Here is a 144,179-nt window from a genome sequence, read left to right on the forward strand (position 1 = left end):
TATAAACCTAGTGGGAGTATCCCCCCACAGAGGGACAGACCTCTACATTGGAGAGACCAAACAGCCACTTCACAAGCGCATGGCACAACACAGAAGAGCCACCTCCACAGGACAAGACTCAGCAGTCCATCTGCATCTTAAGGATAAAGGACACTCTTTCGAGGATGCCAATGTTCACATTTTGGACAGAGAGGACAGATGGTTTGAAAGAGGAGTGAAAGAAGCATCTATGTCCACTGTGAGCGACCATCTTTGAACAGAGGCGGGGTTTACGACACCAACTCTCTGCCATCTATAATCCAGTTTTGAGATCCCTTCCCAGACGCCTTAATGCCCACTCACATCCTGGGCCATCTGATCTCAGGAATTCGCATGATAAGGTGGGGCCAGGTTTCACAATGAACTCACCCGAAACTCTGGCTGATTGGGACCCACACCCAATTTCACACCTTGGCTCAGGCGATTAGAGGATCATCAGGGGGTCCTTTTGTCCCTCTGTGGGGGGTTACTCCCAATAGGCTTATATGTGGGACTCTCCACCATTTGACCTTAGAACTGAAGAAGCTTCTCGGATGAGAGGTGAAACGTCTTCAAGCAACTTAAAGAAGTCCAGACGCTTTTCTTTGCAAGCTCCTTTGACTACGATGACCTGGATGACTGAGAACCTTCACAGACAAGCCCCTTATGTCCATTGTTGTGTTCATCAGTACATAACTGAAACCGATTAAGAGTGCTTTGTTTAGCCGTGGAGGGTAACAACTGAAAATATGAAATAAACACATGCCCTGGCCTGTAAATGGCCTGTATTTATATAGCGCTTTACTAGTCCCTAAGGACCCCAAAGCGCTTTACATATCCAGTCATCCACCCATTCACACACATGTAAGCTAAGACTCTTTAAAAAAACAACATTGTTATTCGGCTTTTCATTCCATTTGTTGTGATCAGTTTGATATCAATCTTTTGTGATACACCGTCATATTTACATTATTTGTACAGTATGAAAGATTTGCTTTGGTACCTGGTCAAACTTAAGCCCTCCTCTGTCTGCCTGGCTGCGCTTCTCCTACAGCAAACTCGCAGGCGCTCACATGCGTATGTGCTGTGCTCAGTCGCCTAGTGCCTGAGCTCAGATTATACCAAAATTAGGGGGGATTTACGACTGTGCGCTATGTGCATCAAATATTGTGTGTAGTTTTTGTTTTATACAGTTGTCAGTCAGGCATTTAACTATAAAACAAATTACACTCCAGAAGTCCCTGGGCTTCTGATAAAATGACCCGAGCTTAAGCCCAGTAAACCCCTGCCGATGGTTGACTCCAAATCTCCCGAACACTATGTCAATCTGAGAAAGCAAGACTGAGGGATCCGAGACCAAGGCAAGACCAAGACCACGTAAATGTCTCGAGACATCCAACTCTATCAAATAGAAGGAAACACAAAGGATAGATAGATTGATGATATGTATGCTACTTGTCTTTCTTTGCTGGTATTATATATTTTAATCTGAATTTTATGAGATTAATTTGTGTCTTCTGTCAAAGTCTCAAAGAAAGATGAATTGGTATGTCTGGTTTAAAATGTTTTAAAGTGTCCCAGTTTGTAAGCATTGCACACTTTCTCCAACGTTCTTACTTCAGAGTCAGGGTCTTCTGACTCAACAAAATTGAAAAAGAAAAGGGTGAGATGGCACAAAGGTCTATTATATGTTAAAACACCACAACAATATTTCATTTAAAACTGACAATTAAGATCATACATAACCAGATTTCCACCATACACTCATTACATACTTGTTAGTTCCATGTCTGCTTCAGTGTAATTCTTCATATGCCATGTCTTACTATTTGGGCTGTTTCTGTTTGTTATTTTTTATAGTGCTTATTATTAATTAATTGATGTCATGTGTTCTACCCATGCTTTTGACTTCTTCAGAAAAATCTGTGTATCAAGCATCGTTAAAACACTACAATATAAATCTGAAAAAAAATTACCTGGTCTAGTATCACGAATTAAATTCATAAAAAGAGCTAGAGCTTTACTTCTGTGTAATTTCATGCCTTTGGGGGAGCAAAAGCCTTTGATCTGGACATTCATCATCCAAATACATTTTGTTCCTGCATTGAGCTTTAGATTAATGAATTGGCACAGTTAGGAGGATTTTTCCCTCTTAAGACCTGACCTTCAAATATGTGCTTGCAGCAAGCTCACTTTTATAAAACAGGAGTTTATAAAAGTAGGTTGTTTGTAATTTAGAGATGTAATTTATATGTACAAATTTAGAGCGTTTAGTGATAAACTGAACAATGCACAATGATAAGCACCCCTATTAGTCAACAAGCAGAACATTAGAAAATGCAGCAAAATTACAAAATATCAAATGGAGATTAATATGTGATTTGTTAGCTGTGGTGAGAATACAAGAATGGTAAGAGTAAAGGATCTTTAATGAGGAAAGATCATGTTTAAAGTGCAGGCCAGATGTTTTTCTCAGCAATAGCAGAGATCAAAACTAAGGTAAAAGTACGATTTTCATAAGCTCCACCAATTCAGGTAGCCAGAAGTGTTAAAGCAGTATTATGCAGTCACTCGTATTAACTACTATTATATGGTAACTACCTGTTACTTTAATGCATTGCTTTACTTACCCAGCAAATAGTCTTGCAAGAGGAACATTCTGTCCCTGGCCAAAAATGATTGTGGTTTGACAAGCAAGGCAGCAATGTGTTTTCGAAGCAGATGGCCTACAGGGCTCCTTTCTCTATTAGTATGTTGGGTATGTTAGCTTAGTGGAATAAAATTAAATGGCTGACAGCACAAGGCTGTTTCATTACACCTCACATTGAAAACTATTTTTCATTTTCTCTTTCCACATCCTTGAATTTATTTATTTTAACTACCAAGGCGCTGGAAAGATTTTTGAGATGTTGGTCCATACTGTTGTGATAGCATCACACAGTTCCTGCAGATTTTATTTAAATGTCCTGTTCTGGGACATCCCAAAGCTGCTGCTCTATTGCAGCGGTCCCCAATCGAGTCATTTGGTACCAGGCCACGAGAGTTGAAGCTCCGGTTTCCCTGGGTCTTTTCCCATGTTGTAGTTGTGTGTCTTATTTTGAAAGAAATGTTTACGCTCTACCATAGCGACCAGAGAAGCTCTTCTGCATACCTTGGCTGGTAATTATTTTAGGTTACTCCCTATTAGCTCAAAGCTATCTGGTCATTCTCCTCTGACCACTGACATTAGCAAGGTGTTTTTCACCTAGACAACTGACACTCATTGGATAGATCATCTTTTTCAGGACATTCTCTATAAAACCCTAGAAATGGTTGTGCACAAAAATCCCAGAAGATCTGTTAGCCCATCTGGCAACAAACACTATGCCACATTCTAAGTTACTTAAATGACTTTCTCCATTCTGATGTTTGAAGTGTAGCGGGTGGCGATAATGTTGTCATGTAAATATAGTTGCTGCCATGTGATTGTCTGATTAGGCATTTCCAATAACCAAGGTGTATGCATGTAACTAAAAGGTGAAGGTACAGTATCATCAGTAAATGTGAAGAATAAAAGAAAAAGTTCAATTTTTTTCATAAAAGCTTGACACTGGTGACAAACATGCCCAAAACTGATAGTTGCCCCTGAGGGCTGTAAGCAGACAAGTCAGTGAGTTGGTCAGTAATGCAAAACATAACCACTTGCTATAATACCATACAACCAATAGCAAATTGCTTTCCCCCCCAAAAAAACTACAAAATGTATAACAGAAAAGCATGTTATTAATTATTTATTTAATTTTTATATTGTATGTAATGTATATGACAGAATAAAGGAGCTAGCTGCAAACGTTCAATCACATAATAATAATACAATTATCAATTGACTTTAAGTGTGATATAGATGACCAACAACTTTTTAATTTTACTCCCTACATTTTAAAACACATTTCTGTAGCTTCTACGCCTTTCATTTTGAGAACAGACTCATTACTTTAGGTTCATGTATCGTTTATAATCTAGGGTTAAATTAAGCTGAAGGAGTGCAGGTGTCCGCAAGTTGTAGTTGCAGTAATTCAGAATCTAGGTAGCGTGACAGAAGAAGAGGAAGCATGAAGAGAGCAATGTTTTGTTTTGGGTTTTTCTGGTTATTTTAAGTGGCAGGTAATTTCAAATTCAATGTTTCTAGCAGCTCAATAAACATCAGCAAACACACAAACTGTTTGTGTGCAGTTTGTCACATAGTGTGTTGTTAGCTAAAGGTTCAGATGCTGTATTTCACAGGGAGAGAAAAGAGTGTGAGATAAATTCACTCAGTTAAAAATGTAAGAAAAGACAGGACATGTTGAGAAGAGAAGTTAGATTTAAAGGTAAGGATGCTCAGTGATGCCTGATAAACTTTAAAAAATGTAAACCTTAAATGTGATGTGATGTCATAATTTTAATCATATATTAGATATTCCTGCAAAAACAAACTAAGGTATACTAACTTTGTGTTATTCAAATATTACCAGAAAATACTTTGTAGTTTGTATGGGATGCAAAGGTTAGCTTGTCACACCTTTATACCAACTGTATACAGTCTAATATAAAGACAGTATACAGTATTGTGGCAGTGTAGAGGATGGTATCAGCCAAAAAACATGTGAAAAATCTGCCGACATCTTGAATTCATTTGTGCAAATCCACAAAGAGGAGCGGGTCAGCTGATCATATCATGTATACCAAGAAAACCTACTCATGTAAAAATGATTGTGACTTGTGATTATTGTGCATAGCTATCTTTTGACATGCTAAAGAGGGTCAGTCATTCAGTGCATCCTACTATCACAGTTTCCACGGGAACACAGATGGAGAATACTGCATCAGGCAACACCACCTCCTGTGATCACCCACACAGAAAGAAGCTTTACCATTATTCCATCTGTGGTTAATGCATATATATGGTTTTAAGAGAAAAAAGAGAGAAAGGCAGAGAGAATGAGTTTGGCTGGTCACATGGCAGGTCACCTGTGTTTGCTGTACTGTATATGCAACTGGGCAGTTGGTTTACTGCATTGTTAGTTAGATGAAGCATAGTAAACCCCCTCTCCTGAAATAATTTTGCCATAATGGCTGTCGGTTTGCTTTAGTTTCTCTCTTTCCTCCAAGTCAATTATCCTCCATGCACTTTTCTCCCATTTGGGTGAAGCTTTGGATTTCACGTTCTTCAGCTGTGCACACCTAATTATCATCTTCTTTGTCAATGTCAGTAAAAGAAGACCAGCTGTGTCGTGCAGGTTCCCCCAGATAACCTGGTAAACAGGCCAAACCTAGGGCGCATTCAAAAAAGTACCTCCTATCTCCTATTCCTGGCCTCATCGAGGTCAATGAAGAGTGGGTAGGAGTATTGCTAAGGACTTTAGAAGGACCATGCGCTCAGAATTGGAACAGCATTACATTTGTCTCTCCTTAACAATGTGACGCCAGCTGTCCACCCTGCTGAAACTACAGTCATTACATTACAATCAGCGACAGAAGATGGACTACAAAATGTGCATATTACTTTGCCACGATGTGTTCTAACCCCATTGTTTTACAGAGGACACATAAACGAGAAGAGTCTGTGAAAATTTTTTCTTCATTACAAATGATGGAATTTGTTAATAAGAAAATTGTACTTAGTAGTCAGTATAATCTTTTAATGATATACAGCAAGTTTGCATATGGTAGAATGCTGCATGTAATCATTTGTGTGTAGAAGTATATAGTTGGTGGCATATTGAAAGAATGTCTCATCCTAGGAGGTCTGTAACATTCTAGGGTGTTCACCCCCACATCCTAGGAGCATGAGAGAGGTCGTACCTTGTCTTATTGTTTTACGGTAGGATTAACGTAGCTATGTCAGTTTTAGTTTAAGTGCTTTTTTACATATAGATGAACTGTTGGATTTTCCAGACCAGCAGGTTAAGGGAAGTCGGTTATGGGGCCACACTCTGAACACACACTCTGAACACACACACACACACACACACACACACACACACACACACACACACACACACACACACACACACACACACACACCTCCACATTCCAATGTAAGGAACAAACACTCACTGAGGTATAAATAAAGACCAGGGCAGTTTCTTAGTGCGAGTCTCAGTCTGGAGGCTGCCCTTGCTAGCAAGAAGTTCTGTGTGTTTCTCTTCTCTGAGTCTTTACTGAAGAAGTGTTTTAGAGTATATTTCTTAACAGAATTTGATAAAAAAGAAGGAACTTTTAGGGCCAGTTTTACTAATGTCAGCAGCCGAAAACCTTCTCTTGACATAAGAAAAAAAATTACTGGATTACTGGATTGCACCTTAGAACACACATGCATCAACACTACAATGAGCGGGTGGAGTGAGGTTTGGAGTCTTCTCTCACCCCCGTTCTCTGCGGCCTGCTGGAGCGGGATGGCTAGGAGGAGTTGGCCGTCCGACTGCGGTCTGGGGTGTGGGGCCTCCCTGCTGCTACGGAGTCGGGGTGGTCTGCCTCTCCCCACCGCAGGGAAAAGGGTAACACCACCTGGGTCTGGGTGCAGTTCCCCCCTCCAGGGGCAAGGGTACCTAGACCCGGTTTGTAGAGTACGCTTGGGGAGTGTGATTGTGTGTACAGCGTCTCTTTATGTCTGTCTCCACGTTGGTTGAGTGTGGAGTGAGTGCATATGAGAGCATGGGGGGGGGGGGGAGGGGATGGATGTTTGTGTCTGTGTGTGCCTGTATGTCTGTGTCTATATGTCAGGTTGGGTATCAGACGCCACCTCTCTGGGGACACCTCAGGCCCTCCAAGGTTTGGAGGCCTATCTCCGCCCACCACCACTTCCCCTGCCAGTGGCGGACTCCCTCAGGTGTCGGTGCGTTGGTGGTTCTTTGTGTCTGGGGGTGGGCGTCCAGGTACACACCGGCTCACTCCTTGGCGGCCGCTTATCGGGGCCTGGAGCCTGGGGCTCGCTTGGGCCCCTTCGGAGGTGGGGTGCCCCCGGCCTCTCGGCCTGGGGCTCGGTAACTCAGGCACAGCTGGGGGCCGGCGGAGCTCATGGGCGCGTCACTGCAACTCCCCCTGGCTTCTGCTCCGCGGCTGCTGAGTGAACCCTCATCTGGGACTCTCCTCAGCTCTTACTGGAATAGTGGCGCGGCTGCCCCTCTGTTGGTCTTCCATGGTCTCTTGTGTTCTGGGGGCCTCTGGATGTCTGGAGTTTTGATCTCCTCCATACCCGCTTCACACCCCGGAGGATGGGGCTGTGGCCCCCCCACACTCCCTAGCAGATTGTTACATGGAGAAACCTTTGGAATACAAGCGCGCTGATCCACACAGGTATGCACACGGGTGTTCACTGCTCGTAGACCCAAATTACACCTTTCTTGACTGCTACTCCGAAGCACATCTGTCCTGCGTGCTGCACAACAACATTGAATATTTAGTATTTACTGCTGTTTACACTTAGCTAGATTAATGCGATGGTGTTGTGTTTAGTATGTTGCTTTGTTTTTTTTTTTGCTTGTTTTCTATTCTTCTCTCAACAGGTGATCCAGGAGATTTTTATTTTTTTTCTCCCCCCCTTTCTCACTGTCCCTCTCCCTTTCTGTCTTTCCTTTACTTCCTCTTTCTTTCTCCCTTTCCTATCCCTCACTCATGTCTGTCCCGTCTGTAACATCTGAAAATAAAAAATAATAAATAATAAAAACAAAAATCGACCAAATGGACCAATACGGCAATGCCACGATGATCCATTTGGCAAAGTAAATCCATTGGGTATCCTTGTTGGTCTTCAGACAACAATTCTGATGGCTAAAGAACCAAATGGGACAGGCAAAAAAAAAAAAAAAGAGTATATTTCTTAACAAAATTTGATAAAAAAGAAGGAACTTTTAGGGCCAGTTTTACTAATGTCAGCAGCTGAAAACCTTCTCTTGACATAAGAAAAAAAATTACTGGATTTATTAAAGAGGCTCAGTGTCAGTTTGTGACTGACAGTTGTGAACGGGAGTATTTTTACAGTTGGCCTTATGCTATATATATTTCAGTAGAACTTTCAGCAGAAGAATATTGAGATGAGTCACACAAATGTGAATTACAAAATCAGTGGAACACAATTTACTGCAAATTGCAAAAACTAATGTTGAAAAAAGCACAGATTATCCCTGCTGCGGTTGTGACAGTCGGTACAAGGAGAATTTATTTTCAGGAGAGAGATGTTGTCAGAACGTGTTTGTAATTGGCAAGTTATTTCAGTGCTAAAACTTTGGCTGTGTCATAAAACTCTTCATTTAGTCCTCATGCTGTGTGTTTAGAGACAAGCCTCACTTATTGTTCCTCAGCAACACTGGTTTCATGAAACAGAGCAGAAATTAACTGAAATTAGCTTCTTTTTCGCAGCAATTTGCACACTGCAAGCAACTTCTCTCTGTTGAATCTGTAACAAATAAAAGTTAGTGTGTTAGTTAATGCCTGAATATTCCAATGTTCTATTAATATTAAAAACTGATGCGCATATACATGCATGTGGTACAATAACATAGTAACTGGGATGGCTTGTGACCTGAAAGTGAACAATGTTTTTTGTCCTTCTGCATATTCAGCTGTTCTATAGAGACTTCAGGTTTATATAGAGAACACCCCAACAACAAATATATGGACACTTTGTTACTGATTAGTAGTTCATCTTATAAAATGTATGTGCTACAGTCTAGAAAAGTCTGTAGCATAACATGTCTCACATATACAGACATTGTGACTAAAACACTAAAGCCACCAGTGTGTCTCTCAGTTATCATGTAATGACTGTAATATTTAGTGAACAGAAATGTCCCATCTGGATAACATTTGTACACAAACATAAAGGGAATGACTGGAGAAAATGCCAGTTTATTTGTCATGGCAATTTCCATACTGGCAAGAGGAGTTGGGTGGTGCTAAGCTTTGGGGGATCTTAAAGACACAGAAAATGAAGCAGCTTGTTTTGAATTGTGGAAACACCCAGGGACTGCATCAGGATCCAGAATAAAATATTGTCATTATTATTATTTTTTTATGCTGTGAATCATGAACAACTACTTGTGTAGAGTCCAAGAATATAAATACTGAGCTGAAAATGAGCATAATAGGTCCTCTTTAAACATTTCTTGTAGTGACATATTTTTCTTCACAGTTTTATATGAATGCTGACATATTACATTCTAAAAAAAACAAAACAAAAACAAAACAAACAAAAAAATGCCAGTAACATACCAAGCAATGCACTGTCAGAAAGCATCCATTAATTCATCTGAGCCTTAGGAACAGAATAAATAAGAAAAAGAGGAGTTTAATGGTGCATTAGTAAGGAGCCAGTGGAAAAGGCCCTGGGTTATGTTTTCAATAGGCAACCATTATGAAAACCAATTTATCACACACTTTCCAGAGAAGATCACTTGGCACTACAATTGAAATGGTTCCTCAAGAAGAAGACTTTGGGCTTTAGCTTGTTACTGATAAGAAAGTTCCACAGAAGTGGAAAGGTTGTATATTCAACCTTTAAAATAAATAAAAAGTATCCATCCATCCATCTTCATCCGGGGCCGGATCGTGGGGGCAGCAGCCTAAGCAGAGAAGCCCAGACCTCCCTCTCCCCAGCCTCCTCCTCCAGCTTATCTGGGGGAACACCAAGGCGTTCCCAGGCCAGCCGAGAGATATAATCTCTCCAGCGTGTCCTGGGTCTGCCCCGGGGCCTCCTCCCGGTGGGACATGCCCGGAACACCAACCCCAGGAGGCATCCTTGTCAGATGCCCGAACCACCTCAGCTGGCTCCTTTCGATGTGGAGTAGCAGCGGCTCTACTCTGAGCCCCTCCCGGATGGCCGAACTTATATCTCTAAGGGAGAGGCCAGCCAGAAGCTCATTTCCGCTGCTTGTATCCGCGATCTCGTTCTTTCGGTCACTACCCACAGCTCGTGGCCATAGGTGAGGGTAGGGACGTAGCTCAACCGGTAAATTGAGAGCTTCGCTTTTACACTCAGCTCCCTCTTCACCACGACGGACCGGTGCAGCGTCCGCATCCCTGCAGCCACCGCACCAATCCGTCTGTCGATCTCCGGCTCCCTTCTCCCATCACTCGCGAACAAGACCCCGAGATACTTGAACTCCTCCACTTGGGGCAGGAACTCATCCCCGACCCAGAGTGTGCACTCCACCCTTTTCCGGCTGAGAACCATGGCCTCAGCTTTGGAGGTGCTGATCCTCATTCCTGCTGCTTCACACTCAGCTGTTCCAGTGCGAGCTGGAGGCCTTCACCCGATGAAGCCAACAGAACCACATCATCCGCGAAAAGCAGACTCATAAATAAAAAGTAAATAAATTGAAATATGTTATTTTTGAGAATAATGCAACAACCACATTTTCACTTTGGGGTAAAAACATGTTTTGGAACAATTCCATTTAGCAGTTTCCAATTATGATTACAGATTTATTTTAAAGGTTCAGATTGATAGTTTTCATGCAGTTTAGTTGCTTATTTCTCATATATTAATTTAAATAGATTTGGACTTCCACAGGACACAGACGTTTTCATTTTTCTATTAAGTTGGAAGTCTTGGGTGCAAATAGCAAATATTTTTAATGACATTATGCCATTACTGCATTATGTAAATTCTTCAATTATTGTGAATCTTCCATTTTTTTGTCTGCTTTTTTGACTGCCAATTTGTGGTTCCTATACTCATACCTGGCTGGAATCTATTGTGCTATTTATATCTTAGAATCAAAAAACATTCCTCTAAGTTATCGTTTGTTTTTACGGCCACACATTTCAGTTGGGCCTGATCCTTACCATGGAAGTTTGGGGTTGAATCTAGCCCAGGTCCTTCACTGTAATCAATCAGCGGCATCTTCATCTATCCAAAAATAGCAAGCAAGAGTCTGATGCATTTATTTATTTTTTTTATTTTTTAAATAACATTGGATGTTCTTGTTCTCAGCAAAACTGCTCGAAAGCCCCAGCTTGATGTTGTAGCTATTTCATTTGTTAACAATTTATGACTATTAGTTTTCACTTCCTCATATGACTTTCCATCAGTCATATCAAGATTCAGAATCTGACTTTACTTGGCTGATTATCAACTGGAACAATGTCCCGTGGATGCAGATAATGGAGAATTTAATTAGAAAAATACAATCATGTTTGCCTTGTGCTTTGCTTTAGATAAGATATTTTTTCACTAATATGGTTTTATTAGTTCTCCATTTGTTTAGTTTGTAATGTTAAGCTACTAAGTAATCCAGTGCCAAATAAATTATATAAATTTAATTATCAATCCTGTTTATGTAGCATGCAAGCTAGTACCATGGCTGAGAACTAACTAGGACTAAAGAACACTGATATTTACCAAAAGTTTGTTTGCTTTGTCTTTGAAATTCCTTTTTTCCCTCAGACATTACTGACAGGATGTGAGAAATTTTATATATGATTTTGTATATTTAGCCCTGTGAGTTTTTCCTGGACAACTATGTATGCATAATTTTTTTTTTCTGATGACGAAAAAAGGTAAATATTCACATCAACTATGATATCTGTAATAAATTCAGAGGTTGAAAACAAGGATCAGACAATACAGAAAAACAACAATAGTTTATTTGAACCATATTTTGTGTATGAACTACAAACTGGTCTCTATAATCGATCTCCGTATCTTTTAAAGGTCATGAAAGAATGCTTACATGAAAATCGATCTCTTATTCTTTTACAACATATTTAGCTTTTTTTTTTTTTTCAATTTTTGAACAGGTTGTTGGCACATGTAAAATCAAAATTTAAAAATTTTTGTTTTTGTTATATTTTATTCTCAAAATGTATTTTATATAAATCTACCACTAGAACAGCATTCCTTCTCAGAAAAAGAAAAGGATGTGAAAAAAAGGAATATTGACAAAAATATTTTAGATATCTTACACACATGAGACAGCTTGACTAAAATGCAACAAAGTTACCATTGAAATTTTCAGACAGTTTACCTCCAACTAAAGGCAGAAGGGAAAGATGGTTACACTCTCAACATAAACTGAGGAGAATCGTGATCCCCTGCCTGCCAGTATGAACTGAAACAGAGAATGACACACATACACACACACACACACACACACACACACACGCGCGCACAATATGGTTTACAAATGTGCCAGTCTCCACATAAGGGCAATTATGGGGTGAATCCTGTCCAGTTGTTGAAAAAAAATTAAGGGGAATCATTCATTAAATCTGGACTAATATTACCCGGTGACCTCATTTTATTTAGGAATCTACAGTATTCCCCACGTCTGTGCTGTACACAGCACATCAGAACTTCTGATTTCAGAACGTCATTCAGAACGTCTTGGTTATCAAAACACCTTGAAACACTACATGCAATAACCACTTGCATCTCAAATGGCGCTCATCTTAAACCTCCATAATTCCTTATCTGGCAAAGAAAAAAAGCTGTGAAAATAAAATGACTTTAATAGAATTAATATTCTTAAATATACTCTGCATTATAGGGTGTGTGTGAGTTTGTGTGGAGTGCTGGAGTGTGTGAGTGTGTGTTTTTTTACACTACAGATTATGAATTAATTAAAATATATAATCTGTGCAACTGTAATACATATATCAGGTATCCCAGGTAATAAAAACTCGGTGTGAATCAAGCATAGATCATATTGTTCTGAGGCAAACTAACACTGTATCTCATTTAATCTCCATACTCTATGCATTAAGCTAAGGGGTGCAGCATTTTATTCTTTTTTTCAATTTAAGCTAAAATCTGTATTGGCTGTAAAAGGTTTGCACTTATGTCCGGTTAAAGCCGTTTTGTTAATTTGCCTTTATTCATAGTGACACATAACCACTTGAATGAGAGTGAATTCTTTTAAAACTTCTGTAAAAATTGGTTTATTTTGCTTGGCTTTGTGGAAGTTTTGAATGAGGCTTGTATAGTATACAAACTTGTATAGTAGACAGTGGGATCTTTTTGTTTGATTGTTACCTGTGGTAGCCCATGTGTTTGTGAAACAGGTGGTGTAACGTGCAGACCTATAGACATTGCTGCTTGTTATCTTGACAGGAAAACTGTGTTTTTTGCTATATTTTCTGTAAAATATGTAAATGATTTTGAAGAAAAGCCCACAGAAAATCTTTCACTTCTTAAATCATTATTCTGAATAGCTTTCAGAACTTAAAACACCTATTGCCACCATTCATCTAAAAGTGACCACAGCAGTGGACTGTTTTCATGTATTTTTTTCCAGACATGTTTTGAACTAATAGAGGACAATGTTTCAAATTCTCAGTGGAGTACCAGCTTTTACTTAAATAATATGCGTGGTGAATCCACAGAAAGCACATGACATCATCTTTAATAAAGGCATTCCTTTCTGGATTGCATTACTGCAAGTGTAAAAAACAAAAAACAAAAAAAACCCAAACCGAATTAAGAATTTGAGTGGCCTAACTTTTTTTTTGCAAATTTTTCTGTTGAATAAAAACCACAGTTAACTTGCTAAAAATAAACCTGTGCCATCTCAAATGTCTGCATAACCACTGCATTTATGGTGCTTGGCACCATTCATTACATTTGGGACTTTGAAATGCTTTCCAGGGTATGGATGGCAGCAGAGCTGTGCCCATCCAAAGCCCACAGGCACATCAATTAAAATGTAAATTGTGTTGTCACTAACGATGGAGAGAGTCAGGTGCAACCCAAACATCTGGTTGATGCCCGATCCCACACATTCACCCCATAAGCCTCTTGCAGCTAAGCCTTGCCACTCAGGGACAAGTTCTGTGGTTGGCGGGAGCAGGGTGTGAATCTGGGACTGCCAGGCACTGCCCATGTGGAAATATGGCACAAAGATGACAGGCAATGTGCTCAGACAGCTGTATAAAGGGTTTAAGCTCTTTCTTCCGCTCATCAGTCTACTTCTGACAGCACTCCTGCAGTACTGCAGATGAGGTAAGGGGTCCCAGCATGAAAATGGGGCTTCAAAGCAATCATCTTCATATGCAACACTACACAGCACTGCAAGGTAAAGGTGAAGCCATGATACACTGGAAATATTCTGAGGCAGTGGGTGTTTGCCAGAATTTGAGGTCATGTACATCTGTACAAGCATTATTCCCATCCTCTCCAGTCATAATTATGTTCTTTCTAAAGTACGTGTTAATGCTGCTTCTGTAGCATGACCTTCAGAATTTCAATGGTTCTTAATGCAATTTATTATATGCTTTCTATAATAATGCGATTTGTCAAGACAAATTTGAGATCAGGGATCATTTTAAATTTTACATATACAATAGAAACACAAAGACATATAGATCAACAGTATTTAATTTAACAAAACTGTCCTTCTAGCAGTGAGCTTCAACTTTTACAGTAGCAGAAATGGATGCATTTCCCTCTTTTCAGGTCCTCAGCCTATTGATGACAGCGCAGAGTGGCTAATGTATGTGACAGATAATTAAACGGTGAATAATGATCAGATTCCATCACTGACAGTTCTGTCACTCACTCCAAAATGATGAACAAGTGTTTAATTCATCTCAGTTAGAGATGGTCACAAAAGATTTCATCAATTAATCCACAGCTGAGAAAATCACTAATGTGCTCTAGGATTCCTTGATAAATGGGGAAAATGAGGTTACTGTGTCATCTGATCGAAAATCGGCAGCTATACCAAAAAAAGAACAATAAAGGAACAATACTTTGTTTCATGTTTTTTGACACATCTTTGAAAGAAGTTGAAAGTATATTAGTAAACCAATTTTGTGATATGCGAGGAAAAAAGAAGAAAAAAACCCACATGAATTAAGTGTTGAAAAAATAATTGCAGAATACAGTTTTCGTGATTTAACCACAACATTTTTTTCTTAAATAAATAACTTCTGCTTTGTAAAGACACTTTTTGAAACAGTAGACATACTCTAATTCCGAAAGTCACTGAATTAACATTGCTAGTCGCTGATTTGCCAAACACAAGTCTGTTATTCCGAGCGTCAGCCGCAGTCCTCGCAACCAAAGGTCAGTAATGTTCTGTCAATAATGCCTGTAAGTAATTTCATCAGTTTTAAAATGTCTCACAAAAGTATTAGATTTGGGTCTCTTGTACATTGTCTTTTGAGCTGGCCCGGATTAGCAAAGGTTCGTGCGCTGAGCTGTGTATAGAATTGATTGTGGAGGCATGGTTGTATGCAGTCTTATAGGTGTTATAGTGGTTGAGGTGCTCGTGCTCAAGAGGAGGCAGAGTAAGGTGGCCCTCCATGCCTGGGCCTCCAGTTACACAATCCTCGTCCACATTGATGATCTCAATAGTGCGTGTGGGTGCATGGTGATTCTGCTGGTGGTGTTGTTTGCGCATCTTATAGAAGATAATAAGCATGACAGCTGCCATGAGTGTGATTGCAACAAAGCAGCCAATGATGATCTTGGTTGTCTTCATTACCTCATCCAAGCCATTCTGCAATCCCTCACCACCCACCTCTGTGACGGGAATTGTATAAGTCTTCTCTGTGGCACGTGTGGAGAGTGCGGTTCGGACGGTGGTGGTTGTTGTAGAGGTTGGTGAGATAGACTCCCATGTACCAGCAGAGGGTGTGGGGCCAACCTTCTGTTGGACAGTAGTGGTGAAGCCTTCATTATGCGGGGTTTCTATTGTCTCCACTGTCACTGTAGTAAAGTAGCTGAAACTGCTTTCCGTAGAGGAAACATTGAGTGTGGCAGACGCTGTTGTGTTACCTGCAGAATTACTCACCATGCACGTATATGTACCTGTGTCCTGCATGGTAACGTTGGTAAAGTTCAGTGTGCCATCATTCAGCACAGAGATTCTGACCTTGTATGCACCGTGTGTCATGATGGAACCATTGGGTGTAATCCAGCTCACTGAGGTTAAAGAGCTGGCTCTGCATTTCAACTCTGCAGCACTTCCCTCTGTTACATTTAGGTCTGTGGGAGGCTCCACAATAACAGGAGCATAACAGTGAAAGTAATTCTGGTCCAGCTCACCAATGTAGCGTCCCTTATGGTGAGGAGGTGAACTGCAGCGGGCACAGCAGCTGGTGTTTGCAGGTACCATCTCCTTAAGCCACCAGCTTAGCCAGAGGATGTCACAGTTACAATTCCAAGGGTTGTGGTGTAAGTGCACTCTCTCCAGGTGATGTAGAGGAGTGAATAGATCATGGGGCAAGAGGGTAAGGTTATTGTGGGCCAGATTGAGTTCCACAAGTGATTGCAGGTCATCAAAAGCATTCCTTTCTATGGTCTGGATCTGGGCATGCATCATCCACAGCTTTTGTAAGTGTATAAGCCCTTTAAATGAACCAGGCCGGATGACAGATAGCTGATTTCCTGACATTTCCAGTTCATCCAGCTTCACTAGGGGAATAAGATTGGGAATTTCCTTCAGATTGCACATTCCCAGATTTAAGTAGCGCAGATTGCTCAGCCCTTCAAAGGCCCCATCAGATATGTAGTTGAGCCGTTTGAGCTCCCCAAGGTCCAGCCTTCGTAATGAGGGCACTCTGTTGAAAGCATAGGAGGTAATGCTCTCTATGGGGTTATTCCTTAGCCAAAGCTCTTTTAGTTTGGACAAGTACTCAAAAGCCCCGTTTGGGATGGTGGTGAGGCGGTTATCAAATAGCTCCAAGGTATTGAGGCTGGCCAGTCCATTGAAGGCCCCAAGCTCAATTTTGCGTATGTGGTTTTTGCTCAGCTGTAGTATCTCTAGATGTCTTAGGTGTTTGAAGCTGTCCACTTTTATGACTTGAATAAGATTTTCTTGCAGATTCAGGTAGCGTGTGTTGGTAGAGATGCCATCAGGAACATCCCGCAAGCCTCTGCGGGTGCAGATGACTTTGCTGAACTGGTTACTGCACGAACAGACAGAGGGACACGTCTGAGCGCGAACCAGTCCTGCGACCACCAGCAGCTGGAGGGCCAGGAGCAGAACAAACAAAGGGTCGGACAAGGCCCGGTTCCACCTAGGACCTCGCATCATCTGCTGCTGCTGAGAGGAGGTCATCTTGTTTAACATTCATAATTCATTGACTGGTCTTTCACTCTCTTAAAAGAGGATTTTGGCCCACTGGAATGAAATGAGAAAGAGAAAAGAGAAGACACCCATTAGGTAAGTGTGTGAACAAGTCTAATGCATACTAAAGTTTATCCCATGCCATTTCGAATTATTAGCACAAGGATAGCCTTAAAAAAAGGTATACTGTCTTGTGGCAACCATTAACCACATCCACACACAAACTGGGAACTTATATAGAAATGCGTTTTCAGGCACAATGTCCTTGTATCTCAGTCACATAATCCAAATTCCTGAAAAAACAAATGATTTCTGTGCTGTTTGTTTGCAGAAGAAGGGAACGAGTGAAAAAAAGTGAAAAAAAAGCAGCCATGACTGCTGCGTTGTGATTTATATTTCAGTGTGGAGGAGCATAAATAATAATAAGCTCAACACCCACTAGTCCTTCAATCGAGTCAAGATATCTAGAAACCTCTGATTACAACTCACAAATCAGCAAACAAAAAGCATGAAAGCAAGTGAAAATATATATCTATATATATATATCTATATATATCTATATATAGATATATATACACATATAATATGTGTGTGTATATCGATTTAGAGAACGTGCAATGAGTTCAACACTACAACAGTGGCCTCTCCATTTGGGTTTATTTTCTTTATTTTTTTTTATAAATCACAAATTAAAAGCTCTGTTTAAATTTACAACTTCCTTAAAAAGATTAAGGTTAAGATTTTCTCTTTTCATGTTAACTGGAAAAGCACTGTGAGTTAAGGCAGGAACATTAAGCAGCTGAAATGTAGACTAGCAGTGAGGTCAACACTACAACAGTGGCCTCTCTTTATTTGCTTTCTGCTGAATATACACTTTACATTTTTTTTTCTTTTTTTTAATAAACTTTACTCAAGGAACTTGAGTATTCCCAGGGCCCAAGTTGGCTTTTAAAGTCTGAGACATTTTACCTTAAACCATTAGACCATTCAAAATATTTTTTCTTTTTTACTAAGCACTTCATACATTTTTTCTTACATGTTTTATACAATATGGGTATTCAGCTACTTAATAAGTGAAAGATCAGTACAGTTAAATGCCATAAATGCCACTGATGCTCTGATGTCCTTCATTGTCAAATATCTCAGCCAAGTGTGTCTGTCACACAAAAATAAAAAAAACCCTGTTGGTTTTCTATAATCAATGTATGTGTGTGTTTTAGTGTTAAACATAATCATATCCATTCTGTGGAATAATAAACCCACTGAAAGACACATCGCTGACATATTGATTAATTTCATGTTCAGTATAACATCTCTGGACTTTACCGGCTTATTATTAATGACTACATTGCAACACCATTGTTCAAAAACGAATTCAAATACAATAATTACAACACTCTTATTATGTTGAGTCATACAACTTTCTCATTGCTTTGCTTATTATACAGTTCATTAGTATATGTTTTTTTTTATTGTCATTTTTTTCCTCACTACTATCTAAGTGAAAAACAGGGAACCACTCTGGGCAGGTCGGAAGTGAGTCACAGAGCTAGCACAGATAAAGGGAAACATTTATAGAGCCTCTAATCTACCTGACCTGAATGTTTTTGAATGTGGGAGGAAACTGGAGCATGTTCAGAAAATCAATGTGAACATGAAGAAAAAGATGTAAACTATACTGTTAGATTTTCAACCTCCAGTGAAATGTCAGCGATAAATACTGAACCACTGTGGAATATGTGTTGTTCGGCTATGAATAGCTCAGGAAATGTGAAACATTTTTGTAACGGAACACAATGTCTTTCACACAACAAGGTTCAATCTTTCAACAATAACAGAAAGAGCTCTCTGAGATAAGAGTTATCTTGAGATGTGTTATATATTAATTAAGTAAAATATCTTTTATATTTAAAGAAACTAATCACAAATGAACAGCTCTGTTAGTTGTCACTGAGTCAACATCAAAATTTAGAAAGAATATTAACAAATTACAGTGTTCAAAAATGTTTTATGCAAGACAATTTGTCTATTTAGAAGGAAAAGCACAATTTCCTTGTAAAAAAAAAACCCAGAAGATTTTCTCTTGTTGTGTTAATTGGAAAAGCACTGCGAATGAAGACATGCAGTAACATTGCAGTGTTGTTGGGATGCAATATTCATAGTTTCTGTAGGCATACAGTGTGTTCAACACACAGCCTAATCTCCAATAGAAAGCTCTTCACTTAAGAATGGGGAGGCTATTACTGTAACTACTGATTAATTGCTTGATTACTGACTCCATTAATTCTTCAATTGCAAAATTTAAATTCCAAGCAGCCAAAGCCTGGGGGTGGAAAAAGAATTTGTTTTCATACAGGGGGACTGAGCAAATGTGACAGAGCTCACACACCAGGCTGAAAATCACATTCCACTGTTGCAGTTTTAATTTGTTCGAAATTAAAACCTTGCACAAAACAACAGGGTTTAGTGCAGCACATGGTTTAATACAAGATTTATGCTTGGATGTTCTATTGACACTGCAAGAAGAAAATATTAATATATGAAGCTGAATTTTTGTATACACATCTTTATTATACACATCTTTTTAGGTGAAAACAATGTCTTTTCAATGCCATGAATGAATATAATGACCTACTAAAAACATGCTTCAGTTAAGACTTCTGAAAACTTCCTCACTCCCTGTATCTCCGCTATTTACTCATCCTCCTTTTCAACAGATCAAACCTTGATAAAAAGATAAACAATGAATCAGCAGAACAGAATCCAAACTGTGGCAGTAGAAAAGATCAAGTTGATTTACAGAGCAAAACAATATATCTGCACACTGACAATGAAAGCAGCAAAATTGGATTTACATAGTGCTGTGATGGAATTAGATGAAAAGAGATAAGGAAAATAGGATTAAGAAAAGAAAGCATTTTCAACTTTTGTCCTAACAGATTATGAACTGCCAGCTGTCTCTTTGTCTTGCAGACATACTGAAGCGCGACCCTGCTTAACAGAAGTGGAGACAATTAAACAGCCAGACCTGCAATATTTGTGAATTCATTTCTTGCTTTTACAGAAACTGTTATGTGGAGTTGTGAATATTTTCTTTTGTGCCCCTGTTGTCCACACAGGCTCTTCTTAGGGCTGCTTCTGCAGTATTTGCTCCAAATTATTGCCTCATCAAGCAGCCAATAATGAAAGATGAAAAAGTTTTTGCAGCATCCACCTGTGGAGTGGTTACTAGACTGCTTATTTCCCACTGGACTTTCACCCCGAGTCTAATGCTTGCTTCCATGCTCTCAGACTGGCACTCCCTCTGCAGTCTACTTGCTCCATTCTAGTCCTGTGCTCGCTTGGAGGAACTGCATCATTGAGCAGAAACCTTTGTCTAAGGCAGACAGTGATGGTACCTCTGTTACAAGTAGTATAAGCAATCATGAGACCTGATTTGACAAATGATGCTTGCCATCCATACTCTGACAGTAAAGCAGTCCAGATGTGCAAATAATGTTTGTCTACCTGCCTGTGTGATTCAATTGCACAAAAGCCTACAGTGCAGGATCAACAGAGCCTTTGCAGGACTAACTCCTAACTGCTAACTTCACAAGCACTTTAAATTCAGCCCTCATCAGAGGGATGGAGATACATCAGCCTCTTGGGCCTCTCCATGCCGCTTCATACATTTCTATTTGCGCATGTTTTGGAGTCCTCCCTGACTCAATCAGTTTTAAGTGTGCTAGACAGCCAATGACGTGTTGGGACTTTTATGCACATGCCAAGAGGTATTCCTCTAATCCCATCAAGGATTAGTGATCTGCATGGTGTGTAACATTACTAACATCCCACTCCTCTGCTGTAGAACTGTTTTTTCTATCACAAGGCAAGAGATGTTAAATGACCAAAATACAGCTTTTCTCACAGCGTTATTGCACGTTCTATTCATGGGTCATAACCTGGTGTACCATACTGTCACAATAGGGCAATGGCCAATGTAAGCTGAGATACCATTAGTATATTTATAGTCGTCAAAATGATGGACATCACTGGAATAAAAAAAAGAAAAAAGAAGAAAAGAGCCTGCAAAAATCAGGTCAGTGTAATTAAATGATGCTGAGGTGGAGTTAATGGGCCTGTTTGGAGCACAAGGGCATAAAGGAAAATCTTCAAGACTAGAACAACCAGTTCTTTACTGTATTGCTCACAGGCCCTGCCATCACTACATATACATGAACTGTAACAAATTTATTTAATATACAGATAATGAATGAAGTTATGTAATAAATTAACAAATAAAAATGCACAATGTCCTCAAAGATCAGAGAAAAAATATATAAAAATGTTTAAATAAAAATAATTATGACAAGAGAAAAAGGGGTATAAAAATCAGGGTCAGTATTTTAGATTAACTGCCATCTGTAAAATGGTATATTTTGTTTATTTAAAAAACATGTCTCCAATAGATAGGATGGGACATTCGTAGTGGTAGTGGTAGTTTCCACATGGTCTTAAGTCTAGCCCTTCTTATGACTACTGTAATTCTGAAGTCTGTCATATTTTTACATTATAAATTGGGTAGAAAAGGCTGAATTATTTAGTTACACTGCAGGAAATTCAAGTGGGGCTAAAGCCCCCCAAAATAAGTCTGTGACTAGTTGGCACAAGCCACTGAGTTATTTTATTCTGCTTTCTTATTATGGACAGCATGAACTTCCTGTATTCATTCCTTACAAATGCATTAATTCCTTTGAAAGGTGGGGAAAATAGAGTGGACTCCTCTGACGCTTTCTACACTCAGTTAATGCTCGAGTGCTTGCTGATTGTGAACTTTTCTGTAAAGAGTGACTGACAGAAGCTTTAGCTTTCACATTGCATGGAAGAGAAAAGATGATGAAAGATTGCAGAGTGTGAGGCATCTGTGAGAGAGGAATGTTGGTATGTATGCTAGAGAAAGAGAGAAAGGAGAAAGTGCAAGAGAGAAAAAGAGAAGGAGGGATTAATGAGATATAAATCAAATCAGGCCACTTCTTGATAATGCCAGCAACAGCTCCAAATATAAATCAGAATCCTTTAAGGATTCCAGTGTGGGAGGGATACCCACCACATGCATCACAAGCCTTCTTTTTTCCTTCTCTCGAGCCAGCACAATAAACCGATTAGATGTCTTTATATTTTCATCATGTGATCATAGTTTTGATATAGAGTCACATTTTCCCAGTGGTCTTTCATCACATTTAATCACACACATTATATTAGAGCCTAACTGGGGTAAAGACAGGGCAGCTTTGTCCCTGATGCTGTCACTGAACTCCATAAGAATTGTTTTTGATTTGATTCATTTTGTTTAATTACAAAAGGTTTCAATAGGTGTGTGTGTGTGTTTGTGAAGGGATGCCAAATGCTATCATTTTTCTGTAAAGCAAATTTACATATGGATATAAATAACGTAACCTTAACCAAATTTAGATTTAATTTCAGTTAAATAACAGCAATATCTGGAATATTTAGAATTATTAGGATGGCATAGGGGTGGCTAACACCATTGCCTGCCAACAGCAAGGTTTCTGGTTTGAATCTTAGCTGGGCATTTCTTTGCCAAGCTGGCATGTGCACCTTGTGCCTGCGCTGGTTATGGGTACTCTGGGTTTCTCCCACAGTGAACATGTTAGGTTAACTGAAGATTACAAATTGGCCAGAGATGTGAAACAGATAAAGTACTTGAAGTGCTGTATGAATGCTTTTTAACAATGTGACTCGTGGTCTAAAGTACTTTGTGTGTCAGTAAGGCAAGAAAAGGGCTTTTTAAATGCCAGTAGGTTACATGCATAATTATTTTATCCTACATTGTGCGAGCTGTTGGACTATAGAGTGTATAACAGGATGGATTTTAATTTATAATACTGATATATGCTACATGTATATAGCGACATTTATGATTTCATATGCACTATTACTGTGCCTTGTATTTCTGCAGTTAAGGGCACTTTAAGCTACTTTAAAATGTAATGTTGAGGGATGCTGGCTCCCCCCCCAAAAAACAAAAAAAAAACAAAACAAAAAACAAGAAAATGGTCACACTGCAGCTCTTTTTCAGTGTCTTTCTTTTAACCACTCAAGTGAAACAGACAAGCCAAATACTTTGAATTGGTGCTAACTAGCCAAGTGAGACAAACTGGCAGCTGCTCCCATGCCCACAGCCTTACATTCTTTCACTCACAGCTTGTCTGTGTCATCTATAACAAGATGGTGAAATGAATCTGATGCATGTAACAAAAACTGAGTAACCCAGCATGCTCTTATAAATAAGCTTATCAAATGTGTTCAGTACACAAATAATGTTAATGTTAAAATGCTTAAAAATACTTAAAATACTTAAAAATGAAAACATACATATGAAAATGATCTAAGATACGCTAAAAAAGATAATTCCATCATACTAAGACTATTACTAAGACCAAAAATAATGCTTATGTATTGCAATTATAAAATTTTAACCTTAACCACGAGCAAACCTTTTTAAACACACTATGCAGTTCTTATCATAAAACCACATGTGCATTGAGAAAGACTTTAGAAATAGTTTGATATAACAAAGAATTTACATTAAAAATGTACATGTTTCCATGATTTTTCTTTCTGACGACACCAAAACATGTTTAAATAGAAATGGAGAGGGCAAAGAGGTTGCTGCCCGTCTGAGGAGAGCTGTATGTGTGATCATATGAATATTAACATTACCTCAACAGTATTTTGAGTGTCACAGACACACACACACACACACACACATATATAGAACAAGAGAGAAAGATGGAGAGTAAAGACTTCTCTTTTCCAAGATTTGACAGCAGAGAAAAAGAAGTGACATTTTGACATTTTAAGTATATAGGCAACTGGGGACCTCAGATGTTAATAAATGGGATCCCTTCCAGACATTTCTTAAGACATATAAGTTAACTTGTCAAAAACTTACTTCTTTCTTTACTAAAAAAAACCTGGGTCTATAAATATGCTAATATTGTTCATTTCCACAGTTTAACTACTAGGCAAAAGATGTCTTCTGTTGAAAAGACAATTGTACATGCACTGTTGGTTTCACATAATAGGCTGTCTCACGTTAGTTGCATACTTCAGCTTCAAATTTTCCACATTCTTTATGAGATTGTGCACAATGAAAATTGAACATCTGAGGGAACTAAATTTTTTTTTTTTGCGATTAAAGATGGATAATGTACCACAGAGTTCAGACATTCTTCTGTCTGATTCTATCTAAAGTAACAGCTTATCTGTCAGTTTGTATCTTACAAAAACTATTAAAAAGGTCACAGAAGATGTTTTTTTTTTCTTTTCTAGACAATTTTGAATGTTGTGTCTGTCTAATGTTCAGACAAAGGTCTTTATTGCTGCATTGAAAAAGCCAACTGTAGAATTTGGTTCATCGGGTCTTGCAAAAATTGGTGCTGAAGAAACAGACGGTTGCCTCGCTTAAGTCAAAAATTGCAGCCTTGCAATGATACAGCTCCCACTGTGATTCTGGCTGTGGCCATGGCCGTGCTTTGGTTATTGGATTCTTGTTGTAACACATAAATATTGACTTCATGCGGTCGTGTGGGTGCAGTCATTGTTCTGCTGGCTCTGTATCAAAACACCAGTGGTGTGTTGGTAATATATAGCTGATAGATTCAGTCCAGGTTCAACTAGTAGGACACCTGGACATATTCATATTAAAATGGATTTAACCACAGACGCAGGTGAAGTCATAATAACAACAACTGTATCCCGCCCCATCTTCACATGGATCAGTCAGGCAGAGTAGCTGCAGCTGTGTTCACAGCCAGGAGCTGTGGACTCTTGGAAATAAGCTTCACATCATGGAAAGCATTACATTTTCTCCCCTTTTACATTGTTAAAGGCAAACGTTATTGTAAGGTAAACATTCCCCACTTGTGACTTTTTAGAGGTCAGGTACTTCTTAAAGTCCACTCAACACCAAAGCGTGGTGTGTGATGTGGCATTATTACATCATAGTTGGACATGCAGGTGTGGGTCAGCTTAACATAAATGCAGAGCAAATGCAAAGGCACCAGCATCCCTCTCTGTCAGAGGATGACCCTTGGACTGTTTCCTGATGAATGAAACACACTCATTTTCTAGCCTCATTGGCTACAAGTGCCAAGGGCCTCATTTAGGTCTGCTGGCATTGAAAACGCATACATACACAACTATTGCACTCACTCATAACTAATGCACACTCAAGTAAAGATGTGCACATTTTGACTCAAATTAAAACATAAAAAACCTCTGCATATTTTCACACACAAGCTGTGTACGTGTGCAACTGTGGGTCTTTAATGTGTGCTCTTAGCATTTGCAGATTTTCACAAACTGGGTGACAGCTTTCTTGTTTCACAGTAAGGGCTGTGTCGGCAGTAGGGGCTCACGGGTGACAAGAGATATTGATAAAATCATTTGTCACCCTGTGAACATTTCAGAGAGGCTGTGGGCAGAAAATAGCTGCTAACTAGTTTTCAAGGATGTCGAATGAAGGAGTCAGTCTGTATACTGCTGTCACTCTAGTGTCTGGTTGAGGTCAGGGTGAGCATGCATCACTTTGAGTCTGTCCGAGCTGTGGAGAGGTCGTACTGAGGCTGTGAACCTGGTGATGCAGGCAGTATGGTCTCCCTGTAATTGAGTTTGGGATGGAGAGAACATGAGAGATAAGCGGGAGCACACTGATGGTATCTAAAAACAGAAGACAGTGCTAGAAGCTGCAATGTCAGAAAATATATTCAAATAAGACCGGAATTTGAGAATTAATCTATTGAGCTTTCGGATTAATCGTTACACACTTATAATCCAGTTGGACTAAGATCATTATGTATGATTATCCACTGACAAAATAAAAAGTGTTGTAGGCAGTCTAAAATGCTTGAACACACACACACACACACACACACTCCTGAACATGTGACTTACTTTAATATCATTTCAGTGTTAACATGTCCAAGGGCACAGTCTTGTAATGTCCCCTTGATTGATGTGTCACTACCTTTTTAACATCAGCTAGTCTGAAGGTCAGTTAGGCAAAGAATCAGCTAAAAGAAGCTTAGCTAGAAGGTACAGATGTCAAATAAAGGCAATGTGGCACAGATTAAACTGTTTTTAGAATAGTTACACTGAGGAAGAACCTCTAATGGTTTGAAAGTAAATTCAAAAGAACAATTCATGATTTTTTTTTTTACTTTAAGTAGCTTTCAACCTTTTCCTCACATGTGGTTTTGTAAATATTCACAAAGTGACAACATCCTCACTTTCTGGAGTAATATAAAAGCATGCACTTTTAAAATTAAGCTGCCTTTATCCTAATTTGTTGCGATCCATCGGGTTGTTTGCTAATTAAATGACACCAGAGACAGATTCTGAAAACACAGAGGGCTTCTTTGGAAAGGCATATTGTACATTTGCACTTGTTCTGTAATGAGACTAATTACAATATTTTTCATTCAATAACACAAAATCACTTGTGACTGCACACGTTTGGGAACATGTATGTAACCTGCTGTTTTTCTGATACTTGGCACCAAAGGCAAAGGGTGCATTTTAGAGGAAATAAAAACATGTCAATTGATTCCATTGCACAAATTCAATATCATTTCCATGAAGACTTTCAATCTCCTACCCCACAGGGATGGATATAAAGGGTGGATAAAATAAGAGAAAATAAGAGAAATACCACATGAAAAGAAGCTTTGAAGTAAGTGAATCACAAAAGCAACTATTCATGCAAGTCATATCAAATAAGTTGAATGCCATGTAGCTTTTAAAAAGGTCTGACAGACAGCACTTTTATTAGTGAGCTTTTAAGACATCACTAGGGTTTCAAAGTTTCAAAGATGCCAAAGAGTCAGCGCCGGGTTCATGGTTGCATTGGTCAAAAAAAACCCAACAACTCCAGGATGATTTATTGTGACAGGGATAATAGACGTATTAAATTATGACAACATATTGCCAATGCAGGGAAACAGTATCATCAGCCTAGAGGAATAGTGTTTGCCAGTAAAAGCTTTCTGACACTGCGACAGCAGTTCACACCAAATGTAGAACAGACATGTAGTAGAAGTTACATGCATGAGTTGAGCTGTTCACTCCAGAGGCATATATCTGTGTGCAGTCCAACAACGCTCTTAGATACAAAAAGAAAAAAGGAAAAAAAAAAAAAAAACGCCTGACACAAAGGTAAAACGTCTAGTGAAAATAGACTTTTTGTGAACATAGGCACCAGCATAGAATAACTACTGAGAGTCATAAGCTTCTTTTTAGTTTTACACTTCAATAGTTCTAGCTCCTTTTTCAACTATATCCACAGCCTAAAATCAAGTCATTTCTCATTTCACTGTGATGGGGTAAAGTCTACAGGAGTATCAAGTTTCTCTCTGTCCATCTCCATCAATGAGGTTATTAACTGACCAGTTTATTTGCCAATGTGTTAACTGGACCTAATTCCACACATTTAGATGTGTTCTGATGCCAAACCTTGAAAAATTTATCAAAAGTGTTCTTTGATTTAAAAAAAACCAAAAAAAAAAACCAGGCAAATTATCAGAATTTTCTCTGAACCAAAAAGATGTTTTCTTGATAATGTCCTTGTTTTCAATGGGTTTAGCGGTTTAGACATAGGTGTGAAATTATACATTATTTCATATCAATGAAATATGCATGACAAGCAAAACAAATAATTTTTTACACATTTCTATGTGTGCATCTTTTTCTCTGAAAGCATCAGACAAACCATGCATATCTCTTTGACCAGGAAAGAAAATCACCAAGGTTGAGCCAAGCTCTGCCTAAGTCTTACCTGCCAGCTCAGTCAAGATCCAAGGGGTTTTAATCATCCACATATTAGCTTTCAATCCACCAAAATGCTGGACCTGCAAATAAAAGAGGATAAATGTAAGCAACCTTTAAAATAGATTTGTAGCAATACAGTTTCTGTCCACTCCATTCCCCGGGCTCCATGGAATAGAGTCTATGAATAATGCACATTTTTGGAAAGATCATGATGCATCTACTCAGCTACCAAAAATGCAATTTTTTTAAACCCCCAGGATAGAGTACACCTAATTCAAAATTCTCTTTACTGTTTCTAAATAATCATTGAGTCATCTTGTTAGTTTTCCTTTCAACTACTTCCTCAGCACTCTCTGCTGATGCTGATATTTTAGTACCTCTGAGACCCTCCATCTAACAAGAGGGACTTTATAGTATGCTACTGTATGTCGGAAGAGCTCATTCCTCAGGGACGACGGGACAGTCAAAGCCATAAAACTTCACAAACACACTGCAAAACACATATGCACACAGCACACACAAAAACACTCAGAGCCTGAACACACAAACACGGACACACAGAGGACAGACCCTGTTGAATAAATTATGGGGGACAAAAGCAAATGGAGATAAAGCTCTCCATCCTGCATGGCATCCATTAGTATAGTGCAGGAACCCTGAATCTAAATAAGTGTATGTTTGATCAAGTGGGTTGTTACTACAGTAACAGGCAATCATAACAGCCATTCCTGATTAAAGATTTCTCATTTACACAAAATTGCCAGTAAGTATGGTCTCTGTATTACGGTTACATTGAATCCAAAGACATACCAGTTAATAGCCACAAAACACTGCAAACATAGATATGTCTTTCTCATATTTAATGCAAAGTTAAACTGAAAAGACTAGAGCGGAATAGAATGGACATCAATGAGTTATATACAGTTTAATACAATTGAATACATTTAATAATTATAACAGCAATAATAATAATAATTTCCCCCACTAGCCCCAGAGCTTTTTGACAACTGGCAATTGGCACAGATTTGGTGATCTTTGGTGAGTTGGTCTATTTATAGCAGATGTAGTTGACTCAAAATAAACTCATCGAAAGGAGGGGAGAGGTGACTTTGCACAACAGTGTAGCTCACGGAAGAAAAAAGGAACCTGAATAGTTTAGCACTCATGAACATGTCATGAATCTTGATGATATGTAGGAATATAAATAGAATATCATTTATCATCAATAATAAAAGTATACCTCAATCCAAGTCTATAGCTGTAAATAACACATACGTGTTTAAAATTGGTAAGCAATGACAAGATCCCTTACTGGAATAAGTAAGTTTATCAATAAATATTGTAACACAATTAGTTGAGGGAGAAGTATTCAGTGCTATCTGTCTTAAACTTTGCTAAAAATGACCAATTATGTCGACAAAGTAGATGATAGAGATGATGGATATGGACTATGTGCTATAATCATTATCACTGTTGTTATTATCAACAACATCAATATTGTAACCACCCTTCCACCCCCACCTTCTATCCTCCAAAGAGAGCACAGAAAACGCCTTCTGACTTTCCTCTTCCTCTGACAAAGATCTACATTATTACATTTTTAAAAAGCATGTTTCGATCCTGTATTTTAAAAGACGTATGTGTTTTTTTCTAATTAAGAAAAAAGTCTGGTCTGTCAGAGACAGCTGCGACTTTGATGGTGTTTGGACATTTGTAGGATAAGAAAGTATGATGTGTTTCTTCAGTCAGTATGCTATATTTTGTAATTTAACTACAAGGTAAGAAATAGCAACCCATGGATGATCTAGAATAATAGAATAAATGCCAAGCCTTGAAAATGTATCCCCAATGTTATCAAAATTATACATTGTTATTTTCTAAACATCGTTATGCAGTGTGTTATTTTAAAAAATGGTCTAAACAGGTAAGGATAGTGACAGTTTGCAAATAAAAAATAGCTAATAAGAAAAAAAAACAAGATAAAAATGTAGTCTAATACAGACAAGCAGCACTAAGGTGTTGTAGTTAAATTAAAAGGAACAACACTTATTTGTACCAGATTAAACCCATACTCAGCCTTAAAAAAAAAGAAAACAAGCCATGTAGCCTAACAAAGTCTTACTTCACTGTTTTCTGTCCAGGATCTCAGCATATTTTGACCAGCAGGTCACACTACATTACCCACTAGAAAAGACCAGAAAGGCATGTCAGGATGATTCAACTGACTACACATCCACTCGTTCAATTAAGGTCTTTGGTGGGGCTGGCCCGTGTGGTTTGCAGTGTGGTAAATGCATCTCCCAAAGGAGCAGTAAGTGCTGAAATCAGCTCAGCTGAGCCTTCCATTTGTCATTATCTAATGGTAAATCCATGTGTGTCTAGTAGAAGGCTCTCACCAACCAGTAAGTGACACTAAGAGAAAAAAAGGAAAAAAAGAAACACGTTGTATACACAATAAACACCTTTGTTAAAAATTTAATGTCTATAGACATGTTAGAGCAAATGTGTGCATACTGTTCCTCTTTTATATTGTATTTTACTACTAAAAGCGGTATGATTATATCAAGAGCTTTAAAAGATCCATGAAATCTCTCAACTTTGCTTTGATGTGTTGTACAAGCACACATGGATTCCAAGCTATATTTTCTACTAAAAACAACAGAATGAGGAAGATAATGATGACGAGATAAAACAAATTAACAGACTTAAAAGTAGGCATTTAGATAGAATACAATTATCTGGAACAAAGAAAGCCATTTCATAATTCTCTCAATTACATGATCTGGGACTTAATTAAATTAGAATGTGACCAAATCTATGTTATTAATTAATACATGCCTCAGCTATGTGCACAGTTTGTTGGTAGACAATATAAGGGCTTACAGGCTTTTCTGGAAAATTCTGATTTTTTTCTCCATGTGTGTGTGTGTCAGTGTGTGTGTGCGTGCCTGTGTATGTTTGAATGCCTGTATGTGCTAGTACAGTTGATCATCACGCCTACTGACAACCAGACTTGCTTGAAATATGGTGTCTGATGGTATGATGTCATACTGCCAGATCTTCTTATCTGCAATTCAGAAACCGGTGCAGGATGAGGTCTGTCTATTGTAACAGAATAGTTTCATCTGTAGTGTTTTAGAGTGATGCAAAACATAGCTATTTTCAAGTCCAATAGAATTGGAAGCCCTGCAGGGCTGAAGGCTAAGAGAAAAATGGGATACATCACAGACTACAGCATGTAGCATTGTCCTCAACATATTATCCCTACAAAAGATTCACTGTAAAAGCATTATAATTTGCTGTTTAAAAGAAACACTTTTACAGACCTTGGTTAGCACAACAGTTTGAAATGCTGCTGAACCGAGGATGCCGCACAGGAACTCGTTGCAGAGTGGAATTAGTGCAATCAGGGGAGATATGGAATTAATATGTCTGATTAAGTGCCTGACTAAATTAGCATTTGGAGTCCAAAGAGATTTCAAACACGAGGGGAGGGATGAGATATGTTCTGAGAAGAAGAAAGGCTGACAGATTGCACTATAGAGGATAATAGAGTAGCTAAAACAACAAGACGGAGGGAAATGATAGAAGGAACAGTTATGACTCTTGGTTTTACTCAGATCAGTCGTTAAATAATTTTAAAAAATAAAAAAACAACAACAGAATTTTGTTTTCTCCTGATCTGCTTGCGGAATGGATTCACACTCGTTGCCTTATCTTAGATTTTCACCAATACAGAAAGCAGCTGTCAGTTGTTCATGATGTGAGAGGTAATTGGTTTGGCCCCATCAAAAAAGTTAGTGCCTTCAAAGACACTATGATCTGTTTTCATGTAGACCCAGTAATTAGGAACTGAATGACTACATGGAGATGGTTATACTTAGAGAACAAAGACATTAAGAACTAGAAAGTGCATTTTCTGAAGAAACTGCAGTGTGAATGCTTGAATCTGAATGTATGCACTGAAATGAATTAATTGCTGAATTTTGAGTTAAACATTTTGAATGAGATTAAAAAAAAACCCGAATTTAACCTGAAAACAAAGGTGCTGAACTGCTAAAAGCTGAAGGTTACACAGAAGAAGGAGTTGGAAAAAAGCTGAAAATGTTTTAAATGTAAATTAGAAAACCCTAAGAAATGAGAAAAGAACATTTAGAGTCAGAAAACATCTGAATGAATATTAAAAGGTCATATTCTTTGAATCACTGAATGACTCAAATGTGATCCCTCCACTTTGATCCACACAGTTTAAAAAGTTTAAATGCCTGAGCTTTGAAAGATACGGTGTTGGAAAGAGAACAATAATGGCGACAATTTGAGGGTAAAATGATGGCTGTAACACTGTGGACACAGCAGCAGTTGAAAGAGAAGAGCTTAAGATGAATCTTGGTACAGTGGCAGGCAGAGCTCGTTCAGCAGGCAGGTGTGAGCCTGGTTGCTATAGTGACCGCACCCAATGGCTCCATACACACGTACACAGACATGCGCCTCACTTTTGCTGCTTAAAATGAACAGAAAAGTCAGGCCGAAACAAATCGTTCCCAAATGAAAAGTAAAAGTCGTATTGACGAAATTCTTTCACCGTGAGCGACAGCAATGTCTAGTCTACCTAATTCTCAGTTTTCATGCCTGTGGAGCTTATTATATGGACGTGGTGACAGTGGAAAGACACCATGCTCTTCTGATTTTCAAACGAACCTTCTGAGCCATTTTAACATTAGAGTCTATGGAAGAGTTGGAGGGAGGAGGCTGTGCATTGGTGACATTTACGAAAGAACCATAACACCTAGGACAATAGTAAACACATTGGATGAAAGAGGACAGCGATGGCTACGTTTTGAGGGTAAAATCATACCTGTAGAGCAAACGCTGCGGACACAGCAGCAGTTTTAAAAAATATTTTAAGATTAATTTTTTTGCTCCTCTCACTCTAGCAGTTGAGCTGCCTCACTCTAGCCCCAACATTCCGTCCCATACACACCCATTATAAACTCTGAAACGGGTGAAAAAACATCATGAAACTTAAACTGGAACTGAAGAAAAAGTATAATAGATATTGAAAAGATAAATGCAAGTTGAATAGTTGAATGTCTTGTCTTCGTTTTAAAGTTTGAATGGTGGCTCTATGTCAATGTATGTGGAAGTAGTAAGAGTTTAAAAATGAGTAAGTTGAATGAGGATTTGAAGGGTCTCCCCATTGAAATACATTATAAATTTTTGTTGAATAAAGTTGAATAAAATTAAAAATATAAATGTTAAAAATATGAAAAATGGAAGCAGTGTTGTCCAAAAGAATAGGAATCTAACGGTGTTTGAATGGTTTTTCTAAGTTGAACGGTTTTGAAGGAGTAGGATTACAAAAAACGTACGGAATACAGAATAAAATATAATAATAATAATAATAATAATAAAGATTACAACAACAATACTGTGAATGCTTTTCAAGCATTCACACTAATTAAAAAATGTGACAAGTATTTAGAGACAGGCAAATAAGGACACAATACCAACACTTATGAAAAAAAAAGGTGATGAAAAACAGAGGGAAAAAGTAGTACGAGGAGATGAATGGAAGATGAAAGAGGAAACATGACTCGCCCCTCGGAGAGAGAGAGAAATAAGTTATCAATATGGTGTTTCTTCCTTAAAATGTCTAACTTGAAATTCTGGTGAAAGCCGGAGAAAAAGGCATGAGAACAGATGACGTCTTGATTAACAGAGGAGGCACAGAACAGTAAGCAAAACAGCATATGCAATGCAAATCTATTTGATCTGACACTGAAATTGAATCTGACGCGGTCCCTCTTAATTAACAAAAAAAAAAAAGAGAGCAAAAGTGAAAGAGAATAAAAAGAGGACAAGATTACTCTTAAAAGAACAGAGTGAAGCAATCAAGGTAAAAAGTGCAGCCAAGGAATAAAATGCAAGGTAAGACAGAGAAATGAAAACCTTCGAGCAGGAGAAAAGGTGAATACAAATTAAGAAGAAAAGGCAAAGTGGTATGTGGATTACTTTGGGCAAATGAGTGATATATGAGCAAAGAGGGTGAGAGACACATGGGGAAAGAGAAGAGTGGAGAGCAGTAGAATTCTTATTATTTATTTCATTTTGTGGTGTGATGGCTGTTGAGAGAAGTTTGCTTTCATGACTTTGCACCAGAAAGGCTTTCTAAAAGAAAGCTTTCAATTCTTTTATATTCGATTCAGTTTTCTCTTACAGTTTGAATAGGTTTAGTCAACAAAACTCTGGTTAGGTGTAGGGAAGAATAATATCCACCCATTGTCTTAAACTGCTTGTCCAGCTAAGGGTAAAGGTATGCCGGAGCCCGTCCGAGCTGTCATAGGGGGAAAGGTGGTGTGCACCAGTTTATTGCACATCTAACACATAGAGACAACCGTTCGTGCTCACATGAACACCTGGGCAATTTAGCATCACCAATCAGCCTAGCATGCATGTCTGTGGGAAGAAGCCAGAGTACCCAGAGAGAACATGCAAACGCCACACAAAAAGGCCCAAGCAGGTTAATGGACATGTTTGTTTCAGTATATTTCCAGTCAGTGGGTTTAAACCAGGAATTCTCTTGCTGTGACAGCGTAACCACTGCTCCTACGGGCATCGTGCCAGAAAAGAGTCAATGTTAAAATCCAAATTTTCAGCAACATAAATCACATCTTAGTGAGTCTACTTGGCAGAAAACCCTGAAAGCAAACTTTACTCGTGGCACATGTGATGGTAATTCACCGCATGTGAAATGTACACCATACTTTTTGAGAACTAAACTTGAGCAGTTGTTGAAGTGAATAACATGCTCCGTGGCAAACTGACAAGTTGGAGTAATTTCCTCCATCTGTTCTTTTTCAGAAATTAAAAAGTGGACTTCAATTGGTGTCTCATTTGGTAGAAAAACAGACTTATCGGTACAGTCTAATTAAGCTATTTTATGATAGAATGATCCTGCTTGCTCTATCATTTTCGTTACACTGAAGATATGAAACTCTGAGTTTTAAATTTCCAAAGGCACTGACTTGTCTAATGTAATCTTGTTTATATGATCAAGGTCCCTAGAGTATGAGTTCTGTTCTTGGGTCTCTTTTATTGACTGATCTGACTATGATTGCACACATTGAAGTTGTTTAGCTGGTGTTTTCTGCTGCGGTGAGACAACCATTTCTACCTCCACACAGGAAATATTAATTTCAAATAATCAGACTCCATCACCAATTAGTTAGCATAGTTTTTTACTGACCTTGCAGCTTTTTATGCATATTTCTCCTAACAAGAAACCATAATCTGTGAGGCATATTGCACTGTATTTTGTTAAATATATTGTTGTTTCACCACCCCAATGATATTTTCTGTTATGTTACTCTCAAAACAACCTTTACATTAAGCTACTGTTTTCATCATCAAGTACTTTAAAGCTGCGTGGTGTTGTGGACTTCTCTAGAGAAGTGTGAAGGCTTTGGTATGTGTCCATGTGCAGAATTTTGTATTTCCCTTGACTTTTCAGCCATGTAAGAAAGATCCCAGATTCCGGTCCACAGGTTAGTATAACAATCTATAAATGCATGCATCTCTGTTTCCACATACTAAGACAATTTTTCACCCACCTGTCTGAAAATCCACGTGGACACATTTTCACACAAAAGACTTGATATTAGACTACAGCTATAACCCATGCAACAGAGTGAGGATGCAGAAGTGTAGCTACCCTTCCCTGGTGGGCTCAGCGCTAGGCATGCTAAGCGGATTTACAGTACAATATCTACACCAAGCAGAGCATTCATTACAGGTATCAAGAGTTGAAGTTGATAATACAGTTAAGAAAGGAAATGCTGACATAGTATCAAAGAAAGGATGTAATATGAGTGCCAGATTATGATGTTGAACATTTTCATTGTAGACGGAGGCGGTGAAAGAGGAATAAGAGAAGAAGTGAGGATCTATAGATTAGAATATGACTTAATTTGTGTCTTCCTGAAGCCAAGTAAAGTGAGTGCATGAATCACCAGAATATGGTATTATGTTGTAAATGTATGTATATGCAATATAAGTGTCCATACAATATGTAAATGAAATTTACCACAAAATATTATTTACAAAATCCGCATCATACTATGTAAGTAAATGGTAAAGAAAAGAAACGCCTGGAGAAAAATGTTATAACCAATTAGGTTATAATTGGTTATGTTACTGACATGCTGCTAATTACTTATATTACAGGTCAGTAACATAACGTAATATGAAAAGAATGTCTTTAAAAGGCAGTTTTGCAGAAATATAGATGGGAAGAAGTTCAGCAGTCTGCAAAGAACAAAAACAAAATAAAAAAAATCTGTGTGTCTACATATTGTGGAACACTTCCAGAATAATGTTTGCTAACATTGTCAAGAGAGTCAGAGAATTTGGAGAAAATTCAAAAATTATGATCAAAGTATAGGTTTAGGACCCTTGCAAATCATTGCATTCTATTTGTATTAACAATTTTACATAGTGCCACAGCATTTTCAGAATTAGAGTTGCACCTTAACACATGCCATGAAACTGGATTGTGGAGTTTTATTATGCATGTAATACTTGAGAGAGTGCTTAAGTGGCAAGAAATGAAGGCAAAAATTAAATGTGGTCACTTTGTTAGTAATACAAGTTACTTTTGGGTGATGAACAAACTTATAAGTGAGATTATTTAACATCTGGTGCATTATTGCATTGATTTGTAATGGGGAACTGTTTCTGCCCACAAAGAATCGACATGGTATGAACAGCATGTTAGGTCTCCAGAAGAGGTTTTCCAACACAGCTGGAGTGTGTTGTGATTCCTCCATCTTTTGGAAGTGCACAAAGCCAACACAAAAATCATTGTAGTTACTGTATTTGCATACACAACATACAACCATAATGTAACATAATTCCTAAACTAAGACTAAGACTAAAAAATAAAAATAACTATGGTTTCTTACTGTGTGTCCACAGATTGGGTGACTTGGTACATCATGCCATGTCCATGTGTGTGTTTTGATGTCTTATTGTAAATATTTTATCAAAGTTTTCCATACCTATGCTGTGGTCATGTAAAACTATGTTAGACTGAAATCACTGACATGCATGTCTGGTAGTGTGTGTGAAAAAAAAAGACTGAGTTAAAGAGGGGTGACAGGGCGATAACTGTATGGAAAGTGAACACAGTTCTTGGGAACCCTCTCTCTCTCTCTCTCAGCAGAGAGGGAGGCCGTCTGAGGTTATTTATGTTTCATCTGGAGATGGAAGCTGAAGAGCAGAGGGGAGACCCCCCAGTGGAATTACTGACTGGAGATATACCCTCCCAGGGCTACAGTCTCTCTCTTCTCCCTCTTTCTCCCACTCCTGCTCACTTTCCATCTCCCACCTTTCTGATCTTCACCAGAGAGCTGCCACTGTCTCTCTGGGAGAAGGGGGAAGAGAAGAAGAAAAAGGGAAATTGCTCATTCTCAATGCCATCTTTTCCTGCCTCACAGTCAAACTCTATTCATCCCACACGCCTGTGGTCTGCAGAGCTTTGCTTGGCTTTGCTTTGCTCTAGAAGCACCAAGAAAGCTGAGCTGAGTTGTTCTTAAGGCTCCTCCCAGGTTTGTCTCCCTCTACGTGGGAAGCATAGCTTCTTATCCCAGCCCTCCTCATTAACAGCATTCCCATCACACACCACAGTCATTAAAAGAGCCACTTGTCCTCCTCCATCCCCCTTGATATTCTCCTTTCATCATTCAATTTCTGTTTGGATGAACTAGTAGTGTGAATGGCTGACACCTTTACTCCACCAGGACCAGAGTGAATTATTGGGAGGCAGAGAACTGCGGTTACATAAGCATCATAAAGCTACCTCTCCATGACCCGTTCCAGACATTCTGGTGTTACCATGGGAGGCAATGAAAAGATGCTTTTTTGTTCCCAATTTCTCTTAATGAACAAAGGTGTCAAATGCGATCTCATATTCAGGTCATTTGGGAGGTTCTCCATAGCTGCAAGAAGTCAGGATGCTAAAAATACAAGTGCAGCAGAAAGTATGCATGGCAGCTTATACTTTGAGAGTGATTTGAGACAACCCCTTCCCCTTTCTATCATCCAGGGAAGGTTTCAGCCTTTATACAGTGCAAGTTTTGAGCAACTACATAATTAAGTTGACATTGTTGCTACAGCAAAGTGCTCCTTAGCAGTGACGCTCCCCTGTAGGAATTCTCACCTGGCACTGGTGTGTGACCCCAGGAGTTTGCTATTTCCGTGTGATGCTTTTCTCTCTGTCGTGGCACAACACAATCCCCATCTACTGTCAGATTTCATAAGCTGGATGAAAACATGATGAGGAATGACGAACCATCAAATGCTTCTACATTTCTATGGAGAGAGAGACGACGGGTGTGAGGGACGGGGGAGATGAATAAGGGACCTGCTGCAAGAGTGGGGCTTGTATAGAAAGAGAGACTGTTCATTATTCCTCAAATAGAAACAAGCCCAGTCTCTGCTAATCTCCCTCACGACTGTAACAAGAAAATGGACTCTGCTTTCACTGCCTCTCAAAGCCACAAGCTAACAATGGGTGTAGAAGAAATCAAATTTGCACCCCCCAACCACCCACCCCCACCTGTTAACCTTCTTATTTTCTTATTTCTTTCCTCGTCTAGCCTTCTCTATGACTTCCTCCTTCTCCTGTAACTCTCCCCTGCACTCCATCCTCTGCCTAGTTAACTTCATTGGTCGAGGAGGAAGAATGCTGAGAAGGCAAGACTAAGAAGAAACGAGCATCAATTAGACTCTAAAGTGCACTTTATTTTTTGTCCCCGTATGCCAAATTAAATTACACTATAAATAAAAAAAGCGCAATGGAAAAGCAATGAACTTTAATTATCGAAGCAGAACCTCAGCATGGGTCATTGCTCACTACACTCCACATAACTGTGTGCTCCTACACTACACACGTTCTGGCTTAGAGCCACTGTTTGGATCTTCTCAGGGATGTAAATTCTGCAAAATGAGTCTTATTTTATAATCAAACCCGCTTGGTCACATATCACTGCTAGTCCATCATATACTGTCTTTCCATTAATTCAAAAATATAACCAGCTATTAACATGACAACAAGTCATTTTGGTGTGTAGACAAGGTCAAGAAAACCTGCTAAAGTCTAAACCCTGCATCAAAACAGGGAATAAAGATGATTTAAGTGACTTTGAGTGCCAGCGGGCTGAGTATTTCAGAAATTGCTGATCTGCTGAAACTTTCTAATAAAACTATCTCTAGGGTTTACAGAGAATGGGCCAAAAAAGCTAAAATATCCAGTAATCAGCAGTCCTCTGGGTAAAAATACCTTGTTAATTCCAAAGGTCAGAGGAGAATAGCCAAACTGCTTTGAGCTGATAGGAAGCACTCTCAAATAACCACTCTTTGCTTCTACAGTAAGCAGGAGAGCATCTTTGCATGCCTTGCATACAACACATCAACCCTTGAAGCAGATGGACTACAGTGTCCAAAGATTGGGTGCCACTCCTGTCAGCTGCAAAAAGAAACTGAGGCTACAATTCACTCTGGCTCACCAAAATTGGAAAGCAAAGTTTCGGACTGATCAGTTTCAATATCAGCTCTGAGATTATGATGGGAGGGTCTGACAGCATAAAAATAACATAAAAAAAAAGAGTTCTGTAGGCAAAAGCAGGTGCAACCCGGTACTAGCAAGGTGTGACCAATGAACTGGCCGGATGATATTCTATGTCCATGTTGCTCCAGACAACCTTTAATTGTTCACACTATTCATGAAAGAAGTCATATGTAATTAACAGGTAAGTTACATTAAAATGTATGAAATAATAGGTATAATAATAATAATAATAATAATAATAATAATAATAATAATAATAATAATAATATTAAAATGTTACACTGAAAACCCCATGGCATTATTTTTTTTAAATAATCTTCTACTTATATTATATACATGACTTAATCTTCTTACCTACTGTGTCAAGACATGAGATCACTATGATAATTCATTCAGGAACGCTGGGAATGCAGAGGAAAACAAATTAAACATAACTAAAATGGTGCTTTCCACAACGTGGCTTGGATGGATGGGGTAATGTGTGTCTGTGGGGGAGCAAGACACAGAGAGTGGAGAGAACGTGCGAGACAGCAGCTGTGATTCCCCTCTATTTCAGTTTTGGGAGGGGTGCCAGGTCAGATGGCACTGCACAGCAAGACCTGCCAATGTTTTATCTTTATCTTTTTAAGTGAGCATTGTTGATTGTGTACCATCAACATATGACCTCGATGGAAAGTCAGCTTTTCATTTATATTTAAGCGGATTCTTTGCTGTGGTAAAATATCAGGAATAATCTAATTTAATAATCTAAAAATGGCAGCTTGTCAAGTCATCAGAAAAAAGAAAATGAACGTTCACCAGTCATATTCTGATTTTTTTAAAAAGTATTTAATTAAGTATAATTCATTTCAAAATGGCTGCTAAATAACAGGCTTGTGCACCAAATATCAAGGTAATGATGCGGGATTTTAGATTATTAATCTAGATACTCCATTATTAAAGTAATTTGGCTTCATCACTATGGAGCCCTTGAGGATATCAAGGACATCAACCAAATAAGAGCAAGAGAATTAAGGTAAGAGTAAGATGAAAGGATAAAATAGGCCATCAGTGTTGCACGTCAACAGATAAGATGAGAGGAGCCATTTCATTCCAGTTATTTTTTCAGTAAGGACCAAAATGCCTGAGAATCAGTAAGGGTTATTTTCATATTATTTTTTAATGAATAGATATAATATGACTTGAAAGGTAAAATAAAGCTGTCTATTCAAATCTGAAAAACCATTAAAATGATGATATTGTCATGGCCCAAGGACTGTGTGCTGTCCCTGATATTTGACATTTAATGTTGATGTGTATCTGAGTTGGTTTTGATTCATATGTTTTGCAGGTTAAGTTTAAAAGGAGACTACAACGGGAACCATCCTGTTGCAGTCTCCTTGTGTTCTAGCAATGCTCAGACTCAGTTTTTTTGTAGGATATAATAACTATTTGAAGATGGTTTACTATTCTATGCCTAGTTTTGAGGTCTTGGTCTTTTTTTTTTAGCTTCAGGATCATCTTCCTCCAGTATTCCACTGTCTCAGTTGTCATGTCTGTTAAAAGTCTTATCTTTTATTATGTGTTTTTCGATAAATCCTTTTAGTGCATTGTGTCGGTTCAGCCCAGCCTCCCAACAGTTCGTGATATTGTCATAACTTTAAATCTATTCATTTTTGTTGCTGGACATGAATTTACAATTTTTTGGAACTGTTTTTTTACTATGTTCCTCAACACAAACTTTGTATATTATGTCCCTGAACACAAGTCTTCATTTGGCTATTACACATTATTTATTAAGAATATATGACAAAAAAGTGGCAAAAACTACTTGATTACACCATTTCTTTTAAAACTATGCTTTTTTACAACTGGTTGACAAACTTTCCTATTTCCAGTATTTTAGGGAGGATTTCAGAAGGAAGTGTTGAATTTTCAGCACAAAAGTTGTTTTCTCTGAAGATGTTGCCGCCGATCTTAATGGTGCTTCATTCACCTTTGTCCATAATTATTCCAAAATAAGGCACTTCTACTTGGCAAAACAATGATTAGCCAAATGGTTGCCCTTACATTCTTCAAAAAATAAATAAATAATTGAATACATATGAATAGACCTCTTTGTAATCATCAACATTTTTGATTAATAATTGTAATTTATTAAGAGAGAGTGAGACTATACTTTAAAGATTATACTTAAAATTAGTGTTTTTTTGATGAAGCTCATAGTTACGGTTAGATCAGGTGACCCTGAACCATCCCTCAGTATTTAGGTTTAAGTTGCTAGGGAACGTCTACACTAAGATGATACACTAAGTCTCTCACCCTTTTTCACTCCTTGCTGCATATCATTTAATTTTGTCTTCTCTCTCCAGAGCCTGGATCTTCCTGTCAAAAGGGATTTTATTCTTCCCACCATCACCTAATGTTTGCTCATAGGGGATTGTCTGACTGCTGGGATTTTCTCTCTAATATTTTTGTAGAATATTACTGTATAAAATGCCTTGGGGGAACTGTTGTGCTTTTGCTTTATATAAATAAACTTGAATTGAACTTGAATTTGTATGTTGCATATTTACTGAGATGTATTTTAACTAAAGTTGATCCTGTTGTGTCTGGCAGCTGTGTATAGCTCGGTGTATTTGTGTGTCAGGGAGTTATTGGCTGTTCCAATACCTTTCATTTTTGTTCATGCAGTTTGTTCTTACAGGTTTTGTAATAGTTGATATTTTTTCTTTCATAAATATTCCACCCATTGTCTGTCAGAGGAGGTATGCCATTATGATTTACTAAACTACGGTCTGAGCTATAACCCAAATGGCTAGGTCATGCTTGATTTGAGAATGTAGCAACAAAATAAATGTCATCTACTAGTAGTAGTGGCTGTAAGATACACAAAAGGTGGGTCTTCAATTGTGATTAGGATGCTAAAGGCTAATTTTCCTGAGGTTAAAAGTAGTGTTCAAAGTCTTGTATTTTAATGTTCATTTTGTCTTTTGGGAACCGGTTGATCGGTTATTTCTTGTTTTGATATGGTAACCATTTGCAAGATGCATCAACAGAGTATTTATTAATTACAGGAATAAGTCAAACATCGTGCTAAACAGGATGACTGCCTGTGGCATTTTTACTTGATTGATAAATGACTCGAGCTCATTTGTAAAAATAAATAAAACTAAGATTCTCTTTATTAAAATTAAAATAATACAAAAAATTAAATTAGATTAATAAATAAAAGCACTGTGGTAATTCAGAAATATTTTTATTACAGATTTGCTAACATAGGTAGGTCTAGCTATAAACCACTTCTTTACAAAAGGAAGTTTTAGTTTTGATGAATTCAAACTTTTTCAGTTTATAAAATAATAGACTGGCACATTTGTCTATCAAAAGTTAAATAATCTGGCTTTGAAGAGATATTATCAACCACTGCTTTACAGTATTAACCAGATTTTGATTGGCTCTTACAAACTAATTGTAATAGCCAGTACTTAAGAACTAGTGCTATATAATACAAACTGAAAACCTTTTTTTTGCCAAAGAATGTATGACACAATTTTGAGTTCGTCAGATACAGTTCAACCACCAACCACTTCTAGGCACTTAATTACACATGAAGATCAAAGTCCTGACAGAAACAGTTGAAGTAAAACTAGAAATCAATCAAATGACGCAGCCACCTCCTTACATATTCTCCCTCACATACATTGCTCATGATTCCTTGAATTAGGCCCGTTACACAATTGAACTGTGGTGAATCATTATGCGTTAGTGATGTCTGTTCATGGTTTACATAACCAGGATTTAATAATAAAACAAGTGTGTGAATGCTCTCCCACAATACTACTGCTGCTCCTTGTCTAAGAAGCAGTACTTGGGTTTGTAGAGCTATTCTGAGTCAGGCAGAGACCTGTAGAAATACAGAATGAGAGAAAGAGAGAGCATAGAGAGATGAAATGAACCGAAGAAGTACATGGCTCCTGCCACATGCCTTCCTTTTACCCTGCAGAGTCTCAGGCATTTTGGTCACTGAGGTTTTACAGATGTAGAAATCTTTCAAGGGCTTGTGCATTCAATTTGGCATCAAAAAGCATGGATCAAAACAAGAGCGTATACAGTTTGTTTCAGATCTGCAAACAAGACAAGGTGAACCCTTTCAGTAGATACTGAAAAAGTATGCTGTACACAAAATTCAGAACCAAACAATCTTTAGCCTGTTTTTCTTTTTTCTTTTGTTTTTCATATTACATGACTGAAATATATCCTCGTATCACAGCAAGAGGAATTATAGGGAATGAACGTATCAGCAAGTATTTTAAACAAAGACTTCATTTTCAATTATTGTCAGTTATTAACCCAACTGTCTAACAAGCCATGAATACAAAAGAGGAACAAATTAATGGAGAACCTGAATGCTTGACCCTCACAGTGAGGGGATCCGGTGATTCTTGTTGACAGCTGGGGGTATTTTACTGGCCCGTTCACAGGATCACAGAAAATCACCGATCGCTCAGAACAATCACTTTGTTCTGAGCGATCACGTTCATCTAGCGATAAAACATTTCTGTGATGGGAGTATTTTCTTCCAGGATGAGAATGCTCACATCCAAGGGGTTATAAAGCTCACAAAATGGTTTGATGAAAATGATGTCAATCACATTCCAGGGCATTTGCTGTGGGGGCTGTTATTGGCTGAAGTGTTACTTTCCTCCATCATCTTCAAAATACCAAATCAGGGAATATCTTTTTAAAGGGGGATGTTCCATATTTCCAATAAAGTTATGGAAGCTTGAGGAATGAATGATGAGATACAAGTATAAGGTACAAAATTCAAGGCACTCTGGGAGCACACACCTTACTAAGGGACTTAATGTCAATTTCTCTTAACTTATCACTTGTGTGTATGTTAACAATGAACATAATATTGTTAATTGACAACACATTTTCCCCTACAGAATATTTCAATTCCCAGTTTTTCTGCCGTTTGCTACTACAGGATTAATTTTGGTTATGCTGCTGCTAAGAATCATGATCTAGATGTGATGTGTATATTTACATTAAACCAAACTCACAGTCTATCTATAATCCCCAAAAGTGCTTTTGTTTTCTAAACCTTAGAATGACAAATGGCCATCTGGATAAGAATCTCAGTGGATCTGTGGTTCAAGGTTTTTACAGTGGAATTAATTAAACCCAGTTCCTTCCCAAAATTACCCCAACAAACATCTTACTATGACAATAATGCTTGGGAGGGCAATTTAGCAATGCATGAACTAAAGAAATGACAGAAATCATTGCACACAGACAGCGTACACACCTATACACCCATAAAGTAGACAGTGTTTAGAAGTGAAGCCTGTAAGAGCAGATGCTTGCACACACACAGGCTCACTCTCTATGTTAAAAAGCAAAAAATATTAATTGAAAATCTCAGCTGTGTATTTTTATATTTTATATAACTTCTGACAAACTTGGCATCCCTAGGCCTTCGTTCCTGACAAATTACTGGCGGACAAATTACAGAGCTTCAGCTGGAAATGAACAAAAGCCCAACTGAGGGACACGCTCAGCTGGCAGACATTTAACTTTAGCTGGAGAACCCCCGAGTGTGTGTATGTGTGTCTGTGTGTGTTTATGTATGTGTGTGTGCGTAAAGAAGAGAGAGAGACTTCATGTTAGCAGTCACATCACATCACAGTTTGCAACCACATTGATTAAGAGAGTTACCATGCAGACTAATTTGGACATGGAGCAGACTAAACGGTTACTGGCAACCTCTGATTTTATGTGAGGACATTAGAACACTTTAATTATCTCACATCACCATAAATATTTTTTTTTCCCCTTTCTGTGCAGCTTTTATTTTTACTTTTTTAGTCATATGTCTAGGCATTAGTGAATAATGGATTATAAGCACATGTAATTTTTTAAATAAAGAAACAGCTATTGTGTGTATGTGTGTACATAGATCTAGTTATAGCCGTGGAATTGCTTGTCGGCATGTTTTGTACCACTGCATGCATGTGGAGCTTTTATTTGTTTCACTTTATTTGAGGATGTGGCCCTTTGGGACACTGAAAACAAATTCTATGTAAACTGTGAACTGCTGAGGGATTACAAGAGCCAAAGCCATCCATCAGAGCTGGACGTATCCTCCATATGCAAGCAAATGAATCAGAGCACGTGCCCTCCCACCGGATCCATGAGCAGAATAGGGTGTAAGGGTGTTAGGTGAGGTGAAGAAATGCCCTATAATAAGATGGAGATTAGAAAACCCTCTTGTGATGCTAGAGTAAAAGTTCAGGCAAATATAAGAATAAATGACAAATAAGGTCAATTAAATTGGCTCTGTGACAAAGCAAAGACAGCATTAAAACCCATCACGTCTTTTGAAGTGTATAGTGCTAAGCACAGTGTGGCTGTAAGATATCTAGTTATCCCTGAAAGGGTCTGTAATCACTGGAAGTAGTTGCACAAGACCCCACTCCACACAGCTGTGTATCACTTTTTGCAGCACTGTGGTACTGTCGTCCTCTAGGAATGATTAACCCAGAAGAGCTTAATATAGAAGGAGAGGAAGAAATAGATGGGATAGAAGGATGAGAGGGAAAGAGTGAGAGAGTGAGCAGGGCAAAGAGGACATTACTGAATTCCTTGGAGAGTCTACTCTTTACCTCTGCACATCATACCATGTTCACCACCGTTTAGCAATCTGTCTGCTAATTAATCATGCACTGTAATCAGTCAGATAGGTAGTGAAAAATAGTCTGTGTTCATATGTATTAGGAAACAGGTACACAGAATAAAAGATACAGACTGAATGCCATTTGCTGTTTCAGTAATCTCATCTATAATTGCAATGTTAATGAAATCAGGCTTTGGCATTTACTTAGCTAGGTTCAAGTTGCAAAAATACAGTGCAGACTTCACTTTTTGCTTGGCACCTATGAGTTGTCTTTTGATGATGTACTGTGAGTTTGTTAGACTTAAAGAAATCAGACCAGTGAACAATGGCCAAGTAAATCTTTGATTCTGGAGTTTTATCATCTACTAGATGGGATTGGGTGCACTATTCATTATGCTGATAGTGATCTCCAGAGTGGTGGTATCACAGTCACTGGAGATGGATTGACTGCATTGCCATCAGGGCAAGAAATCATGTCTGCAGCTTTTTAGACTAATTTTGACATGGTGGCAAAAGCAGCAGGGGTGGGCTGGGTTAGCATCCGACTCAGAACACCAGCCAAGCCTGCTAGCTCCCATACAGCCATCAGTGCTAATCTCCTGCTAAGTGCTAACAATAGCACTGATGTGCTTGCTTTATGGAGGAACAGTGCACCCCACAAGTCTGCCTTGTTTGCACGATGCTCCAGCAACCAACCATCTTTAACTTTCCCATTACCAAGGGAACAGTAGAGCTGAAATCAGCTCGGGTATTGTTGCTCTCCTGGAATAGCTGTGTGATTGAAGGCACACAGGTTACTGGATCTGCCATCACAGGCACCAGGAAATGAGGAAAATGTGGATAAACAGTTCTCAAAACCAGCTCCTTTGCATAAAGCACAATGAGATTAGTGAAAGAGAAAATGTGGAGCAGGATAGCGACGATAAGAGGGGAAGATATAACACTTAGTGTTTAGGGTATTTAGACTGGCAATAGAAGAAGAGAGTTTGGAAGAGTTCAACAAGAGTGGAAATGAATAGATTCCCTTAGACGAAATGAAAGAAGCACATTCCAAAATAATAAATCTATAAAGTAAAAAAAAACATACTGGGACATTTTGAATTGAATTATACCGATCATACATCGCATGGCTGTTTGTCAAGTATATGAAGTCAAAAGCACAGATTCTTTTTGATGTTTTCACTGAGAGACAGACATGTACCTGCTCTCATTGGTTGTTCACTTCATATTTCAGTAGAAGTTTGTCATGTTCACATTCTTGTTCATACAGTGAGACAATGCTCAGCTATCTGCCTGAGAAGCCTCACTACAGGGTAATAGAAATACTGCCTAAAGCATACTTTAATTGACAATTCACTATAAGTAACCTGGTTTTCTAAAAGAGGGTGACTGGTTTAAATAGACCTTCAGTGACTTTCTTTGTCCTCACACATCAGTCTGGGATCCTCCTGTAAATCCAAGCTACTACTACTGCATAACATAACGATGCCTTAGTAGGATTAGGCCTTGCAAATCTTGCAGTATTATTTCCATTTTATACGAAATACAGTGTGCTGTTACTTATAGCAGCAACTCGGTTGAATACTAACTATATACTATAACCTAATAATGTGTTTCCCTGATATTTATATCTGCAGTTTAATGTCTTTGTGGGACACCTCTTTATTTACCTTCTCTAATTAGGACAATTACTGTATATTTATGCTAACCAGGATATGCCCCTCTCAAACACTCAGTAATCTTTCATATGTAAGCATATGTGGTCCACCACATTTCATAAAGACTTTAATCCTGTAACAGCTCTGGGCATTGAGTTTGAAACATGGTAAATCACTGTGGACCCTAGCTGCACTGAAAAGGCAAGAGCTTTACCGTGGTGCAGTTCTCCATTTTAACACACTCTCTGAAGCTTTCTTTCTTTCTTTTTTCCATCTGTATTTCCTTTTCCCACATCTTTAGGGTTTTCATAGACATAATATCAACTAATGTGTGAGATGTATGGCCTTATGTATATTTCTTTTAGAAATTGCAATTAAACTGTCATTTTAATGCAAATTTACTGCATAATCCAGAAGCATCATTATTTCTGTGACTTCCTTGATTGGGTAGAGAAGGAGAGAAGGTTTGCCTGATCTTGCTAAATTGAATGACAACCAAAGACACAGCTAGAGAAGGAGGGACAGCAATGTCAAACACAACACCAAGTTAGCCAGGCATCTGGTGAGTGGAATTAACTTGCTGTCTGAGTTCACAAGCAGGTCTGACACACCAAAAGCTACAGCAACCACACTCAGCACACATGACATGTGGAGTGAACAGCAGTCTTCTTGGCCAGTTACCCATTTTCAAGGTGAGGCATTAAACTAAATGTGTGATATATTTTACGGTCAAATAAAATAGATAATGCTTTGTCCCGTGGACATTTTATCCAGACATTATGCCAAAGTACAATATACTGACCAATTTGTATTAAAGTATGCATTCAATCACTACTGATTGGGTTCTACGTTAACATATTTTCCTATATCCAGTCAAGCAGTTTTAGTGCCTAAAGCCAAATTCTAACCAATTAGAAAAAAGCAACAACATTTTTTTTAATTAAATTATTTGTGTGAGTGCAGGTTGAACATTCCCATAATAATGGACCTCATATACTGTAATATACCATTAGATATACGTGTTCAACCTTTGTAACTTCATGGGTTAAATTTATAATATAAATATGGAATTACATATTTCCCACAATGACACTAACACTCTTATGGAGTGTTCTTCCCAGTGAACTTGTCATTTATAGTGTAAATTCAAAAGAAAATGTGATAATATTTCCACTGGATCTATAAAATTCAGATCCTCAAAATCTAGTCAAAATCTGTCATCTGAGAAGCAAGGTTGAAATTTCAACAATCAATGAAACTGTTATTATGTGTAGTATTTTTTTGTTTTGTTTTTTAGGTTAAGGTTATTATAAACCTTTACCACTAGGTACCAGGTCTTAGCCCCATCATCCAGATGGTGAAGGGATCCACCGAGCCAAAGAAGGAGTCCCACTGGGCTTGGTTAGCTTGTGGGACTCCGTAGGCAGCTGACAGGCACTAGCAGGTAGCTCTGGGAGTAGGTGAGGCAAAAACTCAAATGTGGGAGGGGTTTGATGGAACAAGACTTTCAGTCAGCCTCAAAGCGATTCTGGCAAACTATCAGGTGAAAGTGGTACTCGACACACCCGGTTTACAGTGTGGGTGGGGTGCTTCTGACTTCACTGAGGATATGTTCATGGAGTGGAAGCATTACTTCAAGGCAATCTGCAATCACACTGATGCATGGAGCAGGCATCCAACCAGAATTTCTAGGTGGCGCTAAGGGGCAGGAAGCTTCCACCTTGGTGGCCTCAGAATCTTGTCTCTGTTTTTTGGAGAGATGACATGGTTGTTTTGGCAGGATTAAAAATGAGTCTCTCCAAGTCTGAGCCCAGATCAGGGATGAGTGGCTGACCCAAGTGGAAGAGTTTAAGTATAGGGGCCTTTATGAGTGAGGGGAGAGGAAAGCATGATATTGAAACATGGATTGGTATAGCACCTGTATCAATGGGGACTATTTATCATTCTGCAGTTGTAGTTTGTAGTTGTCGATTTACCCACCTATGGTCACAAGTGAAAGAAAAAGACCATGGGTACAAGTGGCTAAAATGAGTTTTCTCTCAGGACACGGTGGAGAGATTATGTGTACCCCGGGTGAGCTGGAGGAAGTGGCTAGGGAGAGTGAGGTCTAGGCTTCCTTGCTTAGGGTGTCCCTGTGATTCAGACCCAGATAAGCAGTAGAAAATGGTCTGATGATGAGGTTTTACCAAACAGCTGTTTCCACTGCTGCACACTACTGTTTGCCATCGATGAACAAGCAAGCAAATGCCCACTTGGAATTAGCAATAATAAATCTACCAGTAAATATACATACTGATATGTGTTTTCAGTCGTTATCAAACTATATTTTATTTTTGTTATACATTGAATTCATAAGGAGAGACCCAGTGTCCCACTTCATGTTACTGTACCTCTGTAGCACTAAAAAGGGTGAAAACAAGACACTTGATATGAAGAAAGAAATTAAAATGTTCCTGACGTACAGTCGCTTGACAACACTGGATAAAAAATGCTTAATTTAATTCTAAAAGTTTATGCAGAACTTTCTTATTGAAGCATTCAAAACAATATAGTCCTTGTTACCATATTCCAGCATTTTTCCGTCGGTTAATTTGGATTAAGGTCCACTTCACAGAGGCTGTAATCACAATGCAGCTGATCCTTTGATGTTGTTACAAATGAGTACAAAAATGGCAGAACAGTGTTATGAAGATTTGTTCTCCTATTTCACTAGTGAGAACACTGTATCTCCCCTAAGTCAGTGAATCTCGTTTTCTTCAGCATGATGAAATCCTCCATTGTCACGTTAAATGAGAGGATCGAGTATCCGAGCTTTTTGGGTTGAAAAAAGACTTTCTCCTGTTTGCCCAGCCATCCATTGAAGACTATTTGCATTTTTGACATTTATGGGTGTCCTTCCAACACTTGCAGTATAATTGATGTGACTTATACAGCTCATTTACAGATTGATAGCTGCCATTCTTAACTGGATATAATGAATACCTCATCACTGCACAAAAGTTACTGTGCTCTGACTTTATGCCAGAGACTCCACAGAGCCACTTTCATTCTTCATTAAAACCTAATTTGTCTTTAGAAGACAGAAGCCTTTTTAACACCCCCTGTTTTTATGCATCACTTTAGTCAGTACAAGGAAACACAATTTGCCATTAAGGTTCATCATTCAAAAATGAACACTGAAATGAAACTAAAGAAAGAATTCAAATTAAGAGAGAGTCACGTAGGGCAGGGTGCTGTGAAGTTTGAGGTTGATTGTCCACAGTACAGACAGTGATAAGGAAATAGCAAGACAGCAGTTCGTGACTTATACATTCTGCATTTACGGAACTGCTTTGTCCTTCAAAAGACCTTGTCCTGTTATAGCAGTCAACCAGGCATGTCTGCTGTGATCTTATCCAGAGTACAATAGGAAGAGCTTGTTTCTATTCCACTTCCTTACTGAAGGGTTTTAACCTTTTTCGCTGTAAGGGGCACCTAACATTCATATGACCTCTTTTAACTACAAAACTCCACATTCCAATTCAAGCATTGCAAAATGAAATGGAATAGCAGAACTGTGCCTTGGAGCAAAAAAAAAAATGCAATATGATGGCTTGGACATGATAGGGCCTTTATAGATTAAAGAAAGAGGTAGAGATGAAGCTAATGAAAACAGAAAGAAACTGACTCGCTTTTATGCTCATGCATGCTTAGTGTTATGCAAATCCAGACCATATCAGTGGGGGTGGGGAAGAGGAATGATTGCATGCCAGTGACCATAGGCGTCCCACCTGTTTCATCAAGCACAGAATATTCTTTTAACCTGTCCACACTGTCCTAAAAACAGTAAGTCTCCCGAAGGGTTTTGTGAGCCTCTGCTAAAAAAAAAAGGTTTATTCTGGATTTTGTTTTGAAACGCATGGTTTAGCATAGTCCACCTGATTTCAAGTCTGTTTTTCCATCATCTTTTTCAGTAATTTTGCACAAAGAGACATACTTGTGGCTCAATATTTGTTTGCAAGTCAGGTGGAGATTTGAATCCCTATCACTTTTTCCTAAAAATAAAGTTGCAAAGGAGGAAACCCAAATCAGTGAAGCAAGGATAGTGCTTTCCAGAAACACAAAAGGATCAAGTGAAGAAGAGCCGTACGCAGTGATCGACCTTTGTTTCCAACACCCACGCTTGCATCAACACAGACATACAAACACCATCGTTTACACACACAAACAGACACACACTCATAAACCTCTGTACTATGCAGCCCCAGAGAGAAAAGGCAATCCTCACACCTAATGAATATTACAATGAGCTGGATCTGGGTCATTAATATGACACAGTCGTTACACTGGAGCCCAATTAGCAGTCAACATAGAGCCTGGAACGTTCCCCTGTTACTATACATAATCACTATATCACTGCGACAGACTCGGAGCAGGGAAGGATCAAACCACAGTCACATACAAGGAATATCAGAGACTCTTCTATGGATAGCGCGACTCGATGAGGAGGTCACAGCTGTTTCATAATATTCAAACAAACTAGAAAACTAGAAATATTACACCTGAGTTCCACATGACACAAAATCCTCCATTATAAATAATATCACATATTATGCAACATCGTATGCTGTAAAATGAGTATCACCATTAAAACTTGATGATGTTTGACAGTAGATTACTTATGATTCAGCCCAGTGTGGGAGTTAGTAGCTTAGAAGTGTAAAGAAAAATCTAAAGTTTAAAGGAAGAAATATAATCCTTAAGCTATTTCACAGAGATCTGAGACAAAATTCCTGAGATCCAACCCACTTTTGTGCAGTTATGCTAAGTGGCAATTCAGTAGCAATAAAAATATGACAAACACTTAACAAGAACTTTGTTGTCTTCTGTTATGTGATTCCTAATAGGCTTCCCATCTGCAAGCACTGACACAAAACAGTTGGGTGTATTACTGCTGGGAATTATGTCTTAGTTTCTGTTATGTGGACACAAGTACAATTTTTCAGTCTGAGTGCCCAAAAGGAAAATTACATTCCCTAATATTTCCAGATTTCGCTGTAGCAATGTGATTTATCAACCTGTCTATAACCACCTCACGTGATGCATTTAAAACTGGCAGATATTTTTTTCAGATTGGCAGCTGCCAAATGGCTCTTTAACAAACATTTCTTTTTTTTTAAAAACAGCTCAAAGAAAAACTCTGTGCAAGGAGTTTTGCTTTTGGCTTTTCTCTCTATGACTGCTTAGACCAATCAGTTTAATTTTGTGTTTTTATCCATTAGAATTACACCCTGATGTACAGATAAACATGAGTCATTCATAGAGAATTTTGTTGTTGTTGTGTGTTGCTTTTTGGTTTGTTTATTTTTTACAGCTCTCCAATTATCTTTATTGATGAGTTGTAACCAGGAAGAAAATAATTGTCTCCCAGTCTTAATTCCTGACAAACTGACAGTTTGAATGTTTAAGGGTTTCATATGTTTAGAATTAAACATACTACTTGTAAATGGTAAATGGCCTGTATTTGTATAGCGCTTTACCAGTGTTGGGAAGGTTACTTTTAAAATGTATTCCATTACAGAATACAGAATACATGCCCCAAAATGTATTCTGTAACGTATTCCGTTACGTTACTCAATGACAGTAACGTATTCTGAATACTTTGGATTACTTAATATATTATCATGCTTTTTACAACAACGTGAATGTACTATTGCTGTGTGATTTATTACTATTACTGAAGGTCCGCGACTCTGAACTGTAATAAAGGGACCTCTGACTAATACGGCGGGGTCCCTGTTGGCTCGTAGCCGAAAAATAGCTTTACTTTGTTGTCTGGGTCAACTTTTCTTGCGAGAGACAGAGAGAGGCGTTGAAAGACTGCTCCAACGGAACTTATTGTTTTCGGAGGAAAACACGAACACGGTGTACAGTCGAGTCTTAATAGCTTACTTACAACTGGGCTCGTCAGGCACTCTTCTTGGCTGCAGTGGTTATTATTACATTTACATGCTTCCAGCTCTCGTTTTTGCTCGATGACAACTCGTACCTTTCCACTCCCCTTTTTCTCCCTCCTCGCGCTCACAGACCCATAACGTGTATGGCAGTCCATTCTCCCTGCAACACGGACTACACTGCCCATGATGCTACATTCTTTAGAGCTATGCTTGTAGCATTCTGCCTGTTAGCTTAGCACAACAACATCAACAACGAAAAGGCGCTCTCTCACCCAGGAAACACACAGTCGCAGAGAGAGAGAGAGAGAGAGAGCGTCGCCCTGTAACCATGGCAACCGTAACGCTGCCGCCTGGAACAACAGAACGTAGCTGTCAAACAAAACCCAAACAGTCCTGACCCGCGACAAAATGAAACAGGAAAGTACCGCAGTGTAATCCATTTATTTCAACAAAGTAACTATATTCTAAATATCACCTTTTTAAACGGTAACTGTAACGGAATACAGTTACTCATATTTTGTATTTTAATATGTAACGGCGGTACATGTATTCCGTTACTCCCCAACACTGCGCTTTACACATCCACATCTGACAGAGGCGAGGCTGCCGGACACTGGTGCCACCAGACCCTCTGACCACCACCAGTAGGCAACGGGCAGTGTTGGGGAGTAACGGAATACATGTACCGCCGTTACGTATTTAAATGACAAAATATGAGTAACTGTATTCCGTTACAGTTACCGTTTAAAAAGGTGATATTTAGAATACAGTTACTTTGTTGAAATAAATGGATTACACTGCGGTACTTTCCTGTTTCATATTGTGGCGGGTCAGGACTGTTTCGGTTTTGTTTGACAGCTACGTTCTGTTGTTCCAGGTGGCAGCGTTACGGTTGCCATGGTTACAGGGTGACGCTCTCTCTCTGCGTGTTTCCTGGGTGAGAGAGGCCTTTTTGTTGTTGTTGTGCTAAGCTAATAGGCAGAATGCTACAGGTATAGCTCTAAAGAATGTAGCATCATAGGCAGTGTAGTCCGTGCTGCAGGGAGAATGGACTGCCATACCCGTTATGTGTCTGTGAGCGAGGGAGGGAGAAAAAGGAAAAGTACGAGCTGTCATCAAGCAAAAACGGGAGCTGGAAGCATGTAAATATAATAATAACCACTGCAGCCAAGAAGAGTGCCTGACGAGCCCAGTTGTAAGTAAGCTATTAAGACTCGACTGTACACCGTGTTCGTATTTTCCTCCAAAAACAAAAAGTTAAGTTGGAGCAGCCTTTCAACGCCTCTCTCTGTCTCTCGCAAGAAAAGTTGACCCAGACAACAAAGTAAAGCTAGTTTTCGGCTACGAGCCCGACACAGAACCCACCGTATTAGCCAGAGGTCCCTTTACTACAGTTCGGAGCCGCGGACCTTCAGTAACCATAATAAATCACAACAATAGCACATTCATGTAGTTGTAAACAGCATGATAATATATTAAGTAATCCAAAGTATTCAGAATACGTTACTCTCATTGAGTAACGTAACGGAATACGTTACAGAATACATTTTGGGGCATGTATTCTGTAATCTGTAATGGAATACATTTTAAAAGTAACCTTCCCAACACTGGCAACAGGTGAAGTGTCTTGCCCAAGGACAAAACGACCGAGACTGTTCGAGCTGGGGCTCGAACCGGCAACCTTCCAATTACAAAGCGAACTCGCAACTCTTGAGCCCCATTGTTGTCTATGAGGGAGATGAGCCATTAGCCAGGCATGCATGAGTTCTCTTATTTCCATCCAGCATTTTCGGCAGCTTTTATTTCTTTTCACACATGCAGTTGCAGAGCGGACTGACAGCCGCTGTCACAAGGCCTTGACCTAAGCGGCGAAACAGACTGGTACCACAGAAGACTCTATAGAGACAACTTGGATTAAATCAAGTGTAAGTCAATTCTTGTCAGATCAAAACTATCATAGTAGGGCAGCCTTGCCTACATGCAGGTGCTAGGATGAGTGACACATTAAGGTCAGAGTCTAACAGGGTGAGTGGGTAGTGAGAGAAAAGCAACAAAAAAAAGATACTGAGACTCACTGATACACTGATGCACAAATCAAAAATATATCATTTATTTAAAAAATAAAAACACGATTCTGCGTGCATGCACATGTACCTGAATGAAAACGCATGATAAGAGTATAAGAGTATCTTTAAAGGTGCTAGAGTTGATACCGTGGAGACAAAGACAAAGACAAAGACAACTAGCGGATGATACCGTGGAGACAAAGACTATCACAACGTTTCCCAACCAGAAGATCGTGAAGGACCTCAGCCATCCCAACAACAGACTGTTCTCTCTGTTGAGGTCAGGAAAGCGATTCCGCTCCCTGAAGACCAACACAGAGAGACTGAGGAGGAGCTTCTTCCCGCAGGCGATACGGTCTCTCAATCACACCACCACACAGTACTGACCCACACATACAGTTCTTACACACACACTGGACTTTCTGGACTTTGGTTTTGCACAACACTGGTCACTATATTCTTCATTTCCGGTTAATACTTGTACAGCTGCTGTTATTGTGTATATATTTATTTATATTTAGATTTCTTCATACATTCTTATATAGTTCTATATTGTGTATTGTGTATTTTGTTGTACAGTTATTTTATTTTCAACTTTAATTTATATATTTATCTTTATCTTATTCTTCCCAGTTAAATTTACCCTTCGTTCTAATTTGTGTTGTACAGTTATTTCATTTTTAACCTTAATTTATATTTTATTCCTTCCTAGTTAAATTTACCCTTTTTAATTTTTCATATTTATTTCCTATCTTATTCATAGCCTTTTCCTTTTTTTGTTTTCTTTAGGTCACGAGCAGTTGTCCAAGCATTTCACTACATATCGTACTGTGTATGACTGTGTACGTGACAAATAAAATTTGAATTTGAATTTGAGTTGTCAGCAACACATGTTATATATATAGCTTGTTTTTGAATGATCAAAGATGCAATGTCTGTATAACTTGAAAGTCTAACAATGAGACGACTAACTGGTGTGTGACCATGCTGTGTTGTATTGTGGGGCTTTGACTGATGACCAGACTCCTGCTGCGGATCTCAGTTGAGCTACCATGTGATTGCCAGCCCGACTGAGCTTATGAGTTAAAAAGCTGATCTGAGAGACAGACGGCAAAGCTAGACCCAGATGTCCAGATCCCAGGCACTCTTTCTGCACTCCTGGGTCTGCAGAAGACACTAGTTTTGAAAGGCACCTGCATGTGGTTTCACACACATACATATGCTAAGCAAAAATCTACAGAGAATCCATTTGATAATCAAAATTCACATGCATGGCCATTGAGGACAAATCAACCAGTTTAGATTTTGCATGTAATGGTGTGCAAACAGCTTATGCTTCAAAGAGCTTATTAAATGTTAAAAATATAACCTTTTATCAGTCAGTGAATCAACAGGCTTATGTTCAGTGGCCAGAATATGTTGTTGCTTGTTTGGGCACCGTGTTGTACTTTTTTGTTGTAGATTTTTTTTCTCTTCCATATAAGTCATTTATGTTCCAACAGCTGAATCTTTTTTTTCTTTTATTGTGTCATTGCTTTCTTTTTCCAGGTTTCCTATGCTTTGATGCTTTCACCTGGGGACTCCAAAAACTACAATAAGGGTAAAAATAAGGGACCCCTAGTTAAGTGCTATTTTTGCTGTCTTGGAGAGTGAGATACAAAATCTGTGCATCTACCCAGCAGATAAAGCTTGCTATTTCTAAGGACACAACACTATCCGGACAAAAAAATCCTCCTATCCGCAGAGAGCCGTCAAATAAATATATATTTTTTAATCTCAAAAACAGTATATGTTTAAAGCTAAACACTTGCAACCATATAGACATGGCTTTTCCACCATTCATCATCCTCTTTCAGATTGATTATGCTAACAGGATTCAGGCTGCATATTACAAAACCTTGTTAAGAAAGTGAAGAAAGACAGAATTGTGGTGTTTAATTTTAAAACATCCGACCGTATCAAATTTAGATTTTAGTTTTGTCACTAAAGGCTGGTGTCCACTGACAACCTGTGTTTTAGTTAACAGCTTAGAAGCTGCCTTGGGATGTGCTAGTCATGGATCTGTTGCTATGCGACCACTAAAAACCTGTTTGAAGGGCATATCTCCAGTTCAAATGTTTTTAACTTTGAGTGTTTAGAGCACAGGGTATGAAGCCCCCAGCACACAAAGCTCACTCTTAGATTCCACTGTCAACAGCAAAAGATTGAGGAAACAGCACTTGAGGGGAAATGTCTTCTTTTGTAACCTGCTGTCAATTTAATTTTTGTCTTTTTTTTTAAACAATACTTAGATATCCATACCTCCATAAGGCAGATTCCGGAGAAAAGTAAAATGAGGGAGAAAGAGATAGCCTGGCACCCATTCCCACCTCATTTAACCTTTTAATTTAAGAGCAAGAATTAATGTGGAGGCCAGGGCCAGTATCACTTTAAACAGACACTGCCCAGTTGCCCTGAAGACAGGAAGAATGACTCCTCTGTGGTGCATACATATTAATTTGCTGTGGAAGTGTGTGTATCCGTGCATGTGCACATGCATGTGTGTGACAGCGAAAGAAAGAGGGAAAGAATGTGTCTGTGTTTGCCCTGTACTTATTAAGCAAGATATTATTAACCGAGTCATCACATCATTCCTACCTCGGGTGCTGTCACTCTCATTTTAGTAGCATGTGACATTCCAGTGAGGTCAAGAAAAGAGAAACTGGCAGTGAAGAGGAAGGTGAGGATTACTAAGTTGAAAAGACACCATCATCATGACTGGTAAGGTGGGTGATGTAAGGCAAGCGGTGAGTAATGACGCATCCTGAATTCAGGTCAGTACTCTTAGCTGAATTTTACAAGGGAAGCAACGAATCAGAGCAATTGTGATGTAGTTGAAAGAATTCTTTATTAGCCATGAATCACAGTAGCAAAAATGTTTGAATCTATGTTGATTCAAAACACCAGCAAACACCGCACAATGTTGCCACACTGAGTACACTTATCTACATTTCATTCAGTCTACTAGTGTTCCCACGATGTGAGTGGGAGCCGGGACAGAAAAAAAGAAGCAATGCTCTCTGGCCTCTAGAATGATAGAATGGCACTTTTATGATGTCTCCCAGATTATTCGCTGAGATGGATGGGCTGAGCTGGATGGGCTGAGCTGGATGGGCTGAGCTGGAACACCAATTGATTAATCCATTGGATGGTGGAATGTGCTGTGGCCGTCCCCCTGCTCAGCTGTTCTTTCTTTTGGACAGAACATTCAGAGAGACATGCAGGAAAGGATGACTAATGAGCAGGGCTGCTGCAGATACCATTCATGGTGCATGTGTGCTGTGCTGTGCCCAAGATGCTTGCTTGTGTCTAGTTGATAAAAAAGAAATCTCAGGTTCAGATGATCTTACACAGTGGTAGAGTACTGTAACGACTACATGAGGAAGCCACTGATATAGTGCACTTACAGTGACAAAACTGTGACAAATTCCCACATTTTACCACAGCACTCTCTTCAAAAGATTACATGCGTCATCCAGAAGAAGAAACTGAGGTTAGCTTCTTTATCACACTCACAATAGCTGCATAAGATGCAGATTTGCAACACTGTGTCAGTAGCCATCACATTAGTAGTAATCCACCGCTGGCTTATGAAAGCATCTTTCAGATGTTTCCTTTAAGGTGACTCTCTTCTCGCCTACCTCTTCAGCTATGCATGATTAATCAACATGTCACACCCACATGTCTAAAATCTGCAGTCATCAGCCATGACTGTGGATTTTAGACATGCACTTCCAACAGCTTCAAAATATATTTTTGCTGCTTCTGTCCTATTCTCGAGCTCCACACACTTACAAGTTTCTCTAATATAATATCTATGTGGATATAATATTGCCATAAACCCTGTGCCACTATGTATAGTTATGCTCAACGGGGTGTTTAATAAAAATACATTCACAATACTAAAATCCAAATGTACCGTAAGCTAAGAGCACAATTAATTATTACTGCAAGTATATGGTTTTAGCTTGAGTCCATTATTATTATAATTAATTATACCATATCTATCAACATCATCTTCGTATGAAGGCTCCTTTCACCTCCAGCATTATGGCTTTCAGCTCCTATCTAGCCTAGCACTCAAGACCCCCAGCATTGCACTGCTGGTTTCCAATACAAAAGGGAGTAGATAACGGATCACTGTAACTGTTCTCTTTCTCACTGAATGAAACCCCCTGAGAGATTTTATACCCAGAGAAGATGAAAAATGTAGGGGTAGTTCCATTATTGATACAAGTCCCCGGCAGTGAAAGAAATGAATGCTAATGGTGTCCTAAGCCAGGCTTTACAGAGATTAATCCGATTTGAAAAATGAACATTTTATTATAAGGCACACAGTGCTGGCCTTGATCTGAACTGAGTCACAAGCTGAGGAGGGGAAAAATGACAAAGGGAGTGTGGGGAGGGAACATGGGTATACAGCCTGTCGCTTTGCAAGACCCTGGCACCTTATTGCAATGGTGCCCTTTCCCAGATGACAAGTTCATTAATTTTCTGACGCGGCTGCTTGGAATGATTTTCAATAGATAAGTCAGACAACAATGGCTAGAGAAATTGGACATGAAACAGATGTCTATGGTAGAAACATCATCAGCCGAAGACTGGATTTGTGTGAGCAGCGGAAAGTCCCACTTGGTCCCTGAGTTGCACCTGCTCTAAGGCTATTTCCTACTGTTTAGAAGGACTAATAGGGACACACTGGAGATACAGTTGTTGTCCATCTAGTGTAGTGAAATAAACAAGCACTAATCCAGAGTGGCCCAGTGAATCAGTCAGTTTCAAACCCATTTGCTCCTTATTTTGGCTGGATCCTTACAACCCATAGCTACAACCCATTTCCCTCTCCAAGAAAATCTCCACGGGGATGAAAAAAAGGTTTGAGTAGTGTTAAATGGGGAGGAGGAAGAGTCTCTCTGCTTATTACTATGAATCACTCTGTACCAGCTGCCAACAAACATCAGCAAACTTGGGAAAATGTAGGGGGGATTTATCTTGCATAAGCCTCTGACAGGGCAAAAACATAAAATCAGCAGTCTAATTTGTCTCCCCAAGGTGATGCCACTCCATCATATGGAGGGCTTTCCTTTCAAGTGGGTGAATAATGTCTGCCATGTTTCTCACTTTCACAGGTGAGAGATGCAATTTATTCTTTGTCTCAAGAGTGACAGCCACCTCTATTTATGCTTTTACCACCAACACTGGTTTGTCACCTTCTTGACAAACATCTATTTTTAAGCCCACCACCAACATAACACACAACCAGTGGCACTTCATGTACTTATCTGCATATTTTATGAGTTGTGGGTGTGGTGTATGTATATGTGCTGGGGTTGATACTTTAATAAAATGTTTAATCTTTAATTCGAGGAGCAGGTAAAATGAGTCAGATTACAAAATGATTTACAAAACATGTTGTGCCACATGAAATGCTATGAACTTCGCCAATATCACATCTGTTGCTTAGTTGCACACAGTCAAGGATATTCTTCAGCCTTTTTAGTGGTTGTGATTCTTGAGCCATTATCTATAACATCTATGCCTTTTCCAGCTGAGTAGAGGATGAGTGACTGCCGCCACTTTTAATTTCAGCACCAGGAGAAAGGACAGCTCCCTCTCCGGCTACCACGGAGGGCGGTGAACAAGTGCTTTTTGTGTAAGTGACCCCGAGAAAAGAAGGGGGAGGGTGGAGAGGAAGAAAACACAATATTTGGTCATTAATCAATCGTCAGCTAGGTCATCCAAAGCTTGGATTTTCAAATCTAACTTGAACATGTTTTGGGTCATGTTAAGGATTTTTCGCGGTTGCTGTAGCGTACAAGAACACGTGCTAAAACATGGCAGACTTTCCTATACTGAAAGTAGGTTGAGCGCACAGAAGTACAGACTGGATGGATTGATAGGCGGGTGTAGGGATTGCAGGTGGCGTGTCCCCGTTTAGTCACGTTACAGTGTGAAAAACCAAAATCAGATGCTTTAAGTGCACTTCCATTCACAAAGATTCTTCTTTACCTGTTTAATTTAGAGGCTCAAATCGGTCTCTCCCTTTTTCTTTTAAGAGTTTAAGACATCTAATCTTGATACTGCGCACTCGAAGACGCGCAGTTAAAACAAGCACACCAATGCGAAAGCGCGCGTCATTCCATGATGCTCTGAATCACCCTACAATTAAATATCTCTTCGTTAGAGGTCGCAGTATAAGTAATATAAATGGCAAAACCTCGGGAGCGCTGCGTGCTGATTTTGTACATATCAATCATCAAACAGCGAAGATAAACTTCCGCATTTTGACATCCAACAGAGCGAAAGGGCTGAATAGGATAGTTATACTATAGAGAATAGTAAGACATTTAGAAATATGCTTTCCCTCCCAGTACATTATAAACAATAACTTACTTATTTACAGAGAAATGCCAAGGTCTGGAAGATCTCCGCCGGCGAAGAACAGCTCTTCTTCCGCTGCCTCCGCAAAAACTGCATCGAAAAAAAAAATCCGCAATACTCAGGCAGTTTTGGAGAATCCTTTGTTACCTTTGCTTTTCACACTCATTTTCTTCCACGTCTCAACACGACTTTGTATGTAATCCAAACATTAGTCCGGATGCAATGCAATTAACTCTCACAGTGATGATAATGCATCCGATATTTCCTCCCTTTTCAAGACGCACATTTCAGAAGGCACCCACAAGTGCCATTGTTGAAACAACTCGTGGCAAAGCGATGCCCACTGTGGTCCAAGATTTTCTCCAAGTGACGACTTTTTATTTTCTCTCTGATATCAATAATATGCTCTTAAAGCCTTTCATGTAGACCTTACGGTAGACCATCATCCACACGTTGAGCTGTTAAGGTGGGGTTATTTTAAGAACCCGACTGCTCGCCTACGTGTCAAATGTAACTTTTCATCAAGTCCCTATTGCTTCTTAGCTATCAGCCCTGATTAAATTTCACCGCACAGCCCAGTGCGGATTTCAAGATGCTTATTTCTCTTCCCCCTCCTGGTTTTACCGATAAAAAGAAGTTCCGCAGTACAGTGATTGAAAGGGTATCCTGTAGGTTGGAGAAGTGATAAAGTTGTCACGATTAGAGATAATCTCTCTCTTCAGATTGCTCCGTTCTCCATATTTAAGAGGGAAATTCGTTATTCTGGGATGCAGCATCGGAAGAAAAAATTCCAGGCGGTATCCTTCAGAAGCCTTTAAAACCCCATCACAAATTCAGGCAGCGGCTCCCAAGTGTGAAGAGCCTTCGTTATACACCAAAAGCTCTATTCTTACATGTTTTCCGAACGGAGCTTTGATCTCACCTTGTCTGGACGGGAGTTATGGTTCATCAAAGGCTGTCATCACTTCTGCGCCCCCGCTGTATATTTCGGATATTCGACCCTCGCCTCTCCATTGATGTGACACACAGCGGGGTAAGGTTTTTTTTATTTAATGTTTAAATTTTTTTTAGGGTTATTATCCACAAATGGGTGGTTGTCCAAGTCCAGGCTTCCTCTCTCTCTCTTGTAGACTGCCGTGTGTTTTAGGCTGCTTCACAAAATAACCCGTTCCAAGACGTGCAAGCAGGCTGTATCCATCGGTGCGCTTTACTGTGCCTCAGTGCGCTCAGCATTTTCGTACCAAAATAAAACGCCGGGCGCAGCACGGACGGACGATGAATTGATAAGTTCAGGAGGGGGCATCATGTAGGTTAACTCCCACTGACAAGCTGCTTTCTCCAACTGAGACTGTTCCGCCAGTCACTGCTGGTGGATCGACTCTGCCGTCAACCGCAGGACTGGAGCAGCGAGGGCAGGAGATATTGTTTTCCCTCTCTTTCAGTCTTCATGGTGCTCTCTTTGAACTTCTACAGCTTCTAAAATTTCACCGTGTGCGTTCATGTCGTCCTGAAGACTGGTATTCATTAACCGATTCTTTACCATCGCCCCTTTTATTCACTGGTCAGTTTAAAAAAGGGGGAAACAAACACAAATAGTTGTTTATTAGTGTGTGCGTGCGTGGCAGAAAACATCCAGCAGGCGAGCAAGCAAGCAAGCGACAGAGAGGAAGAAAGAAAGAGAGTGATTTAGCTTAAGCGCAGAGACAGACAGATTCCTCCCATGTGTATCTTGCAAATGGGACGCCACTGCCACCTACTGGTTCGCTTCTGCTGTTAGGTGTATGGTATTCTGATGATGGCCTCGGGCAGATTGTCGCATAGGACTGCTCTCCCATGACAGACTAGATTTTGTTTATATTGGGTTATTTATATCATGTCTATTTGTATTTTAAAATGCTGTAAGAATCATCAGGAGAGAGGGGCCTATGCTATACTGCAAATAAAACAAAGTAAATGAGAATGAAAGATAAGAGAAGAAACACCTTTGACAATTCTGGAGGTCGATTAATATGTGTTATATTCCCTCACAGGCTTCAGCACCTTAGAACTTATTTATAAATGCTGGCTGAGTTGTACATGAATTATGAAATAGGCCTACACGATGCAGTTTTTTAACATGGCGGCTGACACCAAAGACTTCAGGTCTTCAGGAAGATTATTGCTTGTGAAGCGTTTATCTTAGGCAACCTGCTGTACTGCACATATGCTAAACTCAGGTATATTATACAGCATGTATAATAGAGCAAAGGGAAAAAAGCAAAGCATTTATTTACAGATAGGCCAGTTACAGTATGTCTTATCTTGTAGAGTGTATCCATTCATGAACCATGCAATAAGAGATGTGAGAAAACATTTGAATGCCAGACCAGGGATCTGTCGATCTAGCTGTCAACATCTGATCTCATTTCCCTCAGTGCTGAAGGCGTTGCATCATTCATCTGTCTTCATAACTGTCGACCTGCCTGTCTGTGTGTCTGGCATATGGTAGTAAAGAGCACCGCCCTCTTTGCTTTCCAGTTGAGGGAGACATCATTAAGTAAACCCCCCTTTTCAGTAAAATCTTCTTGCTACATATTTGCCTCAGAGCATGAATTAAACCTTTTAATGTATAAAATCGCTTGAGTATTCAAGCACGCCATTTGACATATTCTTAACTAAACCATCACAACGAACTGTAGCTATTTGCACAGTTACACAATTTATTTATTTAGTTTTGCTTTGGCACATTCAATTTTAAAAATGATACCACGTGAAAATGTCGAGTGTCTAAAAGCAGAAAGGTGTGGGAAATTCAATCAATTTAGTATAATTTAGCAAATATAATTTTTGCACATTTGATGTGAATTGCAAAAACAAAACTAAAGGCATTTGCCATTAATTCTTTGTTTAAGTAGAGAATATCATTTCACTCCTTTTGATCTTTCTAACGTTTTTTATTATTATAATACAAGTATGCAGGAACATTCTCTGTGGTCAAAGTTAGCTATAGTGTTTCATCATACAGCAGGACACCAGTGCTGCTTGAGTTGGAATATCTATGGCTGGACAAGCCAATCAGCTGTTCTCAAGCTGACCACTGGTAGACCACATATCAGGCAAGAGGTGAAGGTGGCTTTAGTACAGAGTAAGACATGTGGGGCCAGTCATTCTCAGAGTGACAAGGGCAAGGAATGCTCCCTTACAGACTAATGGTCACCCTTGGCATTGTAAAAATGATAATTGCCTAACAAGAACAATATGAATTACACACACACAAACACACAGTGGTGTTGCAGGCTTCAAAATGATTGCCCTTTATTTTATTTATTTTTCTTCCTTTTATTATCGCTTTGCAATGACGCCCTTGGAAAAAAGTTTTTGTTTTGTAAGAAGAGAGGGAAAAAGTAGTGCCAGTGGCAGCTTAACACAAACATCTCTTCCTTTCCATGACAATATTGCATTGTCAGGAGCTGAATAATTCATGTGTTGGGATGCAATTAGATAATGTTATAATCATGTTGGGTATTTCTTCGTGTCTCGTTCAGTCACTCAAAAGAAAATGTTTTTACATCCTGAACTTTTTCTCAGGCTGGACAAAATGTAGACATATGTAACTATAATATAATGTTGCCCAAACATTATGCATATGTTGGCAGCTGTATCATTTTATATAGATTATACACTCAGCAGCCAAAATATCAAAACCAGTGACCGGTGACAAAAGTTTTTCAACATTTTATCAGAATAAAATGCTTTGCTGGGACACTCTGAGCCCTGGCATTTTTGTAGCTGTTGGCTTCATTCCATAGCCCACCTAAACACAATTTCAGACCAGGCACAAAATGTGCTGTACCTCACCACCAAAAGTGCATAAGGACAACTTGACACAAAGTCCAGAATTTTTACTTTGCTCCCAAATTCCAAGATTTAAACTAAACAAGCACCAGAACAAGAAACAAGAATTCTCCTAATAACCCAGAGGACCCAAAGACGCTGCACAACCAGAGGCCAGATGACTAAAAACACCCTCAGAGGTTGGTAGCCATGTGTAATTCTGCAGCTCTAGCAACAAAAGCAAGAAATCATTTGACTGACTAAATTTTTTAAGTTGCGTCCTCATTCACCTCTTGACCACCTACTTCACGGTTGCACAAACAGCAAACCTCAGTTTCTTTTTCTGATCTAACCTTCATATTTAGAATGATCACTGGTCATGAGAACTGGGTACAACTCAGAACCCCCAAAAAAATCTTCAGTGAGATTCTTGTCGTTTTTGCGAATATTTACAGGATCATGCACTATAAATCTGTCCTCTGTGGACAGACAAAGAATAAATGGTGGGTGAAAATTGTGTTTGTGTGACCTAAAACGTTGAGTGTGCCATCTGCCCATTGAAAGCCCAGGAGTTTTTTGACCACTCCAACACACTCTTCACTCAACGTTCGCCCTACTTCTCCTCGCTCTAAAATTCCCATTTCTCCATTATTTGGTTTTGTTATTTTTCAGTTGCATTGCAGATTTGATGAAGTGCACAATACCCTTCCCATTGTTTAGTGTTCTTTGTGATTCTACATGCTCACATATTTAGTGAGAAAGGGGTGCTGTGGCACCTACAGCTGCCCCCTCTAAATGAGGCTCTGAATACATTAATAATGTGTGTTATTTATTTTGAGATCTTCCATTCATTATTCATGATGTTTTTGGAGGGTACGAGACATCACAAGTGATTTCCTACAGGGCTCAGCAGCAATAAAATAATGTTTTAAGGTGTGCGAGAGATAGGACAGAAAGGCAAGACTGCAGGCCTGTGCATATTTCACTAGTTGATCACTTGTGTAATTGTCCACATCCATATTTACTCCTTTGCAGTCACAAATCGTTTTGAATTGGGTTAGCGTGTAGAGCCAATGGAAAATATTTTACTAATGCCACAGTAAAGTTGTTTCTGAAATCCAAAGCAATTCATCATATTTCACAGACTTGATAATTAGTGCATCAGTGTGTTTCTCATCCTATTTAATGTCCACTTTGATCCTCACTAATCTCTAACTGTACCGCTTATCAGTGGCTTCCTTTGGCCCATAAGGCTCATGTTAGAAGAATGAATTTGTAGTTTCCATCTTTAACCAGTTTTTGCTCAGTTTTTGATTCATTCATGTATCTGGAATTAAAACAAAAAAAATTAAAACCATGGTTTAAAATAATGAACTCTAAAATGTTCTAACTGTGATACTAGAGTGAAGGGACTGAATAACTGGCTTAGTTATTAAATCAGTTCATCATTAAATAACCAATATATTACAAATCATGTCTTGGAGCGTTGCCATGTGCAAATGGTACCTGTTAGCATGTGTACTGATATTAACAATGATAAAACATGAACATTTATCACACAAATTATATACACTCACTGTCCATTTTATTACCTTGCAAGAAGCAATTCCTTCTTTCATGCTTTCTTTGTCTCTCTTTTTTTTTGGAAAGAAAGAAGCACTCTGTAGATCAGCAGTTTAAGAAACATCTGCCTGACTTACAACCATGATTTAAGTCACATTTCTTACTTTCTGGCCCTTGGTTTGAACTTCAGCAGACAACCATTTAAACTTTTTGCCTCTATTATGGCTCAAGATGTGCTTTGAACATTGGTTGAACAGAAGTACTTATGGAATGAATGAATGGCTAAATAAATTAATGAGAGCCCTTATTCTCATTGCAGAGACACTACAAATTCTGAGTCAGTTGAGGTTAATGAAATCTGTAATGAGATCCCAATAAAAAGCATTTTACATAAAGTTATTAAATATTTCTAAGCGCTTCTGTCTTTTAAAAGATGCTAAACACTACATGCACACTGCATATCTATTCAACCATACTTCCAGTGAGGACAGCACACGTTTTCGCAGAGCTTCCTCAGACTATCTCTTTGATTTCAGGGAGGCTTGCAAAGAAAAGAAAGGAAAGGGATTTTAACCAACATATTATATAAATAATTTAAGCAGTGCCATATGTTATAGTGCCAAAAATTACATAAAAAAAAAAAAATAAAGTCATATATTACATCCTTTGAAATACTGGATAAAACTGTCATGTGCCAAAATTTGTTTGAGAAGTTCAGAATATATTGAAGTCAATATGTTTTTTTGATAAGCAATGAACTCCTTTCGCAAAGAAGTAAACTTAAGCTACCTTCTATTTTTAGTTTAAATAATGTACAGTGGAAATGAGTAACTAACATCATTTTTGTGAATATTAACAAAATCATTTTTCATGTACAAAATTAGCCATTTTGACCTCCCCATACCCATCATGATTATGGCTCAAATAACTTATCAAAATCAAAGATTCATTCTTACTTTTTCAGTGTTTTCTCTTTGAGACCATTTTATAAGTGACAGCAGACGAGTTGTTGCCAACCATATTGCCAACTGACTCTCTGCCACTGTTTGGGCAGTAAAGTACAGCCCAAGCAAATATGGTCTGACAAACTTTCAGGGTTATGTGAGGTTTGGTTGCCAGAATGCGTGGGCATTAAGAAATTATGTATTCCTTTTAGCCAGTGTGTAACTTCTTTTGTGGATTATGGCTAAGTATCAGAATTTAGTGATGCAAAGATGATGTAGGCAGCTGAAATATGCTGTGTAAAATTTGAAAGGAAAAAAAGGTGATAAGGGAAAAAAACAGATTTATGTTATAGATGATATGTGATTTAGTCCATCCAAATTATGCATCTGAAAGTCACATTCTTTAGCAAGTTTGGTTGTGTTGATTTATTTCAAATAATGTTTTTCAAATCCTTAAAATAAAAACTATATTATTTACTGTACTTGGCAGATTATCATGCTGAATCCTGAGCTATCCCCACTACTTTAATGTCAGAAATTAAGCTTTAATTTATTAGTCATCAGTTTCCCCAATCACCCATTATAATTTTGATATCCCCTGATGAATAAATATTTTTTATGCCCTCATCACAAAACGTGAAGTGCCTCTGGCACAATCATACATTACTTTTTTTTAATAGCGGATAGTGTTAATAGTGTTAATAGTGACACTGTAGACTGTCACATTAAGATGATCACTGAAAAAAAATTAACAATAATTTTTCCATACAGACCTTAATGTGAGTGTTGAAGGCATTTCATGTTGTAATTATGGTAAGAGAGCTATCGCTGCATTAGTGCAACAGTGTGTCTTTGGAATAAAATACAGTGTACAATGTAGAATCTTCATCAAATTACCCAAAACGAGCACAATTTGAGTCATAACCATGAAACCAGTTACATGACAATAGGTTATCATCAGTGTTGGTCAAGTTACTTGAAAATGTAATCAATAACTAATTACTGATTACTTCCCCTGAAAAGTAATCTGCTACTTTACTGATTACTTATTTTCAAAAGTAATTAGTTACTTAGTTACTTAGTTACTCTTTTTAAAAAATGATTTACAACCTGAATAGGTAATAAAGCAATAGATCTTTCAGCCCAGTTCTATTTTTTCTGCATAATCCATCATATAAAATGTAATCAAATGAAAAAGTCTATTTTTGAAACTAGTTTTATTAGTTTTAATCCATTAACTTTACGCATCAAGCAAATATTAAATTATATGCAACATTCTCTGACTGGAAGAAATTTGTTTAACATTTAAACCTAATTTCTGCATATTCCAGCAAATAAAATAAAATAGTTTTTTGTGTTTACAGCAGAAAATGAATAAAATCAAAGAGTCAGCGCTCCTGTTGCTCTATTTTCACCTGTATAGCAGGAGTGGGGCAGGCGGAGGTTTGCCCTGGTGCAGGTGTGTCGTAGCGGTTAGTGGAAGGATCTGGGAGTTTCACATTCCCGTGGCAGTGTACTGTCGGTGCTTGCTTGGAAGTTTAGGGGGATTTTTTTTGCTGTAAAAAGAAGTTTTCTTCCCACGCAGTGAGCAGCGGACGCTAATGTTTTTGTCACTTTTTACAGAATCAAATTCAAAGTAAGGTCAGTACTTCCACGCTTTAAACACTGCACAGGCATACTCTCTGCCGCACTCCTTATATCATCCATTGTTGATCTGTACACAGCTGTTGTCACGAACGTCTCACTCGCTTACATCATTGTCATGAGACACTCTTGCAAAAAAATCACGGTTTTAGTAACGCAGCGTGCTTACGGGAAAGTAACAGTAATCTAATTACCTTTTTTGCAATAGTAATCCCTTACTTTACTCGTTACTTGAAAAAAGTAATCGGATTACAGTAATGCGTTACTGCCCATCTCTGGTTATCATCAGCATGCTATACATCTCTTCACAGCTCCCATATTTCTGTTAGAATTATCTGCTAATGCACAACCATTAAAGGCTTAGTAAGTTTGCTACTGAGGAAATCTTGAGTGACAATCAGAGGATAAAGATTTAAGCATGACATAAACCTTGTAATCCTGTATCATAGCAGATTTAGATTTGGTGTAACCTCAGTTTCAGCTTATTTATCTCCACGGCCATGTCTCTGTTCTTGCAAAACAAGCAGTGTTCTAAACAATGGTATACCTATTCACATGTGAGGCTGGGAGCAGATTTGCAGCATCTGGATCTGACGGCCGATCCTCTCTCACTCTAATCCTCTGTGTGGCTGTATTTCTGCTCAGGCTCATAAGGGATCGAGTGGGCCATCTATTCACAACCTGCCTGCCATAGGGCAGATAAACAGAGGGGAAAAAAACAGTAAATGGCCACTAAACCCCAAAGAAACATAAGTAGTGCACATCTGTGTTTGCATTTTTTTACTTAGCAAGATTTAAGGTTAGATAAAGACCATGTCATTTTTCAGTGGTTTCACTTTGGAAAAATGATTCATTCATTTACTCAGTGCAGTGATTGAGGTGTAGATTGTGTGAACCTTTCCATAGCAGTTTTAACATACTTGCGTTTAGTCTTTTTTTTTTTTTAATTTTTAATAGATTTCAAAATGTATTAAATGTATTAAACTGAGTATAGGTCTATGAAGACCTGCCAGGTTTGTATATATTATTGCCAATATAAAAAAGTATGAAAAAACAGGGCATGGGGGGTACTATGAATTGCTAGTGAGCTGCATTTGCATTTGTAACATCTGCAGTAAACAGTGATGGGTGAATACAATCAACATTATCCAGTATGTCATGTAGTCTGTGTAACATGATTTTAATAGCTTTAGTAGGTAAAAATCCCCCTGTAAAGACTCTCATTGACACCTAGCTGATGTAAGTAATCCAACCATTAATCATACTTGACTTTAATAATGTGTAAATCATCATTATAACATTAAGGCTAAACTACACATTGGTTGGTGATTCAATCAATCAATAAATCTGTCTCAAAAGAATCTATAATTGTATATGTGAAAGGAGCTAAAAAGCATACGGATGCAGAGAAAACTGTTCAGAAGGCTCTCATTAAAAGTCAATCCTATGCCTTTGACTTCTTACATGCCAAAATCCCAATGTAAGCTTAAAAAAAGCACAAGTGGAAAGGAAACATGCAACATTAGGTGTTATTAGGTAGTCTTTATTTGGCTGCTATAAGGTATAACCTTGAGAGGTTGAAAATAATTCAACACCATGAGGCTCCCTCTTGATCACCTTAATCATCTTTCTCCTTGAAAGGTCATTTACAGCCTGGTTAAGTAAGACAATGGGAATCAATGCCTGGTAAATGATAGCATTCAAAAGAGCTGCTTGTGTTAATGCCTAATGGGCAGGCTAACAATATTTTAAAGTGATTAGTAAGAAGAGGAATAGAATATGGAGCCAGATGTGACACGGGATAAAAAACTCTGACCATTAAACAGCGGATGACCAGAACATAATTTGCCACCTCTGCACTCGGCTTAGTTACTAAATGGCTACTTCATGATTACTTTTTAACCTTTTTAAACCCTCTAATAAATCAGCTAAGGGTAAGATGATGTCTTCTAAGCAATTCCAGTAAGTCTGGATCAGAAATATACCTTTTTTTTGTTTTAAATTAGCAGTTCAAAAACAGCTGTCAGGTAAAAAAAAACTTGTAGCAATTGTAAAACCTTGTGGATAATATCATATGTTATATGCAATATGATGTAAATAAAGTTTGTTAAATCTATATGTTAAATCTATATCAGCTCTAGCCTAGACTGGTTTAAATGTTATAGTATGGTTAAAAATATTCAACCAGTGTTACTTTATACCACACTGAAGGACAACGTTTTTGGGGGTCATTACATTTTCAATTTGAAAAGACCTTGAGGCATTGTATTTGGTTCACTCACCTACACACACACACACACACACACACACACACACACACACACACACACACACACACACACACACACACACACACACAATAAGTACAATTACTTTCTCTGTGGAAAAAAAAACATTTGGGTAAAATTCAAACGTACTGCTTGTTGTTCTTTTATCAAGACAAATGTTCATGTCAGGTTGTGGGTAAAGTAAAGGAGGACGTCTCAGTGATATCCAATCAGAAGTTTTCTCCATATTCAAGGATTCCTGCAATACATGCAATCTATGCATTTATACAATAAACAATCTTCCATTTCAAAGGAAGAATGCCTTCAATTCTGACTACTTCAGCAAATAGACAATTAATATGAAGAACTTGAGTGAATACCTAACAGCTGTTGCCAAAAAATGTGAAGGGCATGTACTGTAGTGTTCTTTATGAAATGTAAAGATTGCTTGCAGGTATTACTCTTCTGTTCCACCATACCACAAAAAGCTGTTGGCACAAACAGTCACTTGATCTCTGCCACTTGCAATGTGACTAGAAAACAATATTAAAATATTGTATTTCTGCTTGGAAGAGGAAGAAAGTGGGATGGATAGTAGATCCCCCTGCCAAAACAAATTAAAAATTACTCACAAGTGGGATGGAGGATAGACCACGCAAAGTCAGAAGTGCAAATCCAAACTTTGAGTTGCTTCAAGTGACTTTAACTTTATAGCAGTCTAAATTACAGTCTTTCATCTTTAAAGTTTTATTCTGATTTTTTTTTTTACATATGTGATTATTCCAACATTGCCATAAGGTTGGAGGCACAGTCGCCTAAAACTGGACATCTACTATCATGCAAACCTCACTATAGTGGGCTCAACTAATGGTGCATTAGATGAATCCAATAGCTATGGAAAAATTAGAAATGTTGCCAAAAACAGAAAATCACGAAGAAAAAAAAATGTATTGATATATGGGTCTCATTTTGCTTATGTTTCTGGTCTTATTTCGTTTCATTTAGATTGATGGCCTGGTTACTCCACTGTGTAAAGTGAAAAATTAATCATAAAAAAGATACAACCATGTCCAGAGCACAGAGGTGGGTAGTAAAGAGTTACATTTACTTGAGTAAGTTTTTGAAAAAAAATGTACTTTTACTTTTTACTTTTACTTGAGTACATTTGTAAAGAAGAAACTGTACTTTTACTCCGCTACATTTGCAAAATTCGACTCGTTACTTAAAAAAAAAAAGTTTAACACACTAGATAATATGCCGCCAGTGGAGTTTCCGGTAACTGTTTTACCAAACTGTGGCCGCCCAAGCGTTTCAAAGTAGCGGACACACGGAAAGAAGAAACATATGAAAACATGGCAGAGCTAGTTGTCTACACTAGAGCTGAAGAGGATGAACACCCTTGGCCTCAGATACAAAGAATGTTTCGCTAACAGCTAGCCTGGTTAATGACGCTAGAGTCCCACGCACATGCAAACAGCTCGTCTCTACTGCTTTAACTGTTAAAACAGAAGGCAATACTGCGGGTGACATAAGATAAGATAAGATAAGATAAGATAAGATAACTCTTTATTGTCATTGCACAGTCATACATAGCACAGTAGTACAATGAAATTGGAAAAACTGTCCTACGTCGGCACTACATATAACACAACACGACACGATATGACACATCACAACGTAACAAACAACACAACACAGTATATTAACTTAGTATAAAAAAGAAGAATAAGTGTATGTGTATTGCACACTGTTATTATTGCACATTAATTATTATTGCACCTTGTTATAAATATAAATATTATTGTTATCGTTTTAAACATTGTTACCTCCCCCTAAAAAGTCCAGGGAGGTATCCAGTCAGGTCAGCTATTTACATTGATCAGGGCTATTGCCCTGTTGTAAAAGCTGTCCTTGAGTCTATTTGTTCGGGACCTCAGCAGCCTGAACCTCCTGCCAGACGGCAGCAGCTTAAACACCCGGTGTCCTGGGTGTGTGCAGTCCCGTAGGATGCTGCGTGCCCTCTTGAGACATGATTTATTATGTGAAACAGCAGCTTGTTTAGTTTAAACAGTCTGCATTAAGCTGGACAAACACTGCGATTTTTTTTTCAGTCGCGTTATTCAGCTCCTGCTCAAACTGTACAATTGAATGTCAGGGGTTAGAAGTTCATAGATCACGATGCAGGGTCTCACACTATACGGCCTGGTGCTCTGATGCGACTTGAGTGCTCAAACTGTGTGTCCATAACATGAAGCTTATCATACAAAATCTGTCCCTCGCTCTCCCTCTCTCTGTCTTTCACTCACACAGGCACACACACACACCACCACCATCAACTTTGCTAAATTACTAATGAAAAACATTGACCAGACAGGTGCAATTGATCAGCAATGTCCATCCAACTCTTTTCATGGTTGTTGTAGTCGTGATAATTTTGTGAGGCCACATTGAAAAGCCTCGGATACGGAAGCGTAGAGCTGCCACCCAGGCAAAAGAAAAATAGAGCTATATCACGTTATGGGAAAAGACGAGAAACACAGTGATGCCCAGAGTAACAGCCAAACAGGATGATCTATTGGCTAGCAGTCCGGAATTAATTGCAAACTGTTTGTGTGGGATATGAATGACAAGATTTTGTTTTTGGACAAGAGTTAGTAAAAAACATCTCCAGTGTGATCAAATCTTCCTGCCAAACATCTGCAGTTTGCCAGTGTACAGCACTATAATGACCAGAGCTAATTCTATTGAAAACCATACATCTTTCCACAGGTCTCAACTTCATCAGACATCACCTAGACTCAGAGCTGGATGAGGCCAGCGCAAACAACAGCCTAACCGACTAAGATGATGGATCCATGGGGTCAGGAAAGCCAGAAGCAGGGGAGCTGGAGAGGTACCTTTCATGTCCATTCACTGGAGGTGTGGATCTATTGCATGGCTTTCCTCACATCAGGAAGCTGTCGATTAAAATCAGTATAACTCTTCCTGCATCTGGAGCTTGTGAAGGACTTCTCAGTCATGCAGGACTCCTGTTAACTGCTAAACAGTTACAGCTTCACAGCAAGAACCTTGACAGCAAACTGCTGCTGAAGCTTAACCATCACTTCACTGAGTGAAGAAATGGCACATTTTTGCTAAATATGCAGAAATAAATGCGCACTTATACAATTTATGGTAAACTGAGCTGCCTTGTATGTTGAAGTTGCCTCGTTCTAATGTTTTCTCTGAGGCTGCTGTGCCATTTGGAGCAAAAATGAATATAAAGTTTACAGCATATCTTGTCGCTGTATATTGTTTGCACTGTTTATATATTTATATTATTTACTGTAGGTATTGCTGAAAAAAGCTTTGTTGTGAAAAACTGAAATCTGGAAATTAGGATTTTTGTGCCTTATTTTTTGATGTTTTTACATATATTCTATTTGAAAATACTACAATTTGTATATTTATTTATTTTTGTTTGTCTGATAGCATTTATTTATAAAATAAATCGGACATTTCAAACAGTTACTCACTACTTGAGTAGGCTTTTCGCCAAGTACTTTTTTACTCTTACTTGAGTAACTTTTTTGACAACTATTTTTCACTTTTACTTGAGTAATAATATTTTAAAGTAATGCTACTCTTACTTGAGTGCAATTTTTGGGTACTCGACCCACCTCTGCCAGAGCACAACCATGCAGCATGTACACGTGATCTTAATCTAAAATGAAGGCCATAGTGGTGGTCAGAGATGGGCAGTAACGCGTTACTTGTAACGCGTTACTGTAATCTGATTACTTTTTTCAAGTAACGAGTAAAGTAAGGGATTACTATTGCAAAATCGGTAATTAGATTACCGTTACTTTCCCGTAGGAACGCTGCGTTACTGCGTTACTAAAACCGTGATTTTTTTTGCGAGAATGTCTCATGACAGTGACGTAAGCAAGTGCGACGTTGGTGACAGCAGCTGTGTGCAGATCAACAATGGATAATATATCGAGTGCGGGAGAGAGTATGAGCGTGCAGCGTTTAAAGTGTGGAAGTACTGACCTTACTTTGAGTTTGATTCCATAAAAAGTGACAAAAACATTAGCGTCCATCGTGCGTGGGAAGAAAACTTCTTTTTACAGCGAAAAAAACCCCTAAACTTCCGAGCAAGCACCCGAGTAGCTACGACGTGATGGGAAACTCACAGAGACACTCGCGCGGATTCTTCAACTGACCGCAGCACACCTGCACCAGGGTAACCCTCCGCCTACCCTGCTCCTGCTTTACAGGTGAAAATAGAGCAAAAGGACCGCTGAGTCTTTGACTTTATTTATTTTCTGCTGTGTTTTACTTGCATCTGTTTGAAAGAGTGAGTGAAAACACAAAAAATATTTTATTTTATGTGCTGGAATGTGTAGAAAATAGGTTTAAATGTTAAACTAATTTATTCAAGTCAGAGAATGTTGCATATAATTAAATGTTTTGCTTGATGCATAAAGTTAAAAGATTAAAACTGATAAAACAAGTTTTAAAAAGAGACTTTTCCATTTGATTACATTTTGTATGATGGATTATGTAGAAAAAGTAGAATTGGGCTGAAAGATCTATCGCTTTATCACCTCTTCAGGTTGTAAATCGTGTTTTTAAAAAGTAACTAAGTAACTAAGTAACTAAGTAATTAATTACTTTTGAAAATAAGTAATCAGTAAAGTAACGGGATTACTTTTTGGGGGGAGTAATCAGTAATTAGTTACTGATTACTTTTTTCAAGTAACTTGACCAACACTGGTGGTGGTTATGTGATCCATAGGTGTATCTGTGGATGTTAGATCACTTTAGCTAGTCAATAAAGGCACCTTTAACAAGGACTTACACTTCAGAAGACCATATTGACAGCATTATGAACCCAGGAATTATGGTTAATTAAATGGAAGCCATCTAAAAAAAAAAAAAGAAAGAATGTGGAAGGGAACAGCAGCACCTCAAAGGAAACTCAAACATGCAAAGAGAAATATACAAATAATAATAATAAAAGTAATATTACTACAAACAAAGACCCCGGTCAACCCAATGCATCGCCCCTTAAAAACACACAAAAAAGAAACAGACAAAAAAACATTAAGAAAAAGTCTCAGATTTGTTATTAGGAACTTTGAATGAGTGTTTTTTTTTAGTATAGTTGTCTTACTACTACGACGAAGTCTCACAGTGCACATTTTGGCCATCAAGACAAGAAAGTCAAGTCTGGTGTAATTTTCACAGCTCAAATATAACCTCAAATGTGGCACATTAATAAACACAATATTCTACTTTGCCAATTGGTGAGTCAAACAAATAGCTTGCTCTGTTTCTCTCACTGGATTCACTCAAACAAAGTACACACACACTTAAGAAAGCAGATTTGTTTAATACTAGCTGTTTTCCCAGAGCCACAACGACTACCATGCAGGACTTTTTTATAGAGCAAAGCCATGTACTTGCACTTGCCAAGTCACAAGCTGAGTCACTTTGCAACAGAAGCCCTGCGGTCCTTCCCTTGCTAGAACGTAACACAGATTCAGTGTGTCCACATTGCAGACTTGCAACGCTGTTAAAAACAAATTATGATCCTGTGTTTTTTAGGGTTAGGGCAAGTCTATTGGACAAGAGGTGAAACATCTTAAAAAAACAAAACAAAACAAAAAATAAACAACTTAGAGAAGTTCAATCGCCTTCTTTTCAAGCTCCTTAGACTACCATGACCTGGATGAGTGAGAACCTACAGATCTAAGATGCTATGTCTTTCACCCGTATACTATGGTGGTGGTAGGAATATCTGGGATTCATCAATTATTCTTTGTATTATGGGCAAAATAACGCTGCAAACATTAAAGTAATTCTCAGAGTGTCAATTACACTAATACATGCACTTATTCTATTATTGTATGGTCTCTACCCTACAATATAAAGTGCCTTTAGGTGAATTGAAATAAAAACAAATCTCCATAAAGAGGCAGATAAGGGAACAAACTTTAATTTTTCATTTTTTTAGTGATCAGTCACATTGGGAGAAAATTTCTTCCTTAATTGGTGCATAATGTTAATTCTGTCACTGAGTGGTGGATACTGCAAATTGTCCCCAGTTGTTGTGTTAAGCTTGTGTGTCCTAAGTCGGAGTTTCGGTCTCTGTGTTTCCTGTTTTATTTTGATAGTCCTTGTCCAGTGTCAGTGTATCTAGTTTTGCTTTCCTTTGTCTCATTATGTCTGATTTGTCTCAGCTGTGTTTCCACATATCCCCCGTCCTCTCATGTTTCTGCCTGTGTATTTTAGTTCTCAGTCTTCCCTTGCTCGTTGTCACGTCATATCTCCTCAGTGCTGTGCGTTTCCTTCATGTTCCTGGTCTCCATAGTTCCTAGTTCTGGTTTCTTTTTTTCCAGTTCCTTTTGTCCTTAGTTTGTTAGCTATAGTTATTATTTGTTTTTGTTTTCTGTATTTGAGTTTTTCACACTGCAATAAAAGCTGCCTCTTTTAGTTCATCCCTTTGTGTCCTGCGAGTCCTTTTGGGTCCAATCTCCTGCCTGCCACAGCACACATCACGACAATTTTTGTTGTTGAAAATAATGTGATGATAAAAATTTGCTCATTAAAGACTGCTGAAAAAGAGTTTTACATGTAAACTAGCATATCAACACTAACTGGAAATGAAAATTATTATGACTGAGTAAACACTCCCTCTTTTTGAGCCATATTTTCATATTCAGTTGCTGTCACCTGCATTTAGCTCGTACAACTGAAAAAGTAACAACCGTATAAGTGCATTTAAAGTACATTAGTATCAATATAATATAAGGTAGGATTCCAGAAGGATTCCTTTATCATCATCATCATCATCCATTAAAGGAAATTCAAGTCAGGTAAATGATGAATGAGGCAAGCGTGCTGAATAAAATGTAATAGAGTTAACTTATTGACTCCTCTCTCCTCTCATGTGTTTTTAAGATAAATGTCATGGTCCACAATGACAGGCATTAATATTTCTAGCTCCACCTGTTGCCATGGAAAATCATGGCATCAGAGTTCCATAGATATGTTCTTCTGGTATTGCCTCTGCCCCCAGGTGAATATTAACATATGGCTGAATTACATGCTACATTACTTTGTGATTTCTCCCTCTCTGCCTTTTCATATGCCTCTGTCTCTCCCAAACACATAAACACCTTGAGCTTGCCATGCTCCTAAACTTGTCTCTCTCTCTCTGCTGCTCTGTCTCTGAGTTGCAAAATCTCAGGAGAAAGACACATCATGGATGATAATGGCTTACCTGTAGTGTTGATACTTATTCATATCCTGAACAACAGAGCTGGCAAGCCAATAATTACTACACAGTGTGGGCAAACACTCCACAGACATTATCTAGAGGGGCCAGAGCCTTGTGTGTAACTGGTAGCACAAATCGATACCACCAAATGGCAGCTTGCAGATCTCATATAATTAGACAGAGACAAAGGGAGGGAGCTCTGCAGGCCCAGACAGATGAACTTAAACAAGCATTTTTAGCCTGTTTCTCAACATGTTCCACCAAACATGCATTGGCTTGATATTGAATAGCAAAGCTAATCCCACACAAAGTGGGGACTGACTGGCAAAGAGACCTAAGAGACATTTAACAAAGCAGCTTAAAGACAATAAACAGCAGACATATATCAAAGAATCAGAACCAATTTTATCTTTTTGCATTTAAGCTTCTCTTTAATTTGATTACAAATCTGATGGAATAGACATGTCGGCAACTGTTTTGTTTCTCTTTTTGTTTTACTTTTTCCTTTGGCGTCATGATCATTTGTGTCAGCTGTGTCTCCCCAGGTGTTTCCACTTCTCTCATTACCCTCTTGTGTATTTAAGTCCTCTGTCTCTAGCTGTTCCTTTTGTTTTTGCTACTGCCAAGTTTCAGTTTCATTTGCATGCTCATGTTTAGACTTTTTCATGTTTATGTTTTGCATGTTCCTGTTCAGTTTCATGTTCTTGTCTCTCGTCAGTGTTTTCATAGTTAGTTTAGTTCTTTCCCAGTTTAGGTTTTAGTTTAGTTATGCCCTTGTCCACCTTGCCTTGTTTTTCTGTTTTTGGACACCAGCCTGAAATAAATGGCTCGCTTTTTGTTTGAGCATCAGTTCACTTCTCCCGTGTCTGCTTTTGGGTTAGGGTTCACTCCATAAGCACACCGGTGTGTTTATGGAGCTTAGTTAACTAAACTGAACTGAGATATACCAGTTTTTAAATTGTGTTGATAGGTCACGTGAAACCAGAGTCATGATAAAAAAAATATACAAAATGTTTTTTCATAAATACTTTAGTCAATTTTAAGAAAACAAAAAACACCCCTTTACTATTGGTGGAAAATGTAGCATGTCGACCAATCAAAAAATTATATGGAAACATGTGCCGTTGTTTAGGAAGAGGGTGAAGTTTTAGGAGTGACGTCGACAAGAGAGACAGTGAGTTTTGAGATGTGAGAGATTTGTGACGTTTGGCATGTTTGGATTGTGTAGTTAGTGTGTAGTCTAGTCAATAGTTTTGTTTTGTGTGTCAAAACAATGAGGCAGCGACTCAGTGTCACAGTGGCTGTCTAAGTGCCACCAAAGGCAGTGTAAACGCTGTCTCCAGGTGGAAAACAGGAGGAGTTATACGCTTCTTGCATTCAGGCCTGCAGATATCAGGCTTGTGATGTGCTCCTCTGTCTTAGTGGACATAATTTTTTGGAGTGGCACAGATCCTTTGTAAAACTTCTTATTTGATGCAGAACACCTCAATGCTCTGTAAATAGTTTGAAATGGTTATAAAAAAAATGCCTTGGCTGCATCTTTAGGTAAATAGTTGCATATAACTTTGTTGTTTGCAAAACTTTTGCATAGGTTTTTAAAATTTACAGTGTATATTTGCATTTCAAGTTATGAAAATGATTTGTTAAACATATTTGTGGTTGTTACAGTAAAAAATGTAACTTTTTTTCTACTGTTTTTTTTGTCTGATTTTATATGAATTGTGTTAATATAGTATGTCAAAATGAAAAAAAACATCAAATTTAAACGTGTGAGGTTGTGCTGAAAAGAATGATACCAAACAAGGCAAGATAAATAGTTTTTAAAGGTGAAATGCAGAGGTAAAATCAATGATAGAGAAAAAAAAACAGCCAATTATACCCTGGGCCCCAGAGGGTTAAACTTTTTTTTTTTAAGTAACACAATAGTTACTTTTCCTAGTAATTAGGTAGTTTTATAATAGTGTAACTCAGTTACTTTTTTGAAGAAGTAACTATAACTAATTACTTTTTCCTTCCAACACTGGTAGTTGTGCACTTTGTAGTCGACCGATCAGTCATTGAAACAATTAAATAAGCACTGACTTTGATTGCTCATTACCTAATGTCACTATTACAACATGTGGTCTTTATAATTTTATATACAAATATTTCCTGCACAAATATCAGCATGGCACCATAACAGTGTTCAAGGAATTTCACTGCATTGTTCTATTTTGTTGCTGCTTTTTTCCACTTGTTCTTTTGTTAAGAGATTGTTACTTCCCTGTCTTCAACTCGTCTGTGCTGACATGAAAATTCATCTTTTGTGGGGTAACTGTAGAGTGAACAGGACTACGCAGTATAAATACCAAGTATTTGGTTCCAAATTTAATAATGCCATTCATCATTATATATTGAGACAAGTGGAAAATAAGATGTGATGTATACCATCCTTAAAAAACACTCCAAAGAAGGAACAAAATGTTCACAAGTCCTTTTTTTAGTTTTAAATTAGACAGCAGATGTTAACAATACAGACTCAAAGGTATAAAATTATGCTTTTTTTCCCCATGTTGCCTTATTTCTATAGTTAAAACTTAGTAAAATGCCTCTCCTTTGATTCTAGATGATGCAGTCAATAATAACAAACTTAAGAAGTCATAAAATAACTTCTTTTGGATAAAACCAAATCTCCAGAGATTGCAAATTTGTCACGGCTTTGCTAACTGCTGAAATCCTGGCATCTCTATTTCTCCAGATTGACAAATCAGAGACTTTATTTCCCTCCATTTATTTTTTTTAACCATGGGAAAAACCGCTAATGTTATGATTAATGCATATTTGGAGACAAATTTGTACAACTACTGCATATTTGTTCTGTTTCATGTCTAATCTAAGGCTTCTGATGATCAGTGCTTTCCATATACTGCGTAGCCATCCATCCGGGGAGTGTAGAAAGTGCTCTGATATGGAAATTGAGATTCATGCATGATGCCATCTGTTGATTTTATGTCAGTTTTTCAATAGCAATGGTCCTTGGAAAATAATTTTCTAACACAACCAAGGAAAAGGATCAAGCCATAAGTGAGATTTCCACATTTTTACATGAACATTAAAAAAAAAAAATCGCTAAATTTATTTAATGAATATAATTGGCGAGAGAAAGGAGAGCGCGCGCGAGAGAGATATTTTTTAACCCCACTGTGCACTGATATGTATAAAGTACATCAAATTTATTTGGAATTGAGGCTTCCAATGCATCATTTATGTTGTGTGTGCCGCTGCTACTGCTTCAATCAACATTTTTGTTAACATTCCTACCACAGATAATTGCTGAAGCATTCAATTCAAATAGGTATTTCAGACCTAAATATTCAAAACAAAATACAATAAAAAATAATCCCTCTAGCTTTAAGTTCATGTTTTATGTCAATGTTTATAAAATACACTTATTTGCCTGCTGCTAAGATAAACAGAAGTAAAACTGCTGATAATATTTGCTAGTTTAATAATTTCCAAGTCTGAAATTTATTTCTGTTTATTCTGTCACTTGGTCATTATTTTTAAGCATCTGCCAGCCTGTTGTAAATTGTGGAAAGAGTAAGTGCAATATGGAGCAATCTAAAAATTTGAGCAATCAGTGAATCAGAGTAACAAATGTATCTCATTTACATACTGGGTAAAACATGCACTTCCATGTGTATTATCCTATGACTGGAATGCCTGTTTTAAACGGTGCCTTAATCTTACTCTTCTTAAGAAGGATAAGGCCTGTGATGTGGAAAAGAGTTTACATGAGCCAGTCTATTGATTAGTTTAGCATCATGTTGATTAGCGACTGGTCCTGGTCACCATGGCTACATAAGTGCATTAACTGTTTTTTTTTTTTTTAATCTCACCAGAATTCTCTATTTTTATTCATTCGTTTTATTTCGTTTTCGTTTAAATGACTTCCTGTGTTTAACCTAGAATATACAATACAGGCTGATTAAAAAAAAAAAACTAACATCTACTTTTAATAAGGTTCTTTGTTAGGCAATATGGAACAGTGGGTAGATGGATGGATATAGATGGCCATCCATTTGTCTAAAGACACAATATCATTGGAGAAGCATTCATACTGAGAAAACACGCAAGTCAATATAGTCTGAATATGACAGTGTGGAGGAAAAAAACAGACAAATATGACACTCCTGGAAGCTTCAGAGGGAGGATATAAATCTCTCTTTACTAAAGCCATATAAGAGAAGCAAGCTGGGCAAGCATTCATATAAGACTTTCATCTCCCTTTACAATATTGGCCTTTCTAGTAAATGACTTTCATGATTCAAATGTGTCAAGAAGGTTTCCAGCTAATGCATGAATTATTCTCTCTTTCATTATTACCTTCATTCTCATTCACACTAGATGGTCCTTGATTTTTGTTGACAACAACAGTTCTCTTACTATCTCAAAGTACAGTAAAAGCATGAAAAAGAGACTAGTGTGCTTTCTGTATTTCAAGAATATTTCTTTAGCCTTTAATCATACAAGATGTGGATGTCAAAAAATGACAGAAAAGGTAAAATTACAGACATTTTACAGAAGGAAATGCAGAGAGCAGTAAGACAAAAAGAAAATGTGAATATATTAAAATGATATAATGCGCATCATCAACACTAGCTATAGTTTGAGAAAGCAGTTTCAGATTTGAACATCTGAAGGAGCACATGTCCTTGGGATGGAAATATGTTATTGCCACGTGTTGATGTAATATGGGATAGTGTCTTGATGTGTGATTTGACCATATAAGCATTCTAAAAAAAAAAAACTAAAAAAAAAAACAGCCCAATGATCAGATTCCTGTCTGTGATAAAACAGTTTGCACTCAGCATGTTCAAACAATTTCTTGGCATTCTATTTGCATCCAAGTAATGCCATCTGTTTCAATGATTACTTTAACATTCAAGTTGTGTGTGAGATACACTTGTGTATGGTACTGGGCTGGAAGAAAATGAGACAGTCTGTGTGTTCAAAGAGAAAGCCAAGTTTCTACTGTGGGACACACTGCTGAGTGCAATATCAGATTTAATATCAAAATAGCACTTTATTGCATATCAGTAAGTATTTGCAAAGGTGGGGTCATGGGTGGCATTACTGTAAAATCAAAAGACATCAAACATTCTTTGAAGATGGCATCAAATGAAGTACAGAGAGTGAGCTTTCGTCTTTGTTGCATTTCAATCAGTGAATAATGGTGCCAATGATACAGTACTTGGATAGTTAATCCCAATGGATACTGGAAGCTTTCTAGGATATCGCTCTGAATACCCATAACTCAGAAATTCCTAACTCCGTTCTTCAGATCCAAGTTCTTTACAATATGATCCTAATCTTTTCTTTTCTAGTTCTTAAGCAGTGCCTTTAAGATTTGTTCTGGAGGAGGTTAGAGTGTGATTGAATTCTTAAAGGATTTTCTTGTTAGAATATTAAAAGACTTTTTGGTCTGAGTACAGATTGTTCAGCAGAGGTCAAAATAACCTCTGCTGTTATGGGGAAGACAAGTTTAGGAAGTTGGTTATGAACATATTTGAATACTGGGGCGATGTGATCCCTCAAAAGTTATCACAACCACAGCCTTGCAATAATGTACAAACTTTCACATCCACCTTACTTTCCTTTCTGACTTTGTGTAAAGTAAAATATTTTACTTAAGCTCTGTTGCTCCAGGTTCATACTCCTCAAATCAGTTCAAATTTCAAACACATAATATATCTGTTAGCTTATAAATGTATCGACTATTACTGTTAAGTGTAGTTCCTACAAATAAATAATAGGGACTAGAAATACTGGGAAAAAATCAACACAAGGAAAAAAAGAAAAATCTTCTTTTCTTGAAAACTTTATTCTACGTATCAGACAAGAAGAGTGACAAATAATCTATTTCTTAGTTAGTCCAAAAACAACCAAAGTGTGATGTTTTTGTCATTTATATCAGGAGCCTTTGAATTTCATCACATTATATCATTTTCATTCGGAGATAAGCACTTGATGAGGCATTATGTGCAATACTTACTAGTATTTCCAAAAGACATTGTGGACTGTTCTACTAAGATACTCAAAAATAAAAAAACACCAGGAAATAAAATTCCTGGAAGATGCTGCTTCCGCGAAATTTTATTCTATTTTAGTTTGTATTTACCTTTCTGGATCAGAAACTAAAGCAAAACACTGTAGCTAATAGATGAATGCATATATTGATTGGAAGAGCTCAGTCAATGGGTCTTTACACCAGCAATTCAGACTTCTAAGAAGAAGACGTTAGATGTTGTTATATCATTTTTTTTCTATAAGTACTATGTTTTTTAGTTTTTTTCACATTTCAAACTGAATACTATTATAGTATTCATTGTGCCTCAGTGTTGTGAGCCAAGTGGCTTTGCTACACAAAACAGTAAAATGGCAGTTTATGAAACAGTAACTACGTTTAAGCTTTGATGCATGGTTTCAACACGCTTTTTATATTTTTCATTTTTTAAGTACACGGATTGAAGAATGGCTTTAACACAGTCTGAATGGTGGCAGCTTTTAAAATAGTAATCTATTCATTCCTCTTCATGGACACAAATTGTACTTAGAGTGTCAAGGAACAGCATAGGAGTAAGGAGGTGGTAGCACTGACATGAATTACACAGATTTCACATGAAGAACAACTAAAAATCCCACATGTCTTATTTGTCTTTTGCCTAGGAAAATAATTACTATGGTTAACTTCATATTAGTGAAAATGTGCTTCTTGCATTTTTTGTATTTATTTATTATCTCAAATGTATCATATCCATTTTTAGGGTTTTTTTTTTAATGACTTTTGTCTGGGACTGTCTGATGCTTATTTCTTTGTGGAGTGGAGTCAAAATCCAACTTAATCCAAATCAATGGAATTAGTTTCTGTGACTACGGCCTTTAAAGCAATTGCTCTTGGCATTTTCCACCATATTACATTCACTTTAACTCTCTTAAACTTATTTAGAAAGTGCTTCAGGCCAAACACAGTGACAGCACTGCAATGTCCCACTAATGCTATCCAGTTTTTCAAATTGATTTAAATCATCCATGATTTAATGATACCCGATAATAACCAAGACAAGCATCCAGGGGACCTGCTGGACACAGGAGTAACACATTCCCATATATGGCTAATTTAAAACCACTACTTAACCTAACATGCATGTCTTTGGAGTGTGGGGAGAAGCTGGAGTACCTAGAGAGAAGGCAGATGCACAGGGATGACATGCTAACCAGTGCAAGGCTGTACCACCTAGTATAAAGGTATACTATATACTATGTTTCACCACGCGTTAGCCTGGCCTAGGTTTTTAGCAAGAGCAGTGTAACAATTAATGAGTGACTATTTTTCCATCAAAAATTAGTAACTGGTAAAGAATTCATGGTTTGGTCACAAGCCTACAGTACAGTCTATGCAGTGAAGCTGTTGAAATCATTTGGTAATGTCTATTTCTGAATCAGTAGAGTTCTAAAATTTATTAAAGTGTATTGAACTTGTTCACCTCTTTCAGTGCCTTTTCTTAATTAAATGCCAGATATATTGAAAAGAACAGTCAGTAAGAATGTTACCAGTCTTGATTAAAATCGAATTCCCTCCCAAATCTTTAAATACTGTTTTACTGCTCTGAGCTCATGTCTGTCTTGTGCAACCTTTCACATTTAACAGCCATGGTTGTAGCAACTTAACTGTAACTCTATAATTTTTATCCCTGCTGTGTCTGCTGTGCACAAGGTTGTATGACCGCTGGCACTAACTGTGTTATTAAGTTACTTTTCTCTTTCTGATGCCTGTGGCCTCTTTCTGGTCCAGCATAGGTTGTCCTGGTAATCACTGTAACATCCCGAAGCTGTTCTTTGATTGGTCTACCAGAGCAGCACTCTGGGCTGTCATTTCTTATTTGGGAAAGGGAGGAAGTTCATGCCCACAGACAGGACTAGATTTGATTGGAATAATACTGGTGTGCACTGAGCTCACAGAAATGCCCATCTTGACAGTGACAGCACTGTATGTTTGCTGCGATGCTGCAGAAATGGAAACCAGCCACCAAGACAAATCATCTTCTACTAGTTTTTACTAAAAATTGTAGATATGAATGTCTTTCTTCACAACAGCCATTTCCATGGTATTAATCAGTTTGAAGGCTTACATTTTAGGGGGATTTCCAGGCTCTGTGTGTGTGTGTGTGTGTGTGTGTGTGTGTGTGTGTGTGTGTGTGTGTGTGTGTGTGTGTGTGTGTGTGTGTGTGTGTGTGTGTGTGTGTGTGTGTGGCGATTTAATGGAGAAAAATAAACAAGTCTGCATATTTACAGAATGACCAGGGTCAAAAGACAGAGGCGAATAACAAAGCCCTGCCTACATCATTATTTTGGCCCCTTGATGAGTGTCTTTCATTATTAAAAGTCTAAGCTTTCATTTCAAGATATTATTGTTCTTCAAATGAAAGAACAATAAATGCATTGTGTGGACTGCTATGGTGATTGTTGTACATGTTATCAGAGTTAAATAAATATGCAGCTATATTTGAAAAAAAAAACAGAGTTAGAGTTTGAGTCCAGGCGATGTGCAGATAACTAAAAGTGTCAAATTTGTTTTAAATAAACTTAGGATGCTCAATTTTCCATATTCATTATCCTTATTCACATGTGTTTTCTGTTAAACACAGAAAAGTATTCTGCAGACAGACAGTGACATACTTCTACAAAGTGCAAATACCCCATGACTTTGATTAATCAGTCTCGTTGGAATGATGTCACATTTTCTTTATTTTCTCATACAGAGTGCAAGTGGAACAGATGGTATTGGGGAGTAACATATTCTCATTAGGAGGTCCAGAATCTGCACATATGAAAGGGAGAACGAGAGAAAAGGGGGAGGGGTAAAATCCTCAGAGTTTTGGCACAGATCAACTCTCTGACCTTCTGTCCAGTCTTCTGGCCGACAGGCAGGAATAAAAGGATGAAGCAGGAAAGGAAAACTGACAGGCTCTCAGTAGCTCTAGATCTGAGTCGCCAAAATCAGTAATCACTGATATGTTGCTTTCACATTTTACAGGACGTTTGTTAGGAAAAAAAATCAATAAGCAGCAATAAGACATCGGGTTGAGTCTGTACTTTCACTATACTTAAAAAAGTTACTGTACCACTGGAATATGTTTGTGCTTGTGTTTAGTTTTAAAGAGGATGAAGAAGAGCACTTAGTTGTGCATAAAAGCCAAATCTATCCATCTGTCCTTTTGTTATTTATGTTTCATTAAGTCACCATGATTTGCAGCAAAAAAAAAAAAAAATTGGGTTTCTGAGGTTGTCGATATTTGTTTAAACATAGAATGTGACCTTTATTCCACCTATTACTGCCTGGCAGCTAAATAGCATGTCATGCACTTTGACTGATGTGTCAAAAAGGGAAGATGACTGTCTGGTTGAATTACTATGTGTCGAATTCATCGTCTCTATTAGAACACGCCGTGGTTTCTTCCACTGACAAACACCTCCAATAGTAAAATGAGTAGACTATGGCTCAAGATGGGAGGTTGACTCTACTAAGTTCTGCTATGTTGTAGTATTATATTTGTAGGTGAAGAAGTTTTGTTTGTCCATAGGCTAAACACATTTTAAGATAGCAGAACATGGTGTGTTAACAATGAAGGCCTACAGTTAAAGTTTATGTTGCTTTAACTCTGTCCATCTCCTGGATTCATGTAGATTTAAATAACAATCAGAAAGATTGCTATTGTTTATCTGTCACAACTTCACTTAGTAACAAAGAGCAGATTTATAAAGTAACAGTACTACAGTAAGTCCTAGAGTCACCACAGACATTGAAGTGGCTCTGTTGTGTCTTCTTCAGCAACCATAAACAGTTTTTGAAATAGCAAATCAGAAACAACGTTGGATACATGTTTAGCATAATGTAACACTATCACCCTGTTTAAAATATTAAGAGATAAGAGCAAAGAAATTATATTTCTTTTCACAAAAACATAAGTACATTATCATCATCATTATTTTTTTTGTTTATTTTGGGTTTTTTTCTTCAAAAAAATTTTCTTACATTATAAATATTTTAATATAAATACAATTAATATAAATATTAATAATACTGCACACTTAGGAATAAGTTACTACAAATGTAAAATGGGCAAACTGGACAATTGTGTTCAAATATTAAAAGTTTAGAATTTTCAGTTTGATATATAAAGAATTATTATTATTCCTGCGGACAACCTGAAATACTGTAACCTGTAAACAGCACAATAGTACTCAAGAAAAATGGTGGAAACTGTTGCCTGAAAATACTCTGAATACACAAACATTTAAAATCCATGAAATAAATAAAAATGACATAAAAATGAAATAAATGAGACAAAAATCCAAGAAAAACACATGACTAAAATTAGCAATTAAAAAAAAAGTAGGTGTTAAAACATGCTTAAATGGCTCAGTAAAGCAATTCTGACCATTTGCATTGAAACGAGCCAGTTGGGGGTAAATCAGGCATTGATTAGGATGCCTTCCAGGCATCTCCCAATAGAGCCATTCCATCAGAGCCAGAGTGGCTTCAAAATACCTCTGGATTTCACATGAGTGGGAGGTGGATGTGGCATTAGGGTAAAGGATTTCAGGTTTTCTGTTCTATGTCACTTCAATACAAATCCCCTGTGTCAAAAATGGCTGGCTGAATAAACACATTTGAACTGTGTCCTATGTAACTAACTGCAATGTCTGCAGTTCTGAAGCTAGACTCCCTCTTTGTACTTCTATAATTTTCTCATTCTCCACTGACTAGTCATCATGCCAGAAGTCTGACCTTAAACCCAGAGAACATCAACACTGTCACTGACAAAGACCAAAAGAGAATTCATGTCTTGAAGAGATGGAGACTTGCAAGTAACAATGCTGTTATACACGGATACCACTGAATACAAAGGGCAGACTTTCAAGGAAAACTGTAGATTGTTTTGCATCCATCTTGCATCCACCTACTTTCTCTCAAGGAATTATACAGAAAATATTATCCTTCCCAAATAAAGGATAGAATAATAATATTAAAGTAATTATTGTGTGTTTTAGTAGCAGTTTGCATACATGATGCCAAACCACTAGTGATCTATGTTTGTTCCTCCTTCTTCTCCACAACCTCTTTGGTAGTGAAGTAATATAAATATGCCGCAGGAGCCACCACTGGGAAAGTGGCCTTGGAAAAAGCCCTTGTAGTATGACTCATTCACTGTCCTACACAGCAATCACAAAAACACCCCCAAACCTCAGGCTCTTTAAGGTCAGATGATTAGAAGCTTTGTTGCCAACAGGTCAAAGTATAAACACCAGTTATGACAGCAGGAGGAAACACAGAACCACGTCTGCCCCTAACTATGAAGGTGAAAAGCAATGATGTAGTCCTTTTATTTATTTATTCGTTTTGCCTTTATCTTATTAAAAGAAGAGCTCAGACATATAGACTTTAATATGACACTATTAGCTCATTAATTATTGCATACTTAAAATTAAGCAGAGTATATTATTTCAGTAGGTTCCCACAACACATTTGCGTTCACTCTGCTGATAGAATATACAGCCTGAGATGGTACCAACAATTATGGGAGTTGCACATGTTTTATTGTGTACATTCAGCACACATTATCGGCTTACAGTTGTGGTCAGATGTTTACATACACTCATCATGGGCATAAATGCCATGGTAATTTGGGGTTTTAAATGACCTCTTTGAACTGTTGGTTTTGCAGGATGAAATGATGGTACAGCACACTCCTTTAAAATCTTAAGAAAACAAGAATTGTGAGCACGAGTTTCCAACAAGCTTCTGACATAATTTTGCTTTGCTATATGACCAGTTTTCTGGGCAGAATTGGCAGAGTCAGTTAAAGTTGGCTGGTTTCCTGGCACAGACCTTTTAAGTGTAGTCTATAAATTTGCTTTGGGAAAGATTTTTCAGAAGCTTAATGCTAGCCTGCTTCATCAGGACCAAAATCAGTCTTGATGTGTATTTGTCCTTTTGAAACTCCCAGTTGTAACCAATATGGTTGAACATTAAGCTAATGAGTGAGGTAACAATGAAGAATTTGGAGGTTGTTCTCTTCTTCATTAGTCCATCCAGTTTATGCAGTCCACCAGAACAACTTACAGCAAACAGCCCCAGAGCATGATGCTACCACCTTGCCTGACATTGGTAAAGTGTTCTTTAAAAGCCTCACATTTGCTCCTCCAAATATATCTCTTGCCACTGTGTAAACTTGCTCAATCTTTCTCATAACTAACCATAGTCAGCTTCCTCAGAGATTAATAAAGTATTCTGATTTATAGAAGTTTCCTCCAGAAGGCATGTGAACTGTCCAAGTGGACAGCGGCAAATTTCATTCAAGTTTTGAAGGTGTGGTTTGTGAACCAGGGGCTTTATGCATGGTTCACACCCTCTCAATCCGGCATAAAAATCACTTCACTGTGATTCAAAGTTCCAGAATGAGACATTTCCAATTTGTCTAAATCTACAATTCTCCTTAAATCTTGAGTTCTGTGTATCATCCCTGTTCTTTGCATCCTTATTTTCAGTGGACACTAGCATGATGCCCTTTGCTTTGAACATTTGAATTGTGATGAGTAGCTACAGGCTGGCCTCTGAATCTCTTTACTCATTGTTTTAGAGAAAAATAATCTCAAAAAAGGGAATGCCTTTTATGACCTGCCACCATATTTTTGAGAAAGCTCACAGTAGCTCATAGTCTTGGAGGCGGCCGTGATCTCTCTGTCTTCTTCTAAGATAAACAATTATACTAGACAAGAATACAAAAAAACAAACATTTCAAACCCATACAGCAATCAATACAATGAACTCTACCATTTTTGCCTCAAAACTTGGGAGAATAGGACTAATAGAAAACTTAAATTGTTTATGTCCCAAATCACCAGTAGTAGTCTCTAAATAACACTGTGAAAGTTTCTATTATTATTTAATTGATTGCAGCATTCTGAAATAACCTTTCCATTCAATAAGATTATTGTAAAACATAATACAGTATCTATTACTATTACACACCGACCTATCTTGGCTCATAAGACACATATATGAGAAAAGTTCTTACAAAAGTTGCCCCAAGTTTGTAAAGAATATCAAAACACCAAACTTCTACTTCTTCATACCTCCACTTATTGATCTTACTGATACTGTATCTTTTACTGATGTATGAATAATAATAAAAATAAAATCAAAAAATTATTTACTCTTTATAATAGTTTATGCTGTGGTCTAGTTTTTCTATTTTTATTTTCTGCTCTAATAACAATGCAATAGAATTTGAAGAAGTGATTACATAGTGTCACTTTCTTTTCAGCCTCGCTGTTGTCAATCTATCCTCAGAAAGTGATTTTACATTCTTTATATTTAAGGCACAGTTCTTTTTGACTGCAGGTTATGATACCTCATTTAACCCTGTAAAAAATACATGTTTTTGTGAGACTAAAGATTAAGCAAAGAAGCACGGTAAACGGAATCACTTTCTGCCTCAAAGTTGAAAGACGAAGAAGACGTCTAAATCAGATAGATGATGCAAGAGTGAGCCTTCAACAACATGTGGCTGAAGAACAATTTTGCCATTTTAGGAATGTCTGAAAATGTGTTTTGGTCTTCGATGATAAAAAACAGAAAATAACTCAATTTGAAATATCATCATGGGAAGCTGAGAAATGCTGCTTCCATGCTAATTGCATGATTTTGATGGCTCTGATCTATGCTTCTATGGTTTGTGTACTTTGTGTCCATGACTTAGACAGATCTCTACCCTCCACAGAAGACACAAGATAAAATACTCTGAGAAAGGTTCTTTTTAATGAGAAAGTTGTACCCTTGAGTAGTTTCATAAAGTGCCTTGTTTTTTTCCTGAATCAATCAGTACTTTCTGTGTCAGACAACTAGAGAAAACTGTGAAATTATAACACTGTATCAAATCTTTGCATCTTGTAGCTCAGGCAAAGCACAGTTGTGCAAAAAGTCCCAAATATATTCAATTTGTATTCCAACTGAGGAAAGATCTCAAATGTGGCATTGAAAATCCATTTAGTAAAGACCTCCTAAAGCAATGTATTTTAGCAATCTTTATCAATCCCAGGCAGATTATGCTATATATATGAAAAAGGGATTAAAAACTAATAGATTTTAACGCAATGGCTTCACTGAAGGTAAAGGCACATAAGGACAAAGCTGCTCTGTTGTTTTCAGTCCTTTCTCTGTTCCCATATTCTGGCTTGAATCTCTGCCAAGTGAGATACCATTCCTCATTCGGGAAGGGAAATTAGAACCACTATAACTTTGCAGCTGTCCAGAGGTAGAGTCCCTTAGTAGCTCATCTCAGCTCTAATCTCATAGTCTAATTCTCTTCACACCTGTGACACTACCTGGTTTGCCTTACTTGCGTGACTATCCCTAAATTCCAAGACATCTAATCCAAAAACATAAGCCCAGTGTTGCTGAGTTGGGACAATAATATTTTGGGGAGGGTAGAGAAAGAGGCAGAAGGCTGTGGTAGTAAGCACTTTTGCTGACCACAGCCTTCTATGTAATTATTTATTTATTTCCTTGTTGAGTTATTGCTGGTTCACTCTAGCATTTTGACAGCCATCATATTTGGAGCATGACAAGTTTAATTTAAATAGATGTGGTACAGAAATTCAAAAAATAGCCCAATTTCACTGTCTGAACAGATGTAATTGGGTGGTGTCAGCACTGTATACAAATGTGTTAGTAATGCACTTTTTTCCTGTCAATCGGTAATGTATTAGATGATTTGTGAAAAAATGCAAGTGCAGGAGCTAAGATTTAACTAACTTAAAAGGTGATCAAACACTAAAGGTAAAGAATAAAACCCAAATGAACATGAGATAAAAGGTATCTAGCATGCTACAACAGTCTACTGAACCGTTGCTGTAGTAGTACCCTGCATTGATCAATCACTATGATTTTAGCTCACAAATGTTAAATTTTTGACAATTTTTTTTAGCTAATAACATACCTAATGACATTTCACATTAGCTTTCCTGTTGTTTTGTTTTTTTGTTTTTTTTTTGCTTTTTGCTTTGTTGAGCTTTCTCTATTTCACTTATTGATATGGATGATCATGCTTAAGAAGTGAAAACATTTTGCCTTTATTTTGTACAACTGGAAGAGCAAGTGCTGACTTGATTTGATTAGAGCCTTGATTTACCAGGGCTCTAGAGTGCGACCAATGTGGTCGCAAATGCGACCTAATCTCTCAATGGTGCGACTAAAAGAAAATCGTAGGTCGACCAACGGTTCGAGTAAAAAAAAAAAAAAAAAAAAAAGTCTCAGCAGCTCTGAAAGTTTCTGTGTGGTCGACAACAGACACACATTATGCCCATATCGTGGTCTAAACCAATCAGCAATAGTCAAGGGCGGAACCTCTCAGATCCCCATGCCCAAGGTAAGATGTTCAGATATTGAAATGTTCAGTTTGAAGCTTTTGAGGCATTTTTTGATTTTGACTTTCTTTTTATTTTATATATCTTGAGATAGTTTAAGTTTAAATTTCAGCTCAGTGAAGCACTTTAAGCACAAGAACTTATTCAATACCATATTTTTCAGACTAAAAGGTGCACTTAAAATCCCTTCATTTTCTCAAAAGTGTGCCTTATGTATGAATTCTGGTTGTGCTTACTGACCACGAACTGATTTTATGTGGTACATGGTGCGCAAAAAGCTGTCAAAATGTTTTAGTATGACTTTGGTAAGCACCACTTGATGGATTGTTGGAATATTATGGGTACCGTAGTCAGGAGCCTCGCAGAGTAATACGTACCGTGCTTCAACATAATATTACCGTATTGTGTGTTTATAAGGATCCCAAAATGGTACGGAAATGGAGGAAGCAAGAAGAATGAGTTGAGTAAAGTTAGACCTATCTGACTGTTTGGTTTTGCTTTATGCGCCTTATAATCAAGTGCACCTTATGGTCTGAAAAATAGGGTAGCTTATCTTTCTTGTAGAAATGTGCTCCAAATAAAGAACTTTGCGTTGACAAGATTGTTAGTTAATCATTTACAAATCAGTATTGTCTGTATGGACAGCAATTTTCTTTTTAAAAAAAGTGAACATGTAAAGCTGCGGTGTTAAGGGATGCGGTTGAAAAATTTGGGTGCACGTAAATTTTCCACTGATACACCTAAGAAGTTAGTCTAGAGCCCTGTTTACAGTTGTTTTATGTTGCCCTCTTCATTTAAACTTTTCCTCAATGTTTCCCAAGTTTCCTGCACATAAATTAGAGTAGTGCAAGTAAACAAATACAGTATAATATACACTATATACTGACGGAAAAATGGATGAATACTGTTTCTATGTGGCCACTATTAAACATAAATGCAATTTAATCATCAAATGGTGCAAGTAATGTGTGCATGAATTAGTGCCGAGAAAGAGAAAAAAAAAACTGTAATTGACTTCTTGCAGTGGTAATTGTAGTATACTGGACTGGAGTATACTCCTGCTCAGTCAGAGGTTAATAAACATAATTATTCTGTTCATACATCTATGTACTGTTACTGTTACTCACCCTGAAATGTGTCAAATCTGAGATAATTGCCCCAAATCCCACTCTAAAATATAAATGGCCTGCATTTACATAGCGCTTATATATACAGTATAGCCTGGTGCAACCATTAATACAAAAATGTTCCAACAACAAACTTAAAAATGTTGTTTATTTTCTTTATCCCTTTTTTCAGGTGAAGCTATAAACTGTGATTGAAAATGGTAATCATCAGCTGCTGTGAGGTTAGCTGGCGTTAGCTGAGGTTAGTTCATAGACTGCAGACTGTTGGACTTGATGGATAGCATTAACAACCTGCTAGCTGCAAATAATCATGTGCAGTTCTGAAAGCAGTCAATGAACTAACCTCAGCTAACACCAGTGGCAAGTGGTCTTCAGTAACAGTAATAAATCACACAGCAATTGTACATTCAAGTAGTTGTAAGAAGCATGACAATATATTAAATAATATATTAAGTATTCAGAATACGTTACTCACATTGAGTAACTTAATGGAATGAAAACTACATTTTGGGGCATGTATTCTGTAATCTGTAGTGAAATACATTTTAAAAGTAACCTTCCCAACATTGAATGTGTTTATATTACCTTAACCACAGGTCTGTAGATATCCACCTAGCACATCATTATATACCAGCTAGCCCAAATTGAAGAACCTTACAAACATTTCTGCTGTTTAGCTTTCTGTTTTTATTCATGTCCAAAGTAATACCAGAACCATTTTTTTTAAATTCCTCACTCATTCCTTAGAGCATGGCATAAACCTAGCAAGCTAACTTCATGCTAACCTCTTAAATCAACTTTTTCTATTGATGTCAATAAACTTTATTTTAACACCTAGGAGAGTTGCCACATTAATCATTTTATTGAAGATGAAATGATTTGGGCCATTTGTAACATTTGTAACACGCTGTCAGCAACAGCACTATCATGTAAAAGTAGGGACACAGCATAACTCAAATGTAATGACAAAAGTAACATAGATTGTTTTCCCTCTAAATTTTAATAATAAAACTATGAAATGGCTGATTAACCCTTTAGTTTAATAATAACTTAAATAACAGTATACGTTTTCAGAATCATACACCATATTGTCATACTGAAAAATGTTTTCTACCTGTCATGTAGTATCTTGCCTAAAGCTTTTTAACCAGCTGCTTTAAGCCCTGCTTTTCCACCATGTAACCATATTGGTCATTTCCATCCACCGTCTGCTGTCCCTGTCATATGTAGTGCAGTTAGTGAGTGCTCCAGTAATGCTCAATTGTTTAAATTTGGTTTGCACATCACTAGTTGCTAGCATCTCCTCCTTCATAGCCTGCTTGTACTCGAATGTTGTGTTTTTGCCTCAAGTAGTGAAACAAGCTTGTTGTTTCCTACTTTGGCAGGAACAGTTTTTGTTCATATTTTACAAAATATTATACTTTTTGAAGGGGGGGTTGAACTGCCTTGCTTCTTAGGTACTAAATCATCAGACTGACACATGACAGCTCTCTCAGACTGGGACTGTCTCATTGTTGCACGCATGCATGGCGTAGACTTTTTTATTGACTTTTCTGGGGGGACTTCAACACCACCAAAAAATGTTGGGGGTTTTTTGTTGAATTTATTAGACAAACTTGAGAGTGTACTTTAAACTTAATAACTGTTATTTTCTACATGAAATAAAATGAGTTGCATCATAAAAATAGATTCTACTTGAAAATATGCTATCTCAAAAAAATAGAGTGCGCATTATAAGGTGGCAGTGTGTAAGGCTAAAACTGACGAAGTGACTGAAAGTGACCACTACTGAAATAATCCACCCAAGTTTGATCAGTGACTATTACCTTTACAATTAGTATATCAGAGTGTTACGGCTGTGGCCATAAGGACTCTGTGTGGGCTGCTTTGTTTCTGTGTCTCTCTAATGTGCTTAAAACTCTTTGCAGGTTCCTCCCCTAATGAAGAGTAGTGAGCTGCTGATTGGACCATGGAACACGTGACTGCGTTCAAAAAGCCCCTCTGACAGCTGCCGCCAGAGGGAGAGAGAGAGAAAAGCGAGTGAGCAGTTTGACAGCAGACGAGGACCTGGCCCTGGTTTCCAACCTATACTTTTCTGTGTATCTGTGTGAGCCGCCACTGGTGTATTAACATAGTGCTTAGGCACGCATAGGCTGAAGCGGAAGGGGTGACCCTAACCCTAACCCTTTTTCTTTTGAACAGTTTTATCCTGTTTTCGGAGCCAGGGAGCGAGGGATATTATTGTCATTTGTTTGTTTTGTTTCTTTCTTAGGGTTTAGTTAGTTTCCTCTGGCGGGACTTAGTTGGTTTTGTTTATTATTTTGGCCTGGGTTCACCCTGGAGCTATGCTTCCTGACCTTCAATAAAATCACCTTTGTTTTACTCATAACTGGTTTCAGATGTTTGGCTTGGGAACCCGGGCGGGTACTTGTCTCTCTCTCCTCCAACCTTATGTGCGTCTCTACACGCCTAGACTAGGGGCGTAACACAGAGATTCTTATTTTCATTTTTTGAAAAATTTTGAGAAAAAAGTTGTGCCCACTTTTTTTTTCCAGTGGCCCTCATCCTCTTTCATACATATGTGTAAAAATAATAAAATAAGTAATTTAGTATGTAATGCTTCAAGGTGATGCTTTAACATTTAAAAATGTTGTAAAAAAAAATCATAAAATATCTCCGTTTTAGTTTAGCCCTTGCCCTTTGTGCTCGTTGAATGTTCTTGTCTCATTTGTTTGTAAACCTGACCTCTGAATTCTGGATCTTGTCCATTTACAAAGTTTTCAGATGAGAACCAAATTGCCTTTTGTGGCACAGTGAGGGAGATTACTTGGTAGAGCCCAAAAACTTGTCCAGTCTAAAGTACCCACTTTGAACGTCACATTGACGTCCAAAGTGGGTAATGGTTGGACATCCAAATTGTGGAACTAGTTTGGTTATGCTATGTCTGGTATGGTTTCTTGATGACAAATCCGAGTTGCATGAGGTACCTTTTCGTTACTAGTACTATGAGGTTCATATTTGTGCCTGTGAGAGAAATATTTCAATAACTACAGGACGTATTGCCATCAAATACCCTCAGGATGAACTGCAGTCACTTTAATTGATGCTATTTTTTAATCACAAAAATAAACAAATTAAAAAAGGTTAATCTAACAGAATACATGAGACTTTCTCAGTACCAGAAAACAACATGTTATTAATGTTATATATCTATGTTATACATGTTTGTTAGTGTTAATTTAATGTTTTATGTGTTTTTAACATTCTTACACTACATTGAAAACAAAGGAGAAAAAAAATCGATATGCCCAATAGAGAAAGATGGAGACAAATAACAGGTTAGTGTTCCCTTTGTCTGCTGCTGTTTCAGTGCACATTGTACTCACACGAGGTTCTATACACATTAATGAGATTGTGTTTGTTGTGGAAAGCGTTCTACATTGATTGATGCTGCTGGGGACTTAGTGGCGCTTGAAAAACGATAGCATATTCTCCCACTAGAATTTCTATTGTAGCTCTTATTTTAAAAAGGAATTGAAGGAAAAGATACAAGTGGTTTTAAAGTGAAGATTAATTCAAGCTCATTATTATTACTCTATTGCTTGATTTTATTTTCTAATGGTGATGAAGGATTGTTTAAGAAAAAAAATGAAGTTAATGTAATTTGACTGAAAATTATTTTGGTAAATGTCAGCAAACAAAACAAAAAGCACCACGGCTACCAGGAGATCACTGCCGAGAGGTATTGTGTTATCACATGCCTATCAACTCTTTTTGGTGGTGGAAAGAAAGAACAATTGTCTATGTCAGACTCATAGATTTGTCAGTCTAAGCAGAAATGCTGTGCCATCTCTCTACCAAGTCACCACCTCCACCTTATCCTGGGTGATGCCGAGGCATTCCCAAACCAGTCACAAGTCTCTTATGTGTTCTGTGTCTTTCAGATATGACCTAAACATACCTGGGAGTTGTTCCTAAGAATACTATCTAATCTAATGCCTGAACCACCTCAACTGGTTATTTTTGTTGCAAAGAAATTACCTATCTACTCTATGAGTGTCTCTTGAATAACGGAGCTCTTCACCCTATTGCTGTGGATGCGTCCAGAAAGTCTTTAGAAGAGTCACTTCAGTCTGTTATCATAGATCAACACCTATGGCCCAGACACATTAAAAAAGTATGTCGGACAAGTAGACTGGCCAGCTGCTGTCCTGTTCTGGTCAGTGACATTATTTCACCTGCAAAGCAAGCAGGCAGATGCAACAACAATAACAGATTTTTTTATATCAGTAACCTATTTTCATATTACATGAAGCATCATAAATTACTGAAATAAAACTGCAGTTCTTAGTGGTGCCGCAGGACTGAACAGAGTGGGCATTTCACTAATATTTGTGACTAAAAGTCGAGAAAAATATTCAACCCAAATACTGTTTTCTTTTTCACAACAGCAGTTAAAATGCCACTGTTATCGGTGAAGCTGGCCCATTTCTGACACACACAAACAGTGTGCAGCAATGAGGCCAAAGAAACTAACCCAGGTGGAGTGAGAAATAATTTTTTCTTGATTTTACAATGATGGCATCTCACCTCAGAGCTGTCCCAGAACATACTAATCTGATGCTCAAGCCACCTCCACTTGCTACTTTCACTGCAAAGAAACTCCTACTCTATCTAGCCTGAGCACCTCTTGAATAACCGAGTTCCTCACCCTATATTTGAGGGTAAGCCCAGAAACCCTTCAGAGGAATCACTTCTGCCTCTTATCAGGGTTTGACACAACCAGCGGCCTGGGGCCATGAAATATGTTGGACAAGTAGATTGTCCAGCTGCTACTGTAACTGCTATCAAAAGCTGTGTGGTTAAAAGCCAATAAGAGTCCTTTATCAAACTACCTATTTAATAAGCTCAAACGTTATGAAAGATGGCTTTTCAGCTCTAAACCTCTGTACCTCTATGCCTCAGACTCTGAGAGTCTAATTTTATCCTGACTACTTTGCACCGAGCTTCTAACCACTCCAGTGGACAGGTTTCAGCCTTTGGCTGTGCCAACAATTAGTTGCAAAAATGAACAGAACACAATCCATGCCGAAGGGCAGCCTAACATATAGACAGGGACCAAATACCCCATAATAACAGGCTTGATACTGAATACTCCCAAAAAGTACACCCTGAAAACAAATGTTGAATTCCTTCTCCATGTCGACAAAACACAAGTAAACTGGTAGACTTTCATGGACTTTAAATCTGGAGTTTAAATCAAGTAGTTTAACAGAATAATTGGATTAATTGTTTATGTGATGGAAAGAACTTTTCAACAATTCTCCACGTCAGATTCACAGATTTGTCAGTCTAAGTAGAAATGCCCAACTCTCCCAAGCCACCTCCAGATTCTCCCTGGTGATGACAAGGCATTCCCAAGCCAGTCGCAAAACCCTTGTGTGTATTTTGACCCTTTGAAATATGACCTAAATGTACCTATTGTCACGGCCAGGCGGATCAGCTGCACGCTGTATCAGCCCTCTCTGTATCCCCTCCCTCTGCTGAGTTCCGCGTTCGAGCTGCTTCAGGGTGCCACCATCTTCACAAAGTTGGACCTGCGCAACGCCTACCATCTGGTGAGGATTAGGGAGGGAGACGAGTGGAAGACGGCTTTCAATACTCACCTGGGCCATTTCGAATATCTTGTGATGCCTTTTGGTCTCACCAATGCTCCAGCTGTGTTTCAGGCTCTCGTGAATGACGTGCTCCGAGATTTCATCGACCATTTCGTTTTCATTTACTTGGATGACATCCTCATCTTCTCCCAGTCTGTCGCCGACCACCGACGCCATGTCAGGCAAGTGCTTCAGCGTCTCCTCGAAAATCGTCTCTTTGTTAAAGGGGAGAAGTGTGAGTTTCATGTCTCAACTGTTTCCTTCCTGGGCCACGTCATCGATCGGGGTAACCTCAAGACTGATCCCGCAAAGGTTCAAGCCGTTGTTGACTGGCCGACCCCCTCTAACCGTAAACAGCTTCAAAGCTTTCTGGGGTTCGCGAACTTTTATCGGCGCTTTGTTCGCAACTATAGTAAACTGGTCCTGCCCCTGACCCGTCTTACTTCTCCCAAGGTTCCCTTCTGCTGGGATGGGCTGGCTCAACGTGCGTTTGCCCATCTGAAGGACCGCTTTGCCTCGGCGCCCATTCTCGTCCAACCCGATCTCGACCGGCAGTTCGTTGTGGAGGTGGATGCCTCGGACGCTGGAGTGGGGGCGGTGCTTTCCCAGCAGCAAGGAGGTAAGCTGCATCCCTGTGCCTACTTTTCACGCCGTCTCACCTCTGCAGAGAGCAACTACGATGTGGGAGATCGAGAGCTACTAGCCATCAAGCTAGCCCTGGAGGAGTGGCGCCATTGGTTAGAGGGTGCTGCCCAGCCGTTTGTGGTCTGGACCGATCACAAGAACTTGGAGTACATTCGATCGGCAAAACGCCTCAACGCCAGGCAAGCCAGGTGGGCCCTGTTTTTCACTAGATTCCAGTTTACGATCACTTACAGACCCGGTTCCCGTAATGTCAAGCCAGACGCCCTCTCACGCCAATTCGCCGCCTCCGAAGACGCAACTCGGGACTCTCCCATTCTACCGCCCACCTGTGTAGTCGGGGCCCTGACCTGGGAGATCGAGTCGGCTATTCGAGAGGCTCAGCGGACAGAACCGGACCCCGGAACGGGCCCTCCAGGGTTGCTCTTCGTCCCCCCCTCAGTAAGGTCACGAGTGTTACATTGGGCTCATACTGCCAGATTCACCTGCCACCCGGGGGTCCACCGCACTATTACCTTCCTCCAACGTTTCGCCCGGTGGCCTTCCCTTGCCAAAGACGTCCGCGAGTATATTTCCGCATGCTCGACCTGCGCTCAAAACAAGAGTGTCCATCAACCACCCTCTGGCCTCCTTTACCCTCTGCCGACTCCGAGCCGCCCTTGGTCGCACATCGCTGTTGACTTCATCACTGGTCTGCCCGTCTCGTCAGGTAACTCTGTGATTCTCACCATTGTGGACCGCTTCTCCAAAGCTGCTCATTTTGTCGCCCTCCCTAAGCTCCCCACTGCTCTAGAGACCACCCGGCTGCTAGCTGACCACGTATTTCGCCTCCATGGCATCCCCACGGACATTGTGTCAGACAGAGGACCGCAGTTCACGTCGCGTGTATGGAAGGAGTTCTGCAGTGCCCTCGGAGCTCAGGTCAGTCTCTCCTCTGGTTTCCACCCGCAGACGAATGGCCAAACGGAGCGTGCCAACCAGGAGCTCGAAGCAGCTCTCCGGTGCCTGGTCTCCACTAACCAGTCAACTTGGAGCGAGCAACTGTCATGGATTGAGTATGCTCATAACAGCCTTACCTCCTCTGCCACCGGTGTGTCCCCTTTCGAGGCGTCCTTGGGCTATCAACCGCCACTCTTCCCAGCCGTCGAGGGTGAGCACTTTGTTCCCTCTGTCCAACAGCATCTTCGGAGGTGTTGGCGCGCCTGGAGAGCGACTCGGGCCTCCCTTCTCCGCACGGTGGAACGCAATAAGCGCCTGGCGGATCGCCACCGGACCCCTGCTCCCACCTACACACCTGGACAGAAGGTTTGGCTGTCTACCAGATTCATCCCCCTCAGGTCTGAGTCCAAGAAACTGTCTCCCACTTTCATCGGTCCCTTTGAGGTCGACTCTGTGATTAACCCTGTCTCTGTCCGCCTTCGCCTGCCCCGGAATATGAGGATCCATAACTCCTTCCACGTGTCGCAAGTGAAGCCGTGTCTCTCTAGTCCTCTGTGCCCTCCTTCCGGACCCCCTCCACCCGCCCGGGTCATTGATGGCCACCCGGCTTTCACCGTTTCGCGGATCATGGATGTCCGGTGCCGGGGGCGCGGTCTGCAGTATCTCGTGGATTGGGAGGGCTACGGGATGGAGGAGCGTTCTTGGATCCCGCGGGCGGCCCTCTTGGATCGGGGTATGGTGCGGGCGTTCCATGCGGCTCACCCTGACAAGCCTGGGGGTCGCCGGGAGGCTCCCGTCAGGGGGGGGGTACTGTCACGGCCAGGCGGATCAGCTGCACGCTGATCAGCCCTCTCTGTTTCTCTTCCTCTTCTCTCTCGCCGGGGCGGAACTCACTGTGGGTTCATGCCCTTGGCCCACGCCCTCGGGAGATGAGACCCAGGTGTCTCATTAAGGGGAGCAGCATTTAAGCCAGGAGGTGACTGCTGTTCATCGCTGGATCGTTGTCTACCACGCGTTAGTAAAGTCAAAGCTACAGCAAGTTTAGTGAAGAGTGTTTTCCTCTGTGCATCGTCCTTAACCCTGTCTCCCTGTCTACAGAACCTCTTGGATTTTTCCCCGTGTGTTTCCCGTGTGGCAGTGTTGGAGTGTGAACCTGTGATCGTGTGAGTGGATATTCTGAAGAACGTATGCTTTCCCTTGGACTTCCCTGGAGACCCCTTCTTCCCCCACTCAGCTGTATATAACACCCCCCTGCACATTCTTGTATATACACCTGGTGACTTGTAAATAAACTCTTCTTGTAAGCATCAGTACCGGAGTCCTGCGCTTGAGTCCTCCTTCCAACCGTAACACCTATGACTTGTCCCTATAAGCATACTAACCTAATACCTGAACCACCTTATGTATCTATCTGTAATAGCATTAACTGTTTACATATTGCAGCCACTTTATACAGTGGCTTGCAAAAGTATTTGGCCCCCTTGAACTTTTGTCACATTACAGCCACAAACATGAATCAATTTTATTGGAATTCCACGTGAAAGACCAACACAAAGTGGTGTACACGTGAGAAGTGGAATGAAAATCATACATTATCCCAAACATTTTTTACAAATAAGTAACTGCAAAGTGGGGTGTGTGTAATTATTCAGCCCCCTTTGGTCTGAGTGCAGTCAGTTGCCCATAGACACTGCCTGATGACTAAATAGAGTGCACCTGTGTGTAATCTAATGTCAGTACAAATACAGCTGCTCTGTGACAGCCTCAGAGATTGTCTAAGAGAATATTGGGAGCAACAACACCATGAAGTCCAAAGAACACACCAGACAGGTCAGGGATAAAGTTATTGAGAAATTTAAAGCAGGCTTAGGCTACAAAAAGATTTCCCAAGCCTTGAACATCCCACGGACCACTGTTCAAGCGATCATTCAGAAATGGAAGGAGTATGGAACAACTGTAAACCTACCAAGACAAGGCCGTCCACCTAAACTCACAGGCCGAACAAGGAGAGCGCTGATCAGAAATGCAGCCAAGAGGCCCATGGTGACTCTGAACGAGCTGCAGAGATCTACAGCTCAGGTGGGGGAATCTGTCCATAGGACAACTATTAGTCGTGCACTGCACAAAGTTGACCTTTATGGAAGAGTGGCAAGAAGAAAGCCATTGTTAACAGAAAACCATAAGAATCCCTGTTTCCATTTTGCCACAAGCCATGTGCAAACATTTGGAAGAAGTCTGTGAAGGTTCTCAGTCATCCAGGTCATCGTAGTCAAAGGAGCTTGCAAAGAAAAGCGTCTGGACTTCTTTAAGCTGCTTGAAGACGTTTCACCTCTCATCCGAGAAGCTTCTTCAGTTCTAATGTCAAATGGTGGTGAGTCCCAGATTTAAACCTAGTGGGAGAATATCCCCCCACAGAGGGACAAAAGGACCCCCTGATGATTCTCTAATCGCCTAAACCAAGGTGTGAAAATGGGTGTGGGTCCCAATCAGCCACGGTTTCGGGTGAGCTCATTGTGAAACCTGGCCCCACCTTATCATGCGAATTCCTGAGGTCAGATGGCCCAGGATGTGAGTGGGCGTTAAGGCGTCTGGGGAGGGAACTCAAAACTGAATTATAGATGGCAGACAGTTGGTGTCGTAAACCACCGCCTCTGTTCAAAGATGGTCGCTCACAGTGGACATAGATGGCTTCTTTCACTCCTCTTTCAAACCATGTGTCCTCTCTGTCTAAAATGTGAACATTGGCATCCTCGAAAGAGGCTGGAAGAAGGTGTTCTGGTCAGATGAGACCAAAATGGAACTTTTTGGCCAAAATGCAAAACGCTATGTGTGGCAGAAAACTAACACTGCACATCACTCTGAACACACCATCCCCACTGTCAAATATGGTGGTGGCAGCATCATGCTCTGGGGGCGCTTCTCTTCAGCAGGGACAGCTGGTCAGAGTTGATGGGAAGATGGATGGAGCCAAATACAGGGCAATCTTGGAAGAAAACCTCTTGGAGTCTGTAAAAGACTTGAGACTGGGGCGGAGGTTCACCTTCCAGCAGGACAACGACCCTACACATAAAGCCAGGGTAACAATGGAATGGTTTAAAACAAAACATATCCATGTGTTAGAATGGCCCAGTCAAAGTCCAGATCTAAATCCAATCGAGAATCTGTGGCAAGATCTGAAAACTGCTGTTCACAAATGCTGTCCATCTAATCTGACTGAGCTGGAGCTGTTTTGCAAAGAAGAATGGGCAAGGATTTCAGTCTCTAGATGTGTAAAGCTGGTAGAGACATACCCTAAAAGACTGGCAGCTGTAATTGCAGCAAAAGGTGGTTCTACAAAGTATTGACTCAGGGGGCTGAATAATTACACACACCCCACTTTGCAGTTATTTATTTATAAAAAATGTTTGGAATCATGTATGATTTTCGTTCCACTTCTCACGTGTACACCACTTTGTATTGGTCTTTCACGTGGAATTCCAATAAAATTGATTCATGTTTGTGGCTGTAATGTGGCAAAATGTGGAACAGTTCAAGGGGGCCTAAAAAGAATAGAAAAGCATGGGCAGGAGAGAAACGGCAGCCAGGGATCAAACCTCCGACTTTCCAATCTATAAATGCTCTATACTTAAATCATAAACAGTAGTGGTGCAACAGATCAAAAATCTCACGGTTCGGATCGGGTCACGGTTTTAAGTCACGGATCGGATCAATTTTCGGATCAGCAAAAAAAGAAAGACAAAAATTGAACATTTAATTAATTACTTATTGAAGTATTTTTTGCCTGTTAAAAACATTAAAGTCTAGACTCATTCCACGCAGTTATTAAAAAAAAAGATTATGGTACAATATAGGGCAGTATAGGGCTTTGTGTATCTACCACTCAATTCAATTCAATTTTATTTATAAAGCACCCAATCACAACAACAGTCGCCTCAAGGTGCTTTATAGTGTAAGGTAGACCCTACAATAATACATACCGCTCATTATATCGCACTCCGCTGTAATATAATGAGCTGTCACGGTCACGTAGCTTTCCGTTGCCCTGGAGGTCCACCCGTTTGTAGTAGTTAGGGCAACAGAAGATGCCTGGGACAGTTCAGCCATAACTTAAATCTTTTCCTGCGCATACATGCTTGGAACGATCTTGCCACTAAAGTGGACGCACAACGGGATATCATAGTGTGGCTCAAGCATGTTCATCATAGTTTAAACCCCTTGTTTTGCACAACGGAATACGGCCTCCCGTCTGCAGCTAAACACCCCAATAGCTTTTGTAATAGCTTTAGCCCGGTCGGATTGGGCAGCAAAGGGCTGCTTAAACACCGCAAACTCCTCTGCTCCTCCACTTGGATCGCTAGCACTGGCCATAACTATCGCTTGACAGACACACCACGCCACCATACACATACTTTTTTTTTCTTCTTTTTTGAATCTTTGGATCACGTGCGTGCTGAACCGTGGAGTGGGATCGGTTCGGATTACGGATCAACCGCGATCCGTTGCACCACTATTAAACAGACATCCAGGTACTTCAAGTAAACAACTTCAAGTATTAAGTAGTTTTTAAGTATTAGTAGTGGAAATATGTTTGACAGTGACGGCTCAGACAATGTGAAGATATTGCTTTGCAAATCAACCCCTATGGTCAGTGTCTAATATAAAAAAAAATAATGATAAACAGAATGTAAAGAAAGCCAAAAACATTGGCTCTTCCTGTACAAAATTGCTTTTGTAGCGTTGTGATAGTGTGTCAGACATGGTATCAGAACTTAAAGTATCAGATGTTGTTTTTCTAAACAAAGAGAGGCTTTCTCAGTGTTGACATGATCATACTGAAGGTTTTTATGGGAGTAGTGTATGGCACAGGATGCTAAACCTCTTTCTGGAAACTGGATCAATTACCCAGAAACCTGAAGCACAATCAGAACAAGAGTGATAACCCCATCAGAAGATTAACACAAGCTTTGTTCAATGGGACTCATATAATCAAGATTACTGTAAAAAGAAGGGTATCTAATAGTGATGTCAGAGAATGAATAGCAGTCTATAAACTATAGTACTTCTAGTGGAAACAAGGCCAGACACTTAAAGTGGGCGAAGACATATCTACATCTCAGAGTGAATGACTGAAAACACTGTTGCAACAGAAGGGTGACAAAAAGCAGGTTATACAACATTGCAGTTCACAGTGCAAGTGTGGTTAAGTTGCAATAAATATAAATTTATTAAAGATTAGTCTATAAAAATCATGAGATGTGATGAACTTAGGACCCTGCACACTGCACTGGAGTATACAGGCCTCTATACAAATCTAACCAAACTCCAGATAGCCACATCTATTTTTTTTTCTTGCACTTTTTTTCTGCATTGAATCTGAAGTGAGGCTATGTGTTCTTACTCGAGAGAACCAAGAGAACCAGTGAAGCAACCAAATCGAGACTGCCCCAAGAAATGCCAAACTCTAGCGATGTGAAGGCTGTCACATTTATACAGCCGTATTTCGCACATGACTATGAAAGGCGGAAGAGGAAGTAGTTCCTTCCAGTTGTAGACAATCCAAATGAAATAGTTTCTTTCCATCGTGTTCCTGTTAATGATAAACTACAAATTTACCCTAAATTAATAAAATATCGATATTTTAATGTGCGAATCGATTCTAGAACATAAATGACTGGTATCGGAGGAATCGATATTTCAGTATCGATCCGCACATCACTACCAAACTCAACATACACAAATGTGGCACGGGACACAAAAGTCCCATGTGGCGTTTGTGTCTGAGAACTTAAGACTGAAGAATCTTAATTTCACAAAACCAAAGGTAAAACCTTTGTGTAGGTGAGCACTGAAAATGTTCATGAGCTGTTCTTTTGCATTTAGAGTGAATTTATTTTTAACACGTCATGTAAAAATGACACCTGAGGCTTTTACAAATGATTGATGTGTCATTTCAAAACTGGTACAGAAAGCAGACATGGTGGAGAAAGGATAAGTAAAATAATATATTACAGTAGCCAAGCATTAAATCATGTCTTTTATTATGGATACATTTAATGTTTCACAAAATTATATATTTTTCCTCCATTAGAATAATATGCTCTGCACATACAGAGTACAACATGAGCGCAGGAAGCTGAATATATTGAGGTAGGATTGACTAAAATCACACAGACACTGGTAAAATACTATGGGTGGGTGGAATGCTTCTCACGTATGCCCCAAATTCAGCTCTGTAAAAGGACAGAATAGGACCTTGAGGAACAACCGAAAACACACATTAATAATTCTTTAATAAATGTACTATAATGGAATAGGTGTGCTGTTATGTATATTTCTCATGTACTTTAAACACAAAGTTTCTAACCCAGTTAAATAATAAGCTAAAGTCATTAATGTCATCTTCAAAACCAATGCCAAAAAAACCAGTTTATGTAATACCACTAATTATATGTTATCCTTTTGTAATGTATTTGTGTACAGATGCAAATACATTTCTGTACATTAATTTACTACATTTTATTATAGGTTATAAGCATCTTAGCCAATTCAGCCTAGGACTTAAGGCCAAAATTACGCTCTTGATTTAAACAGACCTTGGAACTGCAGTGCAGCCTCGACTACAGGATCAGTGTCACAAAGGACCAATTGATCTATCTTCTAATTATTACCTTAAGATGTTCTGTGTGCAGCATCATACTAGCATCCAATCAAATCCAATTAACACTGGTGGCCCCCTCCAGAAAACTGCATTATAGAGGGATTACACAGCTATCTGTGCTGGTCTGATTAATGGCTGCAGTAATTAATGCTGAAGGGGTCTGTCCGAGTGCCTCAGTGTAGAGGAGCATACAGCAGTGAGCCAGCTGCAATGAAACGAGCTTACACTCACACACATGCATACACCAAACACCTGGATGCTCTCATGCATGCATATGTTGCACACAATGAGGCGTTATTTGTAGATTTTTGTGCCTTGATAGATACAGAAATGGGCATGAACTTAAGCAGAGAACCCAGTCCCATACATGCCCACATTTATAAAGCCTTTTTCTACTGTCACTGACCACTCAAAACAGTTTAGATTACTGAGAGTAGAAGGCACGTTTTCACCATGTATTCATACATCATCTAAACCACACACACGCACACATACATACATATAGAACAACTGTAATTAGAATTGGAAAATAAGAGAGAAAGGTGTTTGAGATTGCACAAGATTGTAATAAAGCTCATAACTCATTTTTATTTCCCCAGATTTATCCACATTCAGGCATTTAAGTGCTTAATGTACTCAGTGTCCTTTCATTCAGAATACACACAGAGAGAGGGAAAGAACACACTGAGTAAAGGAGTTTAACAGATGTAGAATGACAGCTACAGAACTAAGCTAAATGGAGTTACAGAACTCTCCTCGGTTCAAATCAGCAGCATGCTTTCTGACATTCTGTTTTATAAGATGCTTAAAGTGTGCATGTCATCAACAAAGTGCAAGTTTAAGAAATATCACATCTAACTGGTAGATCTAGCCCATCCAGACCATTTTTTAAATGAGAATGCATTTTTGTAAGTAACCTTTTTTTTTTACCCCTAACAAAATTGTTTTATTGTAACATTTATAAAATTCAGAAAAAAAGGGGAAAATCTGGCAGTTGAAACTTAGCAAAGAGACATGCTGTTATGTATAATTCAAGTATACAAATAATTCATAAAGCAATCTACTCACAGCATATGATTCCACAGATAACAATTTTCAGCATCTTCAGCCCTGAATTATCACAGATGGTTGAAAGCCTTAAATCTGATCTTCAGGATGTGACATGCAAATTTAAAGGCTCTTCCTTTGCTTCACACAGTGTGCATCTATCAGTCTATTTCAACATCAAATGTTCTTTATCATGCAATGCTATCTCATATTTCAAAGACTGTGGCTGATATGGCATGTCTCCAGCCCGATAAGAGCACAAACACCTGCTTTTTCTGTAGCTGCTTCGAGAGCCCTTTATATTTGGCTTGGATTGCTCTACTCTCTGTTTTTCACCTCAATCTTGCCCTTTTTTTCCCTTATACTGATGCAAAATAGCATATACAAACTGCAGAACAAACTGTGCATGTATGTTAGCTACTGGTTTGCTTTACCTTGTAGGTTAAGCATTGCAACAGAGAAATTCACAATTCCTGAGGGAAAAATACTCAATTATCAGTATTCTCTGAAAAACTATTTAAAGGTATAGTCAAATTACTCTTATGAATGATGCATGGAGGTATTCCCTAAACAAGTGATAACCAGTAGGCAAATTTCACTGGAAATAAGTGAAATGGTTAGTATTATTTTAAAATTTCACACACACAAAAAGCATCTACTGTACATACAGGCTTTGGAAATGAAATGCCAAGTCCCTTTAAAAAGCTCTAAAAAATGTGTACATGTGTTAGGACCCGGCTCAAAAGCCGCAACATACAAACGGAGATGAATAACAGGGTGTGGGTGAGAAGAGGTTTCATCTTAAAATGGAAAACCAGGTTGGCTAAAATGGTTGATGCCACCAAGTCAAAGACAAGTGAGCTCCCTGGGAAGCTTGCCTCAGGTATGCTTTTATCCGCACCAGCTAAACACACTGAGCAGATTAGAGGCTGCAGAGGGACGTAACCAGTGTTGGTCAAGTTACTTGAAAAAAGTAATCAGTAACTAATTACTGATTACTCCCCCAAAAAAGTAATCCCGTTACTTTACTGATTACTTATTTTCAAAAGTAATTAATTACTTAGTTACTTAGTTACTTTTTAAAAACACGATTTACAACCTGAAGAGGTGATAAAGTGATAGATCTTTCAGCCCAATTCTACTTTTTCTACATAATCCATCATACAAAATGTAATCAAATGGAAAAGTCTCTTTTTTTAACTTGTTTTATCAGTTTTAATCTTTTAACTTTATGCATCAAGCAAAACATTTAATTATATGCAACATTCTCTGACTTGAATAAATTAGTTTAACATTTAAACCTATTTTATACACATTCCAGCACATAAAATAAAATATTTTTTGTGTTTTCACTCACTCTTTCAAACAGATGCAAGTAAAACACAGCAGAAAATAAATAAAGTCAAAGACTCAGCGGTCCTTTTGCTCTATTTTCACCTGTAAAGCAGGAGCAGGGTAGGCGGAGGGTTACCCTGGTGCACAAGGCTGGACTGGGACAAAAAATCGCCCCGGGCATTTTGACTAGAGACCGGCCCACCAGGATAAAGATTGAAAATGTGACGTCATTCAGGGGTAAAACTGCAAAGGATTCTGGGAACTTGTGGCAAGAGGTACTAGCGCACGCAGGCTTTCAATTGAACTCAGTTACACAGCGATAAAAAGAAACACAAAAAATGGCAAGAAGCTGTTGTATTATTAACTGCAACAGCCGGTCGCATGACAGCCACGGGAAGCCGATCGTTTTTTTTTTAATCGGATTACGTCGTTGAAGAGAAATGTTTTAAGCCATGTTTCCGAAGTAAGAGCCTACGGATGGTCTGGATATACCAAATATAACGTCCCAGAACACTCCAGTTCACATGTTAGTCTGCTCCAAGCATTCCCACAAAGGTCAGAGTTTTTAGTCGTTAATACGTCATTTTTCTTAACATAATTGGTGATATAGGTTACAAGCAAGTCTGGCGCTGAACAGAAATTGTCGCTATGCTCCTTTATTTATTGTGCATAAATAGTGAATTGTCCTGACACGATATTGCGTTTCGCTTCTGTTATTATGGTACATTGACAAAAACATATACGTTTATTCACAGGATAAAACAGGTTTTTTGTATCACTAATTGTCCAGTGCGATTACAGCATACAGTATTATTGTCACTGCTACATTTCTGTAATGCCTACCAGAAATTATTTCCACTACTAATTAATTACCGTTGAGCTCAAAGGTCCTATTAATAAACAGTTAACGAATGTGTATCTATGAAGACGATTTGTGAGACTGGTAAACTTACCTTTGTTCGTACGATGGTCTTTCGTTCTACACGGTGCATTTCAAGGTCCTGCACCCATCCATCAGTAAACTGTTCCTGGGCTTGTTGCAGTGACCTGAAGTTACTAAACTTCATGAGTGTATGCACTCACTCCAAGAACCGTGTAATTACAAATATGAGCGTGGTGAAAGTTGGGCAGCACGCTAAGGTATTTTGTCCCTCTGTGTGCTCGTAAGGGTCTAACCCTTTCACTGGTTTGATTTTTCCTCGTATCTTTTCTTTGTCTTTTCGTCGAGTCTGTCTTTGTACGGACCGGCATTGTTCTCCTTCGTTTTGTACATTCCTTTTTTGTGCGGCAAAGAAAAACAAGAAGGTATTGGAACCGGAGAATGAACGTTTTGCGGTGCTGCAAATGCTTGCGTTTGATGCGGTACTTGGATTGTTTTGCCACGAGTTCCCGGCATGCAATGCGCGAAAATCACGTGATTGCTAAACAAGGGGGCGGGTGCATTCGGCCTCCTCGGCTGTAATTGGTCCAGCCCAGAGTCGATCATGACCAATTGGCCAATCCAACACCTTTCATTATATATACCCTTCCTAAAAAAAAAAAAAAAAAAAAAAAAAATCCATCGGCCCATAAAAACAAAAAATCGCCAGCGGCCCATCGGGCAAATGCCCGGTACGCCCGATGGCCAGTCCAGCTATGCTGGTGCAGGTGTGCTGCGGTCAGTTGAAGAATCCGCGCGAGTGTCTCTGTGAGTTTCCCATCACGTCGTAGCTACTCGGTGCTTGCTCAGAAGTTTAGGGGTTTTTTTCGCTGTAAAAAGAAGTTTTCTTCCCACGCACGATGGACGCTAATGTTTTTGTCACTTTTTATGGAATCAAACTCAAAGTAAGGTCAGTACTTCCACACTTTAAACGCTGCACGCTCATACTCTCTCCCGCACTCGATATATTATCCATTGTTGATCTGCACACAGCTGCTGTCACCAACGTCGCACTTGCTTACGTCACTGTCATGAGACATTCTCGCAAAAAAAATCACGGTTTTAGTAACGCAGTAACGCAGCGTTCCTACGGGAAAGTAACGGTAATCTAATTACCGATTTTGCAATAGTAATCCCTTACTTTACTCGTTACTTGAAAAAAGTAATCAGATTACAGTAACGCGTTACAAGTAACGCGTTACTGCCCATCTCTGGACGTAACAATGTGTAATGTAAAACTGTTCAAAAATACTTCCTGGGTGCTGTACAGTTTGTGGATTGAACATATATTAGCTCTAGTAACAATACACGTCCCCTAAACATACTATACAAAATACACTGTACACATGGAGGATCAAGTCATCATGACACATTTCTAAATGTTATGCACAACTGAAATGCAATGGACTGCATGTTGATCATTTAAATAACTGTCGGTCAGCCAGGAAACTATCAGCAAAACAATTAAAGTTATTAACATACCTGGCTTGTAAGAGTAGCCTTTTGTTTCAGGTATTACTTTGCTGTCATTATTAAGGATGTCCAATCTTCATAGGAAAAACCAGGTACAAGTGTCCTTGCAATATTTCTTATAATGGTGAATCCTGCTGTATAAAACGCTAAGACTCTATTCACACAGGCTTAGGGACTTGTTGGTGAAAACTACTTGCTATGGTAAAATGTAAATTCCCCAAATGGTTGGCGAGTGGTTGCTGGAAATCGCTGTGAAATCAACTGCTAAATCCCCAGACATGCAGGACTAAAGACTCCCCCTCCCTCCTCCTCCCCCCTTCCTTTCAAGGAACCATAGATCTCAATTAAAAGCTGGGGCTTTTGAAACATGTTTACTGAAGTGCAGCAAGGCACGACTTTTAATATGAAAGCAAATATGTCCAGATTTGGTCACAATTTTTCAACTTTGATTACCACTTGGTGAGTATTTGGCTAGTGTTTGCAGACAAGTCAGCATCTTCCATGCAACATAAAGACAACCACAGCAATCTGTTAGAGCCCAAAGCAAGCACAAGAAGGCTTTTTTCTTGCTACATTTTTTTCAACTAGCAACAACCAGCAACAACCAGCAATAGACATTTTCCCTTAGTGACCAGAGGTTACCAGGCAGTTTCTACGACTGTGTGATTGATGCCTAACTTGAATTTTCCTTGATGTCTACTATATATTAAGAATTCCATGTATGCATTCGTGTTACTGTGAAGCATACATTGCATGACAGTAGCATTAATATTCTTCCAAGCAGATCCCCACCCATGCATATATAATTCTGCTCAATAACACAGTCTCACACGTGTACAAACACATACAATATGTACAAACATTTTTTATTACTATGTGTGTAGGCTTAATGATGAGACAGCACAAGCAGAAAGGGAATCCTTTCAATTTGACACGTTTTATTATTCCTGAATTATGCAACCATTGCTAAATGTCATGTAAATGCTTCAATGAATTTCAATTTACAATCAAGCCACTAAGCCCCAAATTGTATTTTCAGCTGATAAAGTGAAAATTGAAGAGTGAAAAAAGTGTTTGGGTAGAGACACTGCACAGGACACTTCCCTGACAGTAGTATTATCCACCATGAATGCAGAAAGTCTCTAGCAGTAAGGGGAAAAAAGTAATTTGTCAGCTCTATCAAGACTCAGGGAGTAATTAATGTAGAAACAGCAGTGTTGTGGTTACCCTTGCTGAACAAGTACAAGATAGGAAGTGCTCATGTCTGTGTTCAGGATACAAAATCTGTATCTGTTGGTACCTGACGGCCTGATAAGTTATCATAATTCTATATGCTTATGAAACTTATACATAGTAGTATGTAAATTAAACTGACAGTTGCTCAGACTTCAATCTAATTTTTCCAATGCACTTAGCCAAAGACAGACAGAGAGGGAGCAAGCATTCTAATGCAATCCTGTGTTTTTTTTTTTTCCACAAGGTAATCACACATATTCACTTTAACTTAATAACATGACGTTATGAAGTTATCAGTGTTATCAAGTTACTGAATCTAGAATGGCATCCTTCAGCCTAAACAGTTATATTGGTTGCTAGGGCTATGCAATTTTATTCATAATGATAATTATGATTATTTGTTACAATTATTGAATTTATTGAAAGAAATATTTTTATTCCTCTGCCATTTAAACATAACATTGCTTTCATATCTTCACTGTACAAAGCTTTGCATCAAAATAAAATGCATCATCCTCATTTGTCTAAATTCAGTGCAATTCTTATAAGAAAAAATATCAAAACCTAATACAAAATTAAATTATCATTATTATTAAAGATCATGTAGTTCATTAGCCTATAAATGAACCTTTAACCCTCTCAGGCTCAAATTAAACTTTGTGTTGCTAATGCACAACCAAGTCCTGCAGTGGTACTTCTGAGTAAAAAAAACTCATAAAATATGTATGTGGGGTAATCAGGTTGTTAGTCTTTAACTGTTGCAAATCGGCAACGCCTGCCTTGAGAGGGTTAATGTTAACCGTAACAAATAATGTTCAGTTTTTCACTCTGCTTATTGTACCTTAGGTGAATGAAACTCACCTCAGGTATAGCAAAGTACTTGACAGTTGTGAGATGCATCTTTTTTCCACTTGCTATGTTTTGTATAATGGTATTTTGGAAACTTTAGAAAAATTGTCGTATGACGCAATAACCTTTTGTTCAGTATGTGGATCATCACGTACGTGAAACATTTCTTTCCAACAATGTCTGCATACATCTTTGGCCAAATGCCACATGAGATTGCATTGATGATTTCAATGCATCCTTGTAAGCTTGATTGACACACTGATGCTCTGTACAGGCTTGCAAACATTGTATTGTTTTTCTTGGACTCCATAAATTAATTAAACTACACTTTTTAGTGTATTTTCAGGTTGTTTTGCTTTGTGGAGCAGACGCACATGATTTCTTCTTTGTTAACATCAACTATCTGTCTTTTAACTTGTTAAAGAGTTATTCATCCAGAATTGTCCACAAAACCTTAACCTGTGTGCTGCACACAGGTTAAGGTTATTGGTAACTATCCCTATCATTTGCCATTATATTAAGGTCAAATGATGTGTCTGGAGATGCTACTACCTATCACAATATTAATAGAAATTTTATGTACATTCAAGATAAAAAAGATTTGGTAGCTAAACTAGGTAGCTTTCATAGGTAAAAAAAAAAAAAAAAAAAAAAGGCCTGGAGAAAAATCCCTTCAAATGAATCAACAAAAATTTCCTTCTAAAGATGAGGTTACTTAATTTTATAAATGTCATGTTAAATGATTCTTGTGAATAATTGATTCTGTATATGGTAATTCCATCCCTCAGTCTAATGACTCGAGCTAGATTAGAAATTTGAGACGTGTGTAACATATATTTGAACAGATTACAGACTGATTTTATCATAATTGAAGTTTGAAAAAAAAAAAAAGATTTGCTACTTGTTTTAGAGTCATTTAACTTTCCCAGAGCAAGAAATCTTCAAACATCAAAACATCAGTAAACATCAAGAAAAAATTTTGAGCATTACTTCAGACATGTAGATAATATATGTAGGACCTCTAAGACTGTTTGAAATGTGCCATAAAAAGTTCGGTTTTAAAGTTACTGCTAACTAGTTCTGTATGACATAGAGGACTAGTTCGTGTATGTCACTACTTCCTGCCTCTTTAATGCAGATTTGATCTCAGTGAAGTTTAGTGATGACACAACTGCAGTTTAAACCTTTAGAGAACCTTTTTTATCTAAAACAAAAAAGTAGATGCAGTATAGAATTCAACACCTATAAACATGTCAAACTACATCAAATAGGTAAGTTGCATATATGTATGCATATAGAGTTAGTTCACTGAGGGAAATTCAATTAAATGTGTTGAAGCACGTGTATAGTCAGAAGAAAAAAAAGAAAAATTGAAATGTGTGTAAAATATGTGCTACCTAGTTTGTAGAAGAAGAAGAAGAAGGTGTTTCATTTACTACTGGGCACATGAATGCACCATTTCTTCCTTCAGGCATTGAATTTTCTCCAAATTATCATATTAATATAGCAGATGTTGAGATGGATTCCCATGTATATTGTATATTTGGCACTAGAGATGAGGGAGTTATTTAGACAAATCCAATATACTGCTCCACATAGAATATTGTGGCCACTACTGAGAGATTATTAAAAGGTTTTACTTTTTTTTTTTGTAAAACTTTGATTACTTTGTGTGCAATTAAAACAAATGACCATTTCAACTCATTTATAGTACAGCTGAGTAAAATTACCAAAAGTAGAAAAAGCAATATAAGGTAAGATCAGAAGCCAAAAGTAATCAATTAAAAAATAAAGAATAGAGTAAGTTAACTGTGATTTAAATTGCATATTTTTAGTGCACAATTTCTAGAGGCATTGTGTATGTGATCATCCATCACTGATTCTCGCTGTGGAAATGCTGGTGGTGTGTGTCACAGATGTGGTGGGAGAGAGAAAGGAAACAAAAAAGGTTCTTTTTTTGTCAGAGGAAGCATGTGCTCTTCCCAAAATTAATTTCATCTCATATACAAGCGTAAATCTCGTCAGCCCCCATCTCTCTCTTGGCGGGAAAAGCCGTTCAGAAAGACAGCTGAGATAAATCAGTGTGTGGGGCCCTGATGTAGCCTGTGTGGGCTGGGACAGAGATGGAGCCACTGCAAGCAGCCTCTGACTTTAATGATGTGCAGTGAGCCAGTGGAGGCGTGTAAATCTGCAGCTGGCATCTCATTCTCTGTAGCCTCAATTCCTACCTAACCTCTGAGATATCTCTGTCAAAGTCACCCCTGTGCACCTGTATTAGGTTCATGTGTAACAATCTCTACACTAGGTTGAGAAGATACAGAAGATACAGTAGCAGGTTTCTCAGAAAGAAAATAACTACTACTCCTAAAACAAAATCAGCAACAAATGAGAATACTTTATTTAGGTAGACCTCTTTGCTAATAAAGAGGGAAATACTGGAGAAAAGAAAAAAGCAGATCATGTTTTCATCGTGTCAGTTTATGTTTTTGGCACCCCGTGACCCACATAAAATATAAAAAGCCAAATAATGGTTTGTAAGACAAATGCACACATCATTAAAATGTGCATTACTGCTTGAACAATACATGGAGCATGATGTCTCACATTTAATATGACAAACAACAATGCTGTGTGTGTTATCTCCTACAAACAGAACAGTTTTATATAACACCAACCAATGCAATACTCTACTTTAAGGAGTTGCTTTTCCTTATTATAATTTGAATAGAACTTGTAAGGATAAAGTTCAGTGACTGACTTTGAGTGAGAGACACAAATATGAAGCCATAACAAGGTGTTGAGGAACCAGGACACCCTGATGAGTGGGCTACTGGAACAAGACGGCATCGGTGGGCAAGAGATGAAAATAGGCCACTGTCGGAATGCTACTACACAAGTGGCCCCAGTCGATGGAGTTACATGAGTAGGATGAGGGACCTATGGAATCTTTGATACCCAGCATCTGCATTGACAGCGAAACAACTAGTAGCTCAGTGTTCCAACATTTGGAAGAAGGAACTGCTCTTATGCCTAGAGATTGAGGGGTACAACACAAATGCTCTTGTAAGGGGGAGTTAGGACGACAGGCCAATGAGACGATATCATCACCACCACCCGAGATTGGGTACCAAGCCCCAAGTGCGATGGAAGAAAGTTTGTTGAGTGCGAGTGGAACTGACCTGAGAGACAGGATCATGGCAAAGCTTGAAACCTGGATCCTCAATGGCCAGTTACCAAGGCTATGTGAAGTACCCTCAGAAGATATACTAGGTGATGTGAATGCACCACTACGGATACAATCTTCCACAACCATTACCAAGATTAACTAGCTGATCTACAGTACAGCAGCAGTGATCAGTGAGAAGCTTGGCTACAAGTTGAACAGCCACTAGGAGCAGTACCCTCCATGGACAAGGAGACTAGAGGCCACGATCACGGTAGCACGGTGGAAGGTAAGCCAACTATCGGAGCTGCAGAAAGGTGTGATGAAGAAGGTGCCTAAGAAATACAACAGGCTGTCCATACCTGAGGCCTAGAAAACTGCCAAGCAAAGACTCACGGCCTTGGCCAGCCGCTTGAAGAGGTACACCAGAGATAGAAGGCAGGAGTATAAGCCAACCGTTCTCCACAGAACAACCAAGGTGTACTCTCAGTGGCAGGGGAACAATATGAGAACAGCACCACCAAGGCTGAAGACAGAACAGTACTGGAAGAGCATATAGGAGAAGGACACAGCCCTTAACAGCAATGGTCAATGGCTAGTAGATCTAAGAACAGACCACAACAACCTCCCTGAACATGAATAATATATTCATAAATATGAAACAATAGAATTGGTGTATATAGACAGTGTTGGGGAGTAACGGAATACATGTACCGCCGTTACGTATTTAGAATACAAAATATGAGTAACTGTATTCCGTTACAGTTACCATTTAAAAAGGTGGTATTCAGAATACAGTTACTTTGTTGAAATAAATGGAATACACTGGGGTACTTTCCTGTTTCATTTTGTCGCGGGTCAGGACTGTTTGGGTTTTGTTTGACAGCTACGTTCTTTTGTTCCAGGCGGCAGCGTTACGGTTGCCATGGTTACAGGGCGACGCTCTCTCTCTCTGCGACTGTGTGTTTCCTGGGTGAGAGAGGCCTTTTCGTTGTTGTTGTTGTTGTGCTAAGCTAACAGGCAGAATGCTACAAGCATAGCTCTAAAGAATGTAGCATCATGTTCAGTGTAGTCCGTGCTGCTGGGAGAATGGACTGCCATACACGTTATGTGTCTGTGAGCGCTAGGAGGGAGAAAAAGGGGAGTGGAAAGGTACGAGCAGTCATCGAGCAAAAACGGGAGCTGGAAGCATGTAAATATAATAATAACCACTGCAGCCAAGAAGAGAGCCTGACGAGCCCAGTTGTAAGTAAGCTATTAAGACTCGACTGTACACTGTGTTCGTGTTTTCCTCCGAAAACAACAAGTTCCGTTGGAGCAGCCTTTCAACGCCTCTCTCTGTCTGTCGCAAGAAAAGTTGACCCACACAACAAAGTAGAGCTATTTTTCGGCTACCAGCCGACAGGGACCCCGCCGTATTATGCTGGGCTTACACTGTGCGATTTTTTCAGTCGCACGATTCAGCTCCTGCTCAAACTGTACGATTGACTTGCAGGGGTTAGAAGTTCATAGGTCACGATGCAGGGTCTCACACTATACGGCCCGATGCTCTGATGCGACCTGAGTGCTCACACTGTGCGTCCATAAAAATGAAGGTTATAACAGAAATTCTGTCGCTCGCTCTCCCTCTCCGTCTTTCACTCACACAGACACACCACCACCATCAACTTTGCTAAATTGCTAATGAAAAACATTGGTCAGGCAGCTGTGATTGAGCAGCAGTGTCGATCCAACTATTTTCACGGTTGTTGTGGTCGTGATAATTTTGTGAGGCCACATCGAAAGGGCTCGGATGGTTCTACAGGTTGTGCCTCCCTCGCTTGTGTCCAGATCACACGCTGCACTGCCGTGCTACGCCGTCTTTTTCGCTGACATTTGTGTTTGCGCGTGCGCAGTGTGGCAAACTGCGGTGACACCCTCACGACCAAGCGATTGATGATCGGGAGCTGGTCGTGAGGTGTCAATCGCTTCTCGTTACCCCACGTATACTACACGATGCACGACGCACGATGAAGGCCAAAATCGGGCCGATCGCCAAAACGATCGCACGACTCAAAAATCGGCTCAAAATGGGCCAAAAATCGCACAGTGTGAGCCCAGCATTAGTCAGAGGTCCCTTTACTACAGTTCGGAGTCGCGGACCTTCAGTAATAGTAATAAATCACACAGCAATAGTACATTCACGTTGTTGTAAAAAGCATGATAATATTGTAGCGGGTCAGGGCTGTTCGGGGTTCTGCTTGTACAGTTATGTTTTGTGTATGTTGCCATGGTGACGGGTGACGCCCTCTCGCTGCGACGGTGTGTCCTTCCGGGGTCAGAGGGCGCCCTATGTGTGTTGTGGTTGCCACGCTGAGCAGTTAGCTAGTGGCAGTGTGTTCTTCTGCAAATGTTATAAACGGCTGTGCTCCCTGGCTAGCTCACGGGAAGCAAGACCAAACGATACCTCCGTCTCCTCCTTGTCTGAACTCGCCACAATATATTAAGTAATCCAAAGTATTCAGAATACGTTACTGTCATTGAGTAACGTAACGGAATAGGTTACAGAATACATTTTGGGGCATGTATTCTGTATTCTGTAATGGAATACATTTTAAAAGTAACCTTCCCAACACTGTATATAGATAAGTATTTACAACATATTTGGATCATTACACATTACTTATTACTTAACTTGAAAGCAATACAGTATGTTATTTAATTACTCAAAGCGAAAGAACTTTGCTACACTACATATTACATTACCTTTGTGTTAGGGGTCTTTATAAACTGAAATGTATTCGCATTATCAGCTAACAATATAAACCTTATGCTACAGTCCTGCATACCAACACAAATCTTTATCCTAATGCTATTCCTGACCTTGTACTTTCACACTCCTTAGGTTGTTTCTCTAGTCTTCTCACCAGTCTGTGCCTTTTCATTACAATGTGATTGCAGTTTATGTTGGGAATCTAACTGAATGGGGCTGGGCTGTTTCGATATATTTGGTGCTAAAGCTCAAACTGCTATTGGTTTAAACCCCTTAAGTAGTATTCGTCATGACCTCTATACTTGCTATATTTAAAGCTCCGAATGGATACTCCAAATAATAACATGCTGATTATTTTCCTTTTATATTTTTGTATCTTGAAAAAAATAGAAGAAAGTGCTATAAGGAATAGAACTGTTTATTTCAAAGTTTTGGGCCTTCTTTTAATAGGCAGTGTGGGGTAGGTTTTCAGTACCTGTCCTCCTGAGGGTACCTACAAAATGAGCTCAACTCTCCCTAGACTTCACCTGCAGACACATGGGTAAGAGCCACCCTCAGCTCCAGTGGATAAGCCTGCCTGTAATTGAATTTGCCTCACCACTGTACTTGAGGAAAACACTGTGATGTGTTTATCTTTTTTTTAGCATAACCCAGACACTTTGCCATGTACTGCATTTTTCAAGTAAGAAAATGATGCCATTTTTTATATATATATATACATGGGCTGACAGCATCTCAACGGCAAATACTTTCTTAAGCTGTATCATCAGACATTGTCTTGTTTATGGAATATGGAAAATTTTAAATAAAAAAGTAAAAACAATAATAAAAATAATAATGATAATAATAATAATGATGATAATAATAAAAAGTGTGCACTGTCTGAATCCCATAAGCTACTCCCCAATTCTAGACATTTAATAGTTTCCAATATTCAAAACGATCATTAGTACTCATTAGTGTCAATGACCACAGCTGGCAAAACTGCCATTTCTACATCTTGTATTTATATTTTTGGGGCACACAAACTGAAAGATGTAAGTCTCTTTACCTTATACGATTTAATTTAAAAATAGAGTTCACACTGCTATTAACAGAAAACCTTCATTTTTTTTAAGTTTCAATTTTTATGTTTTTTTGATTCCCTTTTTTTTTTTTTTTTACAGCAGAATGACCACAAGCCCTGTTTGTGGTCATTCTGCTGTACTTTGGGTAACATTGCATGAGCCGAAGCCAAAGCTTCTCAAATCTCACAAGACTGCAGACACGTGTGAAACCTTTATTTTTCACAACCATCTTTTTGCCTGTTATTTTGACATTGAATGCAGGTAAATAAAAAAGTTTACAAGGTTATTGCTTAATGCATTTCACACCTTTCTGAACTGCATGAGCCTTTGATGAGATAAAGATTACCAACACAGGTGTGGAACAAAATAAATTATAGTAGCTGCCTAATTCATTAAACAAATAATTGTATTCTTAGGCACAAATTCTTCAATTAACATTATCTCATAATAACTGTGTGTTAATATAAACCTTATATTGTGTTTTCTATAACATTCACTGCAAACAGGAATGTTTTTGGAAAAATGCAATATATGCACTCAGTGTCTCTCACGGTCAACTGGCATTACATGTGGCAAAGCGAGCGTTTGTGCAGTTTAATATTTCACAGAATGTATTTACACTCTCCTCCTTTTTCTGAATTTTCTCTTTTTTTTCTAAGACAGAGCCAGATAAAGAAGAAAACGCAGAAAACAGGTGAGAAACCCTTCATTCATATCAAAGAAAAGTGTGTCTAATCGTGCTGTTTTTAGGTTAGCTTTTAGATGAGCTTATCAGAATTCCCAGAGCGGGGTTGGCAAACATACCCGTAGTGCGATGTCAGTGTAAATAAAAGTCATTGCTGTGCAGTGTCTTACTGGGGTAGTGAGTGCCGTCTGTCTGTAAGAATCTCTTCAAGGCTATTGTACATGCAAGGGACAAGTTGGATGTTTTTGAAAATACAAACTGATGTGTGAAGGACATGGTGAGAGTGAGATGGCTGAGTTTTTAGACTTAGTTTTGGTGAAAAGTCATTTAAATTTTTTAATGTTTTTTTTTTTTATGCAGACATTTGTTTGTTTTACTGCTGAATAAAAAAAACAGTTATTAGCATGTCACTTTTGGCAAGAACCATTTCCTCTAAAGAAATACTATGAAGTTGTTTCTGTAAAAGCATTTGGAGGAAAGCTCACTTTGCCAAGTCCTTTGATACTTCTAATTAAATATCAGTATTTTAATTAAATTTTTGAATGTGTTCCCACTTTGCAATAAAATGTGAAAAGAAATCCCACAAAGCATGTATTCCTCTGAATGTAGGGTAATTTTTCTGTACAGATTGCATTTTGGTCAAGACACTTTATTACCACTATCCCGCACACACATCAGGCTTAAAACCCACAACACAAGCACCGGAACTTTGATTTATGCAGTCATAAAAAAACACATTTAGAAAAACTGGGATAGAAATTTTATGTTAGCATTTAGCATTGCTATGCAAAATAATTATGCTAGTAAAATTGGTGTAGTTATCAAAACATTTTGGACTTAGAGGGTCTACATATCTGTAGGTATAATAATTATATAAGTGTTATATGTTATATATGTTGTTGGATGGAGAAAGGGACCAAATGATGCTATGATGACACATGTATTGGCAATCATATGTAGTGAGCAGTGGCTCATCTTAAACAGCTGATATGTTACAAATGTTCCAGTAACCATGAATATAATTACAGAAGAGCCAAGCAGACAGACGAGGAAGGAAAAGAAGGAACTAGAGAAGAGAGATCAATAATTACATCAGTATTTCTGTCTGAGACAGAGGAGGTGAGGAATCTACTAAATTAAACAAAAATGAATTTTATGAACTTCTTTAAAGAGTAGCTGTTCTAGCTGATTCACTTCAGTGAAACACAGTTTGGGGTATCAACTATAAAACTGGCTACTTTTGGTTGCTCTGTGGTCAAAAAGGGTTGCCACAGCAGTCAGCTCCACATGTTTGATTTTGGAGTTTTATATTGGATGCCCTTCCAGATGTCATGGAATCCATCCACTAGGAGCCCCACCCTGAAGACACAAGGCCTCATTCAGGCCCAGGCCAGAGCAGTCCCATAGGCCACCCTAATGGGGTACTTGAGGTTGGACACAACCTGCTGTGGTGAAGGGAGAGATTAGCATTAAAGTTAAGCCACTGATGTTGATCTGTGATCCTACTTTACTTTCAGCCATAAATTAGTGATAGAAACTGAAAGAATGAGAATACTGATACAGGCAGCTGAAATGAGGTTCTCTATAGAGTGTCTGTGCTCAGCCTGAAATATGGTGAGGAGTTTAGTCATTCAAGAAAGACTCTGAGTAGAACCGGTACTCTTTTGTAATGAAAGGAGCAACTTGGGGTGCTTCAGGCATCTGTTCCATTCAGGGCACTTCTTAGGTGAAGTGTTTTGGACATGTCCTACCTGGAGACAGATTGCCAGACAGACCCCGGGCATACTAGAGGCATCTCATCTCGTGGCTGGCTTGGGAACAACTCTGTGTATTGGTTGCATTAAATAAAACAACGAAACACACTAACAGTAGAAAACAAAATTCACAAACATTTAATTGATATTAAAATGTATCCAGATTAAGAATATTGATGGTGCAAACTTTGCAAATCATGAGCTGCTTTCATAAGCTATAAGTATCAATACTGGCACATGATATCTGTGATCCCTGTATTTACCCAGTGGTTTACCTGAAGATGCTGAATTAAAATGAGCAAACAGGCTATAGCAGATTCTAGAATTATTTCTTTTTATACATTTTTGTTTTTAATGTATCATATCCCCGCAACTTTGCGGGGATATGATATGCCACCCAAACGTATATTTAATTTTGAAATACTATTTATTGAATACTAGTTTTGACTGGGGCAGGTGATTTTGCCTGTTTTCACCATTCCTGGTTATCAAATTATTGTATTAAAAGCTATAGGTAATAAATATCTTTCCTACCTAGAATAGTATGGATGCATCTAACATAGCTGAAGTAAACATTTGGCCTTTTTGAAAAGCAATTTCCTTATTCCTGTATGAATTAAAAGTTCACTTAACAGGAGCAAGAAATGAGGAAGAAAAGAAAACATTTAACAGTTTACAGAGTAATGGAGGGAAAGTACCTTTGAGCTTCTTGCAGGGTGCAGGGATGTTGATGATTGGTTATCTTTGTGGTTCACTTCATTCAAAATTGTTTGAGGTCAGTGGCAGGACATTATTTCCTCCCATCTTAAATAACATCTCTCTAAAAATAATCAGTGACGGTACAAAAGGTTCATAATGATCTTGCACGATACTTGAAATGCTCTGATTACAATCTTAAACAATGCACTGATCTTATGGTGCAGTTGTAGTTAAGTGACATATTTACATTCATCGGAGTTTGTTGCTGCAACAACAATCAAAATGCTCCTTCAAAGAAAAGGATCATGCTGAATCTAATCCACATACAGAACATGTATGCACAGAACAACTCCATAAAACAGCTGGATTTTAACATTTTAAAAATTGTAGAAACAGTTTAAAAATTCATAATTTCTTTAAGTAAATTTGGCTGAATTGATGCACAATTCAAAAAATACTTCTGTAATGTAGTTCAGATCATGTTGTGTTATATATTGTAGATTTTTTAAAAGTAACATCTTCATCCACTAGATTTGTTTAAAGTCCAACATGTGTTATAAGCTGAATTATTCAAATACTGCATGCCATCGAATTCCATTTAACCTTAAGAGCATAACACCATAAAATATGTTAGTCTGCTTGAATTGTGCAGTCAAATTTAATCCGATGCAGTGCACACAAATTTAGATAGTAAATGTAAATGGTTTTTTTGTGTGAATTATGTTAATATACATAATTTACAACAAGCAGGCAACAAAGCACTTCTACCACTTAAAGGAACACATTGAAAACCAGCATGTTAGTACTATAGTAAATATTTAAATGAGAGCGTTACTGGTTCCACTTGGAAATATCATCTTTTCCCTTTGTAGGTGTTTCCTTGCTGGTATATATCCAAAGTAACACATCAGTGTCCTCATGTTGCTTCCTTTTCTATTTGACTTAAAACTCAGAAGGCACCATGACTCAAACAGAAACCTTGGAGATTGTTTTTCTTTCATGGGTGGACAGAAAAGCTTGAATGGCAACATCTAACCTTAACAGACGCAGAGACAAAAACCTTGCTACAAAAAATGATGATTATTGGAGAGTATTTGTGAAATATCTGACACTGAGAACATTAAATCAGTAAATGTTATTTATCAAGCATCAAAACTTTACCTCACAGACGTCTCCTTTACAAGGGAGAACATCAGCTGAATTACTTAAATTGTAATTTAAAGTTAAGTAAATAAGTAAAATATAAAAGTTATAGGAGGTGATAATGAAAATAGACAAAGAAAAAAGAGTAAGAAAAGCTCAAAAGTCCAATGCTGAAAGATGTCTCAATTCTTAAAATGCATGTGGAGTAGAAAAGACATTTGCCAGAAGTGTTATAATCGAGGACGCATCCTTGTATGATAGGTGTATCATTTGCTGACTTGTTTCTTTCATAATGCGTAAAAGTGTTCCTCTATGTCATTAAGTTATTTTAGTTATTTATTGTAAATCATGGACAAGGAAGAAAAACATGCACTTGTCTAAAATATTAAAGTTGTCATGAACGCTGCTACGCTATTATAGTGTCTATCATGGGGATGCTATGGGTAGCTTTGAATTTGTCAGTAAAATCATACAGTAAGAATTTATTTTATTTGTAAAGACAAATAAAACATATCAACTGTAGTCCACAAATATAATTTGCTCCACTGTTCATTCTTTTACTTTGTAAGAATTGCAAAATATGTATGTATTGTATGCATGTTCCACATCAGAAGAGGTGCCTTAAAAATCATACACCTTGTGGATTTGTCCCTAGGCTGATTGCAGTTTCTATCAAAGGTTGTGAGGGCTTTATTTATATATACACAACTATATTTGGCCTTTAAATTTACATATATCATGAAGTGTATAAATAGGATGCTGCTTTAGGCGAATCCTGTGTGTGTGTGTGTTTGTGTTTTTGTGTGTGGTGTATAATCATTTGCAAGTTTTTATTTGGCATTTTGTGGTCTTGAATGCAAAGTTCTGAGGACTAGGGTCAGGTTTATGGTGTCATTAGTGATATAACAAGTGAAAAACAAACAAACAAAAAAAACCCACATTGTTATACGGACAAAATACATTTTCAATTTGATTTTTTTCCACCACAGCCCGATATATTCTCAAACATAAGTGTCTGACTACCTCTTCTCGAAAGGGAAGCCTTGTTCTCTTTCTTATCGCGTCATTTCTCTCTTTTTGATGTTGAAAATGAGATAGAAGTGCTGCTGCAAGGGAACACATTCATGGAGCTGTGCTTTTAATACCATGTCTCATATCAATTCCAACAACTACAGCGTTTTTAAAGAATCTATATATTTGGTCAAAAGAATGAGACTGAGCTTATATACTAAAAAGTACAATATCCACTTGTAGTATCAACAGAACGGCAACTCTTTGGTACACATATAAAGCACATCTCCAAACATTATTCAGTTTGTTAAAATGTTCAGCTTCAGTTTATGTAATAAAAAAAAAAAACATTTAGCTCTCTAGAAAAAGATATTTCTGTGAGATCTGTGTCTCTAATCTTAGGAAAGCTCCCATTTTTATCTAAGTGTAAGCAACATATGGGTGTTTAGGAGCAATGGTGCTGAGCAGAACTGTATCAGGGGAATTGACTGCAGCCTTGAGGGAAAAGCTTTTTTCACTGCCCTGCACATTTTTATACATGTTGGTTTACCCTTGCTGACCACCAAAAGACACCACTCAGTGTAGAGTGTACTGCGGCTTTCTAGCATATGGAAGAATATCTAGTGTATTCCACCATATGAAAGCAAGATTAAACAATTTAAAAAGCCACTAATTACACATGGCTAAAAATCTAAAATAAAAATTCTCTGATCTTTAATATTATTCCTGCCCCCCCTCTGTGTTGTTCATATTCAAACTTTCAACCATCAGTCTTTGCAAGACAGCAATGAGCATGCACCAATGTACAGCTCACTTAATGCTATGCTTTCTTGGCTACTCCAAATAGCAGAGGGGAAATATAGTCTGCCACTCACTGCTTCCATCAAAAGCCATTTGTCAAAGTTTTTTAGTGCACCTCAGTACACAAAGCTGAGAGGTCTAACCTGGTGCCCCCATACCAACTGTGCACATACTGCATCAAGTGGAAAATGGGCCTGAAATGTGCAGTGATGTGACAGACACTGTTAATATGTGTGTGGGAAAATTGGCCTTTCCTACACTGAATGTTGAAAGCATGTCAATGTTGCTGAATTTTAATGTTGCTTTAAAACAAAAAAACAATGTCAAAGACAAGAAAAGCAAATCATAAGAATGGATTTGTGACTTTCTGTTGATCTTGTATGATATACATATATTTAATCCAAAACATGCCATGGTTCATATGTTAAAATAAAATGTGTTGGTTACGAGTCTCTCACGTTACTGTTGATTCTCCACATTTTCCATCCAAAAAGAAAAACTAGAGAAGAGCCAAACACATTGGTGTAGTATGATAAATATGGATGGATCAGCATACCAATGCAAGCTAAACAAAGTGGGCTCAACCATCAAAGTGTTAGCCCTCCAACAATACGCAGGCCTAGCACTGAGGACCACCCCAAGAGGACCACCAGGAAATCACCCAACCCCAGGGGGAGCCAGGGCACCAGAAAGAACCAGAAAGTCCAGACTCGAGCAGACCGGACCAAGCACCCCCATGGGCAAGACAGTGGTGTTCAACCATACAGCCCCCATCAGAACATAAGGGTCCCCCAAATTAAAAAAAAAGAATCCTATTGACTTGTGCTGGGACCCTTGTGTGATCAGTGATAAGTAACTGCCTCAAAAAAAAAAAAAAAAAATCCTGACCGAGATCTTGAAGTTGTAATGCAAAATAGAATATCAATTTCTATCTATAATATCAGTGACAATAATGTAGATTGCAACCAAATCGATAATAATCACATGCTTAGAAAGGACAATAAGGAATATACATCGTCAAATTTGATGACAGGCGAAATCAGGATTCTACAGTTCTATCTAATGAGTTCGGAGACCCCATTTCAATATTGTGTGTCATCCTTTTCTGTCAAGACTGGAGGTCATGCTTAAGGAGATTCAACCGACGGTAAGTGTTTATTTTTCCAATTGATAAGTATTATTTTCTTGGCAATGGCTAAAGTGGTGAGTGTGGGTTTAGCATGTTTGGTTGGAAAACTAATTGAGGTTTTGTCACAGGGTAAGCACAAATGAGGAGATAATGGGATTCTACAGACCAAGATGGAGGAAAGCTTGAGTGATTGCAAGCCAAAAACAGGGGAACAGTGTCATAGTGCATGGGAATATGTGTCTGTTTTTGTTTTGAGTACACTGAGTGCCAATATCAGAAACAGAAAAGCCAATTTTATTCAACCTGTGTTGTGTGATATAATTTCTGTACAAGATAAATCAATACATATTATGATTAATAGTATCTATTGCTGTAGCTAATGGACAGAAACACATTTGATAATACTAAAAAAAGCCAGTGGTATTCAGTAGTTTCAGTATTTGACATATGACATGGCATACAAATACACATATATCAATCAGATGTCAAAATTTAAGAGAAACAAATAGTGGAAATTATTTTGCTTCATACAATAACTACATTTTTATAACCGTCATGGCAGATGCATGTACATATGTATATATACGTATATATACATATGTGTATATATATATACGTGTATATATACATATGTATATATATATATATATATATATATATATATATATATATATATATATATATATGTGTGTATATATATATGTGTGTGTGTATATATATATATATATATATATATATATATATAAATCCAACAGCAAAGTTTAAAAAAAACAAGAAAAAAAGTGATACATTTAGAAACTGAGACTCAATATATATGTGTATATATGTGTGTGTGTGTGTATATATATATATATATATATATATATATATATATATATATATATATATATATATATAAAGAAACAGAGAATATGAATAATGCCAGGAGGCATCTTATCTTTGTATATACATTGAACAAAAAAAACCAAAAAAACTTCTGATTTACGTAACCGTAATATAGGAACATTTTGTCTCCTGCTCCAGTTCCTTCATCACAAATTAAATGCAGTGTGCCTGGCAAAAAGGATGAATAAATTAACAGCTTTAAAACACAAAATGCAAGTGACAGGCTACTGCAGGAATGAATGCAACAATGATAGGCATGTGAGCAGGGAACTGGGGTAGATTTTTGCTTCCAGGCATTTAAATGGGATTGGGACTCAGAGACATGGTGTATTCACTGTGCAAACACCACCTGCTGAAAACTATTTGGGCACAGCAGTTTCCACTCCAGACTTTGCAATCTCAACAAAACACAAACCCAAGTAAAAATAAATAAGTTTTATATGCATGCATATACAGACATGCACACAAAAGTAGTGTTTGCCCATGGACAAAACAACTACTGGAATGATAAACCACACCTGATGTAGTGCTAAAAAGGTTACTCTTGCACATCACTTGTCCAATTTCACTTTAATATTTGCATAAGTCGAGCACATGAATTGTGCTTCAGTGTGAATTGAAATAAAATGGTTATATTCAAAAGAGTTTTAGTATTTCAGTGTAAAATGTAGGTTACATGAATAGAAGGAAATACCAACTTATAAAGCAAGAAATAACAGTTCCTTTCAAGCTACTTTGGGATTTCAGTGTATTTGGACTATTTTTATCTGACTTGTGTATGGCTTGATTGACATGTGAATAACTTTTGGGGAATAACTGTGAAGAACAACAGGAACAGATACATTTAAGTTGCAATATAGTACAATGAGTATTTTTTTTAAACAAAAAAAGCACCCCCAAGCAGATGATTAGTGTTTTTGTATTACCCACCCATCCATTTTTAACCACGTACCCAATTTAAGGTGAGGCTGGAGCCCATCATAGCTTTCATAGGATGAGAGATGGAGTACACAGAGCTGTTATAGTATGTATTATATTACTATTATCATTATTATTATTATTATATGTATATGTATATGTTTTAATATGCATCGCTAAGGTACGCTTGTTTTTGGACAATTGCAGTTTGTGGTTATTTTACCACAAACTGCAACACACTAAACACGACAGTGTGTTTTAAATCAATCAGTCAATATGTAATTTACGTGCTTCATCTTTGGGGGATTTCATAAAAGCATTGTGTTAACCATTTAGGACTACCAGCATTTCTACACATAGAATCCTTCTTAGAGGCCCAAAGTGAATTAGACAAAATTAAAAAAACAATAATAATAATTTGAAATAAATATCTTTAATACTAGTGTAGAACCCTGAGACAGGACTCTCTTCCAGACACTCTAAACCAAGGCACAATGTACATTTCAATTCCTTTAATTTCAAATATGTTTATATTGTCTATCCTGTAAAATAGTCAGATGTCTATTCATATTAATGTACAGAATTCACCTGCTTGCTGCTACTACTGCACATTCACCCAGTGTATATACTATATATATATATATATATATATATAATGTTCTTCCTCTACCCCCCCCCCCCCCCCCCCCCCCAATTTTTGTACATGTCGAGGAGCGTGTCAGGCTACATTTCACTGTGTGTTATACTTGTATAACTATGCATGTGACAAATAAAGAACCTTGAACCTTGAACCTTGAAGTCAGGAACCCACAGACATCACCAAATGCTATGATTGTTTGTGGGTCCCTCTACCTTACCTCTTCTCTAAGTTAAAAGCATTCTTGGTTGGATTGAGATTGTCTTGAAAAACTCTTTGGCTGGTTTTGTTGTGTGCTTTGGGTCTTTTGCAGCATTTTGCTACATCTGAACAGAGAGTAATGGCTGTCCACATCACCAGAATCAATAAACACTATTGACCCAGTTCCAATGGCAGTTATTCATAACCCTAACACTGCCTCCACCATGTTTGATAGCACATGATCTAAAGGAACTTTTCCTATGTTTTCCATAACTTTTGATATCATTCTGGTACAAGTTACTCTTGGTTTGCTCAATGCAACCCAAGAGTAACTTGGTTTGCTCAATGCAAAGATGCTTTCTCGAACTGGGCACATTGTTTCAGACAAAATATAATCTGGCATACCAATTCTTGAGTAGAACTTTGCTCTAAATCTATATTTATATGCATTTTTATTTTACCTTGACAGCGATATGCTTCCCTCCTTGACAGCACTCTTGACTTGTCTAGATATTGTGAAGGAATTTCTCTTAAAACCTCAGTGACAAAGGCTTAGAAACTAGTCAGTCACTCCCATCGCTGATCTAACTGATAGATATGCCATAATCCGTTAACAAGTGGTTGTTGAAGGTTACTGGCTGTCACCAGGTGAAATATGTTGCATATGCAGAGGACAAATATCCCTGTTTTGTTTACAAGCAGATTGCTGTAATCACCCACAGTTTGACTAGTGTTTGCAGAGAAGTCAGTGTCTTCCATGCTTTTACTCTCCAAACTATAGTGAAACTTGCAAAAGTGTTTCACAAAGCACAAATGGAGAATGTTTGCCATGACATTAAACAGTGTGCTTTACCACTATAACCAACACATTTCAAAAGGCACAATGTTTTACTCTGAAAGCATTACACACTTTCACAGTTTCGCTCCTGCTTGGCGAATAGTTTGCAAATGTTCACAGGATAGTCAATGTCTTTAATGCACTCATGATAACAACACCATAAACCTCTTTGTATGTGGTGTTAACATATAACCCTAACCGTATTTCACACTATTGACTGTCGATCACCTCCATTAACCACAGGTTGGCACGCATGTGTGTGGCTAAAGCCTAACCAAGGAAAGAGTTCTGATATATTCCACTCTGTAAGTTTTTACTATGTCGTTAACTGATTAATTTAGGTTTTTCTGCATAATGATGAGCTCTATCACTTGCATTGACATCTCTTTGAAACTGATATCACCTCACATTGAGTGTTCCAGTAAAAAGCTACCAATGCAAGTAAAACACTTGGAATCAACTCCAAATATTTCATCTGCTTAATTTGTCGTGAATAATGAGGGAACAGGCCTCACTTGTACGTAAAACAGCTTATCAGTCAAATATCAAATGTCTATTAAAAGGTAAGACTTTGCAGTCAATTTAGTATTTGTTGTCTAATCCCTGGTATTACATCTGAAAGACTACATTTCAGATCACATCTTGATTGACTGTGTTCTTGTGCAAATACCTGTGGACTAAAAAGTACTTTATTGTGAGAATGTATTTCAGTATTACATGCAGTTATTCTGTGGGATTTTTGGACATGTTTCAAATAAATACATGTTTTATTATAATAGAGAGTGAAATACTAGAAACACCTTATATAATACTACTTTTACTTTACTTTGCTTTCTAAAAAATGTTTTTATCCATATACTGTATGAGTATGAGTAGCTTGGTATTTTTACAAGCAAATATCACATCATCATGTGTTCCCCATTATTTGGTTGCATTTCTGACCTTTAAAATAAACACACAGGCGAACAAATCATACCACACAATGTGACACAAGCTTACCTTTCTTTTTGTTTTTACTACAAGTACTCTACTTGTCTCTGTCGAAAAAGTAAACCCACTCTATTCAGAGTAATCCAATCCATAAATATTAGCATGTAAAAAAAATCTTATTCTTCATGTTACGTGCGTGTGTTGTTGGTTTGTTTCTTAATGTGTGTATGCTAATTCACCTGTGCAGGGGCTCAGCTGTGATTGGTGGATGGAAGGCACGGCCTGATGTAACTGCTCGTTTTCTCCTGTGCTGTTAGACCAGGGAGGTCACATTGTGTCATTTCTTTCTTTATTTTCTGGAAGAGGTAAAAGGGGAACTGAAGCCTAGGTTGGGTTTTGTTTGTTGTGTTGGCCTTGGCTCACCCTGAAATCATACACTCCCACTACCGTTGTATTGAGCGCCATTGCTGTGAATAAATTATTCTTAAAAGTCCGACGCTGTGTCTGTTTGGGCATGGGAAGTCGCGGGACACCCCGCTCTTGTTACGGTCATTCCGAGCTGGGTCGTAACACTTCAACATCTGGAGAAAAGCACGAAGCCATTCTTTGGGTCTCTGTTTCATCTGAAATTAGCCTTTAAACATATGGCGCTGCACATACTCTCCATATTGTCATTTTGATAATGCAGCAAGCGCATATATCATTGGACCGTTACTCCCACAAGATCTTAAACTTGTAACTATCAGAGTTTTGTTACTTTTATCAACACACCACGTGCATACCATACCAGTATACACTGAAAATACTCTGGTAGATCAGGCATGGTGGGTTTGGTAAAGAACACTTTCTGTATAGAAATATTTAAATCACATAATGTAGTTTGGTTGGACTATGCTGTATGTATCCATTCAGGCTCAATCAAATTGATACGTGTACCTTCAACATTGACTTTAAATGGGATTCATGACTCAGGTGGGGTTTGCTCCATGTTTCGAAGGGTACAATCCTTCAGCAGTGAAAAAAGGACAAGAGGAGAGCAGTTACCTCTCAGAGAAGCAATTACAGGAAGCAATAAAGGCGCAGAAGTGCATTCAACAGAAGCAATTTTTGGTACCTCTCTCCCTTTGGCAGTCCACTTGTTTTCACTTGCACAGAGAAATAGATAGAAAGAGAGAGGGAGCAAGGGGGTTACAGTCTCTAAGGTGTCATTCCTTCCCCTTCTCCCTGCTTGCCATTTCTCATTACAATACTGCATTGTTTACTTTCTACAGATGTGGGCTGAAAATTGTGAAACAAAGAGAAGCAATTTGGACTAACTAGATATTGCTGAGAGAGCACAACAAGGTCACAGTAAGGCCTGATGAATGGTGGCCCACTTTCAAGCAGAACTAAGACTGCCTTCTGTAGCAGAGGACCTTATGCTTCTGGTAATGGTAGAGATAGGTCAAGTGAATGACTATAGTAAAGTGCAGCATCTACAACTTCAGAGAAGTGTGTAATCTTGATATCAGTACAATCATAAAGAAAGATAATGATGAGGCTAGACACTTCTGGGTAAGTGAGGCTAATTATGTAATATTACTGTTTATCAAATGCAATGAACTACACACACAAAGGGTTAATCCACCTAATATTTTGGAAAACATATATTTGAACACCTTTTGGAAAGAATGTTCAATCATGTTTTTAATACGTAAAATCAACAAGTCAAATGGGTGTAATGTCTTTTATCATGAATTTATGGTTACCCTGTGGAGTTGTCTTCCAAACAGAGCAATGCTTGCATTCATTGTCTCTCATTCATAACCATTGTGTGCTTTCTTGAGGTCTAACAAATGTGCTGAATGTGCCTCCTTCTCCATAAAATATTTGCAATGCTGATTTTTTGAAATGCTTGCCTTATGAAATTCATTTACAACCATGTTTGCATAAACAGCGAGTGGATTTGGGCTTGCCTGCATTTTGCTGGTACATTGATACATGGAGAAATGCTTTAAGTCATTAAATTACTAGACAGAATATACATTAAATATATGTACGCTCACCAAAATAGTACATGCAGCAGTAGCTCCTAGTGTCTTTGCTTTGTTTTGAGACAAAGGAGGCAAAGCAGAATACACTGACACAGACTTTCAAAGTAAAACAGGAAACACAAACACAGAGGCAATGATGACAAGGAAGACCGAGAACTGTAGCTGTGTCCCAATTCAGGGTCTGCACGCTTGAAGTACGCATATCAAGTGCGGTTACGTCCCCGCCACGCGACGACGGCTGTCCCAATTCGAAGTGTACTTCAAATGCATACTCCAAATGTGCCGTCGATTTCCCCAAATATCAAGCGTGGTCTGGTGCACGCTTCGTGGTCCCATATATCCCACAATTCATAGCGCGGCGGTGGGTGTGGATAATTTTGCCGCAAAATAAGGCAGAAGGGAGCGACAGAAAAGGTTTTTTTTTTTCAAAACTTTATTGAACTTATAAAGCGAACAGTCAGTCATTCCAGTTTAGTTTGTACAGTAGACATACAAGGCAAATAAGAGTAACAATATACAGTACAATGAAATAAGAAGGATAAATGAATAAAGGATAGAAAAAGAAAAAAAAGGGGGGGGGGGGGGATGTGACAGACTTCATAACAACTTTGTACTTGAGGTACACAACTCATACCTTAAACATTTCTGAATGAACTCCAATCAATGATAAACCTTTTTTATTGGAAGTTAATTTAAGAGAGTTTAAGTAATATTCAATTTCAATCAAAACCAAATTAAATGATGGGGCTGAGTTTTGAAATTTACATTTATATATATGGAATTTCCCTAATAAGATGGAGCGGCCGAAGAGTGAACTGTCAAAAGTACTGAATATGACGTCACTTATTTATGTGCGAATGTTTAATAATTAAAGTCAGTCATATATCCACAAACACAACAAGCTGAAAGTCAGTGATATATGTATATGTGTGTGTGTATATATATATATATATCATAATATTCTGACAATACTATAATATTGGCCATATTATATTTACATTGCCACAGTGAGTTGACTTTAGTCTCATGAACAACATTAACTAATTGTTATTTACTAACTAATCTTAAATGACTGTTCAGCACAGAAATGAAGCCCAACTATCATGTTTTACACTCCTGTGGTCTCAGCCTCAGATACTCAACTAATCAAAGTGATGTCATGACAAAAATGAATGACCAACAAAACATTTTCCTCCTTCATTTCTGTCAAACAATGCTGTATGTAACGTGTCTCGCGGTTAGTATCATGGTTGCTAGGCAACCTGAACAGCGCAACGAAGCGTATACCGTCCCATTTCACAAGCGTGTCACTTCCGCACTTCTCGTACTTATAGTACGCACCGTACGTAGTATGCGTAGTGCGCGTACTTCAAGCAAATCTGAATTAATTAAAAAGCTCAATATTCTAAATTATTGTATAATAAGAGCTCTAATCTAAAAGGACTACACGTATTAAGATTTTTTGCATCTATCCTTGAAGTAGTGGAGCAGAAAAATGATGCTAGCAAAACTCTTCACTTACATGTCCAGTAAGTAGTGCAGATATGTTATATCTTAAACTGCACATGGATAAGTGGTATATAGAGCAATATTTTTAACCACACACAAATTTTTTAAAAAGTATCTTTGTATTGAATGCCTTTATCTTTTAGTTTGTCTACAAATGTACAACATATCAAACACAATAAATATTTTTATGAAACTAGAAACTACATTTTGTTTTCATTTTGAAAATTACTGAATATTTGTTTCAGCACTACTATCATGTACCTAAAAAATAAATGTACACCTAGTGATATTACCGGGAAACTTGCTGAGCACATTCTTTGTTAAACAAACTCTTATTTGTAAGATTGCACATGGCAAATCAGTGATATAGGCAGGAAAACAAATCCAAAGTTTTGCGTTGAATACAGCAGTATCCCCTTGATTCCCCCCTCAGGTGTGTTTTTTCTGAGAGATGAATGTTTGTACCTCTACTTGCACTTCCCCTTGGAAAAATTCATCAGAAGTGCTAGCTGCTTTCACTTTATAACCTCTTCCTATACGTATCAAGCCTTCTGTATCTTTCTCTCTCCCTTCCTCTCTAATGGCTTAAGTTTTCCCTGGGGGGAACTATAGCCAGGGATGATACTTCTCTAGATGGATTTAGAGTTGCTGAAGGTCTTTCTTGTCATGGGAACAATATAAAAATTATAAAGCATGTATTTTTTCTTTTTTCATAGTGATTTCTTGATGCATTTTATTTTGTCAAAGCCAGATGAATCCTCTTCGCTTGGATAAAGCCCTGGTTAAGCTTTGAGTCATATTCACAAGCTGTCTCTCCTAGTTATAGTATTCTTTACTACCTCTACTATATTACCGCTAGCCTTGTGTGAATATTCAGATGAGAATCTCAACAAGTCCCTTGAGGGTAATTTTCTTTTCTTTTTTCCCCTTTTGATCCTAGAGGTGCAAATCTTTGCTTTATCGATAACTAACTGATTATAGATTGCCTTTCTTGTTTGTTTTATTCCTCCTGATATGTGCTACACTCTGGGTGCACTAGTCAGACACTAAACATATTAACATAACAGGTGGTACCCTTAGACAATATTCTGTTTGCAAATATTATTTGACAAAAGCATACTCTCAGGAACAGCTATGTGGAATTAAGTGCTTTATGAAATTTAATATAGGAACCATCAGGGCAATAAAGGAGTGACAGATATTTGTAACAATGATCCATCGCACCAATGATCCACATCTGCTATTTATTTTTTGCTCTTTTTTTTTTTTGTTAATTTCTGGAATGTTTGACAAAAAAATGTGCGGCATTACTTACACGTTAATAACCTTTTTGCCAGCAGTATCATTATTATCATGGCAGCAGCACTGCCATGGACATCTCTGCTGATATACAGTATCATAAGAAATGAGATGTCAGACTCTAAACATGATACTAAATCCAATAATGAGCACAGGTTGCTGTGACAGTATAAGTGGCATGCATTTTAACAACATTTTCTTTCGTCTGTTAACTGAGAATTGTCCAAGGAAAAATTCCAAGGTAAACCTTCAAACTTGACATCGGACTGGAATGACTGAATTCAATTTTTAAACATAGCAGTCAGTTTTTTTTGCCAAAAAATGTCAGATATATTTCATCTACATGTCTTCAGTATTGCTGGCACAAACTTCCTTTGGCCCTATGAGTGAGAAAAAATAATGATAATAATAGTTTTAAAAAACACTAAATAAATAAATAAATAATTGGTGAATTCTGACAAAAATGTCCATGTCTCGAGAACATAATCACACAGCACCACCTCAAGTCTTATATAATCAGGGACTAAAAATAGTGCAGCAGATGGAAATGATATAAAAAAATAAACTTTGGAGTACTCCATTTGCAGCAACACAAAATGCTGTAGGTGTTTTTCAGCATGAATCATTTGCCTGAAGAAAAAGCACAGAAAGCTGTCGAACCAGTTCTACAGCACACTCCAACACACAGTTCTCCATGGCTTTACGCAGTACTGTTACTTAACATTTTGTCAACGGGGGAATCTTTTACAATTATTTTTTTAAATTCTATTACATATAGAAACCGGATTTTGTTGATTTGCACATCTCCATCAAAACTATTGCAGTTTGTTAGCAAAAGCACTGAACCTTGTCAAGTTAAATTACTCAATGACTAACACCATAAGACAATATACAACTTATTTATCGTCAGAAAATTATTAATAATATAAATATTATTATATGAAAAACAGATTATACTTATTCTGTAAAGTTTGGTTAGTTTGCAACCAAACCAAGCGGTACTTGAGATAAAATCTTTAGTTAACTAAAGATTTTATCTCAAGTACCGCACACATGCTGTATCTCAGAAATCAGATTTCAGAAATACTTTATTAATCCTGAAGGAAATTATAGGTTACAGCAGGCAGCACGCTAAGGGGGCTAATCTGTGCCCCCTTACTCCTTTGATTGTACGGGATTAGCACAAATATCAAAACATTAACACATTAAAGAATCCCTTCTGTATTAACATTGACAAGGACAATTCTGTGTTTTTGCCTGGGATTACCTGTCTTTTTAGTGCCTAGTAGTTTGGTATTAAAAGCACTTATTCAAACATAAACAGGAAATGATAATATGAAGTCAGTAACAAACGGACAGATGGACAGAGGTACCACAACACCTCTTACAACAAGTATCTGCAGGTACGTTGTTCAGTTATCAATGAAAACCCTTAATACTAGCATTACTGTCCCATGACTGATTAAATTGTGCCTGTTCTGATCTTCTTTAAATTTGTCTGCCATTACTATTACTTAATCTGTTTAGAAATAGAAAAAAAATAACTAAAATAAACTGTAATCTTTGATATTAATTTCAATGCTTGGTACTACAGCGAGTCTTGTTTCCCGCTGAAAAGATCCAGGACGGGTCATCAGTGGGAAAATGACAAATCTAGGCATTGTTAATCAATATAAAAGACAGAGGAGCTCTGAGGCAAAGAATACTGGAAGTAGCACAGTTTGGAGGCAAATTATCCCCTATGCCACCCCTGGGCACAGCTAAACCTGTTTCTCCATAACAGAAAGGTAGACTCCTAACCTTACCCACACAGCCTTAATCTTCCAAATGCTGCTTGGGTATTTGAATTTCTACACATCAATCTCAGGGCCCCGTCCTGCCTTGATTAATGGCCCCCATCTATCATGGCACCATGTGGCGTGCAGGCCTTGCCCCGCCAGACAGCTTTGCTTTAGAATAATGGGTGCACTCCATCCCGGTCCCCGCCATGCAATGATTGTGCATCTTTGTGATCTATCTGTCAAGCCCCTCTGTCAAAAGGGACAAGAGGGGACAGTGCAGGGGTAAGCAATCAGGATGAGGGAGGCATTGCAGCATGCCATTTATGTACAGTATGTAACAGAATGCCTTTTATTGTGGCTAGCTGGGCTGACTGATAAACAGAAATATTTTCTCATAGACAACACTGTCTCTCTCATTCTGTCACACATGGGAGCATGAAGGCTTGGAGACATTCTGTCTGCCATCAATAATGTTGGCAGGGAAAGCAAAAGCAATGATGGTGACTGCAGGTTCTATTCATGTATGGTTGCTTTCTTGCTTCCCTAATATTCCTAACAAAATTAAATATTTGCTCAATTGTATATGTGCCAAAACAAGCTGCAATATGAGAATGGAGGGCGGCTTAATGTTTTCTTTCCAACCAAGGAGAAACACACTGCATGGACATCATCACAGAAATTTGAAAATACTCATTTTTATCAATATTCTGAAAATAATTAGCTGCAATTAACTCTATCTCTTACAAAGAAGATGAATGCCACGTTATCCAGCCTTTTATGTGGACACACCAGTATTGTGTGAGTCAAGAGCTATTCATGCTTTTAAACAAGCCATTCATCATTGTCATCTGAATATTCTTAATTCTTCATGGTGCTTTGTATGTCTTGTTACTGGCAGGCAGGCGAACAAAAACTCTCAGTCCTTATGGAGAGCACACAAATCAGGCAGGAACGTGTGTTCGTAATTAAGAACTCATTCACAACAACAACTCTCATCATATTATATGGTAAAGGGACGGTCTTGACCACATTTACACATTGAGTCTCAACAGTGAATCTTGGTTATTTGATGTTCTTTGGCATGTTTTTGAAATACCACAGTCTTATGTGTGAACATTGTGGTATTGCCTGTTGCTTACATTTTGACTGGCTGCCATGTTGTCCACAAGCATGAGCTGTTAAAATGCCTTCCACTTCTCTCATTACATTGCAGCCTCATCACTGTGGTCCTCACAGAAGATTATATGACAAATCAGGAAGGATGGCTAAAAAAGAATAGTTACTAATTAGGACAGTCTTAGTTAAAGTAGAATTACATTTAAATTTCAATCTCCTGTTCACTTCTAATGAAAACCTATTTTCCAAACCATTCCAATTTGTTCTGATTTTGTTAGCTGTGAGAGTAAATAACAATTTTCCAAAACAAAATAGAATAGGCATTGAAGATTAAAAATATACTGGTTTGTTTAACTAATTTAACTAATTTGCCATTACCTATCTAAATGCACAGCAATTCAAAATACAAAAGAGAATGTGTTTAAGAATTAAAGAAAAGAAGCTGCATTAAATGACAATTCATGTGCGCTGTTTTACAAGTGACAGGGACAAAACTGTTTTACTAAGTGCTCTCAGAGTGATGCAAAATCTTCATGAGCCTTTAGTTTTGTTTCACCTTCTGAATTTCTTTAGCTTTCTACAAGAGCAGAAACAGCATCGTGATACGGCTTTAAGCGCAATAACTGTATGCATGAAAAAGCGATTTTCATTCCTATGAAGCCGTGTGCTGTATAATGAAAAATATGTTGCAGCCATTCCTCATTTTTAAATTACTTTCCTTGGAAAAAA

General features: G+C 38.3%; 1 protein-coding gene and 1 long non-coding RNA gene across 2 annotated transcripts; one reads left to right on the plus strand and one right to left on the minus strand.

Annotated features, from left to right (window-relative positions):
- Positions 1-14,223: 14,223 nt before the first annotated feature.
- Positions 14,224-62,395, minus strand: LOC113027021 (leucine-rich repeat-containing protein 4C-like). The gene is made up of 3 exons (XM_080304859.1): positions 62,261-62,395; positions 27,889-27,961; positions 14,224-17,105 (listed from the first exon to the last, which is right to left on the minus strand). Exon 3 carries the CDS (start codon positions 17,052-17,054, stop codon positions 15,111-15,113), a length of 1,944 nt encoding a protein of 647 aa, XP_080160985.1. The 5' UTR covers positions 17,055-17,105; positions 27,889-27,961; positions 62,261-62,395; the 3' UTR covers positions 14,224-15,110.
- Positions 62,396-62,968: 573 nt separating this feature from the next.
- Positions 62,969-98,733, plus strand: LOC145430202 (uncharacterized). The gene is made up of 3 exons (XR_013910665.1): positions 62,969-63,281; positions 75,249-75,372; positions 98,273-98,733. It is a non-coding gene; the product is annotated as an uncharacterized LOC145430202 (long non-coding RNA).
- The last annotated feature ends 45,446 nt before the right edge of the window (positions 98,734-144,179 follow it).

This window comes from Astatotilapia calliptera, chromosome 7 (genome assembly GCF_964374335.1).
Source record: "Astatotilapia calliptera chromosome 7, fAstCal68.1, whole genome shotgun sequence".
In the NCBI taxonomy this organism is placed as follows: domain Eukaryota; kingdom Metazoa; phylum Chordata; class Actinopteri; order Cichliformes; family Cichlidae; genus Astatotilapia; species Astatotilapia calliptera.

What these genes read in the sequence shown, in the direction of transcription:
- LOC113027021 (XM_080304859.1), bottom strand. Translation starts at nt 17,054, where the DNA reads ATGTTAAACAAGATGACCTCCTCTCAGCAGCAGCAGATGATGCGAGGT.